The following is a 144,179-nucleotide window of genomic DNA, read 5'->3' as shown; positions in this document are numbered from 1 at the left end:
ATAAAAAGGTAGAGAATATAATAAGAAAAAATTGGCGAATCCTTTTAGATGACCCAATTTTAGGAAAAATGATGCCCCCAAAACCAAATTTTATCTATAGGAGAGCGCCGTCACTAAAAAACCTCTTAGTAAGGAGTGCCTTACCAGAAAAAACTGGAGGTAGTGACAGGAATAAAGGCTTCCACCGTTGTGGATCTTGCCTGATGTGCAAGACCACAAGTAAAAATGGATATGAGAAAAAAACCACTTCATTCGAGATCAATGGTAAAAATCATAAAATCAACCAATTTATAACGTGTCACTCCAGAAATGTAATTTATCTTCTTGAGTGTGAGTGTAAAATGTTGTATATTGGAAAAACCACCAGAAATTTAAAGCTAAGGCTGGCAGAACATGTTTACAATATAAGGAAAGGGTGCATGACGCACCCACTGTCAGTCCATTTCGTCAAACACCACAACAAGTGCAAAGGAGCCATCAGAAGATTCCTGGGTATACAACAAGTTACGACTAGTTGGAAAACCAGGGATCTAGATAGTAGGTTAGCTAAAAGGGAGATGAAATGGATCTTCACCTTAGACACCCTCTGCCCAAATGGTCTTAATGCTGACTTCGAGTTAAAGTGGTTTTTAGAATAATATTTATATCTGTGATTCTCTTTTAAATGTTTTTTTATCTTTAATGCTTTTATAATTGTTCTTATTACTATTCATAAAAATTATACTAATCCTATTTTATATTTTATATTGTATCCCTTAACATGTATCCATGATGACTCTAAAGTAAAGGAATGAAAAAGCTACGAGGGTGGCTCTCCCGGTATATAGGGATGGACAATGCAGGAATGAAGTACTGCAAAGTACGGTATTGAGGAGTAGCCACCTCGGAAGATTCCTATAATATGCCCTTATTATTGCCAACAATAAAAATGGCGGACGGGACATGCAGAGAATAATAAAGCTGAAATCTGCATATAGCCATTATGAATGGAGACTCATCATGAGAACAAGGAAAAGCCTGTGTATAAATGAAATACAAATGAAACTCAAGATCGCTTGAAATATTTGAATGCAGCCCGCCTGAGACACTGCAAACGTGGTGTAACGCAAACAGGAAGTGCCGCGTGGAACGCACGGCACTTCCGGGTTTTGGAACCGGCGGAAGTTCGGTCATAGCATTCTTTACACATCTATGAAGATCACCAGACGAGGTGGAACGCAAACCAGAAGTGCCGTGTGGAACGCACGGCACTTCCGGCCCGCGAAAATCGCAGAGGTTTTCATTGGATAAAGGGGGTACAAATACAGGAAACGAACAGAGTGTGAATATTCCCAGCTTGAAAAAGGAGACCTGTGTGTCTCCAAAACACGTTGCTGACAACCTATATGGACACACTCTGATTTATCTGGACACTTGGACACTTTATTTGGAACGCACTTTGTGGCACCCTTGCACTTTATATTTGGGGACTCATCCAAAATCAAGCCTCCTGCGGTGGTGCCGCAGAAACTTCAGATGAAGTATAGCCCACCGCAGCACAAAATTATGGTGAGATGACTGTTTGTTTTTTCCCAGAATATATGAAAATCAGCGTTTCCATTGGAGGTCCATAGGAATTAATGTCTGTATATATTTCTACATATTTTATACATTTGTGAAAAATTGTGATTTTTTTTTTCTCCCAAATAAACCTTTGTTGATTCAAAAGGTGTACATCTTTTTACATCTGTTTGAAATTGTGGCGCCAAACTACAACTGTCCTGTTGTATTTACAGATATAGTGCCCCCCAGCAGTGACACAGGTATGGTGCCCCCCAGCATTGACACAGGTATGGTGCCCCCCCCCCCACAGCAGTGACTCAGGTATGGTGCCCCCCCCCGACAACAGTGACTCAGGTATGGTGCCCCCCCCACAGCAGTGACTCAGGTATGGTGCCCCCCCCCCCAGCAGTGACACATGTATGGTGCCCCCCCCCAGCAGTGACAAAGGTATGGTGCCCCCCCCCAGCAGTGACACAGGTATGGTGCCCCCCCCCAGCAGTGACACAGGTATGGTGCCCCCCCCCCAGCAGTGACACAGGTATGGTGCCCCCCCCCAGCAGTGACACAGGTATGGTGCCCCCCCCAGCAGTGACACAGGTATGGTGCCCCCCCAGCAGTGACACAGGTATGGTGCCCCCCCCCAGCAGTGACACAGGTATGGTGCCCCCCCCCCCCCCCAGCAGTGACACCGGTATAGTGCCCCCCCAGCAGTGACACAGGTATAGTGCCCCCCCAGCAGTGACACAGGTATAGTGCCCCCCAGCAGTGACACAGGTATGGTGCCCCCCCAGCAGTGACACAGGTATGGTGCCCCCCCAGCAGTGACACAGGTATGGTGCCCCCCCAGCAGTGACACAGGTATGGTGCCCCCCCCAGCAGTGACACAGGTATGGTGCCCCCCCAGCAGTGACACATATGTAAGTATAATTTATATAGTGCACTTTCTCCAACCGGACTCAAGGCGCTTTACAGACATTATAACAATGCACATAATACAGAGGATGTTGGTGGTACAGTAGCAGACATCACATAATACAGAGGATGTTGGTGGTACAGTAGCAGACAATGCACATAATACAGAGGATGTTGGTGGTACAGTAACAGATAATGCACATAATACAGAGGATGTTGTTGGTACAGTAGCAGACAATGCACATAATACAGAGGATGTTGGTGGTACAGTAGCAGACAATGCACATAATACAGAGGATGCTGGTTGTACAGTAGCAGACAGCACATAATACAGAGGATGTTGGTGGTACAGTAGCAGACAGCACATAATACAGAGGATGTTGGTGGTACAGTAACAGACAAGAGAAACCCTTAAGCACACAGTAAGTATAATGCAGGGTTGATGCAGCATTTTGGATAATAACTTCCATGGGTTGTGTACTCCACCCTGACAAGGTACCAGGTGCAGCAGCCATTTTAGGCGCTCTGTGTAGGATTACCCTGGGTGGAATAGATTACCCCTAAAAGAAATCACCCAAAATGGATGATTCAGTGTATACTTAGGTCCATGTATTTTTCATCCCATCCCATGCACCAGATGAGGCAGCCATGGTGGGCGCACTACGAAGGTTACACTGTAGGGGGCGAGCCATACAAGGACCCAATGCATATACTGGAAAGCAAATACTTGTGTAGTAGTATGATAAACCCTGCACAGAAACAGCCACGTGACCCACACCCTGCCCACAGAGATACCATCTGAGGCAACCAGCTGGGTGCACTGCATAGGTCAGTGATGGCAGGGTGTGCAATCTGCGGAGGTACACATTACAGGAATAGCACATGGTGGGGTACAGTGGCGTGAATTCATATGAAGCGCCTGGAGGCAGATTAGATAGTGGTGCCCCCCAACAGCCCCCCCCCCCCCCCAAACCAACCACACACAGCATTTATGGCTATCATATGTGCAATCTAATTTTAAAAAAAAATATTTTTCATTCATGCCAATGGTGGTCACTGGGACAGTGGGGTGTGGGTGGAGCTTCAGCTACAGGCACCAAGTAGAATAGAGTTCTTCAAGTGCAGCCCAGGCTCCTCCTCCTCCACGCCCCTACAGGCTTCAGTTGTTTCTTGGTGCCTCAAGGCACAGGTACCATGGGACAGGGCTCCGTGCCCTGTCTGATATCTTCATTTTTAATTTTTTATTTTTTTCTATTTTTACACGGAGACAGCGTTACGCTGCTCCCCTGTGGCTGGCAGCGGCGCGCTGACTTCCATAGCCAGACCCGCCGCTCTCCTCATGACACGGAGGACGCCGCGCTCCACCACAGGTAAGCGGGCCCTCCATGTGAGGTGACGCGCGCACCTTTTAAGTGCGCACCGCTAGCGGTCGAGTCACCGGGCGGGGTGCAGCCCGGGTGACCCTGGCAGTGGCACCCAGTCCTTTCTGCGCGGCCACTAGACCACCAGGGAGCCGTACTGTGGAGCGCCATTTTTGTTAATGGCGCAGGGCACTGATGGTTTCAGGGGAGGCGGGACCTTGATCCACAGCTCCCCGCCTCCACGCTCAGAGCGGCATAACGCTGGTTTCCCGCCTGAGCTTAGCTTCCCCACGCCCCAGCAGCGTACTGAAGACGCCATTACGCGGGGCTACACGGTGGGAGAAGTGCACCAGAATCCCTGCTCCTCTACACGCTACAGCATGGGTGTCAAACACAAGGCCCGCGGGCCAAATCCGGCCCGCCAGACCTCGTCATGTGGCCCGCGCGAGGAGATAGCACGCAGGGCAGTGTGTCCCAGCTCCTGCCTAGGCCACATCCTCTCACCCACCCCACCGCGGCCGCCTTACCTGTTCCTCCACTGTCGGCGGCCATGTTCCTGTAGGCACATATGTATGCGGCTACAGAAACATGGCCGCCGGCCTCCACGGCTACGTGGAGGAGGGCCCGGCCGCCTGTTCCCTCTGATGCCCGGCAGTGACAGACACTGGGTGGGGATGTCATGACGATGACGCCGCCCGCCCATGCGTCTGTAGAGAAGTAGGAGCAGGCAGGGAAGCTGGACCGGGAGTCGGGGACAGTGTGGCCGCAGCAAGCAGTGAAGAAAAGCTGGAAGCCGCAGCAGCTGCAGGACAGACGGAGAAACAGTAAGTGAGGTTGAGGATCACACTCACAATAAAAAAAAATATATATCTGCTGTTTCCTGAGGTGTCCCCGTGTATAATAATAATAATAATACCATGACACCACAGGCTGCTCCTCCTGTATAATCATTTATGTGTCATGGCATTACTTTTATTATATTATACAGGGGGAGCAGTCTGTGGTGTCATGGCATTATTATTATTATACAGGGGGAGCAGCCTGTGGTGTCATGGCATTCATTTTATATTATACAGGGGGAGCAGCCTATGGTGTCATGGCATTATAATTATACAGGGGGACCTACAGATACAACCGGCCCTTTGATGGTGACCAAACTGCTGATGCGGCCCCCGATGAATCTGAGTTTGACACCCCTGCGCTACAGGAACAGGTTTTTTCAGCAGCCCTCTGTACCTCAGTATTTAGCTGAGAGTCAGAGAGTATAGTGTCTTTTTTTACTGTCATCCATCTGTATACCTTTATAGTTTCAGAGGGTGTTACTGTCCACTGTATTATTGTTACTCAGTGCACACAGGGCCTGTCTGTGTTAACATGTCACAGAAAAACCCCAAAGCAAAGCCAGCTAGGGATTCACCTAAGCTGCATGCTTATACATGCGCTAACTGTAAGGAGAATTATTCCTCCATACAGGAGCAAGCTGGTTTGTGTGAACGCTGTTCTGCACAGGACTCCCTGGGGGGCCCCTCAGTCCCAACACATGGGGAACCCAGTTGGGCTTCCACTCTCTCAGCAGCCATGAAGGAGTTAGCAACTCAGTTAGCTGCAAACAGAGAGTCTGCTGCACAGCCATTGCCAGCTCAGCCTGCTGTTGCTGCATCAGAGCCATCCTGGGTACAGGGTTTATCCTCCTCTGTTCAGGATTTAGTCCAAGTGTCTGCTTCTCTGCAGTCTGCATTGAGGGCTCCACCTAAACGCAAAGCACAGGCCCCTTTAGCTTCTAATCAATCAGATGCTGGGGATGACTTGGACGACCAGGTGGGGGTCGACACAGACGATGATCCTGACATAGATGATGTCGACATAGATGAACCTGACAAGGAGGAAAGGATGACCCAGTCCAGAGTAGACTCCTTAGTCAAGGCTGTTAGGATGTCTCTCAATATTCAGGACACCCAGGCCACAACACCTGACACACTTCTTTTTAAAAAGAAAAAGAAGGAGTTGGCTCTTTTTCCCTCAAATTCAGACTTAAATGAGGTTTTATCTGAAGCGTGGCAACACCCTAACAAAAAGTTTTTAGTGTCCAAACGCCTGATTTCCTTCTTTCCGTTCGCGCCAGCGGACCGTAAGAAATGGGAGGAGCCTCCACAGGTTGATGCTCACGTGGCCCGCCTAGTTAAGGCTACTACCCTTCCCATTCCTACAGTGGCCTCTCTTAAAGATCCTACTGATAGGAAGATTGAGCACTGCCTAAAGTCTGTGTTTTCCAATGCTGGCGTGTCAGCAAGACCGGCTATGGCTTCAGCCTGGGTGGCAAAGGCGATTGCAGCTTGGGCTGACTCCCTACAGGAGCAGATATCCTCAGGTACACGTCGCTCTGAATTGTTATCAACGGTGGACCTCATTAGGGAAGGGGCCACATACCTGGAAGAGGCAGCGATAGATGCAGCGGCCCTCTCCTCAAAAATTTCTGCCTCTTCAATTGCTGCCCGACGTGCACTGTGGCTGCGCACTTGGAACGCAGATTCTGATTCCAAAAAGGCATTAGAGGCCCTTCCATTTTCAGGGGAGGTACTGTTCGGCTCTGAGCTGGACAAGATTGTAGCCACCATTGCAACGTCCAAGACAGCTTTTCTGCCTTCGGCACCAGCTAGGCCTAGATCTCAGTCCTTTCGGACCTTCCGTCCACAGGGGAGACCCAGGGGTCAGCCTTCATCAAGGGCGCAGCCCGCCACAAGGCGTCCATCCGCTCCCAAGACCAAACAGTCCTGGGCGGGTCGCCGTCAGGCCCCAAAACAGGCCGACAAGCCCTCAGCATGAGGATCAGGCGGCCCACCAACCACATCAGGTGGGCGGTCGCCTGTTGTCATTTGCCGGGGTTTGGCAGGCCACTACCACCGACAGGTGGGTAAACACCATAGTGGCCCAGGGTTACTCCCTCTCCTTTCAGGGGCGTCCGCCATCTCGGTTTTTCACAACAAGCATGCCCCGGGAGAAGGACAGAGCGGCTGCTCTGACCAGCTCCATTCACTCCCTGCTGGCAGCAGGGGTCATAGTGCCTGTCCCGCTTTCTCAGCGAGGAGCAGGTTTCTACTCAAGCCTGTTCCTGGTGACAAAGCCGGACGGGTCATTCCGGCCCATCCTCAACTTGAAAGGCCTGAACAAACACCTCTGCATTCCCAAGTTCAGGATGGAGTCCCTCAGGTCTATCCTGCAAGCTCTGGAGCCGGGGGACTTCATGGCATCCCTGGACATCCAGGATGCCTACCTCCATGTGCCAATTCGGACGGACAGCCAGTGCTACCTCAGGTTTGCGGTCAAGAGCAACCACTACCAGTTTGTGGCCCTCCCCTTCGGGCTGTCAACCGCGCCACGAATATTTACAAAGATTATGGCCACCATGGCAGCGGCCCTGAGGGCCCAGGGCGTTCGTCTACTACCATATCTGGACGACCTCTTGATACTAGCTCAATCCGCACAGACACTCCAGGGGCATCTGGAGCTAACGGTTTCCCTCCTGCAGACCCACGGCTGGCTCATAAATTGGAAAAAGTCCTCAACAACCCCATCACAGCGGATGGTGCATCTCGGAGCCGTGATAGACACCAAAACCCTCAGGGTTTACCTACCGGAGGACAAGTGGATACTTCTCAGAGACCTCATCAAGCTCTTCCTGAAGCAGCACAGAGTCTCGGTGCACTTGTGCATGAAAGTCCTAGGCAAGATGGTCTCTTGTTACGACATGGCGGAATTTGCGCAGTTCCATTCCAGACCACTGCAGAGGGAAATGCTGCGTCACTGGAACCGTTCCCAACCAGGCCTAAAGTCACAGACCTTTGTCCTGTCCAGGCAGACACGTCTGTCGCTCACATGGTGGCTCAGTCCTCTAAACCTTCAAAAAGGGCGCCAGTTTATCATTCCTCAGTGGGTGATGTTAACGACGGACGCCAGCCTCCGAGGGTGGGGAGCTGTTCTGGCAGAACACTCCTTCCAAGGCCGTTGGTCAAGGGAGGAGGCGCTGCTCCCAATAAACATACTGGAGCTAAGAGCCATCCTGCTAGCCCTCAAGTCGGCAGGCACTCCAAACCGGTGAAAATACAATCGGACAATGCCACTGCGGTGGCATACGTCAACCACCAGGGGGGGACCAGGAGCCTAGCTGCCATGAGGGAGGTAACATCCATTCTGCAGTGGGCAGAACGTCACCTGTTAGCTTTGTCAGCGGTACACATCCCAGGGGTTCAGAACTGGGAGGTCGACTTTCTGAGCCGCCAGGAGGTACAGTCAGGCGAATGGGGGCTCCACGAGGACGTGTTCCAGGAACTAGTCAACAAATGGGGTCTCCCGCAAATAGACCTAATGGCCTCAAGCGTCAACAAAAAGTTACCCCGCTACGGGGCTCGCTCAAGGGACCCACAGGCATATCTGGTGGACGCCCTGTCGGCTCCATGGCCATTCTCCCTGGTCTACATCTTTCCCCCAGTAGCACTGCTTCCAAGAGTCCTCAGGCGCCTCAAACAAGAAGGGACCACAGCAATCCTTCTAGCCCCAGACTGGCCCCGCAGAGCCTGGTACTCGGACCTTCGGGAGATGTCTCTGCAGCCACCTTGGAGGCTGCCAGCTCGTCCGGACTTGCTAGTGCAAGGACCATGCCTTCATCCGAATCTAGGCAGGCTAGCTTTGACGGCGTGGCTCTTGAAACGGAAGTTTTAAGAGAGAAAGGTTTTTCTTTACCGGTCATAAAAACCATGATAGCAGCAAGGAAACCGGCTTCTTCCCGGATCTACTATAGAATCTGGAAGGCCTTTTTCGCCTGGTGTGCAAAGAAAAACCTTCCGCCTAGGGAGTTTCGTCTTTCCAGGATCCTGGCCTTCTTGCAGGCGGGCCTGGATTTGGGCCTTAGGTTGTCCTCCTTAAAGGTCCAAGTTTCCGCTCTCTCTATTTTGTTTCAGCGGAAATTAGCAAAGAGGATGGCTATACAGACCTTTTTACAAGGCGTCCTTCACATACAACCTCCCTTTGTGCCCCCAATCCAGCCTTGGGACCTCACAGTGGTACTCTCAGCACTGCAAAAACCACCGTTTGAGCCCCTAGAATCTGCAGAGCTCAGGTGGCTAACATGGAAAACGGTGTTCCTACTGGCTATTTCTTTAGCCAGAAGAGTTTCCGACCTGTCAGCATTATCCAGTGCATCTCCGTATCTGGTGTTCCACCCGGACAGGGCAGTCTTAAGAACTAAAAAGGAGTTCCTGCCCAAAGTTATTTCCAGTTTTCACATAAACCAGGATATTGTTGTCCCTGCCTTCTCCCAGTTGGAGGACTCCCCAGAGTTACGCTCTTTAGATGTTACAAGAGCTTTAAAAGTTTACGTTAATAGGACCCAATCCTTACGCAAGACAGAGGCCCTGTTCGTGCTCTATGATGCAAACAAGAGAGGTTGGCCGGCAACGAAGCAGACATTGGCTCGATGGTTGCGGCTAACTATAAAACAGACTTATGTATCTTCTAATAAGCCAGTTCCATCCTCTGTCAGAGCCCACTCCACGCGTTCGGTAGCAGCCTCTTGGGCGGCTCATCAGGGAGCCTCAGCAGAACAGTTGTGTCGCGCGGCCACTTGGTCCTCTCCACACACCTTTTTAAAATTTTACCATTTTGACACGTTCGCCAGGGCAGATTCTGCTTTTGGGCAACGCGTCATCAGTGCAGCTCAGGTGCGTTCCCTCCCGTAAAAGGGACAGCTTTGGGACGTCCCACTGTCCCAGTGACCACCATTGGCATGAATGAAAAAAGGGGATTTTGGTCCTACCTGTAAAATCCTTTTTTCTGAATCCATGGTGGACACTGGGCGCCCGCCCTCGCACACTGATCTACAGTAATGGGGGTCGGCTTACACCTTCCTGAAACTTATTCTTCCTTTGGGTTGCTGGTTTCTTTCCTATTTCTCTTCCTTTTCCTGTACCTTGCGGGTAAGCTGTTGAACAAACTGAAGCCTGTAGGGGCGTGGAGGAGGAGGAGCCTGGGCTGCACTTGAAGAACTCTATTCTACTTGGTGCCTGTAGCTGAAGCTCCACCCACACCCCACTGTCCCAGTGTCCACCATGGATTCAGAAAAAAGGATTTTACAGGTAGGACCAAAATCCCCTTTTTATATATATATATATATATATATATATATATATATATATATATATATATATATATAAAAAATAAAAAATCTTTTTATTAGAAGATAGCATATATATATATATATATATACTGTATATATATATATATATATATATATATATATATAATGCAACTTAAATAAAAGTCAGCCAGTCTTACTGTAAATTGGCAGCTGTGACAGAGGGTGTTAATCATCTATTAGAATGAACTTAGGTCTACAGTCATTAGGTCGACCCCACTAGGTCGACTGGCAGGAAGGTCGACCTGACTTAAGGTTGACATGGCTTAAGGTCGACCTTCCTGCCAGTCGACCTAGTGGGGTCGACCTAATGACTGTAGACCTAAGTGTAGTCTATTAGTTGACCGCTTCCCGTGATGGAGTGGGATCCGTGCTTCAGGGATCCTTCCTGCCTCCCTCCTCCCTCCAGGCAGCCTGTGCACCAGCCAATCAGGGTGCCGCAGGCTGCAGTGTCACATATCATTGGACGGCTGAGCCATCGCTCAGTTGTCCAGAGACTAGCTCTCTCTGCAGCAGACACCTGACGTGAGCTGTCAGTGTGCACTACTGCAATAGGGTAGGGAGGGCAGCCGCACGGATCGGATACATTATAGAGATCCATTCTGTGTTGGTTGGCAGCCGCCAGGGGCGGATCCAGGAGAAAATGACAGGGGGGGCACCATGATAGGGGAGGGGGATTGGAGGGGGGGTGTTAGTGGTGCCAGTGTGCCCGCTCAGAGAGTGGAGTGGAGAAGAGCAGAGAGAGGACGGGAGTGGTATTATAAAAATGGACCCTGGCATTTAAAGTACACAGGCCCCCCTTGGATGCAGTTGTGCATGCGCTCTGGAAAGGGGTGTGTGGTCACTAAAAAGAGGGCGTGTCCTTGAGTGTAGTATACCACACACCATATACCACTTCTACACATTATGCAACAAAATTCACATGCCACACAGATTGAGCCAAAATTGACATAATGACACAAGAAACATCACAAACAGGGACATTGCGCACCTAAGATGCGGGCCAAAAATTTACACCAATATGCCCATTACACATTTAGCCGCACACCATAATGTCCATTACGTATAACATGCCAAACACCGTAATGCCTATTACAAATTATGCTAAGTGCTGCTTACCTACATGCTCATTGCTAGGGGTTCCATGCTCGTTACCAGGTGTACCATGCTCGTTACCATGTGGGATTACATGTTCGTTGCCATGAGGGTTACATGGTCGTTGCCAGGGGTAATGGGTGAGATAGGGGGTGCAGAGTGGAAGGGAAGATACAGGGTGAGAGGGGGGATGCAGGTTGAGGTGTTAATCTTAAAGTCTACCAGACCTTGATGGGCGCGTGGCGGTGCGCCTGGCAGTGCTCCTGCGATGGCAGGGACAAGATCCCAGCCCTAGGACCTGGCTGTGGCAGCATGATCTTGAGATCGGCCTGTGGGCCACAGCTGGATTAAGGCTTTGGTCGAAAATAAAATCATGCTACAAAAATAAAAATAATAAAAAATATATATAAAATGCAGAACATTAACATAAAAAAAAGACTTACTTTTGCTGTTTTAAATAGGAGGAGAGCGATAGCTTCCATGTTTCTCTCTCCTCCTGTTAGCACCTCCACCCAGTTGTTCAGTCTCTCCACACACCAGATTAGCATTAGCCATGCTGGGGCGGGCATCCCACCTCTCTTCCTACCTGTAGCCTGTGCTTCAGCCAATCACGGAGCCGCAGGCTGCAGATGATCATATCACTGGACAGCTGAGCTATCGCTCAGCGCTCAGCTGTCCTTACCAGTATGCACTATGCAGTGCTGGCAGCCTTTATGGCTCTCAGTAAGGAGCGCAGTGCAGCGTCGCGCATCAGTAATAGGGATCTGATCCGCAGCGGGTAGCCCTTACAGAGCGGGGGGGACAGGGTTTACTGAGTGAGCCCCTGGCCCTGCTGCTTCCCCTCACAGCTCCATGCTCACGGACTTCAGGAGGCAAGTGCACAGCTCTCCCCTCTCTCCCCCACCGCTGCCCTCACCTGCCGGCTGTGTCTCTGTGAGGCGCGGGGACGTCCGTCTCCCCTGTCCTATTCCCCTCACACGGCTGACATCTTAGGTGACCCGGGAGCCGGGCGCCAGGACGGGAGCCCGCCGGAGGGGGCCAACTGACTCTGCCTCGGGTTGGGGGCTGTATATAACCCGGGCACTCCCCTGTGCGGAGGCCGGGGCGGCCAGAGACCACCTGCGCTGCCCGCATACCTGGCATAGTCCCATACCTCCCAACTGTCACGATTTTAGAGGGACAGTCCCGATTTTCGGGTCCTGTCCCTCTGTCCCACCCGCGGCAGGCATTGTCCCGCTGCGGGGGGGTGGCAGTTGGGAGACCCCCCAATCCAGTAGAATAGACGCTGTGCGCATGCGCACAGCGTCTATTCTCGTATGAAAATGAGGTTGCGGCTAATTAGCATAAGCCGCGCCCTCATTTGCATACGCCCCGCCCCCTTTTCGGACGCTCCTATTTCCTCGGATCAAAAGTTGGGAGGTATGTAGTCCCCCTATACAGTGCCGGCGGCCATCTTTGTTGGGGCATAAGCTAGTGGAACAGCATAGTTTCCCCACTACATGTGCTAGGGGGCTCCTGGGTAGTGTATAACCCTCCTCTAAAGGGGTAGAAAGGCTGTCTGAAGAGGGGACCTGAAATTAGTGGCTGCTGCCCCAGGTTATAGCTACTACCTGCTGTATTTAAACCCTCTGGGAGGGTATCAGGTTCTACAGGGCAGACTACTGTCATATTGACCTGATACTTGTTTCCCCAACCCCTCCATGTTACTGGAGCGCACAAGTTTTCTGACCTGAGCACACTTTTCTGCCATACAACATACAGAAGCAGTGCCCTGCTCCGCTCAGACTTGAGAATTAAAATCTGTTACTCTGACCAGCTCTGAGGATAACTGAATCTGGAGCACCATCTAGTGGCTCAAATAAATAACTACAACATTTAAATCCATACCCAATGGCAGAAAACATCTAACTACCGCCTAGAAAGTGTTACAGCGACAAGTACGAGGACCAATAGCAGTACGGCTCTGACACACCCGCTACAACATGTGAACCGTCCTCCTCTGAGATGAACCACTAGCCCAGGCACACGTTTTAGGGGAATGTGACTTCCACTTGCTAACTGTCCTTTGGTTCTAATTGAGCAGATGACCTAACTTAGAAATCACGCAGACGTCTAATGGGCTAAAGCAGGAAGAGCACGCAGGGTACAGACTCTCGTTCCAAGTCTACCACTTCACAATCGTCACTTCAACCCTTTCTTTCTGCATCTCAAACTACAGACCGCTCCTCTCCCCCCCCCCCCGATAGAGGATACTGAAACCAACGCACACGAGACACCCCTTTCCCCAACCATGATGGATCTTCAATCTCAAATGACACAACTGAGAAATGAAATCGGAGAAGTCCTCTCACATGTCCGAACACTTCCTTTCAAACAAGATTTGCAGGCACTTGAAATACGCCTCCAGGACTCATTCCAATCCCAAATTGCCACCGTGCAAACTGATATTAATCTCCTGGGGACGAGAGTCGAATCTCTAGAGGAGGAACGCGATTCCGACCACCTCAACTCTATTACGGAGACTCTTTCTCAACAGGCGGCAGACCTGAGGACCCTACAGGAGAGGCTGGAAGATCTGGACAATCGAGGCCGTAGAAATAATGTACGGGTGAGAGGACTACCAGAGTCTGTACAGCCATCAGGTATAATTGATGCCCTCAACAAAATGTTTGGTGAAATCCTAGGTCTCGGCCCCGAGACCTCCATTGAATTTGACCGTGCACACAGAGCCCTTAAACCTAAGGGACAAGCATCTGAACAACCTAGAGATGTGATATGCCGCCTCCACTATTATTCCCAGAAAGAAGAACTTCTACGGAAAGTACGTGACTTAGAGGCCATTGAATTCAATGGGACGCGTGTTCAGATATTTCAAGATCTTTCATGGCGCACACTCCAACAAAGAAGACTGCTAAAGCCACTTACAGATGCCCTCCGCAAATCAAATTACAAGTACAAGTGGGGTTTCCCCTTCTCTCTACAGGTCTCCTCTGCCAGCCGCCAATTCAATCTACGCTCTCCAGCCGACCTCCGGGATTTCTGCTCTAACTTGGGACTAGACGAGATCTCCCTGCCCGACTGCAGGCCTTTCACTTACCAAACGTCCCCACCCCCTCACAACTCCAAAAGAGAGAAGTGGCAACAAGCTAGCACCTCAAAGAGATCCAGAGGAACCCCCTCTCCTCGCTCACAAGATCCTACCTGACAAGACAACGAGTGGTAACATTAACTGCTAAACTGTAACTCTGCTTATTAACACAGCTTTGATGTCTACGTATTATTATATTGCCAAATAATGCCTTTTCCACTGCCTTTTTCTTTAAGTTTTTTATGCCCCTAGCGTTGTACCCTAGGTCTGTTTTTTAATAATTCAGCTAGAGAACCAATATATGTTTTCTCTTCTACAGTTTTATTCTAGAACACCTCAGTTAGTATTGTGGGGGCACGGCCCCCTAGTTCCCCCCACCGCCAGTTGTAATAATTCTTTTGTCTTTTTATTTTTTTCTTCCGTGACATGGCTGCCACTATGGCATTTTCATTGTCCGGATGCGGTTATGTTTTTGATGCACATGTCAGATGTTCATGGTTATGCTACACAATGTTTTGCACACTAATGTATGCTTTACACCCAATTAATGTGACCCTTTACCCCCTCCTATCACCAATTTCCTCAACCACCCTGCCCTTCTCCCCTATCCGATCCGGCCATCTCCCACTCACTTCTCCACTTACAATCTCCAAATGACCTCCTCTCTATGTATTTTATCCATTAATTCTAGGGGTTTAAATGTCCCAGAAAAAAGGACGCAGGCTCTCCATTCCTTCCATAAAGAAAGGGCAGATGTAGAATTAGTCCAGGAAACCCACTTCCGCCAAGCTGACCCAACCCCTCAACTAGGCAATCATTACTTCCCTACCACATATTACTGCAATTATCCACACTCAAAATCCAAAGGGGTGGCCATTTTGTTTGCCCGGCATGTTCCAGTATCCGATGTACACACTCACATATTAGAAGAGGGCCGATGCTTGCTACTAACATGCTCAGTATATAACACAAAACTGACAATAGTCAATATTTACGCGCCCAACCAGGGACAACCGGCCTTCCTTCGAAAGACTCTAGACAAGGTTGATTTACTTAAGCAGGGGATCTTGGTGATAGGAGGCGATTTCAACTGGGCCCCAGACCCCCTCCAAGATGTAACGCCGTCCTCAAGCTCTCCCCCGACCTCCCGAACCAGAGAGGTTAAGCGCCTGCTCCACGCTCACCAATTATCGGATGTTTGGAGGATTAACCATCCTACCGAACGAGACTACACTTACTACTCCACCCCCCATAAATCCTATTCCAGGTTAGATTATTTTCTCCTAATTCATAATTACCTCCATCTGATCCGGGACTCTTCTATAGGCTCCATAACCTGGTCTGACCATGCCCCTATCTGTATGGACATGTCTTTAGATATAACCCCTAGACAACGTTCCTGGCGCTTCAATGAATCTTTACTCTCCGACCCCTACCACAAATCCCAACTAGAAGAAGCCCTAGACACATACGTGGAAAACAATGTCACTCCCGATGTCTCCGATATGATGATCTGGGAGGCACACAAGTGTGTTATGAGGTAGAAGTGTATCCAATTGGGGTCACTCATTAAGAAACAAAAACAACGAAAAATCGATGACCTTCTCCAGAGGATCCACGTATTAGAAACCACACATAAAACGTCCCTCTCCTCCACCACATTTTTAGAACTCACCTCCGCTAGATCAGCTCTTAATACACTACTACTAGACAAAGTGAAACTGGCGTTTAGGAAATGTCGTAATCGGTATTATCGCTGGGGAAACAAACCGGGCAAAATGCTAGCTAGGGCACTTCGAGCCCAACGGTCCAATTCTTTCATCCCCTCCATTAAAAACACTCAAGGCCAAACACTACACGATACTGACTCCATTGCATCTACCTTTTGCTCATATTATTCCTCCCTATACAACTTAAACCCCCCAAAGGCCCCCCATGAACTAGAAGAACAACAATGTCATATCAGATCTTACCTTACAAAAATTGGTTTCCCTACATTAACTACGGAGCTTAAAAATGACCTAGAGAGACCTTTCACAGAGTCGGAGCTGACCGAGGCGATTAAGACGACCCCCTCAGGTAAAAGTCCCGGGCCTGATGGTTTCACCATCTCCTACTACAAAGCCTTTAAAGATAGACTCCTCCCATTATTGATACGGGCCTGTAACACAGTAAGCACCACTCACCCTTTCCCCCCTCAATCCCTGGAAGCCCACATCACGGTTATTCCTAAAGATGGCAAAGATCCCTCCCTCTGCCCTAGCTACCGTTCCATTTCACTCCTTAACATCGACGTGAAACTCTATGCCAAACTACTAGCAAACAGATTAAAACACCTCATGCCAGCCATAATCCACAGCGACCAAGTGGGCTTTGTGCCAGGCCGTGAAGCCAAAGACAATACCTCCAAGATAATCTCCCTGATACACCATCTTACGATCACTAAAATCCCCAGAATCCTTCTGTCAACCGACGCAGAGAAGGCATTCGATAGAATTGATTGGGGTTTCATGAGGGGGGTGCTGGACCGCCTGGGTCCAATATGCCTACAACGAATATTTGCCTTATATACTTCCCCCTCCGCTAGGGTACGGATTAATGGTTCCCTGTCGAGCTCATTCGCTATCGGCAATGGGACGCGACAGGGCTGCCCGTTATCCCCATTAATTTTCATCCTGTGCATTGAAGCTCTGGCCAGAGCGATCAGGGGAAATCAAAACATTAGCAGGATTGCAATAGCTGGGCAGGAATACAAGCTAGCCCTCTTCGCTGATGATCTACTGGCCACAATTACGAATCCCATGATATCCCTCCCCAACTTAATGTCCGAATTTCAATGTTTCAGCACCCTCTCTAATTTCAAAATAAACTTCACCAAGTCGGCGGCTATGAATGTCTCTGCCCCTCCGACCATAGTGACAAATCTTAAAGCCTCATTTCCCTTTATATGGCATGCCTCCCACCTTAAATATCTAGGAGTTACCATATCCAATGATCTTACTAGACTGTTCGACCTCAATTTCACCCCTCTCCTACACAAACTCCGCTTAGACCATCAGTCCTGGAAATCTAGGCCCTTCTCATGGTTCGGCAGAGTAGGGATCCTTAAAATGAACTCACTTCCGAAAATACTGTACCTCCTCCAGACTCTCCCTATCAAAATCCCACCTAGTTGGTTTAGGGAGATTCAATCCCTTTTCCGGGATTTTATATGGGGAAACAAAAGACCCCGAGTGGGGCTTGCTCTGCTACAAAGACAAAAAAACGCTGGGGGTATTAGATTGCCGGACGTTCACGGGTACTACAAAGCTTGCCTCTTGAACAGAATAATAGATTGGTCGAGAATGCACACCAACAAGCAATGGGTTCAAATAGAGAGTCACTCACTTCCCTCCCCCATCAATGTCACACCCTGGCTCTTACACTTACCTAGCTCAACACACCCCACAATAACCCCGACCCTGGCCTGTTAGAAGAATATTCGCAAATCCCCAACCATCTCCTCGCTTACTTCCCCTTACATGTCTTTTCTTTTTGATAAACGATTCCCTCCAGGCTGCGAGGCCAATACCTTTCGCTCATGGTATGACCGGGGTTTGTTCCGAGTGGGCCAGCTGATGCCCGAGAGGTCTATAGCCCCTTTCACAGACCTTCAAGACAAATGGCGCCTACCTGCGAACGAATTTTGGAAATGCCTTCAAACACGCCATTATCTCACATCCCTGAGCCACATCACCCCAAGACCCACCACCCTTACTCCCTTCGAGCAGCTATGTGAGGCGAAGGATCCCCCTCCTCGCCCAGTATCCCAGATTTATAGTCTCATATTGGAGAGTAAGAGCCAAGACCCTCCTCCTTTCGCTACGAGATGGAGCAAAGATCTGAAGGTAAATCTTAAAGAAGCTGATTGGGAAAAAAAATTCAAATTAGCACAAAACTGTTCTCCTAGCACGCTGGTAGTTGAGATGCAATATAAGCTGCTGTCGCGATGGTACAGATGCCCTGACACACTCTCCAAGATGGGATTAGGCTTGCCCAATAAATGTTGGCGGTGCTCCGCGAGTCTGGGAGACCTCCTACACATCTGGTGGAGCTGCCCATCCATACAATCCTACTGGCACAATGTTATTGCCATCTCTGGAAAAATTCTGGGTGAACCAGCTCCATCAGACCCTCTGTTTTGGTTGTTCCATTACTCAACAAGCTCAATCTCGAGATATAAGAAATCTATTCTTTGCCGCCTAAACAATGCGGCAAAGGCAGTTATCCCGGTCCGGTGGCGCACCCCACTTCCCCCAACAGTTTCAGACTGGTTCCGCCGACTAGACTCATATATGGACATGGAAGATATAGTCTACTCCGCTGAAAACGAATACGCGGCCTTTAGAGACACTTGGACAGCATGGATTGATTTCAAGGAATCTCCCTCATACAAAGCAGCATTAATACCCTTCTCGCCACAAGTGCCCTAATGCCATAACATCCATACCCCTCAAACTTCCTAGAGAGGTATTTGCCTATTGCTTATCACTTCCTAATGTTTTCCTTTTGTATTCTGTGTCGGATCTACCCCCCCTCCCCCTCTCGTTATCCATACCCCAAACCTCCCTTACCTCTCAAATATTCTAAACCTTCGTATGTTCTTATATTCATGCAATCCTTATGTGATGTCGGATTATTGTTAAGGAAAATCTATTATACTATATTGATATTATTATGTAATTCCATTGTTAAGAATATACCTGTATACCCCTGTTTATTGTACTACTTTAAAACCCAAATAAACACATTTTGCAAATAAAGATGACCCTTTATAACTAGACCCTTCAGATACTAGACCCCTAACGTCCTAAGGACTGACGTCCCAACCTATACTCAATATATAATATATGTAGTTTCCCCGCAACACTCACTGCCCCGGCTTGGCCTCTTCTGCTGCGGCCTCCTTATTGAGAGGAGAAGCCGAGATCGCTTCCCCCATCACTGCATGACCACCCAGCTGCCATTTGGTGCCATCTCCTGAGCCTGGTAGCCAATCATTGACCCCACCTTCTGGCACCCATGCTCTGATTCGTGGGAGGTGGCGCATTTAAAATGTAGAAAATACCTGCAGTCGGCTGAGCCAGATTAAGCCCTTGGGGTGCCAAACACAGGTGCCCCCCCCCCCCCCATAATACTAATAAAGATTCATTAAAAAAACGTATATTATATCCCCCACAATAACCCACATATTATTTCCTTCAAATGAAAAATAAACTGCAAGGAAACTAAGATGTTACAGACCCATACCTCCCAACTTTTGAAGTTGGGAGGTCGGGACGTTCGCGCGGCAAAGCCGCGCGCGCTCCCGAAAAGGGGGCGCGGCCTCAAGATAAGGGGGCGTGTCCTCATGGGGTGACGCACACTCCGGCCACGCCCCCGTTTTCGCCACAGCGTCTATTCTCGGCAAGCTGGGGGGGCTCCCAACTGTCCCCCCCCACCACGGGACAATGGCGGCCCTGGGCGGGACGCGGGAACGTCCCCGAATATCGGGACGTTCCCGCGGAAAGCGTGACAGTTGGGAGGTATGCAGACCGTCCCCATGTGACACACAGCAGCAGCACAGACCACCATGCAGGAAAGTACAGCTACTTCCTGCATCCAAACAGCTAATGAGGAGTCTGCTTACCGGGACAGTAATAAATCACTGAACGGGACAAGGGAACAGTGAGGGTATACCTGAGGAATGCAGGCTTCCCCTGTCACTGCTACAGTCACAGCTTGGATCACACAGTGCACATCGCACTGATCAATGCTTTCACTTTTGAACTTGCCGCCTCTTGCTCTCCCGAGTCCCGGCTGTTCCGGACCCTCACGCGACCTTTCTGTAGCACTTAGCAGCAGCTGTCCTGGGCAACTTTCTACGTATATGTGCTGCTGCTCTCAGCCTCCCATTGTCTCACTGTGCTGGGAGCCCATCTCTGCTGCTGCATCATAACAGCAGGACAAGGCAAAAGTGAAGGGATTAACTTTAATCCATGTGCAAATAAAGGCGGTGACGTTTCGGGGCTCGGCGGCCTCGTCTTCAGACAAAGAAATATATATATATATATATATATATAAAATGTATGAAATAGGAATACAAATGCGCTCTACACATTCACCAGAATAAATACACAATAGTAAAATCACATTTTGTTTATTCAAATCCTCAATGCATAGGATTTTCTTCCAATCGGCAGTATTGAATAGTTCCAATGTTAAGATCCAATATTTGAATATATTCAGTTCACAGATAAAACCCTACGCGTTTCATCCGCTAGGACTTCCTCGGGTGTGATCTGGATCCAATCGAACAATGCACAGGGATTTGCTCTCCTCATTATTATAGATAGGGTGTGTTGTACAACGACATCATAAATGGAGAATGACAACTTGTCAAATAGGAAAATAATGTTCCTTGGTTGCCAGGTATCAAGTCAGGCTTTAGATACTAATTTAACAGCTCACAGACAGGTGTCTCTTCAGAGTGCCCATACTCAATAGTACATTCAGTTGTTGGGAAGTAATCTGTGTCACCAGTCAGAGAGCTTGACTATCTACCTATCACAGCGCTTGAAGTGGACCGGTATGCAACGGAATAGCACTAGCACTACCGACACTATTTTTGTTTTTTAAATGCTGGACTGGTAAAGAGCTGGGGAGATCCTTCTGTAACTGGGCCGGTGATCTCATTGGTCAGGCTGTGCTCCCCAGGGTACTGTGTGCTGTGTCCCATAGTCACTCTGTTGGTGCTGCACAGCTTGTGTGGGGTACGGGGCTGCTGCTGGAACAATGCTGGGAATGCCAGCACAGGTAGGAAGAGTCTTTAGGACACCTGACTAATACTGCAGGTGAGCGGTAGCCGCATAGCATACAAAGACAGCAGCCGGGAGTGATGTGATGTCACCGGTGCCTGGGAATTCTCCTCCACTACCACCATAACACAGTGCTCACAGTTACTCTACTCTCCTATACCTTTTCCAGCCACATCAGTGGGGCTCTGTCACGCTCCCAACCAATACACCCCCCCCCCCCCCCCCCCCGTTGTTTCCTGCAATGGTATCGTCTTACATGTGCTCGTTATATTATATTATATACTGTATATGCTTCCGTGTTCTCTACATCTGCCCTGTAATTGCTGCTCTCATCCTATGGCATGACCAGTAGCAGGTGGGAGGAATGTGACTAGCTGGGTGACATGGGGGTGCAGTAAGGCTGGGTGCAGGGTGACATGGGGGTGCAGTAAGCCATTGTGCAAGGTGACATGGAGGAGCAGTAAGCCATTGTGCAAGGTGACATGGAGGTGCAGTAAGCCATTGTGCAAGGTGACATGGAGGAGCAGTAAGCCATTGTGCAAGGTGACATGGAGGAGCAGTAAGCCATTGTGCAAGGTGACATGGAGGAGCAGTAAGGCATTGTGCAAGGTGACATGGGGGTGCAGTAAAGCATTGTGTAAGGTGACATGGAGGTGCAGTAAGGCATTGTGCAAGGTGACATGGAGGTGCAGTAAGGCACTGTGTAAGGTGACATGGGGGTGCAGTAAGGCATTGTGCAAGTTGACATGGAGGTGCAGTAAGGCACTGTGCAAGGTGACATGGAGGAGCAGTAAGGCACAGTGTAAGGTGACATGGAGGTGCAGTAATGCATTGTGTAAGGTGACATGGAGGTGCAGTACGGCTGGGTGCAGGGTGACATGGGGGTGCAGTAAGGCTGGGTGCAGGGTGACATGGGGGTCCAGTAAGGCTGGGTGCAAGGTGACATGGGGGTCCAGTAAGGCTGGGTGCAGGGTGACATGGGGGTCCAGTAAGGCTGGGTGCAAGGTGACATGGGGGTCCAGTAAGGCTGGGTGCAGGGTGACATGGGGGTCCAGTAAGGCATTGTGCAAGTTGACATGGAGGTGCAGTACGGCTGGGTGCAGGGTGACATGGGGGCGCAGTAAGGCACTGTGTAAGATGACATGGAGGTGCTGTAAGGCTAGGTGCAGGGTGACGTGGAGGTGCAAGGTGACATGGAGGTGCAGTAAGGCACTGTGTAAGGTGACATGGAGGTGCAGTAAGGCACTGTGCAAGGTGACATGGAGGTGCAGTAAGGCATTGTGCAAGGTGACATGGAGGTGCAAGGTGACATGGGGGTGCAGTAAGGCACTGTGTAAGGTGACATGGAGGTGCAGTAAGGCACTGTGCAAGGTGACATGGAGGTGCAGTAAGGCATTGTGCAAGGTGACATGGAGGTGCAGTAAGGCATTGTGCAAGGTGACATGGAGGTGCAGTAAGCCATTGTGCAAGGTGACATGGAGGAGCAGTAAGGCACTGTGTAAGGTGACATGGAGGAGCAGTAAGGCATTGTGCAAGGTGACATGGAGGAGCAGTAAGCCATTGTGCAAGGTGACATGGAGGTGCAGTAAGGCATTGTGCAAGGTGACATGAAGGAGTAGTAAGCTATTGTGCAAGGTGACATGGGGGAGCAGTAAGCCATTGTGCAAGGTGACATGGAGGTGCAGTAAGGCATTGTGCAAGGTGACATGAAGGTGCAAGGTGACATGAGGGTGCAGTAAGGCATTGTGCAAGGTGACATGGAGGAGCAGTAAGCCATTGTGCAAGGTGACATGGAGGAGCAGTAAGCCATTGTGCAAGGTGACATGGAGGTGCAGTAAGGCATTGTGCAAGGTGACATGGAGGAGCAGTAAGGCATTGTGCAAGGTGACATGGAGGAGCAGTAAGGCATTGTGCAAGGTGACATGGAGGTGCAGTAAGCCATTGTGCAAGGTGACATGGAGGTGCAGTAAGGCATTGTGCAAGGTGACATGGAGGAGCAGTAAGGCATTGTGCAAGGTGACATGGAGGTGTAGTAAGGCATTGTGTAAGGTGACATGGAGGAGCAGTAAGCCATTGTGCAAGGTGACATGGAGGAGCAGTAAGCCATTGTGCAAGGTGACATGGAGGAGCAGTAAGGCATTGTGCAAGGTGACATGGAGGTGCAGTAAGGCATTGTGCAAGGTGACATGGAGGAGCAGTAAGCCATTGTGCAAGGTGACATGGGGGTGCAGTAAGGCACTGTGCAAGGTGACATGGAGGTGCAGTAAGCCATTGTGCAAGGTGACATGGAGGAGCAGTAAGCCATTGTGCAAGGTGACATGGAGGTGCAGTAAGCCATTGTGCAAGGTGACATGGAGGTGCAGTAAGCCATTGTGCAAGGTGACATGGAGGTGCAGTAAGCCATTGTGCAAGGTGACATGGAGGAGCAGTAAGCCATTGTGCAAGGTGACATGGAGGTGCAGTAAGGCATTGTGCAAGGTGACATGGAGGTGCAGTAAGGCATTGTGCAAGGTGACATGGAGGAGCAGTAAGCCATTGTGCAAGGTGACATGGAGGTGCAGTAAGGCACTGTGCAAGGTGACATGGAGGTGCAGTAAGGCATTGTGCAAGGTGACATGGAGGAGCAGTAAGCCATTGTGCAAGGTGACATGGAGGTGCAGTAAGGCACTGTGTAAGGTGACATGGAGGTGCAAGGTGACATGGGGGCGCAGTAAGGCACTGTGTAAGGTGACATGGAGGTGCTGTAAGGCTAGGTGCAGGGTGACGTGGAGGTGCAAGGTGACATGGAGGTGCAGTAAGGCACTGTGTAAGGTGACATGGAGGTGCAAGGTGACATGGGGGTGCAGTAAGGCACTGTGTAAGGTGACATGGAGGTGCTGTAAGGCTGCGTGCAGGGTGAAGTGGAGGTGCAGTAAGCCTGGGTGCAGGGTGATGTGGAGGTGCAAGGTGACATGGGGGTACAGTAAGGCATTGTGCAGGGTGACATGGGGGTGCAGTAAGGCATTGTATAAGGTGTAAAGTCTCCCGCTGGACCGCTAGCCAATAGGTGCTTGCGGTCCAGCAACCAATCAGAAGCAGAATTAGCTGCTGGACTGCGAGTGCCTCCAGGTCCGATAGGATCCCACTACTTGCCAATCCTCACACTCACACTCTCTCTCCTTTTCTTATTTTAGCCTTTATTTCCAAACAAATTTGGGTACTTGTGTAATATCTGGGCGCTCGATTTTTTCATTGTATCGCATCACATCGCATGCCACTACTTAAGGCATGCAATGCAATTTTTCATTGTAAAGACCCAATTTTTAATTGTATAGTCACCCATGGGTGATTTCATACCCCCAGTATCCAACTACGCATGGAGTTGATTTTATGTAGTGTGGCGAGCGCAGCGAGCCACCGAACCCGAAGCGTGGCGAGCACAGCGAGCCCCACGAGGGGACGCAGAATGCATGTAAAGTAATCCGCGTCCCCTCGCTGCGCTTGCCACACTATATAAAATCAAATCCATGCGTAGTTGGATAGTGGGGGTATGAAATCACCCATGGTTGACTATACAATTAAAAATCAGGTATTTACAATGAAAAATTGCATTGCATTGCATGCCTTAAGTAGTGGCATGCAATGAAAAAATCGGGAGCCCAGATAATACTCAAGTACCCAAATTTGTTTGGAAAATGGGCAAAACCATGTGCACTGCAGGTCGGGTAGATGTAACATGCGCAGAGAGAGTTAGATGTGGATGAGTTATTTTGTTTCTGTGCAGGGTAAATACTGGCTGCATTAGTTTTACACTGCAATGTAGATTTCAGTTTCAACATACCCCACCCAAATTTAACTCTCTCTGCACATGTTACATCTGCCCCATGTAGAGTGCACATGGTTTTGCCCATTTTCCAAACAAGTTTGTACTGCAATCAGATCTGAAAAAAGGCCTTTATTTCTACTGTTTTGGAGTCCTCGACAAATTCGCACAGTGGTGATCAAATCTGAATTAGGCCCAGAATTAGTACCTCAGTTATTATCATTTAACTATCTATGCTGAAGCCTGGAACAAAGTCATATATAGGACTTGTTGGTCTTTAAATACTGGCGGCAGCATAGGCCTTTTGTTTATGTCCTGAAATGTTGCTATTTTATATTGTAATGATGTTGACTCTGTGACGGGGTTGGCCCCTATCAAAGGTATTCAACATGTGACCCGCCAGCTTTTGTCGAACCACACAACCCAGCATGTCCCGCAAGAGTTTCACATGCCTTAATAGCAAAACTATGACAGAATATGCTGGGATGTGTAGATCTCCAGCAGCTGGAGGACATGCATTGGGGAAAAGCAGCCAGAGTGAGGCTGATGATGTCACAGACAGCCTTTGTGATGTCACAGCAGGTGTGAAAGAAAAGGCCCTGCTTGGGGACAGGACAATCACTCATTGGATGAGAGTGAGCGGTGTTGCTAGCTATAACCCTTTGTAGCTGTTTACACGTGTTTTCTCATTGCTTTATATTCAAATTTATTCTTGAACATTTACAGAAAATGTGGCGTAGCTGTATAAACGCCATTTATTGTTTCTTGACATCGAAGTACATTCCTGAACATTCACAGAACATGTGGCCCGATCATATTGAGCTGACACAGGAAGACAAAAGTGACATTCTGCAGGGCGACGGTCTGTCCTTAGGCATTATTGAAGCTGCTCAGCAAATATTGCGCAAGCAATTTGATGTACAAGGATTGCAATCGTTAGAAAAAGGTGCAAATGGCTCCTTTGATGCCGTCTCTGGGCTTGCAGTACAGCTACACCCAGATATGGATGAGAGGCACTGCTTCGTGTCTTGTTTTCGCAATGGACAGATAGAAGTTGCAGACAGTTCTGAATGGCGGCTTACCCGTTCTGGAAGCAGACAACTGAAAGATCTCTATGGGGCTGTCGTTCCAAAGGACACCCTGAAGAACATCAAACTCCTGGATGTGGAGAAACAGGACCCAGACTCAGACGACTGTGGTGTATTTTCTATAGCGAATGCTGTGGAACTTCTCTTCACCGGGGACGTACCCATCTGCAGATACAACTATCCATTAATGAGGCCACATCTCTTACAGTGCCTGGAGGATGGAGAGTTCACACCTTTTCCAAAAATTGGGAAAAGAAGACGCCAAGAAGAGTATGGAAGTAATAAGCGATTTAGACTCAATCCGGCTTTTACTAACAGCATCGAAGAAACTGAAAAAGTGAGACCACCTCCAAAAACCTGCAGAAGAAGATGCGTCGTTCAGTAAGGTCATAATATAAGGGGTAACCTGATGCGGCAGTTATTCGCTGCAGCTCCACCTCAAATCCCACGTGGCGTCCTATTATAGAACTGAGCAGAAGGAAAAACTGGGGATTAGGGCTACTGGCGACACCCCAAAAACAAAAACGACACATGGCAGCCACCTCATGGGTGTGTTGGAAGAGCTGTAAATAGTGATTCATACAAAGCGCTCACCTTTAATGTGCAGCAAATATCTAGAAAATAGTATGGTGTGAATACTTATTGATGTTAGTTGTAAGATGTCAGTCAACAGACTATGTAAGAGAGATGTCAGTCAACAGACTATGTAAGAGAGATGTCAGTCAACAGACTATGTAAGAGAGATGTCAGTCAACAGACTATGTAAGAGAGATGTCAGTCAACAGACTATGTAAGAGAGATGTCAGTCAACAGACTATGTAAGAGAGATGTCAGTCAACAGACTATGTAAGAGAGATGTCAGTCAACAGACTATGTAAGAGAGATGTCAGTCAACAGACTATGTAAGAGAGATGTCAGTCAACAGACTATGTAAGAGTGTCTCTTAGGGACCTCTATATTGCATAGGTCCCTAACCTGGGACCTATGTTTCCTGTAGGTGACCGCAGCGGTATTATTTGGGCAGGAGGGGGTAGATGTGGTGCAAAATGGGGGGGTAACATTTAAATAGAATATTGGTCCCAAATGGGTGGGGGTGATGGACTGGATGTTAAGTCCAAAAGTGAAAGTTGTGATAAAGGTGTCTGCCGTCAGCATTGGAAGAACTGCTAAACTAATAGTGGTTTAAAAAATGATGACAGTTACATGTAACTCATTGATAACTTACCATGAAGGTAACAGTAGGAACTTCAGCTAGTAGACAAATAACATAGATATATGTTTTATAACACATCTTGTGAACATTTGTATTACTGCTGAGGCATTTTGTGTGTGTGTATATATATATATTTGTGTGTATATACTTGCCAGCAGCACTGGAGGAGCATATTAGCTTGACCCTTATTTCTGATTGCTTTTTGGTAACTGAATTGGGCCATCTAATGATCCGCACTCTGGTCTATGCGATCTTTCGCCAATCTAAACCACAGTGTTCGATACCAGTAAAATTCTCTCCAGGCTATAAAGAGTCCGTGAGAACCGACATTCTTCGGATCCAATAAAACGTTGTATAAATTACCATCCACAATGTCGATATTGTATATACCCCTGATGAAGTCTAACAGATTAAACGCGTTGGGTTTCTGATGAACGTTATATAGAAATTTGCGTTTCAATTGAACTGTATATGGAAAACTGACCGATAAATTGCCGGATTACACGCTGCTGTAAAGAACTTTATGTGAACATATTTTAAGGATTTTTTTTAATTAAAAACAGTTTAAAAACCATTGTAATCACTGCCTATTAAGTCACCCATAAAGGATTTTTGGGTTGGTGGTGGCGTTTATTTGGGCGCACTCTATATACTCTTTCTTGTATTCTGTCCTTTTCCTCCACTAACAGGGGGGACTTATAGAGGTGCAGCCATTTGTTTCTTAGCGCAGTGAAAGGGTTATCTTGTCTATATATATATATATATATATATATATACTAGGTGATTCATCGCGCCCTACGGGCGCTCTTCACACCGTCGTAAGGGGCTGCGCCCCCTTAATTTGTGAACATTTGTATATGAGAAAGATGGTTAGAATTGTCAGGGCAGCCGAGAGGAATGCCGGGCCCCGGTAAAATTTGGGGGGCGTGGCCTAAGTGTGTGTGTTGTGGGATCCTCCCACACTCAGGCCACGCCCCCAAAATGTTTAGAGGAGGGTGAAAGAAAACTCTAAAAACTGTAATCTCAGAAGTAGCACACATCTACAGCATGTGCTGTGCTGACTGCAGGCTCAGCATGACCTCTCATGCTGTCAATGAGACACTCATGCTGAGCCTGCTGTCAGCACAGCACATGCTGTAGAAGTGTGTGCTACTGTTGCTACCCGGGAGGGATGGAGGGGGAAGGGAGGGGTCAGACCAGGGCCCCTGCGGGGCCCCTTCAGCAAGCGTGGGCCCGGGTAATTAGTACCCGCTCCCCCCCTCTCTCGGCTCCCCTGAGAATTGTATGAAAGATGCCTGTATTGCAACTTGAGTTATAGGTGAAATGTGTTAAATAGAGAACATATGATGTGGAAGGGGGTGTGTATTGTTTTGTTTAATTAAAAAGCGGTTACAGAGTAAGATGTACATTGATAGTGTGGATGGTACAGTGACATTTGTGGATGTGGGGGGCGGCTGTGTGTGCATGTTGTTTAGGTGTGTGTGTGCAATAGTATAGTAGGGTGTTTCTGAGTCAGCGGCTCCCCACTGGTGGAGGTCGCGACACAGGAAAACAGGAGGCTGGGTAGTGATAGGGGTGTGTGGGCATAAGGGGGACTAAAGAGGAGGGTGGGAGATACTGTGCAGCTTCTGCCAGTGGGTGAGGGTCCAGCGTGGCAGTACAGGAGTACATGGAAAGCCTGATTTTGGCCCTCTACCCTTTACTCTGTCGAACACCTCACAGTCATACTGCTCCTTCTCAATCCAAACCCACCCATGACTAAGCTCTGAGAAGCATGTCACGCGCTGCACCAATCACAATTCGGCAAACAAAGTTCAGTGTCTGTTATATGATGGAGCCTGGCAGGGGAGTTACACAACTCTCAGGAATGCTCAGTACATTTGTGCAATCAAGCATGGCTTGCCTGCTGATGGTCTGCTCCAGAAATCATTGTCAGAATGCCAGTTAGGGGAAGCTGCAGCACTAACCCACTCCCATGCTCAAAAGCATTACTAAGACCAAATCAACACACAATTATGGTGCAAAACATACATGCAGACCGCAGGGGGTGGTTAGCTAGAGGAGGGCCCAGGGGCACTGACCACTTGTTAGTCCAGTCTAAGCCACGCCTGTCCATACTCCATTTATGCCATACTGAATCTAGTTTACAAAGATCATTCACCAGTAAACTCTACTCACCTATATGAGGCTACAGATTGTATGCTTGCAGCAGGGACATGAAACACTTACATTAGCAATTCATCCCTTTCTTCCAGGATACAGATTAACTACACAGGTTCAGTGGCACTTAAAATCGATATGAAAGACATCCTCACAACCTGTGTCATTAATATGTGTCCTGGATGAAAGGGATGGTTTGGCCACCCTATCTAACCCCAAAGTGTGTCTGTTGCTATCCCGTTTGTTTGGTCACTTTATAGTATTGTAAAAATCAATTGAATCACCAGTGCTACATAGCAAATAGTAAATGCCAAACGGATAAATTAATCCTTATGTATACATACCAATTCCGGCCGCCTGGACGACCTCACAGGCCTCCACCTCCTCCTCAGGGGCCTCCAATGGTGCCACCTCGTCCTCGCCTTGGATGACCTCCTCCTCGGGTGGCAGCGCCTCCACAGCCCACCCCTCCTCATCCTCCACTTCTTGGGCCCCCTCCTCCGGCCTCCCTTCCTGAGGAAGCTCCTCCAGGGCCACCTCTGCCTCCTCCACTTCCTGGGCCCCCTCCTCCGGGCTCCCTTCCTACGGAAGCTCCTCCTGGGCCACCTCTGCCTCCTCCCGGGCCTGTCTTGCTCGATCACGTGCTGTGTATGGGAAAAATCAAAAAAGTGGCAATTAGTGGTAATTACTATTAAGCCTTATCAAGCTATAAATGCAAAGGTTATAAGTACAGATAATTGTACAGGCAAACAACTCCTTAGTGGCCTTTACAAAACACAGCCTGTAACATGGCAGGTATGCTGTGACATTTGGCCCATTGTAAGCATCACAAGCATTAATCCTTCCCAATAACATATTTTATGACCATTACAGGGTGTCAAACAGGAAGTAGCACTCATATATTGTATGCCATGTTTAACTCATGATCAGGCTGGTGACCTTAGTGGATTAAATAATGTCAGGTAAGCAATCATGTCCAAATCCCAATTTACTGTCGAAATACTCACATCTAGCAATGCTTGCCCTTATTTGTTGAAGCTTGTCTGGCTCCCTGCGCCTCAGGTCGGACCACCGCCGCTCCAGCTGAGCGATGGTCCGCCGCACCTGGGTGCGTGTGCGAATATACGGCGGCGGGCCACCGCATAGGCATTGCGCTTTTGCCTATTCGTGATAAATGGGCCCGCCCGCCCCAGCCTGGTCTCCATAACGGAGACCAGTGTTCTCAGCTCCGCTGATGAGAATGGGGCTGCTCTCCCATAGGCCGCCATCTTAGCAATGGCACAAATCAAACAATCATGTGCTGTCATTGGTTGATCAGAGTGATATTTGGTATTAACTTTATTCATTTTTACACTAACAGCGTCTATGCGCCCGAACACACGGCTAACCCATTGCATCGCACACCCATCCTAAACAGACAGTGTAAAATAAGATGGAAACACATTATATAGAATCTATAACATTCACCAAACATGGGTATAAGCAACAGGTGAAATAGTCTGCATCACTAGACACTTACACCTAACTCCACAAGGTACTAAACAGCTATTTTATAATGAAAGGTATGCAGCAGAAACATAGCAAATAGTGGCAGACCTTTTCCCAAAATTAGGCCATGCTGCTATGTGTACACTTACCTTGGGATGCGGTCATTTGGTCGAATGCATTATGGTCGAATGTCATTACATCGAATCCATTAGGTCGAATTGCTAAAAGGTCGACATGATTCTAGGTCGACATGGGAAAAGGTCGAAATGATTCTAGGTCGAAAGGTCATTAGTTCGACAGGTCATTAGGTCGACAAGGTCATTAGTTCGACATTGTCTAGGTCGACATTCACAAAGTCGACATGGGGTTTTTCACTGTTTTTTGAGCCGACATGTGCTGACAGGCGGTATTTCATGCCCTACCATCCACTAGGGCGTGGTGGGAGAATAAAATAGTGTGCCGAGCGTAGCGAGGCACCGTGCCCGACGCATAGCGAGCGCAGCGAGCGATGCGAGGGGATGCAGTGCACTTTAAACTGTGTCCATGTCGACTGTGTTGACATTCAGGTAAAAAAACAGTGAAAAACCCCATGTCGACTTTGTGAATGTCGACCTAGACAATGTCGAACTAATGACCTTGTCGACCTAATGACCTGTCGAACTAATGACCTTTCGACCTAGAATCATTTCGACCTTTTCCCATGTCGACCTAGAATCATGTCGACCTTTTAGCAATTCGACCTAATGGATTCGATGTAATGACATTCGACCATAATGCATTCGACCAAACGATCCCAACCCCTTACCTTCTACTGGCCCATACTACAGAGGTGGAATGAAAAGTAGCTAGCATCCAGCCTGAATTTGGAGTGCTTTCACATGTGATTTGGATGCTAGCACTGATTACTTGTGGCTAAGTGGTGGACTGGATTGACATATGGAATGGGTAGTGTCAGTTGTACTACATACCAAACAAGTGCACAGTACAGATGTACATTCAAATATACATTTCATGTGTGACCTCAGTTTTATTTGGTCATTGGTGTTGGAATCTGCATTTAGATACTAAATCAGACTTACTCAGTTTGCCAGGTTTTTGAGAAATATTTTTCCACACCAAGGGGCGTCCCGTATGCGCCGCACGGTTGACGCTGGCGTACGGAACGCGGCCGTACGGAACGCAGGTTGCAGCTGATTAACGCCAATTACAGAAATAGTATTTAAAGTGGTCCTAGAAAGGCAAACAGTTGTTGCAAACATGGCTGGCTCAGAGTCAGAGGAAGAACAGGTGGTGCAGAATCTCTTGTCCCACATGGAGGCCAACACCACCTATGTCCCCCTCAACCCAGAGCAGCCAGATGGGCCATCAACATCAGGCCAATCAGCAGCTGGCCCATCCTCAGCATCAGCAGAATCATTGGGAACACAGCAGGTGGCTTCCCAACAGAGTAGCCAGCCCAGCACTTCAAGTACAGCAACCGGTGGCCGTGGCAGTGGCCGTGCCCGCAGTCGGGCAACAGAGGAACCAACCACAAGAAACATGGCATATGAACCGCAGGAGCTTGACATCCTGGTGACCCGGGCACGTGATTTGATAGAGTGCCCAGCGGTAAAGTTGACACACACAAGGACATGGAAGATCTGGAAGGAGATAACGGCGGAGATTAATGCAGTGGCTCCACAAGTTCGTGAGGCGGAGCACGTTAAGAAGAGGCAAGTACATGTGTGTTACATTTGAGCAGTACAAGTCCAGTAATGTTTACATTCAATATTAGATGGAGTTGGTCAATGGGTGGTCACGTTGCTTGGAGGCGCAGACATGTTTGCCATGACATTGAATTGATAGTTATTGGAGGGTGACTGTTGTTGTATCATCTAAGGGTTGTTTTTAAAAATGAATATAATGTAAGTTTGGTGTCAGTAGGCACATGTTGTATTATGTTTCAGATTGCAATGGGTGCTACAGCAAACATGAGGAGTTACATGTATTAATATGTACACTTTGATTGCAGGTGGCACGACTTCAAAGGAAACCTCAAGAAGAAATTGACCCAGCGGTGGGAACACAGCCACACCTCTGGGGCTGGCCCCATGCCATCAAAGCTGCAGCTCACCCCCCTGGAAGAGATGGCACAGTGCTGCATTGCAGTGGAGGAGGTCCGGGGGGTGAGCACCATAGACAGCGAGTCCCCAGCGGAAGTGATGGCTTCTACGCTTGAAGGTAATTATTTGCCAGGCCATAAGTAGATGTTTTGAATTTGGCATGGAATGTGTGGTAATTGGTATTTTCTCGTTCAACAGCATCCCCACCGCTTGGTCAAGATTCTCTTGAGGAGGTTGTGGAGTCTGTGCCACCTGGCCCCAGTAGCAGGCCCGTGCAGCAGCCGGAAATGTCCGCGGCTGAATTGTCCACGTGGGGCCGTGTGCTAGAAAGTATTGTGCAGCAGGGAGACTCGGCATCAGAGCGGGTGCATAGGGCCGAGGAGGTGCTGCAGGGTTTGACCACCAGCCACCAGAGTATTGCTGCGAGCCTGCAGGCTATGAGTGCCAGCCAGCAAGCTATGAGTGCCAGCCAGCAAGCTATTGCTGCTAGCCTGCAGGTGCTGGCTGATCAAGCCCTGCGGCAAAATGAACTCCTCCTCCGCCATAATGAACTTATGGTGGAGCTAGTTACCACCAATAGGGTCCTAATGTCACCCGCTTCTGGTGCATTACCACCATCATCACTCCCTGCTGCCAGAGGGGGAAGAACATCCACCCCCTCCCCAGCATGTGCTCCACGTGACCCACCATCTGACTGTGGCCGTGGGCGAGGCCGAAGAGCTGCTGCACGTGGCAAGGAGCCTGCCAGGGGCAAACGTGGCCGCAAATGAACTTGTGTCCCCATTAATCTCCACCGTTATGTCTTCCCAAATCTTCCATTGAGCTGTGTGTGTCAGCATCCTGTGTCAAAATCCGTGCCGAGGGTCACCACATTTGCCCGCAGTTCAAATGTCATGTTTGGTTCCCCTGTTGCCCTGTTACGGCTAGCATTACTGTGTGCTGTACTTGAAGTGATGGTGCTGTACTTTTGTTGTGAAGCCACCTGATGTGTTCCTAATGATTCTGCTGTGGCTATTTATTATATCTTATTTACTTTTAGTCCTGTTATGGTACCATTTGTTTTGTGATGTTTTTGACATTTTTGGCAAAGTTGCTTTAATAAATGTTATTTGGGCCCCACAAATGTCTGTATTAATTGATACATGCAGAAGTGACATGTGTATTAGTATTATTAATATTAAGTTGTGTGGATTATTTGCTGTGTAAAAGTGTGTGACAAGTGCAGCATGTAATGTTCCCTTTAAGCTGCAATGCTTCCAATTGTAGCAGTGAGAAGCGTGTAATTAACAAGTAATGAGTAAAGTAGGTGATTGTATTGTGTTCAGCTGACATTGGTTGAGGTGCGTCCGTCCTGATTAGGCGTTCCGATTGCCTAGCGCATGACCGAGTGGTGTCCGCAAAGCAATACTAGCCTTTTGAACACCGCACATTTCTACCCTTTTTGTTCGCGTGCATTCGGCGTGCTGTCCGAATGCACGCCTACCAAAATATGTGTACTCCCCCGTGTCCGCCCATGTTTCCGCCCAGTTTAGCCCACTTTGAAACTACGCCCCTGTGTCATTCCGCATGACGCCCATAACACACCCATATTGGCCGAATGATTGCGGTGCGGTATTAGTGAGAACAAGTACGGAGACCATGCGTGGCACATGCGCATAGCGTTCCCCACGCATGAGCAGACGGCTAAAAAACGCGATCCGAAAGAATTCGGGAAAGTACGCACCGATCAGAATAAGGGCCTATATGCTGCAGCCATTGGTCTGGGCTGCCTTTAAAAGAGGCATTGGCCCTGAGCTCAGGGCCTTTGATAGTTCTCTGTTTGTTAGCTTCCTGTTAGTTTGCTGAGAGCTTTCTTATGCCATGTCCTGTATCCTGAGTTCTGTATCCTGAGTCCTGTAATCATGTTTTTGTCCTGTATCCTGAGTCCTGTATCCTGAGTCCTGTAATCGTGTTTTTGCATCTGTTCCTGTAATTGTATCCTGTACCGTGTACCTGTTCCTGATCTACGATAAAGCAGTGAGTTCCATCCATCCTGCCTCTGTCTGTCTGTGCCTCCAGCAATTATACCTGTCGTGCTGTCCAAAGGGACTCCTAACACTTACAGGATTTTATAATTGAATCAATATGTTTTATTTTACACAATAATTACTTTTATTTCAATGGCAGCTATTGGCCGTTATTCAGATCTGATCGCAGTACAAATTTGTTCTCAAAATGGGCAAAACCATGTGCTCTGCAGGTGGGGCAAATGTAACATGTGCAGAGAGAGTTAAATTTGGGTGAGGTGTGTTAAAACTTAAATCTAAATTGCAGTGTAAAAGTAATGCAGATAGTATTTACCCTGCACAGAAACAAAATAACTTACACAATCTAACTCTCTCTATACATGTTACATCTGCCCCACCTGCTGTGCACATGGTTTTGCCCATTTTGAGAACAAATTTGTGCTGCGATCAGATCTGAATAAGGGCCATTATCTGCAAATAAAAGGGACAGCCATGGGCACCAGGTTTGCTCCCAGTTACGCCAACCTGTTCATGGCCTTTTGGGAAACAGGAATAGTGGATGACAGGTTGGCGGAGGGGGCAAGCCTGGTAGCCTGGTGGCGTTTTATTGATGACATTTTATTCATATGGAGGGGGTAAGAAAGTCTTTTAAATGATTTTTGTAAAATTTTAAATCAAAATGATTTTAATATAAACCTCACTTTTAATATCAGTAAATCGGAATTGGTGTTTTTAGACCTAAAAATTTATATTGATCTTGGAATGATCCACACCAAGACATACAGGAAGGATATAGATTCCAACTCATATATTGAAACCAACAGTGAGTCATCATCAAAGATGGCTCAACAGTATTCCTGTTGGACAATATATGAGATTGAAAAGAAACTGTACCAAACCTGAGGTGCTGGACCAGCAAATAAATTAAATAGACCGCAGATTCCTACAGAAAGGATATAAATATGAAAATCTCCAAGTATCAAAAGAAAAAGTCGAGAAAATGGAACGAAAAGATTTACTGAAAGCAAAACAAAAAGAGGATCCAAAAATTACAAAAAAGGATTCTAAATACACGGAATGGGCCTTTTTCTCCCAATATGGAGCACATCATAAAAAGGTAGAGAATATAATAAGAAAAAATTATCGAATCCTTTTAGATGACCCAATTTTAGGAAAAATGAGGCCCCCAAAACCAAATTTTATCTATAGGAGAGCCCCGTCGCTAAAAAACCTCTTAGTAAGGAGTGCCTTACCAGAAAAAACTGGAGGTAGTGACAGGAATAAAGGCTTCCATCGTTGTGGATCTTGCCTGATGTGCAAGACCACAAGTAAAAATGGATATGAGAAAAAAAACACTTCATTCGAGATCAATGGTAAAAATCATAAAATAACCAATTTATAACGTGTCACTCCAGAAATGTAATTTATCTTCTTGAGTCTGAGTGTAAAATGTTGTATATTGGAAAAACCACCAGAAATTTAAAGCTAAGGCTGGCAGAACATGTTTACAATATAAGGAAAGGGTGCATGACGCACCCCCTGTCAGACCATTTCGTCAAACACCACAACAAGTGCAAAGGAGCCATCAGAAGATTCCTGGGTATACAACAAGTTACGACTAGTTGGAAAACCAGGGATCTAGATAGTAGGTTAGCTAAAAGGGAGATGAAATGGATCTTCACCTTAGACACCCTCTGCCCAAATGGTCTTAATGCTGACTTCGAGTTAAAGTGGTTTTTAGAATAATATTTATATCTGTGATTCTCTTTTAAATGTTTTTTATCTTTAATGCTTTTATAATTGTTCTTATTACTATTCATAAAAATTATACTAATCCTATTTTATATTTTATATTGTATCCCTTAACATGTATCCATGATGACTCTAAAGTAAAGGAATGAAAAAGCTACGAGGGTGGCTCTCCCGGTATATAGGGATGGACAAAAGGCCTTTATTTCTACTGTTTTGGAGTCCTCGACAAATTCGCACAGTGGTGATCAAATCTGAATTAGGCCCAGAATTAGTACCTCAGTTATTATCATTTAACTATCTATGCTGAAGCCTGGAACAAAGTCATATATAGGACTTGTTGGTCTTTAAATACTGGCGGCAGCATAGGCCTTTTGTTTATGTCCTGAAATGTTGCTATTTTATATTGTAATGATGTTGACTCTGTGACGGGGTTGGCCCCTATCAAAGGTATTCAACATGTGACCCGCCAGCTTTTGTCGAACCACACAACCCAGCATGTCCTGCAAGAGTTTCACATGCCTTAATAGCAAAACTATGTCAGAATATGCTGGGATGTGTAGATCTCCAGCAGCTGGAGGACATGCATTGGGGAAAAGCAGCCAGAGTGAGGCTGATGATGTCACAGACAGCCTTTGTGATGTCACAGCAGGTGTGAAAGAAAAGGCCCTGCTTGGGGACAGGACAATCACTCATTGGATGAGAGTGAGCGGTGTTGCTAGCTATAACCCTTTGTAGCTGTTTACACGTGTTTTCTCATTGCTTTATATTCAAGTTTATTCTTGAACATTTACAGAAAATGTGGCGTAGCTGTATAAACGCCATTTATTGTTTCTTGACATCGAAGTACATTCCTGAACATTCACAGAACATGTGGCCCGATCATATTGAGCTGACACAGGAAGACAAAAGTGACATTCTGCAGGGCGACGGTCTGTCCTTAGGCATTATTGAAGCTGCTCAGCAAATATTGCGCAAGCAATTTGATGTACAAGGATTGCAATCGTTAGAAAAAGGTGCAAATGGCTCCTTTGATGCCGTCTCTGGGCTTGCACTACAGCTACACCCAGATATGGATGAGAGGCACTGCTTCGTGTCTTGTTTTCGCAATGGACAGATAGAAGTTGCAGACAGTTCTGAATGGCGGCTTACCCGTTCTGGAAGCAGACAACTGAAAGATCTCTATGGGGCTGTCGTTCCAAAGGACACCCTGAAGAACATCAAACTCCTGGATGTGGAGAAACAGGACCCAGACTCAGACGACTGTGGTGTATTTTCTATAGCGAATGCTGTGGAACTTCTCTTCACCGGGGACGTACCCATCTGCAGATACAACTATCCATTAATGAGGCCACATCTCTTACAGTGCCTGGAGGATGGAGAGTTCACACCTTTTCCAAAAATTGGGAAAAGAAGACGCCAAGAAGAGTATGGAAGTAATAAGCGATTCAGACTCAATCCGGCTTTTACTAACAGCATCGAAGAAACTGAAAAAGTGAGACCACCTCCAAAAACCTGCAGAAGAAGATGCGTCGTTCAGTAAGGTCATAATAAAAGGGGTAACCTGATGCGGCAGTTATTAGCTGCAGCTCCACCTCAAATCCCACGTGGCGTCCTATTATAGAACTGAGCAGAAGGAAAAACTGGGGATTAGGGCTACTGGCGACACCCCAAAAACAAAAACGACACATGGCAGCCACCTCATGGGTGTGTTGGAAGAGCTGTAAATAGTGATTCATACAAAGCGCTCACCTTTAATGTGCAGCAAATATCTAGAAAATAGTATGATGTGAATACTTATTGATGTTAGTTGTAAGATGTCAGTCAACAGACTATGTAAGAGAGATGTCAGTCAACAGACTATGTAAGAGAGATGTCAGTCAACAGACTATGTAAGAGAGATGTCACTCAACAGACTATGTTTGTCTCTTAGGGACCTCTATATTGCATAGGTCCCTAACTTGGGACCTATGTTTCCTGTAGGTGACCGCAGCTGTATTATTTGGGCAGGAGGGGGGAGATGTGGTGCAAAATGGGGGGGTAACATTTAAATAGAATATTGGTCCCAAATGGGTGGGGGTGATGGACTGGATGTTAAGTCCAAAAGTGAAAGTTGTGATAAAGGTGTCTGCCGTCAGCATTGGAAGAACTGCTAAGCTAATAGTGGTTTAAAAAATGATGACAGTTACATGTAACTCATTGATAACTTACCATGAAGGTAACAGTAGGAACTTCAGCTAGTAGACAAATAACATAGATATATGTTTTATAACACATCTTGTGAACATTTGTATTACTGCTGAGGCGTTGTGTGTGTGTGTGTGTGTGTGTGTGTGTGTGTGTGTGTGTATATATATATATATATATTTGTGTGTATATACTTGCCAGCAGCACTGGAGGAGCATATTAGCTTGACCCTTATTTCTGATTGCTTTTTGGTAACTGAATTGGGCCATCTAATAATCCGCACTCTGGTCTATGCGATCTTTCGCCAATCTAAACCACAGTGTTCGATACCAGTAAAATTCTCTCCAGGCTATAAAGAGTCCATGAGAACCGACATTCTTCGGATCCAATAAAACGCTGTATAAATTACCATCCACAATGTCGATATTGTATATACCCCTGATGAAGTCTAACAGATGAAACGCGTTGGGTTTCTGATGAACGTTATATAGAAACTTGCGTTTCAATTGAACTGTATATGGAAAACTGACCGATAAATTGCCGGATTACACGCTGCTGTAAAGAACTTTATGTGAACATATTTTAAGGATTTTTTAAAATTAAAAACAGTTTAAAAACCATTGTAATCACTGCCTATTAAGTCACCCATAAACGATTTTTGGGTTGGTGGCGGCGTTTATTTGGGCGCACTCTATATACTCTTTCTTGTATTCTGTCCTTTTCCTCCACTAACAGGGGGGACTTATAGAGGTGGTGCAGCCATTTGTTTCTTAGCGCAGTAAAAAGGGTTATCTTGTACATATATATATATATATATATATATACTAGGTGATTCATCGCGCCCTACGGGCGCTCTTCACACCGTCGTAAGGGGCTGCGCCCCCTTAATTTGTGAACATTTGTATATGAGAAAGATGGTTAGAATTGTATGAAAGATGCCTGTATTGCAACTTGAGTTATAGGTGAAATGTGTTAAATAGAGAGCATATGATGTGGAAGGGGGTGTGTATTGTTTTGTTTAATTAAAAAGCGGTTACAGAGTAAGATGTACATTGATAGTGTGGATGGTACAGTGACATTTGTGGATGTGGGGGGAGGGCTGTGTGTGCATGTTGTTTAGGTGTGTGTGTGCAATAGTATAGTAGGGTGTTTCTGAGTCAGCGGCTCCCCACTGGTGGAGGTCACGACACAGGAAAACAGGAGGCTGGGTAGTGATAGGGGTGTGTGGGCATAAGGGGGACTAAAGAGGAGGGTGGGAGATACTGTGCAGCTTCTGCCAGTGGGTGAGGGTCCAGTGTGGCAGTACTGGAGTACAGGATGGTGGCCCTTAGTCAGTGTCTCCTCCTATTGGGTGGGAGTTCGGGTGCATGAGAGCAGGAGGCTGGGCTATGAGGCATGATAGGGGCATGTGGGCAAAACAGCGTCAGCGACTCCCCAGTGGTGGAAGTTACGGTTCAGGAGAGCAGGAAGCTGGGTAGTGATAGGGGTGTGTGAGTATGCGGGGGACTAAAGAGGGGCTTAGGGGTGCCGTGAATTGCGGGAGGGGCGCGGGGGTGCCGTGAATCAAGGGAGGGGGGGCGCAGGTGTCGGCGAATCGCGGGAGAGGGCGGGGGTCCGCAAAGCGTGGGAGGGGGCGTGAATTGCGCTAGGGGGGGTTGCAAATCGCGGGAGGGGGGTGCGCGGGGGGTCAGTGAATTGCGGGAGGGGGGGGGCACGGGGCGCGATGAATCACCTAGTTGGTTATATATTCTTGTAGAAGGATGGTAGAATGTTGCTGTCATTCAGAATGCATTTACATAAACAGTAATAGTAGCAGTAAAAGGTCTGACTTAAAACACCTACAGTAAAACAGAACAGGTGTTATATATTATACAAAGAATTGGTTGATGATGTGTAGGTTGACGTGCACATAGTTCATAGTTGTGTCTGGAAAAAAATTGCTACAAGAAAAAATCAACACAGAAAGTTCAACACATGGAAATGTTGACATAAGTGTGGCACTTCATCGGTGTCCATGTCGACACATAAGAATTAATATGAAAACATTCAAAAAAAGAAAAATAAATCTTCAAAAACTCATGTCAACCTTTTTCATTGTCGACCATAGCCTCATAGAGGTGAGGGGTGTCCGCGAATCACGGGAGGAGGGGTCGTGGGTGGAAGCCGTGAATTGCAGGAGGGGGATGTGTGGGTGCCGCGATTCGTGGGAGGGGGGGGTCGCGGGGGGTTGCAGTGAATCGCGGGAGGGTGGGTCGCGGGGGGTTGGCGCGAATCGTGGGAGGGGGGGTCAGGGGTGGGGAATCGCGGTAGGGGGGGTCGTGGGGGGCACCGTGAACCGCAGGAGGGGGGTCTGGGGGGTTGGCGCGAATCGTGGGAGGGGGGGTCGCGGGGTGCCGCGTATCGCAGGAGGGGGGGTGTCACAGGGTGGGGCCGCGAATCGCGAGAGTCACCGGGGGTGCCGCGAATTGCGGGGGGTGTGCTGCAAATCGCGGGAGGGGGGTCGCGGGGGGTGCCGCGAATCGCCACAAGAAAAAATCAACACAGAAAGGTCAACACATGTAAATGTTGACATAAGTGTGGCACTTCATTGGTGTCCATGTCGACACATGAGAATGAATATGAAAACATTGAAAAAGTGAAAAATAAATCTTGTCAACCTTTTTCATTGTCGACCATAGCCATGTCAGTGTTTTGCATGTTCCATTTAATCGTGGGATGCCGTGAATGGGGGGGGGGAGGGAGGGAGGTGCATACCTCCCAACATGACCCTCTCCAGGAGGGACACATTGCTCTGTTTCTGGACTTTCTTCTTAATTTATGGATTACCATCACCTGTGCCTAAACACACCTTTCTTATCAATTACCCTGTTTAAAACAGGTGATGACAATCATAAATTAAGATGGAAGTCCACAAACAGAGCATTCTGTCCCTCCTGGAGAGGGTCATGTTGGGAGGTATGGAGGTGTGGGGCGCTCACCTGGTGAGTAGCTGTGTCTTTGCTGTGTAACATGGAGAGGCAGAGGGTGTCTGGCACTGTCTGTGGGCTCACTGGGCTGGTTCTCTGTCATGTGAGTCAGTCATGTGAGTCAGAGGCTCCACCCAGCGTTACATCTCCAGACACACTTTGAGTGACAGATGTAGCCAAATATATAAGAGATATATATATATTTTTTATTTATGATATAAAATCCCGGCGGTCGGAATCCCAGCGTTCAAAAACCGACGCCGGAATCCCAATCGCGGAAATCCCAACAAGGGGGGACGTGGATCACGCACGCAGAAGGCCCGGCGCCAAGCGTTATTCTCCCTCTATGGGTGTCGTGGACACCCACCCACGGAGGGACAAAGTGTCGGGATTTGCACTCGGAGGCTTGTTGAAGGTGAAACAAGTGGGGATCTCGCCTCTACCCGAGTGAGACAGCAGACACGCTCAGTAGTGGTGAGTGACGCGACAGGGGGGAGAAGGGATGCTCCCTGGAACAGCTACAGCCGCTCACATAAGAGGAGGCGAGCAGCCTGTCAGCACGGCTATGGACTCTGGAGACTGCAGGGCTGAGGGGAGTATCCACACGCTGACGCGCTCAGCAGTGTACACTCAGCGGGCGGGTACTAGTAGCGCGGCAACGGCCGGGGAGGTACCGTTATTTCTCAGCGCCTATTAACTGTACAGGGCGCAGGGCGGGCATAAACGGGCAGGGCGAATTCGGCAGCTTTTACAGGGGCAGGGTGCAGCGCCCTGCAAAATAAGCCTAGCGGGAACACTGGTGGATATTGCTGGGGCAGGACATACCTTGGTAGGTATTTCCTGCCCCAGCAAAACCCACCACTCAAGGGGTTAAAACCAGCACCAGGCCCAAGGGCTGGTCCTGGTTCCCAAAATATGGGGGACAAAATGAGCAGGGGTCCCCCGTATTTTAATAACCAGCACCAGGCCCAGCAGGGTAATGCCACAGGGGATACGGTCATTGGGTCACCACCAAGTAGGTCGACACCACTAGGTCGACATGAGTTTAGGTCGACAAGACTTTAGGTCAGGCATGTCCAAACTACGCAGAGAGAGATAGAGAGAGGGACCGCAGAGAGAGATAGAGAGAGGGACCGCAGAGAGAGATAGAGAGAGGGACTGCAGAGAGAGATAGAGAGGGACCGCAGAGAGAGATAGAGAGGGACCGCAGAGAGAGATAGAGAGAGGGACCGCAGAGAGAGAGAGAGGGACCGCAGAGAGAGATAGAGAGGGACCGCAGAGAGAGATAGAGAGAGGGACTGCAGAGAGAGATAGAGAGAGGGACCGCAGAGAGAGATAGAGAGAGGGACCGCAGAGAGAGATAGAGAGAGAGAGGGATCGCAGAGATAGATAGAGTGGGACCGCAGAGAGAGATAGATAGAGAGGGACCGCAGAGAGAGATAGAGAGGGACCGCAGAGAGAGATAGAGAGAGGGACCGAAGAGAGAGAGAGAGAGAGGGACCGCAGAGAGAGAGAGAGGGACCGCAGAGAGAGAGAGAGAGAGGGACCGCAGAGAGAGATAGAGAGGGACCGCAGAGAGAGATAGAGAGAGGGACCGCAGAGAGAGATAGAGAGGGGGATCGCAGTGATAGATAGAGAGAGGGACCGCAGAGAGAGATAGAGAGAGGGACCGCAGAGAGAGATAGAGAGAGGGACCGCAGAGAGAGATAGAGAGAGGGACCGCAGAGAGAGATAGAGAGAGGGACCGCAGAGAGAGATAGAGAGAGGGACCGCAGAGAGAGATAGAGAGAGGGACCGCAGAGATAGATAGAGAGAGGGACCGCAGAGAGAGATAGAGAGGGACCGCAGAGAGAGAGAGAGAGAGGGGGACCGCAAAGAGAGATAGAGAGAGGGACCGCAGAGAGAGAGAGAGAGAGAGAGAGAGAGAGAGAGAGAGAGAGAGAGAGAGAGAGGGGGACCGCAAAGAGAGATAGAGAGAGGGACCGCAGAGAGAGATAGAGAGAGGGACCGCAGAGAGAGATAGAGGGATCGCAGAGAGAGAGAGATTGCAGAGAGATAGAGGGACCGCAGAGAGAGATAGAGAGAGGGATCGCAGAGAGAGATAGAGAGAGGGACCGCAGAGAGAGATAGAGAGAGGGACCGCAGAGAGAGGGATCACAGAGAGAGAAGAGAGAGGGACCGCAGAGAGAGAGAGGAGAGATAGAGGGACCGCAGTGAGAGAGATAGAGAGAGGGACCGCAGTGAGAGAGATAGAGAGAGGGTTTGCAGAGAGAGAGGGATCGCAGAGAGAGATAGAGAGAGGGACCGCAGTGAGAGAGATAGAGAGAGGGTTTGCAGAGAGAGAGGGATCGCAGAGAGAGAAGAGAGAGAGATTGCAGAGAGAGTGAGAGGGATCGCAGAGACAGAGGGATTGCAGAGAGAGATAGAGGGATCGCAGAGAGAGAGAAGGAAAAAGAAGCCATTTGCAGGTGCACCCCCCTCCGAAATTTGCGGGTACCCCTCCCTCACCCATGACTACCCCCCCCCCCCCCCCCGAAATTTGCGGGCACCCCTCCCCCACCCGCGATCCCCCCCCCCTAGAAATTTGCGGGTAACGTGACACTTTTAGCAGGGGCTGTACGCTGAGTACAGAAGTACTCACTGTTCATGTTCGGTCTGGCAGCCACTGTACAGGACAAATGATCCACTGCAGGGTTCCTGTTGTCCTCCTGCCGCTGCCACAGGCCTGCTGCTGCTGGGTAACGGGTGTCAGTCAGTGTGCTCGGGCGGAGGGGGCGTGGCCACTGCTCTTCAGGCCTGTAGGCAGGATTCCGTCCGGAAAGCATTGAAAACGGCCGGACAGAGGAGGGTTTGGACCGGCCCACCGGGAAATGGCCCGGTGTCCCGATGGGCCAATCCGCCCCTGGTTGACATAAGGGGGAAAAAAAATTAATAAAAAAAAAGTCAACTTTTTCACTGTCGACCTTACCCATGTCGACAATAATCCTGTTGACCTTCCTGCATGTCAACCTTCCTGCATGTCGACCTATGGACTGTCTAACAACTTGCTGGTGACCAATTGATCTACTCCCTGCCACAGCAAGGGGGAGACTTTTTCTACAAGTCACCCCGGCCAAAGCATTAACCCCCTGACTGGTCAGCCTGGGCAGGGGTCCTGGTGGAGTGGGGATCCCCAAATGAAGGGGTCCCCCCTCCAGAATTTACCTACCCAGGCTGAAGCCTGGGGCTGTCCCCGATTCCCCAGGGCTGTGGGTACCGGGCTGATAAATGTGTAATATTAGAATAAAACCATTGGGTTCTGCTGTGGAACTATGAGTCCCAGCAGAACCAACAGTTAAATAAAAGCACACACACACACACACACCTGAAAAATAAAACTGTATTACACACGGAGCCCACACATACAGATACTTACCTATCTTGACCCCGTAGGTAGGTCTGCGTCCATCCGTCCACTGGTCCTGAAGAAATCCAGGGGGTACCTGTGGAAGAAATGATACTTACAAGGCTCCTCCGGCGTTGATCCAAGATTCCTTCCAAGTAGCATCCAGGTAAGAAGAAAAAATAACAAACCAAAACCCGAGCCAGTGCGGACTGTCAGGGGAAGCCGCATGTTGCGTTTGTTTACATCGTGCGGCTCCTCCTCCTGAATACCGCTATTGGTCGACTAGCGACTCTTGATTGGCCGATAGGCAGCCAATAGCGGTATTGGTGAGGGAGGGGGAGGGCAGGTGGCATTAGTCTTGCTTTGGGTGCCAAAAAACCTTATATCGGCTCTGACACCTGGTATTATACTGCAGCCTGTGTGAGTAGAACAGCAGCTCCCCTGTAAGTGCCCTTATGGCTCACACCCAGCAATCACTACTATGCTGTTACTAGCAGTAGAATACCTGGGGTCACCTGGTGCCAGCTGCAGCACTCTCCCTCCTGCCTGCCATGCACACCAGGAAGGGACGTTTCCCTGGTAACACAGCTCCTCCCACTCTGCCCCACACAGGAAATACACTTTGGCTACAGCCGCGGGGGAGTCTGGGAGCTGGGTACAAACCACAACAAAATGGCTGTCGCTGTATGAGGACACACTATGAGACATCGCTGCCGGACTGGTAGAAGCAGTAATTGCATTGAGGGAATGTATAGAGAGAGTTCTGTGAGGTGCGGTCACCGGTAGAGGATAGATTCCGTGCTGTAAATACGACGCCTAGTAAGGCACCATAAAGAATGTCCCCTGTGTGAGGGAGCGGCGGCCATTTTACCGAAGACCAATCCCCGCGTTCAGTGTAGCAGCATCTCGGCTTTTTGCTGGGGCGGCGCTGCTGATCTTACCGGAGGCCTCTCACTTCCAGCAGCGACGGTGATTAAGTTACGGGGGACCGAGAGAAGACATTGCTGTATCTGGCAGCAGGTGATGGTATTGTGTTGCCCTGGTGTTATTATACAGGGGGAGCAGCCTGTGGTGTCCTGTTATACAGGGGAAGCAGCCTGTGGTGTCCCATACCTCCCAACATGACCCATGCCAGGAGGGACAAATGACTCTGCTTCTGGACTTTTTCTCAATGAATGATTGCCATCACCTGTGTTGAAAAGGTTTTCTAATAAGAAAGGTGTTTCTCCACTGGTGATGGCAATCATTAATTAAGAGGAAAGTGCAGGAGCAGAGCATTGTGTCCCTCCTGGAGAGGGTCATGTTGGGAGGTATGGTGTCCTGTTATACAGGGGGGAGCAGCATGTGGTGTCCTGTTATACAGGTGGAGCGGCCTGTGGTGTCCTGTTATACAGGTGGAGCGGCCTGTGGTGTCCTGTTATACAGGTGGAGCGGCCTGTAGTGTCCTGTTATAAAGGGGGAGCAACCAATGGTGTCCTGTAATACAGGGGGAGCAGCCTGTGGTGTCCTGTAATACAGGGGCATCAGCCTGTGGTATTCTGTAATACAGGGGCAACAGCCCATGGTGTCATGTTATACAGGGGGGAGCAGCATGTGGTGTCCTGTTATACAGGTGGAGCGGCCTGTGGTGTCCTGTTATACAGGTGGAGCGGCCTGTGGTGTCCTGTTATACAGGTGGAGCGGCCTGTAGTGTCCTGTTATACAGGGGGAGCAACCAATGGTGTCCTGTAATACAGGGGGAGCAGCCTGTGGTGTCCTGTAATACAGGGGCAACAGCCTGTGGTGTCCTGTAATACAGGGGCATCAGCCTGTGGTATTCTGTAATACAGGGGCAACAGCCCATGGTGTCATGTTATACAGGGGGAGAAGCCTATGGTGTCCTGTAATACAGGGGGAGCGGCCTATGGTGTTCTGTTATAAAGGGGGGGGGGCGGTCTGTGGCATCCTGATAAACAGGGGGGAGCGGCCTGTGGTGTCCTTTTTATACAGGGGGGAGCGGCTTGTGGTGTCCTGTTACAAATGTTATACAGGGGGAGCAGCCTGCTGTGTAATGTTACAAATAGTATACAGAGGGAGCAGCCTCTGGTGTGGTGGTATTATTTTATAGTTGAGCAGCCTCTGTTTATTTGTTATTATTATCAGGGAGCAGCTTTTGTTGTCCTGTTACAGAACTTTATTTAGATATAAATTTTTTCAGGGTTTTTAGTCTCTGATATCTTCGTCGTAGTAGTATGATGATTATACAGGGCGAGCAGCCTTTGGTGCCCCATTACCATTATTTTTAGATAACCATGTACTACAATGGACATTGTGGTATTCTATAGTTCTTATACTGTACATGTGCCCATTGTTCTCTGTATGATGTGTGTGTGTGTGTGTGTGTGTGTGTGTGTGTGTATATATGTGTATATATATATGTGTATATATATATATATATATATATATATATATATATATATATATATATATATATATATATATATATATAGTATGTGCGGAAACATTAGAGGCAGCTGCTGTGCCTCTGTGTGGATATGGTGGCCATACACTACTGGGATGTATCGCAGCAGTGTATGGCCATGCGACCCCCTCCGAACCCCCTGGGACCTGCATGCGATGCATCACATACTGTCCTTTCACATACGATGTATCCCATGTGACCCCATTCCCTGCCACCAGGAGGGGGGCAAAGTCGGCAGGTGGGCAACAGGTCCGACCTTCTGCTCAGGTCCGAGGTGAATCCAACCCAAGGCGGACGTCAAACACATTTGATTTCTCGGCCCGTTCCATAGGGATCGGGTGAAATTGTCCCAAATCGGACTAGTGTATGGGCACCTTTACCTAATATGTTCCATGTGTACTGTGTGGTGTTTATTGTAATTATATTTACACCTAGACAACCGAGCGGTGAGGAAACGGAGTGTTTACTAGACATCACGTGAGGATGAGACCCGTCACTGATTCCCCGAGGATGGACAAGGACCAGAGTCACATGACTGAGAGGATTCTAAATATCACCCTGGAGATCATCTACCTGCTTACTGGGGAGGTGAGGGGATCTGGGAGTGTCACTGTGACATCACCTATATCTATAGTAATAATAAAGGGACATGACTGGGTAGGTGAGGGGATCTGGGAGTGTCACTGTGACATCACTTATATCTATAGTAATAATACAGGGACGTGACTGGGGGAGGTGAGGGGATCTGGGAGTGTCACTGTGACATCACTTATATCTATATTAATAATACAGGGACGTGACTGGGGAGGTGAGGGGATCTGGGAGCGTCACTGTAACATCACTTGTATCTATAGTAATAATACAGGGACGTGACTGGGGAGGTGAGGGGATCTGGGAGTGTCACTGTAACGTCACTTATATCTATAGTAATAATACAGGGACGTGACTGGGGAGGTGAGGGGATCTGGGAGTGTCACTGTGACATCACTTATATCTATAGTAATAATACAGGGATGTGACTGGGGAGGTGAGGGGTTCTGGGAGCGTCACTGTGACATCACTTATATCTATAGTAATAATACAGGGACGTAACTGGGGAGGTGAGGGGATCTGGGAGTGTCACTGTGACATCACTTATATCTATAGTAATAATACAGGGACGTGACTGGGGAGGTGAGGGGATCTGGGAGTGTCACTGTGACATCACTTATATCTATAGTAATAATACAGGGAGGTGAGGGGATCTGGGAGTGTCACTGTGACATCACTTATATCTATAGTAATAATACAGGGACGTGACTGGGGAGGTGAGGGGATCTGGGAGGCGTCACTGTGATATCACTTATATCTATAGTAATAATACAAGGACGTGACTGGGGAGGTGAGGGGATCTGGGTGCATCACTGTGACCTCATATATATCTATAGTAATAATACAGGGACGTGACTGGGGAGGTGAGGGGATCTGGGAGTGTCACGGTGACATCACATATATCTATAGTAATAATACGGGGACGTGACTGGGGAGGTGAGGGGATCTGGGAGGCGTCACTGTGATATCACTTATATCTACAGTAATAATACAGGGACATGACTGGGGAGGTGAGGGGATCTAGGAGCGTCACTGTGACATTACTTATATCTGTAGTAATAATACAGAGACGTGACTGGGGAGGTGAGGGGATCTGGGAGCGTCACTGTGACATCACTTATATGTATAGTAATAATACAGGGACGTGATTGGGGAGGTGAGGGGATCTGGGAGCGTGACTGTGACGTCACTTATATCTATAGTAATAATACAGGGACATGACTGGGGAGATGAGAGGATCCGGGAGCGTCACTTATAGCTATAGTAATTATACAAGGACGTGACTGGGGAGGTGAGGGGATCTGGGAGTGTCACTGTGACATCACTTATATCTATAGTAATAATACAGGGACATAACTGGGGAGGTGAGGGGATCACTGTGATATCACTTATATCTATAGTAATAATACAGAGACATGACTGGGGAGGTGAGGGGATCTGGGAGCGTCACTGTGACATCACTTATATCTATAGTAATAATACAGGGACGTGACTGGGGAGGTGAGGGGATCTGGGAGTGTCACTGTGACATCACTTACAGTATATCTATAGTAATAATACAGGGACATGACTGGGGAAGTGAGGGGATCTGGGAGTGTCACTGTGACATCACATATATCTATAGTAATAATACAGGGACGTGACTGGGGAGGTGAGGGGATCTGGGAGCGTCACTGTGACATCACTTATATCGATAGTAATAATACAGGGACATGACTGGGGAAGTGAGGGGATCTGGGAGTGTCACTGTGACATCACTTATATCTATAGTAAAAATACAGGGACGTGACTGGGGAGGTGAGGGGATCTGGGAGCGTCACTGTGACATCACTTATATCTATAGTAATAATACAGGGACGTGACTGGGGAGGTGAGGGGATCTGGGAGCGTCACTGTGACATCACATATATCTATAGTAATAATACAGGGACGTGACTCGGGAGGTGAGGGGATCTGGGAGCGTCACTGTGACATCACCTATATCTATAGTAATAATACAGGGACGTGACTGGGGAGGTGAGGGGATCTGGGAGCGTCACTGTGACATCACTTATATCTATAGTAATAATACAGGGACGTGACTGGGGAGGTGAGGGGATCTGGGAGCGTCACTGTGACATCACTTATATCTATAGTAATAATACAGGGACGTGACTGGGGAGGTGAGGGGATCTGGGAGTCACTGTGACATCACTTATATCTATAGGAATAATACAGGGACGTGACTGGGGAGGTGAGGGGATCTGGGAGCGTCACCGTGACATCACTTATATCTATAACTAGGTGATTCATCGCGCCCTACGGGCGCTCTTCACACCATCGTAAGGGGCTGCGCCCCCTTAATTTGTGAACGTTTGTATATGAGAAATATGGTTAGAATTGTATGAAAGATGCCCTATATTGCAACTTAGGTGTCCGCGAATCGCGGTAGGGGGGGTCGCGGAGGGTGCCGCGAATTGCAGGAGGGGGGGTCGCCGCGAATTGCAGGAGGGGGGGTTGTGGGGGGGTGGATGCTGCGAATCGCGGGAGGGGAGGGATTGCAGAGAATCGCGGGAGGGGGGTCGCGGGGTGGGTTGCCGCAAATCGCGGGAGGGGGGTTACGGGGGCGGGGGTTGCGGCGAATCATGGTAGGGGGGGTCGCGGGGGGTGTGCCGTGAATCACGGGAGGAGGGGGCCACGGGGTGGGGTGCCGAGAATCGCGGGGGGGTGTGTGTGTGCCGTGAATCGCGGGAGTGGGGGTTGCGGGGGGGGTGGGGGGGGTGTGACGTGAATCACCACAAGAAAAAATCAACACAGAAAGGTCAACACATGTAAATGTTGACATAAGTGTGGCACTTCATTGGTGTCCATGTCGACACATGAGAATGAATATGAAAACATTCAAAAAATGAAAAAAAAACCCTTCAAAAACTCATGTCAACCTTTTTCATTGTCGACCATAGCCATGTCAGTGTTTTTCATGTGCAATTTAATTCTGGAGCTGCCGCGAATCGCGGGGGGGTGCCGCGAATTGCGGGAGGGGGGGTCGCGGGGGTGGGTGCCGCGAATCGCGGGAGGGGGGGTCGCGGGGCGGGGGTTGCGGCGAATCATGGGAGGGGGGGGTCGCGGGGGTGTGCCGTGAATCACGGGAGGGGGGGTCACGGGGTGGGGTGCCGAGAATCGCGGGGGAGGTGTGTGTGTGTGTGTGTGTGCCGTGAATCGCGGGAGTGGGGGTTGTGGGGGGGGTGTGACGCAAATCGCCACAAGAAAAAATCAACACAGAAAGGTCAACACATGTAAATGTTGACATAAGTGTGGCACTTCATTGGTGTCCATGTCGACACATGAGAATGAATATGAAAACATTCAAAAAATGAAAAAAAAACCCTTCAAAAACTCATGTCAACCTTTTTCATTGTCGACCATAGCCATGTCAGTGTTTTCCATGTGCAATTTAATTCTGGAGCTGCCGCGAATCACGGGGGGTGCCGCGAATTGCGGGAGGGGGGGGTCGCGGGGTTGGGTGCCGCTAATCGCGGGAGGGCGGGGTTCACAGGGGTTCCGGTGGGGGGTTGCCGCGAATTGCGGGAGGTGGGGGGTCACGGGGGGTGCCGCGAATCGCGGGAGGGGGGGTTGCGGGGGGGTGTGACGCGAATCGCCACAAGAAAAAATCAACACAGAAACGTCAACACATGTAAATGTTGACATAAGTGTGCCACTTCATTGGGGTCCATGTCGACACATGACAATGAATATGAAAAAATTTAAAAAATTAAAAAGAAATCTTCAAAAACTCATGTCAACCTTTTTCATTGTCGACCATAGCCATGTCAGTGTTTTGCATGTGCCATTTAATCCTGGGGCTGCTGCGAATTGCGGGGGGGGGGGGGGGGGGTGCCGCGAATCGCGAGAGGGGGGTCGCAGGGGGGGTGCCGCGAATCGTGCAAGGGGGGGTCGCGGGGGGGTTCTTTTTGCCGCGAATCGCGGGAGGGAGGTCGCGGGGGGGGGGTGTTTTTTCCGCGAATCGGGGGGGGGGTGTGTCACGGGGGAGGGTTTGCCGCGATTCGCGGGAGGGGGGGGTCGCGAGGTGGTGGTTATGCCGCGAATTGCAGGAGGGGTCGTGGGGGGGGTTCTTTTTGCAGCGAATCGCGGTAGGGGGGGGTCGCGGGAGTTTTTGCCGCGAATCGCGGGAGGGGGGGGGGCGCGCGGGGGGGGGGGGGGTTTGCCGCAAATCGCGGGAGGGGGGCGCTCACCTGGTGGCTGTGGAGTAGCAGTGCTGGGCAACATGGGAAGTCAGTGGGTGTCTGGCACTGTCTGTGGGCTCACTGGGCTGGTTCTCGGTCACATACCTCCCAACATGACCCTCTCCAGGAGGGACACAATGCTCTGTTTCTAGACTTCCCCTTAATGTATGATTGCCATCACCTGTTTTAAACAGGTTAATTTCTCAGAAAGGTGTTCAGCACAGATGAAGGCAATCACACATTAAGAGGAAAGTCCAGGAACAGAGCGTTATAGACACAGACACCCACTTTGAGTGACAGATGTAGCCAAATATATAGGAGATAATAATACAGGGACATCACTATGGAGGTGAGGGGATCTGAGATTGTCACTGATATCACTGATATGTTAATACTACAGTGACCTGACTAGTGGATCTTAGAGGTGACATCACATAGCAATAAGAGAGGGTACTGGGAGTGTATGCAGTGATAGTGTATTTTCCAATACACAGGGTTACATAGTAGTGAAGAAGACATCCAGTGACCATGAGACACCAATTTGCCATCCCTGTGTGTCAGGAGAACTGAGCAGGACCCAGATCCCTATAACGGTGCCTCCACCTCACTCACTGACACATGGGAGAGACAAGGAGCAGAAGATCCTGGAACTCACCGACAAGATCATCCAGCTGCTGACCGGAGAGGTGACTGCTGGGAATGGGGCATTATACAGTAACACCGGGGGAGGTGACTGGAGAGGTGACTGCTAGGAATGGGACATTATACAGTAACACCGGGGGATGTGACCGGAGAGTTGACTGCTGGGAATGGGGCATTATACAGTAACATGGGGGGATGTTACTGCTGGGAATGGGGCATTATACAGTAACACTGGGGGATGTGACCGTAGAGGTGACTGCTGGGAATGGGACATTATACAGTAACACCGGGGGATGTGACCGGAGAGGTGACTGCTGGGAATGGGACATTATACAGTAACACCGGGGGATGTGACCGGAGAGGTGACTGCTGGGAATGAGGCATTATACAGTAACACCGGGGGATGTGACCGGAGAGGTGACTGCTGGGAATGAGGCATTATACAGTAACACCGGGGGATGTGACCGGAGAGGTGACTGCTAGGAATGGGACATTATACAGTAACACCGGGGGATGTGACCAGAGAGGTGACTGCTGGGAATGAGGCATTATACAGTAACACCGGGGGATGTGTCTGGGTGATGACTGTATCACTGTGTGTTTCGGTTTCCTAGAAGGTGTCAGGATGTCACTGTCTATCTCTCTATGCAGGAGGAGGAGTATACAGAGGAACACAAGGGTCTGTGCAGGAATGTTATGATGGAGAATCTCCGGCCCCTCACATCACTGGGTAAGAGGAGACTTAATGTTATTGTACAGGGGAGAGCAGGTATGGGGCCCCCCTATATACACATATCTGCTAATCCACATGTACAATAAATTCAGTCACTGTGTGTCTCCTATAGATGGGCCCAGTAACAGAGCTACCCCAGAGAGATGTCCCCGTCCTCTGTATTCCCAGGGTAATCACATATATACCATGTCCTCAGTCACTGCTTGTCTCCTACAGATGGGCCCAGTAACAGAGATACCCCAGAGAGATGTCCCCGTCCTCTGTATTCCCAGGGTAATCACATATATACCATGTGCTCAGTCACTGTGTGTCTCCTATAGATGGGCCCAGTAACAGAGATACCCCAGAGAGATGTCCCCGTCCTCTGTATTCCCAGGATAATCACATATATACCATGTCCTCAGTCACTGCGTGTCTCCTACAGATGGGCCCAGTAACAGAGATACCCCAGAGAGATGTCCCCGTCCTCTGTATTCCCAGGATAATCACATATATACCATGTCCTCAGTCACTGTGTGTCTCCTACAGATGGGCCCAGTAACAGAGATACCCCAGAGAGATGTCCCCGTCCTCTGTATTCCCAGGATAATCATATATATACCATGTCCTCAGTCACTGTGTGTCTCCTACAGATGGTCCCAGTAACAGAGATATCCCAGAGAGATGTCCCCGTCCTCTGTATTCCCAGCACTGTACAGAGGAGATGCACAGGACCCCACAGGAGGATCAGGTAGGTGGGAATAAGGGTCTCCCCAATATACCAGTCTGTCACTATATGAATTGCAACAGGTGTGTGTGTGTGTGTGTGTCTTATACATCAATAATCTACTGTGTAAGCTCAATACTGTCAGACATTATTTATGTGATTTCCTTGTCAGGGTCCATGGGTCCCACAGGGGACATCGGGTTGTAGTCGGATCCAGGGGGTCCGAGGCACCAATCAGCGAAGCTCTTTTAAGATTTTCCCAGCATGCCCGGGCCCTCTCCCCTACAACCCCGCCTCCAGGCTACTGCCGCCAGTTTTTTTGTTGGTGCCTGCAGGAAGCAGACGCACCTTTACTTCAGCAGGGATCACCTCCTTGAGGTGATCCCATATGAAGCTCAACTTTGTTTTTTTATTAATAATTTTTAAATCTGCCGCTCCTGCGGCAGAAGACGCTTCGCGGCAGAAGACGCTCCCCGCTGTCAGTGATGACGGCGGAGTAAGCGTCTGCATCACTCCTCCCGGCACCGACCTCCTCAGAACCTCTTGAGGCAGACGGCGGGGGTGACGTCAGCGTCTAGCACCGCCGGACGTCTCTCCCCTGACAGCGTGGCCGGACCAGGAGCAGGTAAGGCTTCCTAAGGAAGCACTAATCGCTGTCTTGCCGCGGCGCGCTGGGAGACGCCCGCGGTAGCTGGCGTGGGCACTCGCTTCGGCTAGGGACCCCACTAGACCACCGGGGACAGAGCGGCAGGCTGGGCCTGGGGGGACCCATTTTCTATTGGCTCTTATGCCCCGGTGGGGGAAGTCCAGCAAGGGGAGGTGGCACTTGGCCTGCAGTCCCTCCCCCAGCTTTGGCGCCAATCTCCGCGAGATCTGCCGTGCATTAGCTGAACCCGTTTGTGCCCGCCCCCCCTCTCTTGGACCAGCGCCATTACAGCAGCACGCAGGTCTCCAGAGGTCGGGCACTTCTTCTCCCCTGTGAAACCGGCTACAGGCTAAGTAGTACTTTTCACAGCCACCCTCACTCCCCCTTTGCTCCATAGAGTACTGTGGTTGATATAGGGTGTGTTAGCTTTATCCATATTGGCTAATAGTGTGTATGTGACTTTGTGCTAGCACTTTATTTCTCTGTCAGTTTTTTTCTGAAACTATCCACTTTATTTCTAATAGAGGTTTTACCTCAGAGGTCACATACTGTCAGTGAATCACTCTAGGTCCTCTTGTACTGAGTTACCTACTGTTCACTGTACCCCCCTATTGTTGGGAGTGTTCACACAATGTCCAAACGGGGGCGCAACCAGACAGAATCTCCCTTGCTCTTGTCTTGCAAGAGCTGCGCTGCAGGTCTGTCTGACATGGATGTCATCCAGGATGGGCTATGTGTCAATTGCTTTACCCTCCTGCTCAACCCCAGCCCTTGGGGGCCCCTCAACCACCATGGGCAGCCTTTCAACAGCTGTTGGGCACCCTGGTGGACTGTTTCCCTAATGCTGTAGCACCCCCTGTAGTACAGCCCCCTCCACCATGGGTGAATGCTCTGTCGACCACGGTGCAGACCTTGCAGCAGACTACAGCAGCTATGCAAAAGCTACTGCCACATGCTGCACAACCCAGTAGATCCTTGATAAATCCGTTGCTACCGGTAACCAGGGATGGCTCTGATGACACAGACGATGGCGGGGATGACCCCGATAATGCAGATGATGGCGACATCATGCCAGATGACGATCAGGATGACCCTATGCATACTGATCCTCCCGCCTCTCAGGCTGAGGCCCCTGATATAGCAGGCCTTATTTATGCTATCCGTGAGGTTCTTCTGTCAGATGCAGATGAACCTGAACCCACTGCTAAGACCAGGGACGTCTTTAAGAAGCAGAAGGTAATTAAGGCCCAGTTCCCACATTCTGATCATTTATCAGAAATTAGGAGAGATCAATGGGAGGCTTTGGGGAAAAGAGCCAATATACCTAAAAAGATGTTGGCTAGATACCCTCTCCCGCCTGAAGATTGCACCCCATGGGAAATTCCTCCCACGGTGGACGCGCACGTGTCTAGGCTGGTTAAACCTTCAGTGCTCCCTGTATCCTCAGGGTCAGCTCTGAAGGACCAGACAGACAGACGACTGGAAAATGCTCTCAAGGCAGCATTTTCTTACACAGGGGCAGTTCAGAGGCCTACAATTGCCGCTACTTGGGCGGCAAAGGCCATTTCACCTTGGTTACAAGTAATAGAGGATGAACTGGCCCCAGTCGCATCCGAGGATGCAAGGTTGTGTATGCAACACATCAAACAGGCAGCATCATACATTATGGATGCTATGTCGGACGCCGGCACCCTAGCTGCCAGAGCCTCCGCCAGTTCAGTTTTGGCACGCCGGATTATCTGGCTTCGGTCATGGAAGGCGGACCTGGAGTCAAAAAGGACTCTGGAACTCTTGCCCTTTAAAGGGGAAAACTTATTCTGGGAGGAGTTAAATAAAATTATGGCTTCTTTGGCTTCAGCTAAGACAGCCTGCCTCCCTACGGCTCTACCTCAAAGGCCTAGGACTCAGTCCTTTCGGCCCTTTCGCCCCCAAGGCAAGGCCAGAGGTCAGTCCTACACTAGACCCTCGCCTTCTCATAAGACGGGCAAGCCCAAACCCAAGCAGCCTTGCGCCGCCAGACAGGCCCCTCCCAAGGCCGACAAGCCTTCCGCATGACTGGGCCAGCCTCCCACAGGCAGACCCCCAAGTGGGAGGCAGACTCCTGTACTTCGCTCACCAGTGGCTATCCACTACAAAGGATGCCTGGGTGAGGGAAGTAGTATCGCAGGGGTACGCCATATCATTCTCAAAGCCCCCCCCCCAAGAAAGTTCTTCTGCACAGGTCTCCCTCATGACCCGTACAAAGCAGAACAATTGCGGATTATCCTACAGACCTTACTTCGGTCTCGGGTCATTGTTCCCGTGCCTCGGCACCAGAGAGGCCTCGGCTTCTACTCAACCTTGTTTCTGGTGCCAAAACCAAATGGTACGTTCCGTCCCATTCTAAACCTCAAGGCACTGAAAAAGGTGGTAAAAGTCACAAAATTCAGGATGGAGACCTTGAGGACTATCATCCTGGCTTTGGAGGAGGGGGATTACATGGTCTCATTAGATATCAGAGACGCATACCTCCACATCCCCATTCTACCTGCCCACCAGAAGTATCTGCGTTTTGCGATTCTCAAGAGTCACTACCAGTTTCAGGCCCTCCCATTCGGCCTAGCAACGGCGCCAAGGATTTAAAAAAAAATCATGGCAATAATGGCAGAGCTTCTACACAGGCAGGGAATCAGGGTCTTCCCCTACCTGGACGACCTGTTGATTGTAGCCAAGTCACCAGAGGTCTTAACATCTCATCTGCAGACAACGATCTCCACTTTACAGAGTCACGGGTGGCTCCTCAACTGGGAAAAATCTTCCATGGTCCCCTCCCAGAGAATGTTGCATCTGGGAGCTCTACTGGACACCAGAACCTTGCGGCTGTTTCTTCCAAACGACAAGGCCAGGGATTTAATACAGCGAATCCAGACATTTGCTCAGAGTCCAAGAGTCTCGGTTCACTGGGCCATGAAAATATTGGGCCGGATGGTGTCCACATTCGACATGGTCGAGTGGGCCCAGTTCCATTCCCGTCCGCTCCAGGGTCTCGTCCTGGCGAAATGGGATGGTTTACCACAACACGTCAAGTCGTCGTTCCTCTCCCTAACACAGGAGGTCAAGGATTCCCTCCAGTGGTGGGAACAGATGGACCATCTGAACCAGGGGAGACTATTCTGGTTCAAGGAATGGATAGTTCTAACCTCAGACGCCAGCCTAAGAGGCTGGGGGGCAGTAGTAGGATCCCGGTCCTTGCAAGGCGTGTGGACCGCACCAGAATCTCGCTTGTCCATCAATGTTCTAGAGATTCGAGCAGCCTACAATGCCCTACTCCAGTCTCAGGATCTGTTACAGGGAAAACCTGTTCAGATCAGGTCAGACAACGCCACGGCGGTGGCATACATAAACCGCCAGGGAGGAACCCGAAGTGTCGCCGCTCTCCGGGAAGTCTCCAAGATTCTTGTCTGGGCAGAGGAACATCTTCTAGCCCTGTCGGCAGTCTTCATCCCAGGAGTCCTGAACTGGGAGGCGGACTTCCTAAGCCGACAGGATATCCACCCGGGGGAGTGGTCTCTACACCCGGAAGTGTTTGTCAGTTTGACGCAAATCTGGGGCACGCCAGACGTGGACCTCATGGCGTCCAGACACAACTACAAAGTCCCATGCTTCGGGGCAAGGACCAGGGACCCTCAGGCCTGCTTCACGGACGCCCTGTCCATACCGTGGAAGTTTCACCTCCCATACGTGTTTCCTCCAATAAACATGATCTCCAGGGTGATCAGAAAGTTCAAGCAAGAAGGAGGAACTCTCCTTCTCATTGCTCCAGACTGGCCACGCAGACACTGGTACGTGGACCTGCAACAACTGGCACACCAGCCCCCCTGGCCATTGCCTCTTCGTCAAGATCTGTTGAGTCAGGGGCCATGTCTTCATCCAGACCCTCAGCGCCTGTCTTTGACGGCGTGGCTCTTGAAATTGCCTTACTAAAGAGCAAAGGTTTTTCTGATAAGGTGGCTAAGACGATGATCCAGGCTCGCAAGCCAGCATCTTCCAAAATATACTATCGGACATGGCATTCCTTTTTCACTTGGTGCACTTCTAAGAAATATGACCCCAAGATTTTCAAAATAGCCAAAATATTGGCCTTCCTTCAGAAAGGATTGGACTTGGGACTGAGACTGGCTTCTCTGAAAGTCCATATCTCAGCCCTCTCAGTATGGTTTCAGAGAAAGATTGCGTTTTTACCAGACATACGCACATTTTTACAGGGAGTGGTACGCATACAGCCTCCCTTTGTCCCTCCCACTACTCCATGGGACCTATCTTTAGTGCTACAAGCACTAACCAAACCACCTTTTGAACCACTACCATCAGTGGAGCTTAAATGGCTGACAGCCAAGACTGTCTTCCTTCTGGCTATTGCCTCCGCACGCAGGGTGTCGGACTTGTCTGCACTATCGTGTAAATCACCCTTCCTGGTGTTCCACAGTGATAGGGCAGTGTTGCGGACTAGGTCTTCCTACCTACCCAAGGTTGTGTCAAAATTCCATGTGAACCAGGAAATCGTGGTACCTGTATTCACATTAGATGATCTCTCACCAGATGAAAAATTGCTGGATGTGGTCAGAGCTCTGACCATCTATATCGACCGTACTAAGTCGGTCAGGAAATCAGATTCCCTTTTTGTCTTCTACGGTTTTCACAAAAAGGGTTGGCCAGCGGGTAAACAAACCATTGCCCGCTGGATCCGCATGGCTATACAACAGGCATATCTTCAGTCTAACAGGCCCATTCCGGTTGCTGTCAAAGCTACTCTACTAGAGCGGTTGGTCCTTCATGGGCAGCAAGCAGGGGTGCTTCTGCCGAACAGCTGTGCAAGGCTGCAACGTGGTCATCCGTCCAGACTTTCATTAAGTTCTATGCCTTTGACACGTTCGCCTCCCAGGATGCCTCCTTCGGTCATCGGGTTCTGCTGACACCTCAGGCAAATTCCCTCCCTTAAAATACGGCTTGTGACATCCCCGATGTCCCCTGTGGGACCCATGGACCCTGACAAGGAAAAGGAGAGTTATGGTAGACCTACCTTTTGTTAACTCCCTTTCCTTGAAGTCCATGGGAACCACAGGGCGCCCCCCCTTTATTAATTTGCTACTGAGGTTCACCTTTATGTGATGTTCTGATACTGTGACCCATTCTGACCATTCCATGTTCATGCTATGTATGTATGAGTCTCTGGGCATATGTGTTCTCTGTCCTCTTCTCTTCTCCGCTTCCTGCTCTAGGCTTGTTACCAAAAACTGGCGGCAGTAGCCTGGAGGCGGGGTTGTAGGGGAGAGGGCCCGGGCATGCTGGGTAAAACCTTTAAGAGCTTCGCTGATTGGTGCCTCGGACCCCCTGGATCCGCCTACAACCCGATGTCCCCTGTGGTTCCCATGGACTTCAAGGAAAGGGAGTTAACAAAGGTAGGTCTACCATAACCTTTCCTTATTTATTTGTAGGTTAAATGTGATGATATGTCTGATATTAAGGTTGAAGAAATAAAGGGAGAAGAAGAGACGTATGTGACTGACATTAAGGCAGAAGACACAGAGGAAGAAGAGACGTATGTGACGGATATGAAGATAAGAGAAGAGTTTTATGTGTCTGATAAGAAAGAATATACAGAGACAGAAGACACATATATTAGTGGTGATCAGCAGTGTAAGAAGGAAATCCCTACAGATCCCAGCACAGGTGAGGGATAGTCACTTATTGCATACAGTATTTTCCTTGTTCTGTTAATACAGCTATCTCATACATCAGGAGCCATCAGCCCCCATTATATTCCTGCTCTCCCTGTCACATCATGTCACTGTGTGTTACCAGCCCAGAGATCTGACCAGTCTCCTCCCCACACTCTCTGGTGTATCTCATACATCAGGAGCCATCAGCCCCTATTATACTCCTGCTCTCCCCTCACATCATGTCACTGTGTGTTACCAGCCCAGAGATCTGACCAGTCTCCTCCCCACACTCTCTGGTGTATCTCATACATCAGGAGCCATCTGCTCGCTCCTATTGTACTCCTGCTCTCCCCTCACATCATGTCACTGTGTGTTACAGCCCAGAGATCTGACCAGTCTCCACCCCACACTCTCTGGTGTATCTCATACATCAGGAGCCATCAGCCCCTATTATACTCCTGCTCTCCCCCTCACATCATGTCACTGTGTGTTACCAGCCCAGAGATCTGACCAGTCTCCTCCCCACACTCTCTGGTGTATCTCATACATCAGGAGCCATCAGCCCCTATTATACTCCTGCTCTCCCCTCACATCATATCACTGTGTGTTACCAGCCCAGAGATCTGACCAGTCTCCTCCCCACACTCTCTGGTGTATCTCATACATCAGGAGCCATCAGCCCCTATTATACTCCTGCTCTCCCCCTCACATCATGTCACTGTGTGTTACCAGCCCAGAGATCTGACCAGTCTCCTCCCCACACTCTCTGGTGTATCTCATACATCAGGAGCCATCTGCTCGCTCCTATTGTACTCCTGCTCTCCCCTCACATCATGTCACTGTGTGTTACCAGCCCAGAGATCTGACCAGTCTCCTCCCCACACTCTCTGGTGTATCTCATACATCAGGAGCCATCAGCCCCTATTATACTCCTGCTCTCCCCTCACATCATGTCACTGTGTGTTACCAGCCCAGAGATCTGACCAGTCTCCTCCCCACACTCTCTGGTGTATCTCATACATCAGGAGCCATCAGCCCCTATTATACTCCTGCTCTCCCCCTCACATCATGTCACTGTGTGTTACCAGCCCAGAGATCTGACCAGTCTCCTCCCCACACTCTCTGGTGTATCTCATACATCAGGAGCCATCAGCCCCTATTATACTCCTGCTCTCCCCTCACATCATGTCACTGTGTGTTACCAGCCCAGAGATCTGACCAGTCTCCTCCCCACACTCTCTGGTGTATCTCATACATCAGGATCCATCAGCCCCTATTATACTCCTGCTCTCCCCTCACATCATGTCACTGTGTGTTACCAGCCCAGAGATCTGACCAGTCTCCTCCCCACACTCTCTGGTGTATCTCATACATCAGGAGCCATCAGCCCCTATTATACTCCTGCTTTCCCCCCTCACATCATGTCACTGTGTGTTACCAGCCCAGAGATCTGACCAGTCTCCTCCCCACACTCTCTGGTGTATCTCATACATCAGGATCCATCAGCCCCTATTATACTCCTGCTCTCCCCTCACATCATGTCACTGTGTGTTACCAGCCCAGAGATCTGACCAGTCTCCTCCCCACACTCTCTGGTGTATCTCATACATCAGGAGCCATCAGCCCTATTATACTCCTGCTCTCCCTCTCACATCATGTCACTGTGTGTTACCAGCCCAGAGATCTGACCAGTCTCCTCCCCACACTCTCTGGTGTATCTCATACATCAGGAGCCATCTGCTCGCTCCTATTGTACTCCTGCTCTCCCCTCACATCATGTCACTGTGTGTTACAGCCCAGAGATCTGACCAGTCTCCACCCCACACTCTCTGGTGTATCTCATACATCAGGAGCCATCAGCCCCTATTATACTCCTGCTCTCCCCCTCACATCATGTCACTGTGTGTTACCAGCCCAGAGATCTGACCAGTCTCCTCCCCACACTCTCTGGTGTATCTCATACATCAGGAGCCATCAGCCCCTATTATACTCCTGATCTCCCCTCACATCATATCACTGTGTGTTACCAGCCCAGAGATCTGACCAGTCTCCTCCCCACACTCTCTGGTGTATCTCATCCACAGGAGCCATCAGCCCCTATTATACTCCTGCTCTCCCCCTCACATCATGTCACTGTGTGTTACCAGCCCAGAGATCTGACCAGTCTCCTCCCCACACTCTCCGGTGTATCTCATACATCAGGAGCCATCAGCCCCTATTATACTCCTGCTCTCCCCCTCACATCATGTCACTGTGTGTTACCAGCCCAGAGATCTGACCAGTCTCCTCCCCGCACTCTCTGGTGTATCTCATACATCAGCAGCCATCAGCCCCTATTATACTCCTGCTCTCCCTGTCACATCATGTCACTGTGTGTTACCAGCCCAGAGATCTGACCAGTCTCCTCCCCACACTCTCTGGTGTATCTCATACATCAGGAGCCATCAGCCCCTATTATACTCCTGCTCTCCCCCTCACATCATGTCACTGTGTGTTACCAGCCCAGAGATCTGACCAGTCTCCTCCCCACACTCTCTGGTGTATCTCATACATCAGGAGCCATCAGCCCCTATTATACTCCTGCTCTCCCCTCACATCATATCACTGTGTGTTACCAGCCCAGAGATCTGACCAGTCTCCTCCCCACACTCTCTGGTGTATCTCATACATCAGGAGCCATCAGCCCCTATTATACTCCTGCTCTCCCCCTCACATCATGTCACTGTGTGTTACCAGCCCAGAGATCTGACCAGTCTCCTCCCCACACTCTCCGGTGTATCTCATACATCAGGAGCCATCAGCCCCTATTATACTCCTGCTCTCCCCCTCACATCATGTCACTGTGTGTTACCAGCCCAGAGATCTGACCAGTCTCCTCCCCGCACTCTCTGGTGTATCTCATACATCAGCAGCCATCAGCCCCTATTATACTCCTGCTCTCCCTGTCACATCATGTCACTGTGTGTTACCAGCCCAGAGATCTGACCAGTCTCCTCCCCACACTCTCTGGAGGAGAAGGATAATCATAACAATCAAGTGCTAATACTCTACATTAAAAATATATTAATCAATCAAAATGAATGCTGTCTAACAAGATCATTACAAGACCACTTAAGTCTATTGCAGCTCCCAATAGGTATTCTGTATAACTTAATTAGACACAAATAAAATAACAAGTAAGAGAGCGCTATAACAGAAGTATAGATCACTTTATTAGTATTAAAAAGTAAATTATAAAAACATATTATGTGTACATATTTCCCACTATAATAATAATTGCCACAGATATTCTGCAGGTGGTTACTGTAATTGCATTTTTTCCTCGGGTTCCATGGTTCACGCAGGGTGACATCGGGTTGTAGGCGGATCCAGAGGACCGTGGCACCAATCAGCGAAGCTTTGAAAGTTTCCCAGGATGCCTGGTCCCTCTCCCCTATAACCCCGCCCCCGTCCTCAGTTGTTTTTTTTGGTGCCAGCAGGAAGCTGGAGCACCGTCACATTCAGCTGGGATTACCTCATATAAGTAATCCCAAAGACGCTTTTATCTTCATTTTTTATTCTTATTTTCACACTAAGCCACATTGATGCGGCTGGGCTGCCTCTGCCGTCACTCCTGTCGGCGACTGAACTCCCCCACGACCACGGTCAAGAGGGGTACTCGGTGGGGGAGAGATCTAGAGCCTAGCACCGCCGGACACTTCTCGTCCTAGACGGTGTGGCCGGAGCGCAGGAGCAGGTAAGGCTCTCTCTGAGAGACCTTCCTAGAGCGCAGGTACAGTCTCCCCTGTGAAACCGTCCACACGCTGTAGCGCTTTCACAGACACATAGGGTACAGTGGATGATTGGGGTGCAGCAGCAGAACTTTGCTTTAGCCAGCTACTTTGGTAGTGATTGTGTCTGTGACTTAGTGCCAGTCTATTCTTTCCTATCTGTCAGTAACTAGTTGCTGTCCCTGTGTTCTCTTATATCTTCTGAGGAAGATTCAGAGGTTTTATCCTCTCTGGTCACATACGTTTGTGTATCACTCTAGGTTCCCCCTCAGGGCTATACCTATTGTATACTCCTCCCACTATTTGGGTTATCTCACTATGTCCAAACGGGGGCGCACTCAGACAGTCTCCCAAGCTCCTGTCATGCAGGGCTTGTTCTGCAGGCCTGTCTGAGCAGGACGTCATTCAGGAGGGGCTGTGTGTCAATTGCTATATCCCCCTGGCCAGTCTTCTGTCATGGTGGCTACTACGGAGCCTCCCAGGGCAGTACAACAGTTGTTGGGCACCCTAGTGGATCGCCGTCCTCCTCCCATAGTTACACCACCTGTGGTACAACCCGCTCCTCCATGGGTTCATACCTTATCGACCACGGTTCAGCCCTTAGCACAGACCACAGTAGCCAAGCAAAAACTGCCTAATACAACACAGCCAGCTAGGCCCTGTCTGCGCCTTTACTCCCAGTAGTTCAGGATGATACAACATAGACATGTTTTAAACTTTATTCTTCTTTTCTATACCTACTACTTTATTTTATACTTCTCCACGCTGATCCTTGATACAAGGACAATAACCACAAGGTTACATATAATTTTAATAAAAAATTTCTAACAAATCAATATTGAGTGATGACGTCTATTCATAAAATTTTAAAATAAACTAATAAAGGATTTTACTGAATATATTGTAGTCCGAAGTCCTGTCTATATCGGCATGGCGCTTGGGGCTGCCTTACTAAAACACAAAGGTTTTTCTGCCAAGGTTATCGAGACTGTGATTCAGGCGCGTAAACCAGCATCCGCTAGGATTTATTACCGGGTCTGGCACACTTATTTTTCCTGGTGTGTATCCCGCAAGTATGACCCTAAAGTTTTTTAAGATTGTTAGAATTCGGACTTCCGCTTCCGGCTTCAGGCAGGACGGCCGCGTGAGGGGAGAGCTCCGTGGACGGCGAGGAGGGCGGCACCCCTAACTCGCCGGATCGCGTTCCCCAGCAGCTCAGACCAGCGGCAACGTCCACCGGGAGATAGCGTGAAGTGCATGGAGGGGTCTTTACCTCCCATGCCTAAACGACAGACCCGCCGCACCTCAGCAAAGCCGCAGACGCAGGCTTCCAAAATGGCGGCCGCACCTTCATCCCTAGCTGGCAAAATCCCGGCGGAGAAGCAGTCAGAGCAGGGACAGGCAGCCCAGCAGCAGCACCAGAATAACGAAGCCCTAGCAGAGGGGAAGCGGGCACCTGTGCAGCTGCAACAATTTCAATACCAGCCACAGCAGAAACAGGTACCAGGCACCCCACACTCCCCTATCACTGACTACCAAAGCACCCCTGAATGCCTAGTGCAGGACACAGGCAGTGGGGAAGAGGAAGACACAGATGCTGGGGCATATAAGGGGATGATGAAGGCTATCAAGGCAACGATAGCACCTATGTTTAAGGAGCAAGTAGAGGCATTTAATTTAAGCTTTGCTGACCTGAAAGGACACATGTCACAGCTTACACAGAGAGTATCACAGAATGAGGTGCAGATTGGGGCAACATTTCATGATGTACAAGAGTTAAAAACCCACAATGCTGAACTGCAAAAATCTGTATATGCTTTAACCAATAAGGTCGATGACCTTGAAAATAGATCAAGGAGATCGAACCTCAGATTAGTGGGACTTCCAGAGACGGTCAGAGGCCCTGCACTGCATCATTTTGTTCGCAACACCCTGCCATCCCTGCTGGGAGTAGAACAGGACTGCACGGATATGGTGATAGAAAGAGCCCATAGGCTGGGGCCTGAAAAGGAGGGAGTAAACGTGAGACCAAGAGTCATAATATTTAAATGCCTCAATTATTTACACAAGGAGACTTTATGGACAGCCTCGCGAAAGCTAAAATCATTGCAGTGGGAAGGTCACAAGCTGCATTTATTTCAAGACTATTCGGCGGAAGTGACCAGGGCGCGGAAAGAATTTACCAGCATTTGTTCAAAGCTCATTGCAGATAAAAAGAAGTTCGCCCTGTTATATCCCGCCCGTCTTAGGGTGTTTGAAGGGGACTCATTCAAGGATTTTTCTACAGCAGCAGATGCCAGGGCATATCTCCGGATGGAGAATGCAGAATCTGCCCAGCCGTAAGAAATATAAGTGGAACAGCTGACTAATGTATCAGTCACAAGGCTTTGGGGGTTGATATTTAATAGTAATTTGCATGTGGTTAATTCTAATAGAACCTTCATAGCTCGAGGCCTTTATATGCACTTAAGTACTTTAAGATGTAAAAGCTAATAAGTGTGATTTATATATGGTTTACATGGGATACTAAGGGGAACGTGAATTACATGTTATAAATTCTGTTTCAACATTAGGGGTGCCGACCCGACTACGCAACCGGGGAGATTGGTTGGATCTGGTCAACCCGGGTGCGTAGCGATAGACGGAGGTAAGGCAATAGCCGTTAGAAGGTTGTTGGGGAGGGAGGAGCCACAATATTTAGGCTCACCCCTCACTGCTAGAGGTGTGAAAGTTAAACCGCACAGTATGAGAGCGATTTTATTCGCAGGGGAAAATTTTTGGGGTCAGGGGGGTGGGGGGTGGAGGGATGGGAAAGTTGCGGGTATGTTTTTCTGTTTTTCTGTGGTTTGTGCAGGGGGGGGGATGGGGGGGGTGGGACTCAGGGCCGAGTGCATTTTTAGTAGGGAATATTCTTACAATAAGTTAGATGTCTAATGTGAAATTGTGTTCTTGGAATGTGGGAGGGATCAATTCCCCGATAAAGAGAAAGAAGCTACTGTTATACCTTAAAAAGCAAAAAGCAGACATCGTCCTGCTACAGGAAACACATCTCACTGATAGTGAGCATGAAAAACTGGGAGCAATGGGATTCAAGGTGGAAGCTTATGCTTCCTTTAATTCAAAGGCAAGGGGGGTGGCGATATTGTCAAGGAGGGTATTGGGGGCGGAGGTTACCAAAATAATTAAAGACCCGGAGGGGCGCTATATTCTTGCAGAAATGACAATTCAGGGGGAAAAGTATGTAATATGTAATATATATGCACCTAATGCTTACTCAAAAAAATTCTTTACTACTTTATTGACAAAATTGTACCCGTATGCAGATTCACGATTAATTCTAGGGGGGGATTTTAATATAGTTGCCAAACCATCAATAGATAAATCCTCTAAACCCAAACGAAAACCCACTAATCCAGCATTAGGCATTGGGGATATTTCATCACAACTACAGGTAGTGGATAGTTGGAGACTACTACATCCAACTGATAGAGAATACTCCTGTGTTTCCGCAGCTCATGGGTCACTGTCACGAATTGACTACATGCTCGTGTCTGCTGGCCTCTGTGGGCGTCTCCTAGAAGCTGGAATGGAACCGATAGCTTTGTCGGACCATTCCATGATATGGATAATGCTGGAAACGGAGCTGGACGTCGGGAAACACCGCCAATGGCGGTTTCCCTCGTACCTAGCATCGTCAAAAACGTTCAGGGACGCCCTGGAGGCCAAGTGGATGGAGTACCAACATAATAATGGGGGGCACAACTCAGATCCACTGTTGAAATGGCAAGCGGCAAAGGCAGTTCTCAGAGGAGAAATCATTTCATACGTAAATAAATATCGCAAGGACAGGACGGTGGATTTGGTTAGGGCTCAAGAGCTATTGACCTCTGCTTATGCTAATTATAGTGCATCCCCTACCATGACACACAAAAATGACTACATGCAGGCAAAAACTCAGTTTGATGCGTTGCTGGAATCCCAAACTCTGTCAAGTATAGATAATACTAATTTTCAATTCTACCGGCACGGCAACAAAAATGGACGTTTGCTGTCCAATTTAATAAGAGGCACAAGAACATCTGCACACATTAAAACCCTACATACATCTGGGGGTAATAGGGTACACAAAGGGCCGGATATACTTGAAGTATTAAGGGGATTCTACTCTAAACTTTACTCCCAGGGAGAATTAAATCAGGAGGAAAAGAATAAATTTTGGAACTCGGTTTCCATGCCACAGATTTCTACAGCTGCGGCGGAACAAATCATGGCTCCCATAACAGTAGAAGAAGTGACACAGGCAATAACCAAATTAAAACCCCTTAAAGCCCCTGGGCCTGATGGTTATTCAGGGGAATTTTATAAGATTCTAAAACCTAGGATAAGTGAAAATTTGACAGCAGTCTTTAATGCTATACTTGCGGGACAGCAACTACCGCTGTATTTCAATTCGGCAGTAATTAAGGTGCTCCCGAAGCCGGGAAGGGACCTAGAGGAACCGGGGTCTTATAGGCCCATATCGTTATTAAACACTGACTATAAGTTGTTAACCAAAATTATTTCTGAAAGGATTAAGTACATTTTGCCTACAGTTATCTCCGAGGATCAGACCGGGTTTATACACGGCCGCCATTCGGTGGTAAATGTACGCAAGTTACTGTCGGTGGTCCAGAGGCTAGGGGAAGAGGGGGGCTCGGGTGACCGGGTCATAATATCTATGGACGCCGAAAAGGCATTTGATCTGGTCACCTGGGACCATCTGTACGAAACGTTGGCTAGATTTGGATTCCCTCAGACCTTTATTCAACTGATAAATTCCCTATACACCTTACCCTACACACAAGTTGCATGTAATGGATATATCTCACTCCCTTTCCTTATTCAAAAGGGGACGAGGCAGGGGTGCCCGCTGTCCCCACTCCTATTCGCAATGGCTCTGGAGCCACTTGCAGTGGCACTGAGGGCCAATCAGGGTTTCAGGGGAATCATGGTAGGAAACACAGAATTAAAAGTCAGTCTCTTCGCAGATGATATGCTGCTGTTCGTATCCCGGTTATCGGAATCCCTACCGGCCATTAAGACATGTATTAATGGATTTGGATCTTTTGCGGGTTATAAGATAAATTACCACAAATCAGAAATATTGCAGGTATTAGGACCTCAGGTAGCAGAAATACCGAGACAAGTCATAGCCCCCTTCAAGTTAAATTCCAAAGCCATTAAATACTTAGGCATAAATGTCCCAGGCAATATTGGTGATTTATACAAACTAAATTATTCACCTATTATTGGAGAGTTGGAGAGAATGCTGGGGATTTGGAAATCATTACCGATATCAATGCTGGGAAGGGCGGTAGTCATACAGGTTATTGCATTTCCAAAGCTCTCATATAGTATCCAGATGCTTCCAATTAGGTTATCCAGAACTGATATACAGAAAATTAACAAAATATTTTTCTCCTTTTTATGGCAGGGGAAAAAACCACGTATCTCCAGACATAAAACATATCTTAAAAAAGCTGATGGGGGGTTAGGAATACCAAATGTTCTGGCCTTCAGCCAGGCAGTCCACATGAGGTATATATTAGACTGGCTTCAGGGGTCTGATGCATACACACACAGGACACTAGAGGGAGACATAGTCTCACCATATTCACTAGCAGGCCTGCTTCATGTCCCTAGAACTAAAATCCCACAGCAAATATTAGCAAATATATTGTTTAAAGACACATACTCCGCATGGCTATTCATTAACAAAAAATTGGGCCGCAGCCACCAGAATACAAAATATGATACATTATGGGGAAACCCAGGATTTACTCCGGGAATGTCAGAATTAGGATATGATAGATGGAAAAAGCAAGGGATACTGGCGGTCAAAGACGTATTTGACCCTGGAGGAAAGCTATCATTTCAAGACATAGCAACTAAATATTCACTGCCCAACAGAGATTTCTTCATGTTTCTGCAGGTCAGGCACTTTATTCAATCTAAAAAGGGTCCTATGCTGGAGGCTGGTACTCCAGATGTGATCCAACAAGTGTTCGCTTTGAGCTCCACGGGTCCTTATAGGATAAAATATGTATATGGGGAAATACTGCCGACTTCACCTGAAAAGGTTTGGAACGCCATGGTACCGAAGTGGCGGACAGACATTCCAGGGGTTACTTCAAGTGAAATACTCCATGAACATATGGGAAAAACACTTAAAGTTTTACATTCCACTATGTTGCAGGAAGTCCACATAAAAACTTTGCATAGAGCGTACATTTCACAAGCCCAGAGAAAATACTTTATACCTGGGGAACTAGGAATGTGTCTTAAATGCAAGGGCTCTAATGCTACATTCTTCCATCATATGTGGGACTGCGGGAAAATTAGGAAATTTTGGGACAAAGTAATGATGTATATTAATACCACATGTGGAATAAAACTTACAAAAGACCCTCTGGCAATGCTTTGCGCGAACTTCTCCAACTGGAGTATACCTGGCCGAAAAACTGAACTGTTCCCTCTTTTGACCATAATTGTGACTGTTGCGAAGAAAGTAATTCTGCGCAGCTGGACTAGCTCATCTCCATTTCTGCAGGAAGTGAAAGTAGCACTAACACAATTGCTATACTTTGATAGGAGAGCTACATTGCCGATGGTGGAGGAAGGCGTTAAGAAATTTTATGCAAAATGGGGAACATTTATAAGATCACTGGGTGAGGACACACAGAAACATGTCATGAAAATATTTGAGGGCACATCTTGGTACTTACTCAGATCACTGTCAAATAACTGAGATGCACGGAGTCCTAGAGGGGGGAGGGACTGGGAGGGAGGTTGGGAGTTTAGGGGGTTAAGGTTAATTAGGATAGAGGTAAGACATTTGTTTTGTTCAAATACTTATAGCTATTGTATAAGGAAAAGGTATATTTAGGGCGGCAATTGAAAGAGTTGGGGTCAATATAGAGACCCAGGTGATCTAAAATATTATGTTCTGCACAGTTTTGAATAGGGGATAGAAAATCCAGTTAATATGCTATGGTAAGCAAAATAATTGTGACTCAAGATCCCTTTTTATATACAATTGTTATGCTTTATTTTGTAATTTTTTGAATTGTTTTGCGAAACAAATATTACAATGTACAGAAAATGTTTTACTATTGAAATGTTTTACATTGAAAAATTTAATAAAAACGTTTAAAAAAAAAAAAAAAAGATTGTTAGAATTCTATCCTTTCTTCAAAGGGGATTAGATATCGGTTTACGGCTTAAGGTCCACATCTCGGCATTGTCATTTTGGTTCCAGAGAAAAATAGCATCTCTTCCAGATATACGTACATTCATTCAAGGAGTTCTACGTATCCAACCACGTTCCTCCTACAACACCATGGGACCTGTCTCTGGTGTTGCAGGCTCTGGCTAATTATCCTTTTGAACCAATGCAATCAGTGGAATATAAATGGCTCACAGCTAAAACAGTATTTCTATTGGCTATGGCATCAGCCAGACGGGTGTCGGATTTGTGAGCTCTCTCCTGCAAACCCCTGTTTCTCATTTACCATTGGGATAGGGCGGTGTTACAGACCAGACCTTCTCACCTCCCTAAAGTAATCTCCAAATTCCACATCAATCAGGAAATAGTAGTTCCAGCGTTCAATTCTGAGGATCTTTCTTCAGATGAACGTCTGTTAGATGTGGTCAGGGCTCTGACCATTTATCGGGACCGTACCGCGGCCATCAGAAAATCAGATTCTCTCTTTGTGCTGTATGGATTCCACAAGAAGGGCTGGCCCGCGCACAAACAAACACTTGCCCGCTGGATTCGAATGGCAATTCAACAGGCCTGTCAACTGGCTAATCTTCCCATACCTTTGTCAATCAAAGCTCATTCCACCAGGGCGGTAGGTCCATCATGGGCAGCACGCCGTGGAGCATCTGCTGAACAACTATGCAAGGCTGCAACGTGGTCGTCTGTCCATACGCTTGTTAAGTTCTATGCATTTGACCCGTTCACCTCCCAGGATGCTTCCTTTGGTCGTCGGGTTCTTCTGACACCTCCGGCAAATTCTCTCCCTTAAATACGGCTTTGAGACATCCCCCGATGTCACCCTGTGGTTACCATGGACCTCGAAAAAAAGAGTTAACCTAAGGTAGGTCTACTGTAACTCTCGTTTTTGCATTCATATCCCACCGTGTGTATGCTGACAGAACAGACCCGTACCACCATCACTAGTGCTGATCCTGTGAGGTGCATATACGCAGCTCAGTAGCCAGAAGCCAATTATTTATTATTGATAGAATAGATGAATGATACTTTCAATCCAAAGTGGCAATAGTATATTATAGAGGGGGGTGGGGGGCAGATGGGGTGGAGGAGAGAGAGAGAGAAGGGGACTGGGAGAGAGCAAAAAGTAGGAAAGGGTGGGAGTGGAAAGGGGATGTGACTGGGGGCAAGGTGATGTGGGAAGATGAGGTGCTGGGGGGGGGGTGAGAGGGGTGGGGGATAAGGTCTCTTTCTTCTTTACCAGTATCGGCGGCCTCCCCTACAAGTTCCCCTCTCCTCCTGCCTGATCCCTTGTGATCGACGTCACAACTGGGTGGGCACGCTTACATACTCCCGCCCATTTCAGCTGCCAATCACCGCCGGTTCCTGCAGTGGGTTATAAGGGCGGATAGCAGATTGACAGATCGCCTGTACACATAGGGCCCAATTTGTACTCCATTCGGTTGGGGGCATTGGCGGTGATGGGCCATGGGAACGCCCAGCATTTTATGGGCATTCCCATGTAAATTCCAGCGTGACGCTCAGTGCTGGGGGTGGGTGGCTGATGTCATATGAGATCAGCCACCCTGAGCCCTGGAGATATCTTTTTAATGATCTCTCCAGCATTGGGCACATGCGAGGGGATCGGGGGTGGGGGGACTATTCGTCAGGGCGGGCACTCTGGGCCAGTGTGTGCGCAGCATTAGACATGTTCATGGAAGTTTTATCACTTAAACTGAACATTTCCTTCTCAATGTAACCAATTCTGTCTGTTGTCATTCATCTGTTTCCTGTAGATGGGCGCACAAGCAGGAATACCTCGGAGGGAGATCTCATTGTGTCTCCAGGTTATATACTAGAAGATAAGAACATCAGACAAGATTCTCCAGAGGAAAACCCCATTATCCCCAATACACACCCAACATTTCACAGTGCAGATATTTCATCTGGTCCCTCTAGTCATGAGGAACCTTCTCCTGATCATTCAGACCTTACTACACACAGTACAGATCATAAAGATGATACAATATCATCCAGTTCTGAGTTTTGTAAGAGTTTTAAAAGTCAGTCAGATTTCGTTTTACATCAGAGACCTCACACAGGTGAGAAACCATTTCCATGTTCTGAATGTGGGAAATGTTTTACAAAAAAATCTAATCTTGTTAAACATGAGAGGGTACATACAGGTGAGAAACCATTTTCATGTTCTGAGTGTGGGAAATGTTATAGCGATAAATACAGTCTTGTTCTACATGAGCGCGTACATACAGGTGAGAAACCATTTTCATGTTCTGAATGTGGGAAATGTTTTACAAAAAAATCTAATCTTGTTACACATGAGAGGGTACATACAGGTGAGAAACCATTTTCATGTTCTGAATGTGGGAAATCGTTTACTCATAAATCACATCTTGTTAGACATGAAAGACTACATACAGGTGATAAACCATTTTCATGCTCTGAATGTGGGAAATGTTATAGGGATAAATACAGTCTTGTTATACATGAGAGGATACATACAGGTGAGAAACCATTTTCATGTTCTGAATGTGGGAAATGTTGTAGCAATAATTCCAGTCTTGTTATACATGAGAGGTTACATACAGGTGAGAAACCATTTTCATGTTTTGAGTGTGGGAAATGTTTTACAACAAAATCTAATCTTGTTACACATGAGAGGGTACATACAGGTGAGAAACCATTTTCTTGTTCTGAATGTGGGAAATTGTTTACTCATAAATCACATCATGCTAGACATGAGAGACTACATACAGGTGAGAAACCATTTTCATGTTTTGAGTGTGGGAAATGTTTTACAACAAAATCTAATCTTGTTACACATAAGAGGGTACATACAGGTGAGAAAACATTTTCATGCTGAATGTGGGAAATGTTTTAGCAATAAATCACATCTTGTTAGACATCAGAGACACCTTTTCCATGCTTACAGTGTGGGAAATGTTTTATGAATAAATGTATACTTTGTAAATACCAGAAAAATATTATTTTGATGAGCAGATCTACATTAAACGTGAGCATTGATGTGAGGATACCCTTGTTGCCTGCACAGGGATTATCTGAGAGTAGTCTCCCCTAAACCTTGCAGGCTTGATTTCCTCCCCCCCCCCCCAGAAATTGTGGGAGCTACCTGAGGGTTGTTAAATGTAAGCCCAGCAGAAACTGTCCTGGCTGATGTTCTTCCTCATCCAGCACCCCCTCCTCTAGAGCTGCTGACTAAAGGTCCATACACACTGGGAGATTATGGACAGCGGTGATCGCTATCATTGCAGGGGGGGGGAACGCCGCTCGGTACATACACATTGAGCGGCTTTCCCCCTGCCCGGCACCGTCAGAGGGGGGAGAACGGCTTTGCATAACGCAGCGAAGCTCAGGAGCAGAAGCTGTGAGACCAATCCCAGCGTTAAGCTTTTAACATTTGGACACTCAATTCTACCTTCAGTGTGGGCAATCCAAGAATACGGACAATACAATCATTCATCTCCATACAAAAACAACTCATCCGGAGGACAATCTTAGGCAGCGCCAGACTTGCAATAGTCATCCAGGTTTACCATTCACCCCATCAGAGGATCCTATGGACTCTGTTCTTTGGGACAAATTGGCCACCTGGTGCTTCACCTGCTGTTAAACTGGAGACCATTGACCTTTTGATGTCAGCTTGGTAATATGCCCCATACAACTGATGAATTTCAGTGATGATGATTATTGTAAGTCCATAAATTTCTTAAACTTTTTATATATGGAATTCCATAATTTAAACTACAGCTAATGAATTAAAATTTAAATTGTAAAAGATACTGTTCTAGTAGTATTCATTTTTTCTCAAGCCTGCACTAGTACACCATTCTGTTTTCACAAGATCTGAAGGTAGAATGGGAGAAAACATTACTACAATGTTCACAAGATTTAATAAAAATTCTGGTAAAACATGACGAAATCATTCTAAATCAACTTAACAAGAAATTTATTGTTTTGGGGGAAAAACTCAAACTATGAAACACTAGATCAATTTTCAAAACCAATATGACAAATACAAGAACGAGATTGAAACCTATGAGACAGAAATAATCGAATGTAAAAAGAGGAAATTCGGGGGCGTGGCTTGGCTGCCGGGGGAGACGGACGTGCTCTGGAGAGGCTCCCGCACGGCATCCAGCAAAAGCACTCTCCGAGCACCACTACCGCTCGCCAGGCCACCCGCAGACTGACCGGCCACCGCCACTAGCAGCCGGGACCCGGAGGTGACATCCCGCGGAGCCGGGGGACGCTTCGCGCGTCCTTGCAGGTTGCGGCCTGTGCCTCCCCACACAGCCGGGGACTCGGGTACGTCAGAGGCCCGCCGCGGCTCTCCAGAGCGACGAGGAGAGTACCACGCTTCGTCCGTGCCGGCCGCGAAAGCGCTGACCCGACTCACCCTTCCTGAGGACACAGGCTTGCAGCCCCGTTCTCCTAACCACGGAGTACCGCACCGGCTGCCGGATCTACAGGGGGCTCCCTGCACAGACCAACGCTGGGCGGCCATCTTACTGCAGGCAGGGCTTGAGGGAGCCTGGTCACTGGCTGGACCGTGCCTGGCTGACACTCGCCCTGCATACACCTGGGAACCACAACTCCAGGAATCTTGAGGTGGTGAGTGGAGGGGGGGGAAGACCCCTTTATATTGCAATATAATTCAACTCCAAATTAAACTGGTGCCTAACACTTCAGTCCACACTAAACTAGTAAGGTACTTCTGGAGTGAGTCTGTCTGCCTTGGAGCGCCATCTACTGGATAGAGAGGGGAAGGAAATCCTACAACTGAAAAGTGAAAGAAAAAAAAAGAAAAATAAATAAATAAAGTCACACTTTTATCTCTTATAAACCACCTTCAATAATGGAAAAATTTGTTGCCAAGCCGCCACGAATCCCTCGTGGCTCGCAGACTAGCAGGGGCAAAGGTCGGGATATAATAACAGTCGAAAATCCTCAATCACCGGCCAGCAACTATAATTCTAGATCACCCAGCCAGGCATCACCCACAATTACAACAGAGCCCACCAGAGCCTTACCAACACATGAAATTACCGAAATTCTATCCTCTCTATTGGACCAAAAGTTTGCCCCTTTAAAGGACTCATTAGATTCCGCTCTCACCCAATTAAATCAACATACACAGCGCCTATCTGAAGCAGAACAAAGAATTTAAGACCTAGAAGACGACCTAACAGTAGCCAAAAATGTCATCTCTTTTTTTTATATAACGTTTTTATTTCACATTTTCAACTATACAAAACATTACACCAATAACATACACGTCACATATATAAAGATAGGAGGACAAACCAAAAAAAAAAAAAAAATGGAAAACACATATAGTCATAGCAACAGATCAATATATATGCTTATATTTTCAATCCTCACTCTTATTTATTTTATCCTCGACTTTTAGACCTGAACTAGATTACATTTGCTACATTTCGCTATTCCCTGACCTACCTCTAACACCCGATCTCTCACCCTTTCTCCGACTCTGTTACACTTCTTTCCTCCTGATCCCATCTCATACTTTTCCACCTGTTTCCTTCGCCTCCCTTTCCCTCTTTTCATGCCACTGTGGGTTGCCTCATCGAGCTTGTACATGCATTTACAGCCTTAGCCCCCCCCTTTTAGGTGATCCCTCCTCCCCGGGGGTATGCTCCACCACTATATGACATATGACACTATATGCACGAATGGAGCAAAGGGGAGAGGGAGAGAGAGAGAGAAAGAGAGGAAAATAAAAAAAAAAAAAAAGGGAGTTACCCTTTGAAGCCATGTGCATTCTATATAAAAGGCGTCTTGTGTATCCCCATTACTAATACCTCACCATCAAGTATGGGGAATTGTGTCCATTTCCCATATAGTTTAATTTAAGTGCCGCCCTCCCCCTTACTATATGAAACCCCCCCCCCCCCCCCCCCCCCGCTATCTTCCAAAAATGTCATCTCAGAACAAGAAAAGATGATGACGTCCATACAGGACAAATTGGAAGATTTAGAGAACAGGAACAGGAGAAGTAATGTCCGTCTTATAGGACTACCGGAGTCGGTTAAACATCATGACCTCATGAACCTGGTATCCCAGTGGCTACCGAGAGAATTGGGCTGTGTTGCTGCTTCCGGTTCGTTGATAGTTGAGCGTGTCCACCGCATCGGTCCAGACAAACAAACCACCACCAACAGACCCAGACCGGTCATCATGAAGCTTCTGAATTATGCAGACAAAGTACGGCTAATGGAGGCATATAGAAAACACAATACACTGGAGTACCAGGGTGCCAAGATATTGCTTTTTCAGGACTTCTCATACATGGTTGCCGCAAGGAGAAGAGAATTCTCCACACTTTGCAAGCGTCTGTTTGAAATGGAGGTTAAATTTGCACTAATCTACCCAGCGAAATTGAGAGTACTACATTCCGGAAAAACATACTACTTTGAATCCCCACAGACAGCAAAGAACTTTGTGGACTCTATGACCCCCGTGCACCCATCCGGAATGGATGATGCGGACTGATTTCCATAAGGATACTGGTAATATTGCCTTTACTTAGAATAACATTCAAGTTGTGGACATTGGTTTATGGGTTAGGTTTATATTATGTTCTAAGTTTTTCTGAACATTTAAATGGTGCAGTTGTATATTCTAGATGGTTACCCACTTCAATAGCTGTTATAGGTCTAGAGGGACAAATAGATAGAGGTTACCAAATGCCTTGCTATATAGAGGCGTGGGGTGTCCTACACCTCCTTTACACCCTACTCCATGCCCCCCCCTCCCATTTCCTTTTACCCAATCGAATTGTGTTCGATTTCTTTATTAGATTGGCTCCTGCGGTGTCTCCTTGGGCAACGTGCTGGAACATATTTATTTGGACCGTCCTTGCGGGGCGATACCCCAGGAGTCGACCTTCTTGGGTTCAAAAAATGATAAAAAGTTTATGAAATGTTATTATATATTTAATTGTCAACGACACACAAGGTTTATCACTGCCATGAAATACCCGATGTCCTACATACTTCTTCAGTGAGCACACATTTCCCAACTGTCCGCTTGCTGGGACGGACAAGGGAAGGCCCCAGGTTAAACACATCTTGTTAAGCTGGCCTAGGCTAGGTATTGGATAAATGTCCATAGCTACAACCAACCCTACCCAGGCACAAACAATGATCAAGTTAGTGACCTGGAACGTAGAAGGTTTGAACACACCAATCAAAAGAAAAAAAATATTGACCCGTTTTAAGAGATTAAAACCAGACATAACACTACTTCAGGAGACTCATTGGAGGGCCTCCGATCCTAACACACTAAGGGACTCCTGGATTGGAGACTATCATGCAGCATCTAGTGCAACCAAACAAAAGGGAGTATTAACAATATTTAGCAAATTTTTATCCTACACTATAATTGACCCTATGAAGGACCCAGAGGGCAGATATCTCTTTGTAAAACTAACTATACAAGATGCCGTTTACACCATAGCTAACATATATGCCCCAAATGGTCATAACGCACCTTTCTTTTCCAGTATATACTCTAAATTACAAGACTGGGCGGAAGGTGAGATTATATTGGGAGGAGACTTTAACTGTGTCCAACTGACAGAGCTGGACAGAGACACTAATGCGAACACCCAGGGAATACCTACCCCTCCATCCCTATCGCTCTTAAAGGACACGCTGAAGCTCTCAGATCCCTGGAGGTGCCAACATCCTGACTTTCGCGAGTTCACGTTTTATTCACATCCCCACAGTTCCTCATCCAGACTAGACTTCTGGCTGATCACAGACACGCTTATTCAGAAAGTAGAGAGGACCCGGATAGAACCCATACAGCTCTCTGATCACGCCCCAGTTTGGTTTACATTAAGATTAAATACACCTATCCCAAAATCGTATAACTGGAGATTTCCAGCTTATCTAGAAAATTCCTCAGATTTCCGAACGCATCTGGAACACTCGTTCCGTACTTATGCGAAAGACAACAGCGAACATGCTGACGACATCAACCTATTCTGGTCGGCTGCAAAGCCGGTAATACGTGGCCAAATCCTGAAATATGTCTCAAGGAAACGTAAAAACGTAAACACTCAACTAAAAGATTTAAGCCAACGACTGACCACCACATATAACACACTTCTTTCAAACAACTCACCAGAAAACCGACAATCTTATCTTGCCGCTAAACACCAATATGACCGATTACCCAAAAAAGCTAAATACTCTTACGACATACAAAGAAACAAATTCTTTAGACACAACAATAAGTCTGGTAGATTGTTAGCAAACTTAATTAGGTCTTACTCCTCCCCCTCCCAAGTCACCCAACTGTGCTGCGGCCCTAATACGGATGCCACTGATACCCAAACCATTTCACAAGAATTTCTAAAATATTATCAGGCATTATATGAGGCGCCTACTGATCATCCACTGGAGGGTCAGCGGTTCTTGGAATCTGTTAACTTACCTACCATAACGGAAGAAGAAAGGGAATTACTGTTAAAGCCAACTGATGAATTAGAACTCCTGACTTTAATTAAATCTTTAAACAAAGGGAAGTCCCCTGGCCCTGACGGGTTCGGAGCAGAGTTCTATCGTATTATAGCACCTATATTGGCCCCACATCTAGTGAAACTTTTTAACTCGATGCTCCAAGGAAACCCTGCCCCCACCAAATTTAATGAGGCTAGGATAGTCGTCTTCCCAAAGCCGGGAAAAGACCCTAAACATGTACAGTCATACCGACCGATTTTATTTTATTAAACCAGGACTTAAAACTGTTTACGAAGTTATTGGCTAGTAGATTGCAACCCATACTACAACGCATACTTCATCCAGCTCAAAACTGGTTTGTTAGAAATAGGACCTCGGTCCATAACATTCGCACTCTAATGGCAGCAATATACAGCTCAAAACAAGCAAAAGAGCATAAAACACTAATAGTCAGTTGTGATGCCGATAAGGCGTTTGATCGGGTTTCATGGAAACACATACAAAGAGTTCTTCAGACACAACAGTTTGGCACAAACTTTATTAAGATTTTTAATATTTTATATTTTATATGATAATCCGGAAGCCTTTCTAACAATTAACGGACTAAACACAAAAACGTTTAAATTATATAGAGGAACACGCCAAGGCTGCCCACTATCCCCCCTACTCTTTAACTTAGCCCTTGACCCGCTGATTTGCGCTTTCATTCAGGACACAACTTGGCAGGGCGTCAAGATAGGTCCCCATGATATTAAGGTTTCCGCCTTTGCGGATGACTTATTGCTATACTTTCATGAGCCGGCAGTGGCTTTCCCATCCATGTTGACAATACTAAAAAATTTTAACTTAATATCAGGATTTTTAATCAACTTTGATAAAACGGAGGCCTTGGCGGTGGGAACGGCCGCGAGGGACGGATGGAGAAACACGTTCCCATTCAAGTGGGCAAACAGATATATAAAATATTTAGGCATACGAATCTCAGCCGACACAACGGAATGGTACACGTTAAACTTTTCCCACCATATAGCCAAGATGTTAGAGGGCTTTTCGAAATGGCAACACCTTCCCATATCCTTTTTAGGCAGATGTCATCTATACAAGATGGTAGCATTCCCCCGCATACTATACCCAATACAGATGCTCCCATTTTTATTATCAAAAAAAGATATACATACCATAAATAAAGCCCTTTCAAAGTTCATATGGGCGAATAAACGCCCACGCATAGCAATGTTCAAACTTAAACAATCACCCTCACTTGGTGGTATAAACCTGCCCTGCCCTGAAGATTATTCTCTAGCAGCTAATTATAGATATGCCATAGATTGGATAGGAAATAGAGACAATTATGTAAATAAGAACCTTGAACAAGCCTTACTACCCCATCATGATCTATTAAAGATATTGCACTTTCCAAACCCAACCATGCTAAGAGAACTACGACTCAACCCACTCATACGGGCACCACTCAAAGCATGGACCCAAATATGTAGACACAATGGCCTTAAACCAGATAATTCCCTATTCCAACCATTGATAGAAAATCCAGCTTTCCAGAATGGAGAAGCTAATGAAGTCATTTATAGTTGGCACCACCAGGGTCTGCGTTCTATATTTCAATTTCTGAATGAGGAGGGCACGACTGCACTAACTCTGTCACAACTAAAAAGTAAACACCCTACTATAAATTTCCCTTTTTTCCCCTACTTCCAAATGCGCAGTTTTGTTACACGTATACTAACCCGTCTCCAACCTATTGAGAAAGGCTTCGCCCTAACTCATCTTATTCTACAGCCTTGATATATTCTTATATAAAACGAGAGATAGACTATACCAAATGTGGGACGGGGTTAGCAAGGTGGAAGGATTCATTCCCAAACATGACCCTAAAAAAGATTATTCAAATGACCAACTCACTTAATAAACATCTAGTTTCTTCCTCATATGCTGAAATGAATATGAAAATACGTCACAGGGCATACTACACTCCCCGACTACGGTTTCTCACTGGGACCTCAGAGGACTCTCTATGTTTTAAATGTGGATGCCCAGATGCAGACATAATACATTGTTTATGGTCTTGCTCGGTGGTGCAAGCACTCTGGAAACTAGTTCAAGATTATATTAATAAGAGCTTAAATATACCTTTTGTGACCACTATAGAGTGGGCTTTTTGGAATCAAATAGAACCCCAAACCCCACCCATGAGCAAAGAAACAAAACTATTACTGGCCCGCGTAGCATCTGCTACGAAGAAAACAATACTATCCCAGTGGATACAGAAGGAAAACATACCTATCTCCCTAATGATGCCCCGATTTACGTTTTTGTATCAAATGGACTGGACAGAATGTTCATTAGACGCAGAGTCGCGCTCAACAAAATTTTTTGCTAAATGGCTCCCATATATACTAACACTACCTTCTCCCACCAAAGAAAACATCCGCAAAGTAGTGAGATTAACAACCTGGTATAATACAGAAACACTTGCTAAAGGCACGCCACCTTTTTAGACATATAGAGACTATATATGGACGAAAGCTTCTGTACTATACATTATATGTTAATTTTGTATTTTATGTACTATGATATTGCTATTACTTGCTAAACTGTATGAATACAATAACAGACAAAATGGACTCGGAATGTTACACACTGTTATATCTTTATTGCAAACAATGTGTGTCAGTGATATATTTTTCATCTCTATTCCAATAAACACAAGTTTCAAAAAAAAAAAAAAAAAAAGAGGAAATTCCAACGAGATAAAATGGACTTCCAGAATAACAAAATCTTTAAATGGAACATCAGAGCAGGAAGATCCCAACAAAACAAAAGTGGAAACATATCCAATTATACAACCTCAGAACCTGATTCTTCAGACAATGGAACAATTGATAGCAGATTCTCCCGGTTAAATTTTTTAGGGACAGGCCGAAAACCAGGCAGAGAACCTGGAGAAAGATCAGGAGGGGCCAGAAGGGGAAGTAGAAGAAAACAGGAATAACTGGATTGGAGAGAGGAACCCAGAGAGAGGAGACGTTTCAAGGAATGATACATCCAAACTCCCCAAAAACAACCGCAATCTCCACCCTCTTGAAGATTATCAATTTAACCAGTACAAACCAAGAATCCATCATAAAACGAGGTTTATCCTTCTCGCCATCCTCACAAGTAGACAGATTTGACATAGAAAAAGACCTCAATCTTTTCACAAGGAAAATCCTCCTAAAAAAATTCTCTCCGCAAAAAACACAAAATAGAGATGACACCACTAGATCATCTGGTATTTCGAGTCATATGAACAACCCTCCCGACTCCTATAATCAGGAGGTGTTAGAAGAGGATGACCAGCCAATACTAGAAATACTACAGGATCTAGCATCCGGAAATGAGACCTATCCTCCGTCATCAATAGAACATGACGCATGTCTCCCAACACCTGAACCATTTGACAGATCAAAAATAAAGAAAAATTTCTACCAGACGCAAAAATCTGTCCACAGATCCAGGTCTATCACACTCTGGTCTCACAAGATCTAGACAAATTTTTAGCCAAACAACAACGGAAATCAAGTAACATCAATGATGGAGAAAAAAGAGCACTTAAAGAAATCTCAACGATCCAAGGGGCTTAAAAGTGTTTGGCGTGAGGCACATCCAACTTGGAATCAGAGGAGACTTGGATGCCGAACTCCTAAAAAATGAAACCAAGATGATCCTCCTGATGGATTGCCTACAACCCCGAGGCTTAAATGAATACAACAGTTATTTACCTTTCTTATGATGTTCATAAAAGAATCACTGCATTCAACCATTTTGCGTCAAGAACCCCCAACATGTACAGTTCAGTTACCAAGGAATAAACTCATCATAGGAAATGTATTTCACCTATGAATACAATAACTACTTAATTAAGTGTAACATACTTACCAGAAACCCCCTTTTACCAATTTACTTACCAGACCAAATCAGCAGCGCAGTAGAATCCAGCAGGGGATACGATCCCCTAAAATCATGACTATACCTTGAGATGGGCTAATATAATACATCCACAGAGGATATTCAATAACACAATATCTCATCACAAAAGCACACACACACCCACAGTAATTGGTACTGCAAACATATCTTCCACCAAAGAATAAAATCCTGTCTAATACTGCACATTTATTACTTAATTTCACCCAATACTCAGACACACATTTTTTGCAAGATCACTTCCATCACAAGGGCACATATTAAGCAATTCACACCCCCTGTCACCAGTTACTCCTAGTATACTCACCACAATTTCATAACCCTATATTGTAGGGACACACTAATTTAATTTATTATATCCTCTCACGTTTATTTGATTGTTTTTTACACATTTTTTAATTAAATTACATTAAACCCTTCCCGGGCTTAATAGTCGGTGGAAATTGCCTGGGCGATGGAGCGACAGGCGGCCGGCCGGGGCTACCCCTTCCCCGGGCTTAACGTCCGGGTCTTGGGGGTGGTGGAGAGGCGGTTTTTTTTTTTCCTCTCTTTTTTTTCTTCTCTTTTTTTTTTTTTTTTTAACTCTTCTGCAGTGGAAGGATCTTTTTTTTTTTCTTTTTCTTTTTTTTTAAACATGGTTTTATATCTTTGGTGGCTGAAAGTGATTGTATTTTCTGCGTGTGTGTGTGTGTTATTTTTGGGGTGAGGGTTTGTGTTTTTTTTTTTGTGAAATTTTTGCAGCAGGGGGGAGTTTTTGTATTTTCTGACTGAGCGTGTGTGTGTGTCATTTTTTTGGGTGAGGATTTGTGCTTTTTTGTGAAATTTTTGTGGCGGGGGTGTTTTTGTATTTTCTGTGCGTGTGTGATATTTTTGGGGTGAGGGTTTCTGCTTTTTTTGTGATTTTTTTTTGCGGGGCTGGAGGGGGGAGTTTTTGTATGTTCTGTGTGTGTGTGTCATTTTTGGGGTGAGGGTTTGTTTTTGGTTTTTTTTGTGAAATTTTTGCGGGGCTGGAGGGGGGGGGGAGTTTTTGTGTATTCTGGCTGTGTGTGTGTGCGTGTGTTATTTTTGGGGTGAGGGTTTGTGTTTTGTTTTGTGACATTTTTGCAGCCGGGGGGAGTTTTTGTATTTCCTGGCTGCGTGTGTGTGTGTGTGAGGATTTGTGTTTTTTTTTGTGAAATTGTTGTTGCGGGGGTGTTTTTGTATTTTCTGTGTGTGCGTGTGTGTGATATTTTTGGGGTGAGGGTTTCTGCTTTTTTTTTGTGAATTTTTTGCGGTGCTGGAGGGGGGAGTTTTTGTATTTTCTGTGTGTGTGTCATTTTTGGGGTGAGGGTTTTTTTTTATTTTGTGAAATTTTTGCAGGGCTGGAGGGGGGGAGTTTTTGTGTGTTCTGGCTGTGTGTGCGTGTGTGTTATTTTTGGGGTGAGGGTTTTGTTTTGTGCCATTTTTGCAGCAGGGGGAGTTTTTGCATTTTCTGTGTGTGTGTGTGTGTGCGTGTGTTATTTTTGGGGTGCTTTTTTGTGATTTTTTTGCAGCAGGAGGGAGTTTTTGTATTTTCTTCCTGTGTGTGTGTGTGTGTGTGTGTGTGTGTCGCGTGTGCTATTTTTGGGGTGAGGGTTTGTGCTTTTTTGTGAGATTTGGGGGGGGGGGTTTGAATTTTCTGGCTGTGTGTATGTGTTTGTGTTATTTTTGGGGTGAGTGTTTGTGGGGTTAAAGTGGGGGTTATTTTTTCAGCTGGGGGAGGTGGTTCAGCCTGCCCGGGGACACTTCCAGAGCCCCGGGCATGAATCTCGGGGTCAAGTGGGTGAGCTGTTTCAAAGTATTTTCAAAGTTCTTTTTTCACCCTTTCTGTGCAATTCTCAGGTCGGCCAGCGGGGGGCGCATGTCCCCGGACCCCGGGATGACGTCCCCCTGGCCCGGGCTACCTTCCGCAGGTAGAGCGGGGTGGTTTTCTGGAAGTTTATTTTTTCAGGGGGGAAGACGCTTCTTCATGCCCGGGGACACTTCCAGAGCCCCGGGCATGAATCCCGGGCTCGAGTCGGTGAGTTGCTTCAAGGTATGGCCAGCGGGGGAAAGGCGCATGTCCCCAGACCCCGGGATGACATGCCCCGGGCCCGGGCTTGCTTCCCCAGGTAGAGCGGGGTGGTTTTCTGGAAGTTTATTTTCAAGGGGGGAAGGCGCTTCAGCTTGCCCATGGACACTTCCACAGCCCTGGGCATGAATTCCGGGGAAGAGTGGGCGAGCCATTTCAAAGTATTTTCAGAGTGCTTTTTTCACCCATTGGACGCAATTCCCCGGGCGACTAGCGGGGGGCGCATGTCCCCGGACCCCGGGATGGCGTCCCCCTGGCCCGGGCTACCTTCCCCGGGCAGCACGGGGTGGTTTTGTGGAAGTTTATTTTTGTCAGGGGGAAGACGCTTTGTCATGCCCAGGGACACTTCCATAGGCCCGGGCATGAATCCCGGGGTCGAGTGGGTGAGCTGCTTCAAAGTATTTTCAAAGTATTTTTTCACCCTTTCTGTGCAATTCTCAGGTTGGCCAGCAGGGGGCACATGTCCAGGGACGACCTTCCCCGGGCCCGGGCTACCTTCCCCGGGCAGCGTGGGGTGGAAATATGAAAGTTTTTTTTTTCAGGGGGAAGACGCTCGAACGTGCCCAGGGACACTTCCACAGCCCTGGGCATAAATCCCGGGGAAGAGTGGGTGAACAATTTCAAACTGTTTTTAGTGTTTTTTCGCCGTTTGGATGCGGTCCCGGCCCCCGCAGGGCGCATTTCCTCCGCGGCGGTGCGCCACGACTGGCTTCGGGCCGGCTGGGAAGGCCCAGGGGGAAAAGGTGGCCGGGAGGCCGCGGGCGGGGGTTCTCCTCCGCGCCGCCCAGCGTTACAGCCCCCTCCCGGCAAGAGCAGTCGCCGTCGAACCGTCCCGGTTTAATACATCCAGGTATAGTGCCCCCCCAGCAGTGACACAGGTATAGTGCCCCCCCCCCCAGCAGTGACACAGGTATAGTGCCCCCCCCCAGCAGTGACACAGGTATAGTGCCCCCCCCCAGCAGTGACACAGGTATAGTGCCCCCCCCAGCAGTGACACAGGTATAGTGCCCCCCCCAGCAGTGACACAGGTATAGTGCCCCCCCCCGCAGCAGTGACACAGGTATAGTGCCCCCCCCCCGCAGCAGTGACACAGGTATAGTGCCCCCCCCAGCAGTGACACAGGTATAGTTGCCCCCCCCCCCAGCAGTGACACAGGTATAGTGCCCCCCCCCCAGCAGTGACACAGGTATAGTGCCCCCCCCCCAGCAGTGACACAGGTATAGTGCCCCCCCCAGCAGTGACACAGGTATAGTTGCCCCCCCCAGCAGTGACACAGGTATAGTGCCCCCCCCCCCAGCAGTGACACAGGTATAGTGCCTCCCCCCCAGCAGTGACACAGGTATGGTGCCCCCCCCCCCAGCAGTGACACAGGTATGGTGCCCCCCCCCCCAGCAGTGACACAGGTATGGTGCCCCCCCCAGCAGTGACACAGGTATGGTGCCCCCCCAGCAGTGACACAGGTATGGTGCCCCCCCAGCAGTGACACAGGTATGGTGCCCCCCCAGCAGTGACACAGGTATAATGCCAGCAGTGACACAGGTATGGTGCGCCCCCAGCAGTGACACAGGTATGGTGCCCCCCCCCAGCAGTGACACAGGTATGGTGCCCCCCCCAGCAGTGACACAGGTATGGTGCCCCCCCAGCAGTGACACAGGTATGGTGCCCCCCCAGCAGTGACACAGGTATGGTGCCCCCCCAGCAGTGACACAGGTATGGTGCCCCCCAGCAGTGACACAGGTATAATGCCAGCAGTGACACAGGTATGGTGCCCCCCCAGCAGTGACACAGGTATAGTGCCCCCCAGCAGTGACACAGGTATGATGCCCCCCAGCAGTGACACAGGTATGGTGCCCCCCCAGCAGTGACAGGTATAATCCCCCCCCCAGCAGTGACACAGGTATGGTGCCCCCCCAGCAGTGACACAGGTATGGTGCCCCCCCAGCAGTGACACAGGTATGGTGCCCCCCAGCAGTGACACAGGTATAATGCCAGCAGTGACACAGGTATGGTGCCCCCCCAGCAGTGACACAGGTATAGTGCCCCCCAGCAGTGACACAGGTATGATGCCCCCCAGCAGTGACACATGTATGGTGCCCCCCCAGCAGTGACAGGTATAATCCCCCCCCAGCAGTGACACAGGTATGGTGCCCCCCCAGCAGTGACACAGGTATGGTGCCCCCCCAGCAGTGACACAGGTATAGTGCCCCCAACAGTGACACAGGTATAGTGCCCCCCAGCAGTGACACAGGTATAGTGCCCCCCAGCAGTGACACATATGTAAGTAAGTATAATTTATATAGTGCACTTTCTCCAACAGGACTCGGCGCTTTACAGACATTATAACAATGCACATAATACAGAGGATGTTGGTGGTACAGTAGCAGACAATGCACATAATACAGAGGATGCTGGTTGTACAGTAGCAGACAGCACATAATACAGAGGATGTTGATGGTACAGTAGCAGACAAGAGAAACCCTTGAGCACACAGTAAGTATAATGCAGGGTTGGTGCAGCATTTTGGATAATAACTTCCATGGGTTGTGTACTCCACCCTGACAAGGTACCAGGTGCGGCAGCCATTTTAGGCGCTCTGCGTAGGATTACCCTGGGTGGAATAGATTACCCCTATAAGAAATCACCCAAAATGGATGATTTCAATGTATACTCAGGTCCATGTATTTTTCATCCCATCCACAAGTGCACCAGATGAGGCAGCCATGGTGGGCGCACTACGGAGGTTACACTGTAGGGGGCGAGCCATACAAGGACCCAATGCATATACTGGACAGCAAATACTTGTGTAGTAGTATGATAAACCCTGCACAGAAACATCCACGTGACCCACATCCTGCCCACAGAGATACCATCTGAGGCAACCAGCTGGGTGCACTGCATAGGTCAGCGCTGGCAGGGTGTGCAGTCTGCGGAGGTACACATTACAGGAATAGAACATGGTGGGGTAGATGTGTGCTGCAGGTGGGGGGGGGGGAGAGAAAAGACAAGAGCACACATTTGCAGGGGACGGACACCTTTACAAGGGATTGATGGGTGAAGTGTTGGTACATAGGCTGGCCCTGCTGCTTCCCTTCACAGCTCCATGCTCACGGTGTGGGGTAGTCCAGGTGTTTTCAGCCGTAGGGGTGGTGGGCCTGGTCCACTCATGGCAAAGGTGAGTTGAGGCCACATGATGTTCCTGAGTGTTTTGGTTATAATGCCGTCCTTCAGCGGTAATGATGGTTTGTTCTTTGCCTTCTGGCTTCCTTCGGGTTAACGCGGGTATAACGCTGCCATTAATTTAAAGATGACCCTTTATAACTAGACCCTTCAGATACTAGACCCCTAACGTCCTAAGGACTGACGTCCCAACCTATACTCAATATATAATATATGTAGTTTCCCCGCAACACTCACCGCCCCGGCTTGGCCTCTTCTGCTGCGGCCTCCTTATTGAGAGGAGAAGCCGAGATCGCTTCCCCCATCACTGCATGACCACCCAGCTGCCATTTGGGGCCATCTCCTGAGCCTGGTAGCCAATCATTGACCCCACCTTCTGGCACCCATGCTCTGATTCGTGGGAGGTGGCGCATTTAAAATGTAGAAAATACCTGCAGTCGGCTGAGCCAGATTAAGCCCTTGGGGTGCCCAACACAGGTGCACCCCCCCCATAATAATAATGGTACTTGTGGAGTATCACGGCTCCCACGACCTGCATCGTATGCTAAAAATCGCATCGCATATGGCATACGATGCGATGCGATGTTTTACTGATTTTTTGCTCAAAAATCGTATGCCATCGCATAACATCGTATGCCATATGTAGTGGCATACGATGCGATACAATGTTTTACCGATTTTTGAGCAAAAATGGTCAAAAATCGGTAAAACATCGAATGGCATCGAATGCCATATGTAGTGGCATGCGATACGATGTTTTACCGATTTTTGAGCATTTTAGCACAAAAATCGTATGCGATCGCATCGGATGCCATACGATGGCATGCGATGGCACCCGATTTTGGACTGAAATGCATCAGAATGCATTGAAATGTGTATTAAAGTAGTGAAATGCCCCCAAATGCCATTTTTCATAGTGCACCACCCCCACTATCAACGTCAACCCGAAGCGTGGCGAGCCCAGCGAGCCCGCGAGGGGCGGCGGTACGCGTCCTACGACCTTTTCATACCCCCACTATCCACGTCGGCGTGGAGTTGAGAATAGAATAGTGTGGCGAGCGCAGAGAGCCACCGAGCCCGAAGCGTGGCGAGCGGACGCGGATACCTTCACAGCTATACGCGTCTCCTCGCGGGCTTTACAGGTATCCGCGTCCCCTCGCTGCGCTCGCCACGCTTCGGGTTCGGTGGCTCGCTGCGCTCGCCACACTATTCTATTCTCAACTCCACGCCGACGTGGATAGTGGGGGTATGAAAAGGTCGTAGGACGCGTACCGCCGCCCCTCGCAGGCTCGCTGCGCTCGCCACGCTTCGGGTTGACGTTGATAGTGGGGGTGGTGCACTATGAAAAATGGCATTTGGGGGCATTTCACTACTTTAATACACATTTCAATGCATTCTGATGCATTTCAGTGCAAAATCGGGTGCCATCGCATGCCATCGTATGGCATCCGATGCGATCGCATACGATTTTTGAGCTAAAATGCTCAAAAATCGGTAAAACATCGTATCGCATCGATGGCATACGATGCCATGCGATGTTTTACCGATTTGTCACCATTTTTGCTCAAAAATCGGTAAAACATCGTATCGCATCGTATGACATCGTATGCCACTACATATGGCATACGATGTTATGCGATGTTTTACCGATTTTTGACCATTTTTTGCTCAAAAATCGGTAAAACATCGTATCGCATCGTATGACATCGTATGCCACTACATATAGCATACGTTGCCATGCGATGGCATACGATTTTTGGCAAAAATGCTCAAAAATCGGTAAAACATCGCATCGCATCGTATGCCACTACATATGGCATACGATGCCATATGATGGGAGCCGTGATACTCCACAAGTACCATAATAATAATAATAATAATAAAGATTCATTAAAAAAACGTATATTATACCCCCACAATAACCCACATATTATTTCCTTCAAATGAAAAATAAACTGCAAGGAAACTAAGATGTTACAGACCGTCCCCATGTCACACACAGCAGCACAGACCACCATGCAGGAAAGTACAGCCACTTCCTGCATCCAAACAGTTAATGAGAAGTCTGCTTGCTGGGACAGTAATAAATCACTGAACGGGACAAGGGAACAGTGAGGGTATACCTGAGGAATGCAGGCTTCCCCTGTCACTGCTACACTCACAGCTTGGATCACACAGTGCACATCGCACTGATCAATGCTTTCACTTTTGAACTTGCCGCCTCTTGCTCTCCCGAGTCCCGGCTGTTCCGGTCCCTCACGCGACCTTTCTGTAGCACTTAGCAGCAGCTGTCCTGGGCAACTTTCTACGTATATGTGCTGCTGCTCTCAGCCTCCCATTGTCTCACTGTGCTGGGAGACATTCTCTGCTGCTGCATCATAACAGCAGGGCAAGGCAAAAGTGAAGGGATTAACTTTAATCCATGTGCAAATAAAGGCGGTGACGTTTCGGAGCTCGGCGGCCCCGTCTTCAGACAAAGAAATATATATATATATATAAAATGTATGAAATAGGAATACAAATGCGCTCTACACATTCACCAGAATAAATACACAATAGTAAAATCACATTTTGTTTATTCAAATCCTCAATGCATAGGATTTTCTTCCAATCGGCAGTATTGAATAGTTCCAATGTTAAGATCCAATATCTGAATATATTCAGTTCACAGATAAAACCCTACGCGTTTCATCCGCTAGGACTTCCTCAGGTGTGATCTGGATCCAATCGAACAATGCACAGGGATTTGCTCTCCTCATTATTATAGATAGGGTGTGTTGTACAACGACATCATAAATGGAGAATGACAACTTGTCAAATAGGAAAATAATGTTCCTTGGTTGCCAGGTATCAAGTCAGGCTTTAGATACTAATTTAACAGCTCACAGACAGGTGTCTCTTCAGAGTGCCCATACTCAATAGTACATTCAGTTGTTGGGAAGTAATCTGTGTCACCAGTCAGAGAGCTTGACTATCTACCTATCACAGCGCTTGAAGTGGACCGGTATGCAACGGAATAGCACTAGCACTACCAACACTATTTTTGTTTGTTTTTTAAATGCTGGACTGGTAAAGAGCTGGGGAGATCCTTCTGTAACTGGGCCGGTGATCTCATTGGTCAGGCTGTGCTCCCCAGGGTACTGTGTGCTGTGTCCCATAGTCACTCTGTTGGTGCTGCACAGCTTGTGTGGGGTACGGGGCTGCTGCTGGAACAATGCTGGGAATGCCAGCACAGGTAGGAAGAGTCTTTAGGACACCTGACTAATACTGCAGGTGAGCGGTAGCCGCATAGCATACAAAGACAGCAGCCGGGAGTGATGTGATGTCACCGGTGCCTGGGAATTCTCCTCTACTACCACCATAACACAGTGCTCACAGTTACTCTACTCTCCTATACCTTTTCCAGCCACATCAGTGGGGCTCTGTCACGCTCCCAACCAATACACCCCCCCCCCCCCCAGTTGTTTCCTGCAATGGTATCGTCTTACATGTGCTCGTTATATTATATTATATACTGTATATGCTTCCGTGTTCTCTACATCTGCCCTGTAAATGCTGCTCTCATCCTATGGCATGACCAGTAGCAGGTGGGAGGAATGTGACTAGCTGGGTGACATGGGGGTGCAGTAAGGCTGGGTGCAGGGTGACATGGGGGTGCAGTAAAGCATTGTGTAAGGTGACATGGAGGTGCAGTAAGGCATTGTGTAAGGTGACATGGGGGTGCAGTAAGGCACTGTGTAAGGTGACATGGAGGTGCAAGGTGACATGGGGGTGCAGTAAGGCACTGTGCAAGGTGACACGGGGGTGCAGTAAGGCACTGTGCAAGGTGACACGGGGGTGCAGTAAGGCATTGTGCAAGGTGACATGGAGTTGCAGTAAGGCACTGTGTAAGGTGACACGGGGGTGCAGTAAGGCACTGTGTAAGGTGACATGGAGGTGCAGTAAGGCACAGTGTAAGGTGACATGGAGGTGCAAGGTGACATGGGGGTGCAGTAAGGCACTGTGCAAGGTGACACGGGGGTGCAGTAAGGCACTGTGTAAGGTGACATGGGGGTGCAGTAAGGCACTGTGTAAGGTGACATGGAGGTGCAGTAAGGCACTGTGTAAGGTGACATGAAGGTGCAAGGTGACATGAGGGTGCAGTAAGGCACTGTGTAAGGTGACATGGAGGTGCAGGGTGACATGAAGGTGCAAGGTGACATGAGGGTGCAGTAAGGCATTGTGCAAGGTGACATGAAGGAGCAGTAAGCCATTGTGTAAGGTGACATGGAGGTGCAGGGTGAGAGAGATGCAGGGTGACATGGAGGTGCAAGGTGACATGGGGGTGCAGTTAGGCATTGTGCAAGGTGACATGGAGGAGCAGTAAGCCATTGTGCAAGGTGACATGGAGGAGCAGTAAGCCATTGTGCAAGGTGACATGGAGGTGCAGTAAGGCATTGTGCAAGGTGACATGGGGGTGCAGTAAGGCATTGTGCAAGGTGACATGGGGGTGCAGTAAGGCATTGTGCAAGGTGACATGGAGGAGCAGTAAGGCATTGTGCAAGGTGACATGGAGGAGCAGTAAGCCATTGTGCAAGGTGACATGGAGGTGCAGTAAGCCATTGTGCAAGGTGACATGGAGGTGCAGTAAGGCACTGTGTAAGGTGACATGGAGGTGCAAGGTGACATGGGGGCGCAGTAAGGCACTGTGTAAGGTGACATGGAGGTGCTGTAAGGCTAGGTGCAGGGTGACGTGGAGGTGCAGTAAGGCTGCGTGCAGGGTGAAGTGGAGGTGCAAGGTGACATGGAGGTGCAGTAAGCCTGGGTGCAGGGTGATGTGGAGGTGCAAGGTGACATGGGGGTACAGTAAGGCATTGTGCAGGGTGACATGCGGGTGCAGTAAGGCATTGTATAAGGTGTAAAGTCTCCCGCTGGACCGCTAGCCAATAGGTGCTTGCGGTCCAGCAACCAATCAGTAGCAGAATTCGCTGCTGGACTGCGAGTGCCTCCAGGTCAGGATCCCACTACTTGCCAATCCTCACACTCACACTCTCTCTCCTTTTCTTATTTTGGCCTTTATTTCCAAACAAATTTGGGTACTTGTGTAATATCTGGGCGCTCGATTTTTTCATTGTATCGCATCGCATCGCATGCCACTACTTAAGGCATGCAATGCAATACAATGCGATTTTTCATTGTAAAGACCCAATTTTTAATTGTATAGTCACCCATGGGTGATTTCATACCCCCACTATCCAACTATGCATGGAGTTGATTTTATATAGTGTGGCGAGCCCGAAGCGTGGCGAGCACAGCGAGCCCCGCGAGGGGACGCAGAATGCATGTAAAGTAATCCGCGTCCCCTCGCTGCGCTCGCCACACTATATAAAATCAAATCCATGCGTAGTTGGATAGTGGGGGTATGAAATCACCCATGGTTGACTATACAATTAAAAATCAGGTTTTTACAATGAAAAATTGCATTGCATTGCATGCCTTAAGTAGTGGCATGCAATGAAAAAATCGGGAGCCCAGATAATACTCAAGTATCCAAATTTGTTTGGAAAATGGGCAAAACCATGTGCACTGCAGGTCGGGTAGATGTAACATGCGCAGAGAGAGTTAGATGTGGATGAGTTATTTTGTTTCTGTGCAGGGTAAATACTGGCTGCATTAGTTTTACACTGTAATGTAGATTTCAGTTTCAACACACCCCACCCAAATTTAACTCTCTCTGCACATGTTACATCTGCCCCATGTAGAGTGCACATGGTTTTACCCATTTTCCAAACAAGTTTGTACTGCAATCAGATCTGAAAAAGGGCCTTTATTTCTACTGTTTTGGAGTCCTCGACAAATTCGCACAGTGGTGATCAAATCTGAATTAGGCCCAGAATTAGTACCTCAGTTATTATCATTTAACTATCTATGCTGAAGCCTGGAACAAAGTCATATATAGGACTTGTTGGTCTTTAAATACTGGCGGCAGCATAGGCCTTTTGTTTATGTCCTGAAATGTTGCTATTTTATATTGTAATGATGTTGACTCTGTGACGGGGTTGGCCCCTATCAAAGGTATTCAACATGTGACCCGCCAGCTTTTGTCGAACCACACAACCCAGCATGTCCCGCAAGAGTTTCACATGCCTTAATAGCAAAACTATGTCAGAATATGCTGGGATGTGTAGTTCTCCAGCAGCTGGAGGACATGCATTGGGGGAAAGCAGCCAGAGTGAGGCTGATGATGTCACAGACAGCCTTTGTGATGTCACAGCAGGTGTGAAAGAAAAGGCCCTGCTTGGGGACAGTACAATCACTCATTGGATGAGAGTGAGCGGTGTTGCTAGCTATAACCCTTTGTAGCTGTTTACACGTGTTTTCTCATTGCTTTATATTCAAGTTTATTCTTGAACGTTTACAGAAAATGTGGCGTAGCTGTATAAACGCCATTTATTGTTTCTTGACATCGAAGTACATTCCTGAACATTCACAGAACATGTGGCCCGATCATATTGAGCTGACACAGGAAGACAAAAGTGACATTCTGCAGGGCGACGGTCTGTCCTTAGGCATTATTGAAGCTGCTCAGCAAATATTGCGCAAGCAATTTGATGTACAAGGATTGCAATCGTTAGAAAAAGGTGCAAATGGCTCCTTTGATGCCGTCTCTGGGCTTGCAGTACAGCTACACCCAGATATGGATGAGAGGCACTGCTTCGTGTCTTGTTTTCGCAATGGACAGATAGAAGTTGCAGACAGTTCTGAATGGCGGCTTACCAGTTCTGGAAGCAGACAACTGAAAGATCTCTATGGGGCTGTCGTTCCAAAGGACACCCTGAAGAACATCAAACTCCTGGATGTGGAGAAACAGGACCCAGACTCAGACGACTGTGGTGTATTTTCTATAGCGAATGCTGTGGAACTTCTCTTCACCGGGGACGTACCCATCTGCAGATACAACTATCCATTAATGAGGCCACATCTCTTACAGTGCCTGGAGGATGGAGAGTTCACACCTTTTCCAAAAATTGGGAAAAGAAGACGCCAAGAAGAGTATGGAAGTAATAAGCGATTTAGACTCAATCCGGCTTTTACTAACAGCATCGAAGAAACTGAAAAAGTGAGACCACCTCCAAAAACCTGCAGAAGAAGATGCGTCGTTCAGTAAGGTCATAATATAAGGGGTAACCTGATGCGGCAGTTATTAGCTGCAGCTCCACCTCAAATCCCACGTGGCGTCCTATTATAGAACTGAGCAGAAGGAAAAACTGGGGATTAGGGCTACTGGCGACACCCCAAAAACAAAAACGACACATGGCAGCCACCTCATGGGTGTGTTGGAAGAGCTGTAAATAGTGATTCATACAAAGCGCTCACCTTTAATGTGCAGCAAATATCTAGAAAATAGTATGATGTGAATACTTATTGATGTTAGTTGTAAGATGTCAGTCAACAGACTATGTAAGAGAGATGTCAGTCAACAGACTATGTAAGAGAGATGTCAGTCAACAGACTATGTAAGAGAGATGTCAGTCAACAGACTATGTAAGAGAGATGTCAGTCAACAGACTATGTAAGAGAGATGTCAGTCAACAGACTATGTAAGAGTGTCTCTTAGGGACCTCTATATTGCATAGGTCCCTAACCTGGGACCTATGTTTCCTGTAGGTGACCGCAGTAGTATTATTTGGGCAGGAGGGGGTAGATGTGGTGCAAAATGGGGGGGTAACATTTAAATAGAATACTGGTCCCAAATGGGTGGGGGTGATGGACTGGATGTTAAGTCCAAAAGTGAAAGTTGTGATAAAGGTGTCTGCCGTCAGCACTGGAAGAACTGCTAAGCTAATAGTGGTTTAAAAAATGATGACAGTTACATGTAACTCATTGATAACTTACCATGAAGGTAACAGTAGGAACTTCAGCTAGTAGACAAATAACATAGATATATGTTTTATAACATCTTGTGAACATTTGTATTACTGCTGAGGCGTTTTGTGTGTGTGTGTATATATATATATATTTGTGTGTATATACTTGCCAGCAGCACTGGAGGAGCATATTAGCTTGACCCTTATTTCTGATTGCTTTTTGGTAACTGAATTGGGCCATCTAATAATCCGCACTCTGGTCTATGCGATCTTTCGCCAATCTAAACCACAGTGTTCGATACCAGTAAAATTCTCTCCAGGCTATAAAGAGTCCGTGAGAACCGACATTCTTCAGATCCAATAAAACGCTGGGTACTTGTTTCCTAGCACGGCCACAATCGTAAGTAATCGTGTCCCTTAATTAAGGGACACGATTACCCCGATGGACCCGATTTCTTTTGAAATCAGGTCCATTTTGCCGGCTAGGAAACAAAAATCGGGGGCATCGCGTCGGTCGGGACCATTAACATTGGTCCAGACGCGACCGACGCGATGCCCCCGATATTTGCATTGACTTCAATGTTAAAAAATTTTTTAACATTGAAATCTTGTCGGGAACGGTAAAATATCGGGTGCATCGCGTCGGTCGGGACCATTAACATTGGTCCCGACGCGATGCGACGCGATGCACCCGATTTTTACATAGGATTCAATGTTAAAAAAAATTTTAACATTGAAATGGTGTAAAAATGTAAAAAAATGTGAAATGGGTCAATATGACCCATTTCACATTATAAATGTCCCCGTCGTCGCCCCACGATAGACGTCAACCCGAAGCGTGGCGAGCGCAGCGAGCCCGCGAGGGGCGGCGGTACGCGTCCTCCGACCTTTTCATGCCCTACTATCCACTAGGGCGTGGAGTGAGAATAGAATAGTGTGGCGAGCGCAGCGAGCCACCGAGCCCGAAGCGTGGCGAGCCCCGCGAGGGGACGCGGATACCTTCACAGGTAAACGCGTCCCTTCGCGGGCTTCACAGGTGTCCGTGGCGACGCGGACACCTGTGAAGCCCGCGAAGGGACGCGATTACCTGTGAAGGTATCCGCGTCCCCTCGCTGCGCTCGCCACACTATTCTATTCTCACTCCACGCCCTAGTGGATAGTAGGGCATGAAAAGGTCGGAGGACGCGTACCGCCGCCCCTCGCGGGCTCGCTGCGCTCGCCACGCTTCGGGTTGCCGTCTATCGTGGGGCGCTGTGTACGCGCTTCAATTTGGGGGGGTTTGGAATTTTTTTCATTCAATCCAATGTAAAATTGGGTCCCAGGGACCCAATTTACATTGGATTCAATGAAAAAAATCGGGTCAAAAATCGGTCGGTCGCGTCGATCGCATCGCATGCGACCAAATCGCATGCGATGCGATCGACCCGATTTTTTTCAGCACGACCACCCCGATCTTAATCGGTGTGGCCGTGCTAGGAAACAAGTACCAAACGCTGTATAAATAACCATCCACAATGTCGATATTGTATATACCCCTGATGAAGTCTAACAGATGAAACGCGTTGGGTTTCTGATGAACGTTATATAGAAATTTGTGTTTCAATTGAACTGTATATGGAAAACTGACCGATAAATTGCCGGATTACACGCTGCTGTAAAGAACTTTATCTGAACATATTTTAATGATTTTTTTAAATTAAAAACAGTTTTAAAACCATTGTAATCACTGCCTATTAAGTCACCCATAAAGGATTTTTGGGTTGGTGGCGGCGGCGTTTATTTGGGCGCACTCTATATACTCTTTCTTGTATTCTGTCCTTTTCCTCCACTAACAGGGGGAACTTATAGAGGTGGTGCAGCCATTTGTTTCTTAGCGCAGTGAAAGGGTTATCTTGTCTATATATATAAATCCCGACTGCGGAAATCCCGACAAGGGGGGACGTGGATCACCCCCCCTTGCCGGCTTGCTGTGCTCGCCACGCAGAAGGCCCGGTGCCAAGCGTTATTATCCCTCTATGGGTGTCATGGACACCCACGGAGGGAGAAAGTGTCGGGATTTCGGTGTCAGGATTTTGAATGCCGGGAATCCAACCGCCAGGATATGAACTGCATCATATATATATATATATATATATATATATATATAACAATAGGAAAGAAGCGGCACTCGGAGGCTTGTTGAAGGTGAAACAAGTGGGGATCTCGCCTCTACCCGAGTGAGAAAGCAGACACGCTCAGTAGTGGTGAGCGATCCAACAGGGGGGAGGAGGGATGCTCCATGGAACAGCTGACAGCCGCTCACATAAGAGGAGGTGAGCAGCCTGTCAGCACGGCTATGGACTCTGGAGACTGCAGGGCTGAGGGGAGTATCCACACGCTGACGCGCTCAGCATTGTACACTCAGCTGGCGGGTACTAGAAGCGCGGCAACGGCCGGGGAGGTACCGTAACTTCTCAGCGCCTATTAACTGTACAGGGCGCAGGGCGGGCAAAAACGTGCCGGGTGCAGCTTTCAAAGGGGCAGGGTGCAGCGCCCTGCAAAATAAGCCTAGCGGGAACACTGGTGGATTTTGCTGGGGCAGGACATACCTTGGTAGGTTTGTCCTGCCCCAGCAAAACCCACCACTCAAGGGGTTAAAACCAGCACCAGGCCCAAGGGCTGGTCCTGGTTCCCAAAATATGGGGGACAAAATGAGCAGGGGTCCCCGGTATTTTAACAACCAGCACCAGGCCCAGCAGGGTAATGCCACAGGGGATACATTGGATCACCACCAAGTAGGTCGAAACCACTAGGTCGACAAGACTTTAGGTCGGGCATGTCCAAACTACGCAGAGAGAGATAGAGAGAGGGACCGCAAGAGAGAGATAGAGAGGGACCGCAGAGAGAGATAGAGAGAGGGACCGCAGAGAGAGATAGAGAGAGGGACAGCAGAGAGAGAGATAGAGATAGAGAGAGGGACCGCAGAGAGAGATAGAGAGAGGGACCGCAGAGAGAGATAGAGAGTGGGACCGCAGAGAGAGATAGAGAGAGGGACCGCAGAGAGAGATAGAGAGAGGGACCGCAGAGAGAGATAGAGAGAGGGACCGCAGAGAGAGATAGAGAGGGACCGCAGAGAGAGATAGAGGGACCGCAGAGAGAGAGGGACCGCAGAGAGAGATAGAGAGAGGGATCGCAGAGATAGATAGAGGGACCGCAGAGATAGATAGAGGGACCGCAGAGATAGATAGAGGGACCGCAGAGAGAGATAGAGAGGGACCGCAGAGAGAGAGATAGAGAGAGGGACCGCAGAGAGAGAGATAGAGAGAGGGACCGCAAAGAGAGAGATAGAGAGAGGGACCGCAGAGAGAGAGATAGAGAGGGACCGCAGAGAGAGAGAGATTGCAGAGAGAGAGAGGGATCGCAGAGAGAGAGGGACCACGGAGAGAGATAGAGAGGGACCGCAGAGAGAGATAGAGAGGGACCGCAGAGAGAGATAGAGAGAGGGACCGCAGAGAGAGGGACCGCAGAGAGAGATAGAGAGAGGGACCGCAGAGAGAGAGAGATAGAGAGAGGGACCGCAGAGAGAGAGAGATAGAGAGAGGGACCGCAGAGAGAGATAGAGAGAGGGACCGCAGAGAGAGATAGAGAGGGACCGCAGAGAGAGATAGAGAGGGACCGCAGAGAGAGAGAGAGAGAGAGGGACCGCAGAGAGAGGGACCGCAGAGAGAGATAGAGAGAGGGACCGCAGAGAGAGAGATAGAGAGAGGGACCGCAGAGAGAGAGATAGAGAGAGGGACCGCAGAGAGAGAGATAGAGAGAGGGACCGCAGAGAGAGAGATAGAGAGAGGGACCGCAGAGAGAGAGATAGAGAGAGGGATCGCAGAGAGAGAGATAGAGAGAGGGACCGCAGAGAGAGAGATAGAGAGAGGGACCGCAGAGAGAGAGATAGAGAGAGGGACCGCAGAGAGAGAGATAGAGAGAGTGACCGCAGAGAGAGAGATAGAGAGAGGGACCGCAGAGAGAGAGATAGAGAGAGGGACCGCAGAGAGATAGAGAGGGACCGCAGAGAGAGAGATAGAGAGGGACCGCAGAGAGAGAGAGATAGAGAGAGGGACCGCAGAGAGAGATATAGAGAGGGACCACAGAGAGAGATAGAGAGAAGGATCGAAGAGAGAGGGACCGCGGAGAGACATAGAGAGGGACCGCAGAGAGAGAGGGATCGCAGAGAGAGATTGCAGAGAGAGATGGATTGCAGAGAGAGAGGGATCGCAGAGAGAGAGAGAGAGATTGCAGAGAGAGTGAGAGAGAGATTGCAGAGAGAGAGTGAGAGAGAGACCGCAGAGAGAGAGGGATTGCAGAGAGAGATAGAGGGATCGCAGAGAGAGAGAAGGAAAAAGAAGCCATTTGCTGGTGCACCCCCCTCCGAAATTTGCGGGTACCCCTCCCTCACCCATGACTACCCCCCCCCCCCCCCCCGAAATTTGCGGGCACCCCTCCCCCACCCGCGATCCCCCCCCCCTAGAAATTTGCGGGTAACGTGACACTTTCAGCAGGGGCTGTACGCTGAGTACAGAAGTACTCACTGTTCATGTTCGGTCTGGCAGCCACTGTACAGGACAAATGATCCACTGCAGGGTTCCTGTTGTCCTCCTGTCTCTGCCACAGGCCTGCTGCTGCTGGGTAACGGGTGTCAGTCAGTGTGCTCGGGCGGAGGGGGCGTGGCCACTGCTCTTCAGGCCCGTAGGCAGGATTCCGTCCGGAAAGCATTGAAAACGGACGGACAGAGGAGGGTTTGAAATGGCCTGGTGTCCCGATGGCCCACTCCGCCCCTGGTTGACATAAGGGGAAAAAAATGTAATAAAAAAAAAAGTCAACTTTTTCACTGTCGACCTTACCCATGTCGACAATAATCCTGTCGACCTTCCTGCATGTCAACCTTCCTGCATGTCGACCTATGGACTGTCTAACAACTTGCTGGTGACCAATTGATCTACTCCCTGCCACAGCAGGGGGGAGACTTTTTCTACAAGTCACCCCGGCCAAAGCATTAACCCCCTGACTGGTCAGCCTGGGCAGGGGTCCTGGTGGAGTGGGGGTCCCCCCCTCCAGAATTTACCTACCCAGGCTGAAGCCTGGGGCTGTCCCCGATTCCCCAGGGCTGTGGGTACCGGGCTGATAAATGTGTAATATTAGAATAAAACCATTGGGTTCTTCTGTGGAACTATGAGTCCCAGCAGAACCAACAGTTAAAAAAAAGCACACACACACACACACACACACACACACCTGAAAAATAAAACAGTATTACACACGGAGCCCACACATACAGATACTTACCTATCTTGACCCCGTAGGTAGGTCTGCGTCCATCCGTCCGTTGGTCCTGAAGAAATCCAGGGGGTACCTGTGGAAGGATATTATACTTACAAGGCTCCTCCTGCGTAGATCCAACATTCCTTCCAAGTAGCATCCAGGTAAGAAGAAAAAATAACAAACCAAAACCCGAGCCAGTGCGGACTGTCAGGAGAAGCCACATGTTGCGTTGGTTTACATTGTGCGGCTCCTCCTCCTGAATACCGCTATTGGTCGACTAGCGACTCTTGATTGGCCGATAGGCAGCCAATAGCGGTATTGGTGAGGGAGGGGGAGGGCAGGTGGCATTAGTTTTGCTTTGGGTGCCAAGAAACCTTATATCGGCTCTGACCCCTGGTATTATACTGCAGCCTGTGTGAGTAGAACAGCAGCTCCCCTGTAAGTGCCCTTATGGCTCACACCCAGCAATCACTACTATGCTGTTACTAGCAGTATAATACCTGGGGTCACCTGGTGCCAGCTGCAGCACTCTCCCTCCTGCCTGCCATGCACACCAGGAAGGGACGTTTCCCTGGTAACACAGCTCCTCCCACTCTGCCCCACACAGGAAATACACTTTGGCTACAGCCGCGGGGGAGTCTGGGAGCTGAGTACAAACCACAACAAAATGGCTGCCGCTGTATGAGGACACACAATGAGAGATCGCTGCCGGACTGGTAGAAGCAGTAATTGCATTGAGGGAATGTATAGAGAGAGTTCTGTGAGGTGCGGTCACCGGTAGAGGATAGATTCCGTGCTGTAAATACGACGCCTAGTAAGGCACCATAAAGAATGTCCCCTGTGTGAGGGAGCGGCGGCCATTTTACCGAAGACCAATCCCCGCGTTCAGTCAGTGTAGCAGCATCTCGGCTTTTTGCTGGGGCAGCGCTGCTGATCCTACCTGAGGCCTCTCACTTCCAGCAGCCACGGTGATTAAGTTACGGGGGACCGAGAGAAGACATTGCTGTATCTGGCAGCAGGTGATGGTATTGTGCTGCCCTGGTGTTATTATACAGGGGGAGCAGCCTGTGGTGTCCTGTTATACAGGGGGGAGCAGCATGTGGTGTCCTGTTATACAGGTGGAGCGGCCTGTAGTGTCCTGTTATAGAGGGGGAGCAACCAATGGTGTCCTGTAATACAGGGGCAACAGCCTGTGGTGTCCTGTAATACAGGGGAGCAGCCTGTGGTGTCCTGTAATACAGGGGGAGCAGCCTGTGGTGTCCTGTAATACAGGGGGAGCAGCCTGTGCTGTCCTGTAATACAGGGGCAACAGCCTGTGGTGTCCTGTAATACAGGGGCAACAGATTGTGGTATCCTGTAATACAGGGGCAACAGCCTATGGTGTCCTGTTGTTATACAGGGGGAGCAGCCTATGGTGTCTTGTAATACAGGGGGAGCGGCCTATGGTGTTCTTTAAAGGGGGTTGCGGTCTGTGGCGTCCTGGTATACAGGGGGGAGCGGCCTGCGGCATCCTGGTATACAGGGGGGAGCGGCCTGTGGTGTCCTTTTTATACAGATGGGAGCGGCCTGTGGTGTCCTGTTACAAATGTTATACAGGGGGAGCAGCCTGTTGTGTAATCTTACAAATAGTATACAGAGGGAGCAGCCTCTGGTGTGGTGGTATTATTTTATAGTTGAGCAGCCTCTGTTTTGTATTTTATTGTTATTATTATTATCATCAGGGAGCAGCTTTTGTTGTCCTGTTACAGAACTTTAATTAGATATAAATTTTTTCAGGGTTTTTAGTCTCTGATATCTTCTTAGTAGTAGTATGATGATTGTACAGGGCGAGCAGCCTTTGGTGCCCCATTACCATTATTTTGAGATAACCATGTACTACAATGGACATTGTGGTATTCTATAGTTCTTATACTGTACATGTGCCCATTGTTCTCTGTATATTTATATGTGCGGAAACATTAGAGGCAGCTGCTGTTGTGCCTCTGTGTGGATTTCTCTTATGGTGGCCATACACTACTGGGATGTATCGCAGCAGTGTATGGCCATGCGACCCCCTCCGAGCCACCTGGGACCTGCATGCTATGCATCACATGCAGTCCTTTCACATGCGATGTATCCCATGTGACCCCATTCCCCGCCACTGGGATGAGGGCTGAGTCGGCGGGTGGGCAACAGGTCCGACCTTCTGCTCAGGTCCGATGTGAATCCAACCCAAGGCGGACGTCAAACACATCCGATTTCTCAGCCCGTTCCATTGGGATCGGGTGAAATTGGCCCAAATCGGACCGGTGTATGGGCACCTTTACCTAATATGTTACATGTGTACTGTGTGGTGTTTATTGTAATTATATTTACACCTAGACAACGGAGTGGTGAGGACACGGAGTGTTTACTAGACATCACGTGAGGATGAGACCCGTCACTGATTCCCTGAGGATGGGAAAGGACCAGAGTCACATGACTGAGAGGATTCTAAATATCACCCTGGAGATCATCTACCTGCTGACTGGGGAGGTGAGGGGATCTGGGAGTGTCACTGTGACATCACTTCTATCTATAGTAATAATACAGGGACATGACTGGGGAGGTAAGGGGATCTGGGAGTGTCACGGTGACATCACATATATCTATAGTAATAATACAGGGACGTGACTGGGGAGGTGAGGGGATCTGTGAGTGTCACTGTGACATCACTTATATCTATAGTAATAATACAGGGACGTGACTGGGGAGGTGAGGGGATCTGGGAGCGTCACTGTGACATCACATATATCTATAGTAATAATACAGGGACATGACTGGGGAGGTGAGGGGATCTGGGAGTGTCACGGTGACATCACATATATCTATAGTAATACTACAGGGACGTGACTGGGGAGGTGAGGGGATCTGGGAGTGTCACTGTGACATCACTTATATCTATAGTAATAATACAGGGACGTGACTGGGGAGGTGAGGGGATCTGGCAGTGTCACTGTGACATCACCTATATCTATAGTAATACTACAGGGACGTGACTGGGGAGGTGAGGGGATCTGGGAGCGTCACGGTGACATCACATATATCTATAGTAATACTACAGGGACGTGACTGGGGAGGTGAGGGGATCTGGGAGTGTCACTGTGATATCACTTATATCTATAGTAATAATACAGGGACGTGACTGGGGATGTGAGGGGATCTGGGAGCGTCACTGTGACATCACTTATATCTATAGTAATAATACAGGGACGTGACTGGGGAGATGAGAGGATCCGGGAGCGTCAATGTGACGTCACTTATATCTATAGTAATAATACAAGGACCTGACTGGGGAGGTGAGGGGATCTGGGAGTGTCGCTGTGACGTCACTTATATCTATAGTAATAATACAGGGACGTAACTGGGGAGGTGAGGGGATCTGGGAGTGTCACTGTGACATCACTTACAGTATATCTATAGTAATAATACAGGGACATGAGTGAGGGGATCTAGGAGTGTCACCGTGACATCACTTATATCTATAGTAATAATACAGGCACGTGACTGGGGAGGTGGGGGGATCTGGGAGTGTCACTGTGACATCACATATATCTATAGTAATAATACAGGGACGTGACTGGGGAGGTGAGGATATCTGAGAGTGTCACTGATATCACTGATCTATTAATACTACAGTGACCTGACTAGTGGATCTTGGAGGTGACATCACATAGCAATAAGAGAGGGTACTGGGAGTGTATGCAGTGATAGTGTATTTTCCAATACACAGGGTTACATAGTAGTGAAGAAGACATCCATTGACCATGAGACACCGAGTTGTCATCCCTGTGTGTCAGGAGAACTGAGCAGGACCCAGAGTTCCATCACAGTGCCTCCACCTCACTCACTGACACATGGGAGAGACAAGGAGCAGAAGATCCTGGAACTCACCGACAAGATCATCCAGCTGCTGACTGGAGAGGTGACTGCTGGGAATGGGGCATTATACAGTAACACTGGGGGATGTGACCGGAGAGGTGACTGCTGGGAATGGGGCATTATACAGTAACACCGGGGGATGTGACCGGAGAGGTGACTGCTGGGAATGGGGCATTATACAGTAACACCGGGGGAGGTGACCGGAGAGGTGACTTCTGGGAATGGGGCATTATACAGGAACACCGGGGGATGTGACCGGAGAGGTGACTGCTGGTAATGGGACATTATACAGTAACACCGGGGGATGTGACCGGAGTAACACCGGGGGATGTGACCGGAGAAGTGACTGCTGGGAATGGGACATTATACAGTAACACCGGGGGATGTGACCGGAGAGGTGACTGCTGGGAATGGGACATTATACAGTAACACCGGGGGATGTGACCGGAGAGGTGACTGCTAGGAATGGGACATTATACAGTAACACCGGGGGATGTGACCGGAGAGTTGACTGCTGGGAATGGGGCATTATACATTAACATGGGGGGATGTGACTGCTGGGAATGGGGCATTATACAGTAACACAGAGGGAGGAGACTGCAGAGGTGACTGCTGGGAATGGGACATTATACAGTAACACCGGGGGATGTGACCGGAGAGGTGACTGATAGGAATGGGACATTATACAGTAACACCGGGGAATGTGACCGGAGAGGTGACTGCTGGGAATGGGACATTATACAGTAACACCGGGGGATGTGTCTGGGTGATGACTGTATCACTGTGTGTGTCGGTTTCCTAGAAGGTGTCAGGATGTCACTGTCTATCTCTCTATGCAGGAGGAGGAGTATACAGAGGAACACAAGGGTCTGTGCAGGAATGTTATGATGGAGAATCACCGGCCCCTCACATCACTGGGTAAGAGGACACTTTGTTATTGTACAGGGGAGAGCAGGAATGGGGGCCCCTATATACACATATCTGCTAATCCACATGTACAATAAATTCAGTCACTGTGTGTCTCCTACAGATGGGCCCAGTAACAGAGATACCCCAGAGAGATGTCCCCATCCTCTGTATTCCCAGGATAATCACATATATACCATGTCCTCAGTCACTGTGTGTCTCCTCCAGATGGGCCCAGTAACAGAGATACCCCAGAGAGATGTCCCCGTCCTCTGTATTCCCAGGATAATCACATATATACAATGTCCTCAGTCACTGTGTGTCTCCTACAGATTGGCTAGTAACAGAGATACCCCAGAGAGATGTCCCCGTCCTCTGTATTCCCAGGATAATCACATATATACCATGTCCTCAGTCACTGTGTGTCTCCTCCAGATGGGCCCAGTAACAGAGATACCCCAGAGAGATGTCCCCGTCCTCTGTATTCCCAGGATAATCACATATATACCGTGTCCTCAGTCACTGTGTGTCTCCTACAGATGGATCCAGTAACAGAGATACCCCAGACAGATATCCCCGTCCTCTGTATTCCCAGCAATGTACAGAGGAGACTCACAGGACCTCACATGAGGATCAGGTAGGTGGGAATAAGGGTCTCCCCAATATACCAAAGTCTGTCACTATATGAATTGCAACAGGTGTGTGTGTGTGTGTGTGTGTGTGTGTGTGTGTGTGTATTATACATCAATAATCTACTATGTAAGCTCAATACTGTCAGACATTATTTATGTGATATTTATTTGTAGGTTCAATGTGATGATATGTCTGATATTAAGGTTGAAGAAATAAAGGGAGAAGAAGAGACATATGTGACTGACATTAAGGCAGAAGACACAGAGGAAGAAGAGACGTATGTGACGGATATGAAGATAAGCGAAGAGTTTTATGTGTCTGATAAGAAAGAAGATCTAGAGACAGAAGAAACACATATGAGGGGTGATCAGCAGTGTAAGGAGGAGGAAATCCCTACAGATATCAGCACAGGTGAGGAATAATCACTTATTGCATACAGTATTTTCCTTGTTCTGTTAATACAGCTATCTCAGAAATCAGGAGCCATCAGCCCCTATTATACTCCTGCTCTCCCCCTCACATCATGTCACTGTGTGTTACCAGCCCAGAGATCTGACCAGTCTCCTCCCCACACTCTCTGGTGTATCTCATACATCAGGAGCCATCAGCCCCTATTATACTCCTGCTCTCCCCTCACATCATGTCTCTGTGTGTTACCAGCCCAGAGATCTGACCAGTCTCCTCCCCACACTCTCTGGTGTATCTTATACATCAGGAGCCATCAGCCCCTATTATACTCCTGCTCTCCCCCTCACATCATGTCACTGTGTGTTACCAGCCCAGAGATCTGACCAGTCTCCTCCCCACACTCTCTGGTGTATCTCATACATCAGGAACCATCAGCCCCTATTATACTCCTGCTCTCCCCCTCACATCATGTCACTGTGTGTTACCAGCCCAGAGATCTGACCAGTCTCCTCCCCACACTCTCTGGCGTATCTCATACATCAGGAACCATCAGCCCCTATTATACTCCTGCTCTCCCCTCACATCATGTCACTGTGTGTTACCAGCCCAGAGATCTGACCAGTCTCCTCCCCACACTCTCTGGTGTATCTCATACATCAGGAACCATCAGCCCCTATTATACTCCTGCTCTCCCCTCACATCATGTCACTGTGTGTTACCAGCCCAGAGATCTGACCAGTCTCCTCCCCACACTCTCTGGTATATCTCATACATCAGGAACCATCAGCCGCTATTATACTCCTGCTCTCCCCCGCACATCATGTCACTGTGTGTTACCAGCCCAGAGATCTGACCAGTCTCCTCCCCACACTCTGGTGTATCTCATACATCAGGAGCCATCAGCCCCTATTATACTCCTGCTCTCCCCTCACATCATGTCACTGTGTGTTACCAGCCCAGAGATCTGACCAGTCTCCTCCCCACACTCTCTGGCGTATCTCATACATCAGGAACCATCAGCCCCTATTATACTCCTGCTCTCCCCTCACATCATGTCACTGTGTGTTACCAGCCCAGAGATCTGACCAGTCTCCTCCCCACACTCTCTGGTGTATCTCATACATCAGGAACCATCAGTCCCTATTATACTCCTGCTCTCCCCTCACATCATGTCACTGTGTGTTACCAGCCCAGAGATCTGACCAGTCTCCTTCCCACACTCTCTGGTGTATCTCATACATCAGGAGCCATCAGCCCCTATTATACTCCTGCTCTCCCCTCACATCATGTCACTGTGTGTTACCAGCCCAGAGATCTGACCAGTCTCCTCCCCACACTCTCTGGTGTATCTCATACATCAGGAACCATCAGCCGCTATTATACTCCTGCTCTCCCCCGCACATCATGTCACTGTGTGTTACCAGCCCAGAGATCTGACCAGTCTCCTCCCCACACTCTGGTGTATCTCATACATCAGGAGCCATCAGCCCCTATTATACTCCTGCTCTCCCCTCACATCATGTCACTGTGTGTTACCAGCCCAGAGATCTGACCAGTCTCCTCCCCACACTCTCTGGTGTATCTCATACATCAGGAACCATCAGCCGCTATTATACTCCTGCTCTCCCCCGCACATCATGTCACTGTGTGTTACCAGCCCAGAGATCTGACCTGTCTCCTCCCCACACTCTGGTGTATCTCAGAAATCAGGAGCCATCAGCCCCTATTATACTCCTGCTCTCCCCTCACATCATGTCACTGTGTGTTACCAGCCCAGAGATCTGATCAGTCTCCTCCCCACACTCTCTGGTGTATCTCATACATCAGGAACCATCAGCCGCTATTATACTCCTGCTCTCCCCCGCACATCATGTCACTGTGTGTTACCAGCCCAGAGATCTGACCAGTCTCCTCCCCACACTCTGGTGTATCTCATACATCAGGAGCCATCAGCCCCTATTATACTCCTGCTCTCCCCTCACATCATGTCACTGTGTGTTACCAGCCCAGAGATCTGACCAGTCTCCTCCCCACACTCTCTGGTGTATCTCATACATCAGGAACCATCAGCCCCTATTATACTCCTGCTCTCCCCTCACATCATGTCACTGTGTGTTACCAGCCCAGAGATCTGACCAGTCTCCTCCCCACACTCTCTGGTGTATCTCATACATCAGGAACCATCAGCCCCTATTATACTCCTGCTCTCCCCCTCACATCATGTCACTGTGTGTTACCAGCCCAGAGATCTGACCAGTCTCCTCCCCACACTCTCTGGCGTATCTCATACATCAGGAGACATCAGCTACCATTATACTCCTGCTCTCCCCCTCACATCACGTCACTGTGTGTTACCAGCCCAGAGATCTGACCAGTCTCCTCCCCACACTCTCTGGCGTATCTCATACATCAGGAGACATCAGCTACCATTATACTCCTGCTCTCCCCCTCACATCATGTCACTGTGTGTTACCAGCCCAGAGATCTGACCAGTCTCCTCCCCACACTCTCTGGTGTATCTCATACATCAGGAACCATCAGCCCTTATTATACTCCTGCTCTCCCCTCACATCATGTCACTGTGTGTTACCAGCCCAGAGATCTGACCTTTCTCCTCCCCACACTCTCTGGTGGAAATGGATAATCATGATAATCAGGTGCTAATACTTTACATTAAAAATATATTAATTAATCAAAATGAATGCTGTCTAACAAGATCATTACAAGACTACTTAAGTCTATTGCAGCTCCCAAAAGGTATTCTGTATAACTTTATTAGACACAAATAAAATAACAAGTAAGAGAGCCCTATAACAGAAGTATAGATCACTTTATTAGTATTAAAAAGTAAATTATAAAAACATATTATGTGTACATATTTGCCACTATAATAATAATTGCCACAGATATAATCTTCTGCAGGTGGTTACTGTTATTGCACAGGGTGACATCGGGTTGTAGGCGGATCCAGAGGACCGTGGCACCAATCAGCGAAGCTTTGAAAGTTTCCCAGGATGCCTGCTCCCTCTTCCCTATAACCCCGCCTCCATCCTCAGTTGTTTTTTTTGGTGCCAGCAGGAAGCTGGAGCACTGTTACATTCAGCAGGGATTACCTCATATAAGTTATCCCAAAGAAGCTTTTATCTTCATTTTTTATTCTTATTTTCACACTAAGCCACATTGATGCGACTGGGCTGCCTCTGCCGTCACTCCTGTCGGCGCCTGAACTCCCCCACGGCCACGGTCAAGAGGGGTACTCGGTGGGGGAGAGATCCAGAGCCTAGCACCGCCGGACACTTCTCATCCTAGACGGTGTGGCCGGAGCGCAGGAGCAGGTAAGGCTCTCTCTGAGAGACCTTCCTAGAGCGCGGGTACAGTCTCCCCTGTGAAACCATCCACACACTGTAGCGCTTTCACAGACACCCTCATCCCCACTTACCCCATAGGGTACAGTGGATGATTGGGGTGCAGCAGCAGAACTTTGCTTTAGCCAGCTACTTTGGTAGTGATTGTGTCTGTGACTTAGTGCCAGTCTATTCTTTCCTATCTGTCAGTAACTTGTTGCTGTCCCTGTGTTCTCTTATATCTTCTGAGGGAGATTCAGAGGTTTTATCCTCTGGTCACATATGTTTGTGTATCACTCTAGGTTCCCCCTCAGGGCTATACCTATTGTATACTCCCCCCACTATTTGGGTTATCTCACTATGTCCAAACGGGGGCGCACTCAGACAGTCTCCCAAGCTCCTGTCATGCAGGGCTTGTTCTGCAGGCCTGTCTGAGCAGGACAACATTCAGGAGGGGCTGTGTGTCAATTGCTATATCCCCCCTGGCCAGTCTTCTGTCATGGTGGCTACTCAGGAGCCTCCCTGGGCAGTACAACAATTGTTGGGCACCCTAGTGGATCGCGTCCTCCTCCCATAGTTACACCACCTGTGGTACAACCCGCTCCTCCATGGGCTGATACCTTATCGACCACGGTTCAGCCTTTAGCACAGACCACAGTAGCCAAGCAAAAACTGTCTAATACAACGCAGCCAGCTAGGGCCCTGTCTGCGCCTTTACTCCCAGTAGTTCAGGATGATACAACATAGACATGTTTTAAACTTTATTCTTCTTTTCTATACCTACTACTTTATTTTATACTTCTCCACGCTGATCCTTGATACAAGGACAATAACCACAAGGTTACATATAATTTAATAACAATTTTCGAACAAATCAATATTGAGTGACGACCGTCTATTCATAAAATTTTAAAATAAACTAATAAAGGATTTTACTGAATATATTGTAGTCCGAAGTCCTGTCTTTAACGGCATGGCGCTTGGGGCTGCCTCACTAAAACACAAAGGTTTTTCTGCCAAGGTTATCGAGACTGTGATTCAGGCGCGTAAACCAGCATCCGCTAGGATTTATTACCGGGTCTGGCACACTTATTTTTCCTGGTGTGTATCCCGCAAGTATGACCCTAAAGTTTTAAGATTGTTAGAATTCTATCCTTTCTTCAAAGGGGATTAGATATCGGTTTACGGCTAGCCTCTCTTATAGTCCACATCTCGGCATCGTCAGTTTGGTTCCAGAGAAAAATAGCATCTCTTCCATATATACATACATTCATTCAAGGAGTTCTACGTATCCAACCACGTTCCTCCTACAACACCATGGGACCTGTCTCTGGTGTTGCAGGCTCTGGCTAATTATCCTTTTGAACCAATGCAATCAGTGGAATATAAATGGCTCACAGCTAAAACAGTATTTCTATTGGCTATGGCATCAGCCAGACGGGTGTCGGATTTGTGAGCTCTCTCCTGCAAACCCCCGTTTCTTATTTTCCATTTGGATAGGGCGGTGTTACAGACCAGACCTTCTCACCTCCCTAAAGTAATCTCCAAATTCCACATCAATCAGGAAATAGTAGTTCCAGCGTTCAATTCTGAGGATCTTTCCTCAGATGAACGTCTGTTAGATGTGGTCAGGGCTCTGACCATTTATCGGGACCGTACCGCGGCCACCAGAAAATCTGATTCTCTCTTTGTGCTGTATGGATTCCACAAGAAGGGCTGGCCCGTGCACAAACAAACACTTGCCCGCTGGATTCGAATGGCAATTCAACAGGCTTACCAACTGGCTAATCTTCCCATACCTTTGTCAATCAAAGCTCATTCCACCAGGGCGGTAGGTCCATCATGGGCAGCACGCCGCGTAGCATCTGCTGAACAACTATGCAAGGCTGTAACGTGGTCGTCTGACCATATGCTTGTTAGTTCCATGCATTTGACACGTTCACCTCCCAGGATGCTTCCTTTGGTCGTCGGGTTCTTCTGACACCTCCGGCAAATTCTCTCCCTTAAATACGGCTTTGAGACATCCCCAATGTCACCCTGTGGTTACCATGGACCTCGAAGAAAAAGAGTTAACCTAAGTTAACCATAACTCTCGTTTTTGCATTCATATCCCACCGTGTGTATGCTGACAGAACTGACCCGTACCACCATCAGTAGTGCTGATCCTGTAAGGTGCATATACGCGGCTCAGTAGCCAGAAGCCAATTATTTATTATTGATAGAATAGATGAATGATACTTTCAGTCCAAAGTGGCAATAGTATATTATAGAGGGGGGTGGGGGGCAGATGGGGTGGAGAAGAGAGAGAAGGGGACTGGGAGAGAGCAAAAAGTAGGAAAGGGTGGGAGTGGAAAGGGGATGTGACTGGGGGCAAGGTGATGTGGGAAGATGAGGTGCTGGGGGGGGGGGTGAAAGGGGATGGGGGGGTAAGGTCTCTTTCTTCTTTACCAGTATCGGCGGCCTCCCCTACAAGTTCCCCTCTCCTCCTGCCTGATCCCTTGTGATCGACGTCACAACTGGGTGGGCACGCTTACATACTCCCGCCCATTTCAGCTGCCAATCACCGCCAGTTCCTGCAGTGGGTTATAAGGGCGGATGGCAGATTGTAAGGGCGGATGGCAGATTGACAGATCGCCTGTACACATAGGGCCCAATTTGTACTCCATTCGGTTGGGGGCATTGGCGGTGATGGGCCATGGGAACACCCAGCATTTTGTGGGCATTCCCATGTAAATTCCAGCGTGACGCTCGGTGCTGGGGGCGGGTGGCTGACGTCATATTATGAGATCAGCCACCCTGAGCCCTGGAGATATCTTTTCAATGATCTCTCCAGCATTGGGCACATGCGAGGGGATCGGGGGTGGGGGGGGGTTGGGGGACTATTCGTCAGAGCAGTCACTCTGGGCCAGTGTGTGCGCAGCATTAGACATGTTCATGGAAGTTTTATCACTTAAACTGAACATTTCCTTCTCAATGTAACCAATTCTGTCTGTTGTCATTCATCTGTTTCCTGTAGATGGTCGCACAAGCAGGAATACCTCGGAGGGAGATCTCATTGTGTCTCCAGGTTATATACTAGAAGATAAGAACATCAGACAAGAGTCTCCAGAGGAAAACCCCATTATCCCCAATACACACCCAACATTTCCCAGTGCAGATATTTCATCTGGTCCCTCTAGTCATGAGGAACCTTCTCCTGATCATTCAGACCTTACTACACACAGTACAGACCATAAAGATGATACAATATCATCCAGTTCTGAGTTTGGTAAGAGTTTTAAAAGTCAGTCAGATTTCGTTTTACATCAGAGACCTCACACAGGTGAGAAACCATTTTCATGTTCTGAATGTGGGAAATGTTTTACAAAAAAATCTAATCTTGTTACACATGAGAGGGTACATACAGGTGAGAAACCATTTTCATGTTCTGAATGTGGGAAATCATTTACTCATAAATCACATCATGTTAGACATGAAAGACTACATACAGGTGATAAATCATTTTCATGTTCTGAGTGTGGGAAATGTTGTAGCGATAAATCCAGTCTTGTTATACATAAGAGGGTACATACAGGTGAGAAACCATTTTCATGTTCTGAATGTGGAAATGTTTTACAAATAAATATAATCTTGTTACACATGAGAGGGTACATACAGGTGAGAAACCATTTTCATGCTCTGAATGTGGGAAATGTTGTAGCAATAATTCCAGTCTTGTTATACATGAGAGGTTACATACAGGTGAGAAACCATTTTCATGTTCTGAATGTGGGAAATGTTTTACAACAAAATCTAGTTACACATGAGAGGGTACATACAGGTGAGAAACCATTTTCATGCTCTGAATGTGGGAAATGTTATAGCGATAAATCCAATCTTGTTACACATGAGAGGGTACATACAGGTGAGAAATCATTTTCATGTTCTGAATGTGGGAAATGTTTTACAAAGAAATATAATCTTGTTAAACATGAGAGGGTACATAAGGTGAGAAACCATTTCCATGCTCTGAATGTGAGAAATGTTTTACAAAGAAATATAATCTTGTTAAAACATGAGAGGGAACATATAGGTGAGAAACCATTTTCATGTTCCGAATGTGGGAAATGTTATAGCAATAAATCCAATCTTGTTCTACATGAGAGGGTACATACAGGTGAGAAAACATTTCCATGCTGAATGTGGGAAATGTTTTTAGCAATAAATGCCATCTTGTTAGACATCAGAGACACCTTTCCATGCTTGCAGTGTGGGAAATGTTTTATAAATAAATGTATACTTTGTAAATACCAGAAAAAATAACATTTTGATGAGCAGATCTACATTAAACATGAGCATTGATGTGAGGATCCCAGTGTTGCCTGCACAGGGATTATCTGAGAGTAGTCTCCCCTAAACCTTGCAGCTTGATTTCCCCCCCCCCCCCCCCCCCCCCCCAGAAATTGTGGGAGCTACCTGAGGGTTGTTAAATGTAAGCCCAGCAGAAACTGTCCTGGCTGATGTTCCTCCTCATCCAGCCCCCCCCCCCCCCTCTCTAGAGCTGCTGACTAAAGGTCCATACACACTGGGAGATTATGGACAGCGATGATCGCTATCATTGCAGGGGGAAAAGCTGCTCAGTGCATACAACGTGAGTGGCTTTCCCCCTGCCCGGCACCGCTAGAGGGGAGAATGGCTTTGCATAACGCAGCAAAGCTCAGGAGCAGAAGCAGGGAAACGCGATAAGCTTTTAACATTTGGACCACTCAATTCTACCTTCAGTGTGGGCGATCCAAGAATACGGACATTCATCTTCATACAAAATCAACTAATCCGGAGGAGAATCTTATTCAGCGCCAGACTTGCAATAGTCATCCATGTTACCCATTCACCCCATCAGAGGATCCTATGGACTCTGTTCTTTGGGACAAATTGCCCACCTGGTGCTTCACCTGCTAAACTTGAAACCATTGACCTTTTGATGTCAGCTTGGTAATATGCCCCATACAACTGATGAATTATACAGTGATGATTATTGTATGTCCATAAATTTCTTAAACTTTTTATATATGGAATTCCATAATTTAAACTACAGCTAATGAATTTAAATTGTAAAAGATACTGTTCTAGTAGTATTAATTTTTTCTCAAGCCTGCACTGGTACACCATTCTGTTTTCACACACATCTGAAGGTAGAATGGGAGAAAACATTACTACAATGTTCACAAGATTTTTTTTTTTTTTAATTCAGTAATTTTTATTGAAAGTTTTGGCAATACCACTAAACATAAACAAAGCAGCTGGACGCACTGGTTATAACAGTGTGCATATGTGAGAACAATACATCATACATTAAAGTTACGCATATGAAAGCAGATACAGATCAAAAAGTGTGCATGTTAGCAGGATTATCAGTTTACCATGGTGTATTGCAATACATAAGTAAGGTCAATACCCGAAGGCGCCATTCGGGCAGACAATTACAAGGAGGGTATATAGCGACAAAGTCCCACGTATCACAGTTGGCACATATGACCGATTTGCAGCCAATATAATTGTAAAGAGATTCTCATAGCACAACAAGTACGCAATACAAAAGAGTATTAGACATCAGCCACTATAACCTACCCTCAACTAAACAAAACAAAAAACCCAAAACAACCCACCCAGTAAACCCCCCACCCTGTACTACCCACCCCCAACTTAGGTGTACTTTATTCCCTGTAACTGTACCCCACTAATCCTACACTAACAATAACCACTGAGGAGAGAAAGTTAGTGGCCCTTAGCTGGCGAAAGCAGCTACTATAGCCCAAAAAACCTAACTTATCCCTCCCCACCCTAGACCCCCACCTATCAACTATCCCACCCATACTATCCCCCCAAAATAAAGGATATTGAAAGGAGAACTACCAGGGGCATAAAGAACAGAATATATTTTACTGCGTGAAGTAGCAGAAATGGGATAAATAACTGGATGTAATAGGACGGTGTGAAAAGTGAAAAATCAAACATAAATGATCCAGAACTGGGATAAGCGACTCTCCTGCCTAAGTCAGCTGTGCACACCCTATTGTTATATAGTCACAAGTATGTAAAATAGAAAGCAGCAGAATGTATTGTAGCATACATATAAAATCAAATAAAATCATAACAGGATATGGTTATGTAAAACATCATAAAGTAATGTATAGTGAGCACAATTAGAAGGAGTCACCTCCTTAGGTAAATGGAGTATTACATCAATCTGGCCATCTGCTAGCATTTTGGTATGGGATAAATATAGTGCCAGTTCCATCCCCATAGAGACCAGAATGTATATCGGAGCGTTCAGCGTATTTGGATATTAAGGATACCAGATTAGTCAACTTAAACAGAGGTAGTATTATTGGAAGCAACGCGGAAATCTCATGGTTTTCACAAGTGAAGCGACAGTAGATCAGCAATCCTGGTGAAGTCTTGTAAAAAAGCGGATTCCCATCGTATACAGAACGCAGGGTCATTGCAGGTAGAAAGGTGATCGCACCTCCATCATTTGATGCCCCAATGGTACTTTCAATAGGAGTGATCTGGAGGTACATCCCAATAACAGGGGCTTGAGCCATAACAGGGGGTAAAGGGGACATCTCCTCCTGGGCAACACTGATCCATGTATGTTCCATTAGTGCCAGTTGCAGGATTTTTAGATGTAGTCTCCACCTCCCCAAATGCGGCAATTAGCCTCTGCGTAGAGGCAGTAATGGCCTTAAGTATTTGATGCAAGGAACAAAGCATCATTGATGTAAACAGTCAGAAAATATTACTGATATAAAGCAAAGGCAGAAGAGTGTGGCTAGCACACCACCCGCCGCCAAAACATCAAAGTGTAAATAGTAGAAGTGGGAATAATGCTAGATTCACACAGGTCAAAAATGGCCACAGCCTCCACCTTAAAGCAATTCTAACGACTGGACCTTGCTTATTCCTGGGTAGCACAAGATGCCAGGCACAGTGGGATGTCAGCAGGAGCGAAGCGGTTGACCAGTAGAGTATACAGCAGTCTGGCAGGAGATATAAGGAGAGTGACTCTCTGGAGCGTATCTTCTGTGAGCTGCCGCAGCAGCAAGATGGCGCCGGCGCGCGGCCTCCGTCCGGGAGCCACAGCAGCAGCAGAGCTGAAAACACAGCAGCGGGCGTCCGTACCCCGGATCCCAAGTGCCAGGAGTGTTCCAGGGGTTTCCCCTACCTCCGCAGTTGGCCAGGTAAACGCAAAAGTTTTACAGGGATGGGCAGCAGGATATCTGTAGCTGGGAGCTGCAGGAGAAGTCGTCCGCTCACCCGGCCGTCCAAGCCACCCAATGTTCACAAGATTTAATAAAAATTCTGGTAAACAATGACTAAATCATTCTAAATCAACTTTTACAAGAAATTATTGTTTTGGGGGGAAAAACTCAAACTATGAAACACTAGATCAATTTTCAAAACCAATATGACAAATACAAGAACGAGATTGAAACCTACGAGACAGAAATGATCGAATGTAAAAAGAGGAAATTCCCAACGAGATAAAATGGACTTCCAGAATCACAAAATCTTTAAATGGAACATCAGAGCAGGAAGATCCCAACAAAACACAAACCGAAGTGGAAACACCTCTAATTATACAACCTCAAACCTGATTCTTCAGACAATGAAACAATTGATAACAGATTCTCCCGGTTACATTTTTTGAGACAGGCCGCAAACCAGGCAGAGAACCTGGAGAAAGATCAGGGGGGGAAGAAAGAAGAAAACGGGAATAACTGGATTGGAGAGAGGAACCCAGAGAGAGGAGACGTTTCAAGGAATGATACATCCAAACTCCCCAAAAACAACCGCAATCTCCACCCTCTTGAAGATTATCAATTTAACCAGTAGAGAACTCCCCACAAACCAAGAATCCATCATAAAACGAGGTTTATCCTTCTCGCCATCCTCACAAGTAGACAGATTTGACCTAGAAAAAGACCTCAATCTTTTCACAAGAAAAATTCTCCTAAAAAAATTCTCTCCTCAAAAAACACAAAATAGAGATGACACCACTAGATCATCTGGTATTTCGAGTCATATGAACAACCCCTCCGACTCCTATAATCAGGAGGTGTTAGAAGAGGATGACCAGCCAATACTAGAAATACTACAGGATCTAGCATCCGGAAATGAGACATATCCTCCGTCATCAATAGAACATGACACAAGTCTCCCAACACCTGAACCATTTGACAGATCAAAAATAAAGAAAAATTTCTACCAGACGCAAAAATCTGTCCACAGATCCAGGTCTATCACACTCTGGTCTCACAAGATCTAGACAAATTATAAGCCAAACAACAACGGAAATCAAGTAACATCAATGATGGAGAAAAAAGAGCACTTAAAGAAATCTCAACGATCCAAGGGGCTTAAAAGTGTTTGGCATGAGGCACATCCAACTTGGAATCAGAGGAGACTTGGATGCCGAACTCCTGAAAAATGAAACCAAGATGATCCTCCTGATGGATTGCCTACAACCCCGAGGCTTAAATGAATACAACAGTTATTTACCTTTCTTATGATGTTCATAAAAGAATCACTACATTCAACCATTTTGCGTCAAGAACCCCCAACATGTACAGTTCCGTTATCAAGGAATAAATTCATCATAGGAAATGTATTTCACCTATGAATACAATAACTACTTAATTAAGTGTAACATACTTACCAGAAACCCCCTTTTACCAATTTACTTACCAGACCAAATCAGCAGCGCAGTAGAATCCAGCAGGGGATACGACCCCCTAAAATCATAACTATACCTTGAGATGGGCTAAAATAATACATCCACAGAGGATATTCAATAACACAATATCTCATCACAAAAGCACACACACCCCCACAGTAATTGGTACTGCAAACATATCTTCCACCAAAGAATAAAATTCTGTCTAATATTGCACAATTATTACTTAATTTCACCCAATAATCAGACACACATTTTTTGCTACAATTTTTCTTTTATTTAAGATCACTTCCATCACAAGGGCACATATTAAGCAATTCACACCCCCTGTCACCAGTTACTCCTAGTATACTCACCACAATTTCATAACCCTATATTGTAGGGACACACTAATTTAATTTATTATATCCTCTCACGTTTATTTGATTATTTTTCACACATTTTTGTATTAAATTACATTAAACCCTTCCCGGGCTTAATAGTCGGTGGAAATTGCCTGGGCGGATGGAGCGACAGGGCGGCCCGGCCGGGGCTACCCCTTCCCCGGGCTTAACGTCTGGGTCTTGGGGGTGGTGGAGAGGCGTTTTTTTTTTTTTAAACTCTTCTGCAGTGGAAGGATCTTTTTTTTTTTTTTTTTAAACATGGTTTTATATCTTTGGTGGCTGAAAGTGATTGTATTTTCTGCGTGTGTGTGTGTGTGTGTGTGTGTGTGTGGTGTGTGTGTGTGTGTTATTTTTGGGGTGAGGGTTTGTGTTTTGTTTTTTTTTGTGAAATTTTTGCAGCAGGGGGGAGTTTTTGTATTTTCTGACTGAGCGTGTGTGTGTCATTTTTTTGGGTGAGGATTTGTGCTTTTTTGTGAAATTTTTGTGGTGGGGGTTGTTTTTGTATTTTCTGTGTGTGTGTGTGTGTGTGCGTGTGTGATATTTTTGGGGTGAGGGTTTCTGCTTTTTTTGTGAATTTTTTTGCGGGGCTGGAGGGGGTGAGTTTTTGTATTTTCTGTGTGTGTGTGTGTGTGTCATTTTTGGGGTGAGGGTTTGTTTTTGTTTTTTTTGTGAAATTTTTGCGGGGCTGGAGGGGGGGGGGGGAGTTTTTGTGTATTCTGGCTGTGTGTGTGTGTGTGCGTGTGTTATTTTTGGGGTGAGGGTTTGTGTTTTGTTTTGTGACATTTTTGCAGCCGGGGATTTTTGTATTTCCTGGCTGCGTGTGTGTGTGAGGATTTTGTGTTTTTTTGTGAAATTGTTGTTGCGGGGGTGTTTTTGTATTTTCTGTGTGTGTGTCATTTTTGGGGTGAGGTGTTTTTTTTATTTTGTGAAATTTTTGCAGGGCTGGGAGGGGGGAGTTTTTGTGTGTTCTGGCTGTGTGTGCGTGTGTGTTATTTTTGGGGTGAGGGTTTTGTTTTGTGCCATTTTTGTAGCAGGGGGAGTTTTTGCATTTTCTGTGTATGTGTGTGTGTTATTTTTGGGGTGAGGGTTTGTGCTTTTTTGTGATTTTTTTAACTCTTCTGCAGTGGAAGGATCTTTTCTTTTTTTTTTTTTTAAACATGGTTTTATATCTTTGGTGGCTGAAAGTGATTGTATTTTCTGCGTGTGTGTGTGTGTGTGTGTTATTTTTGGGGTGAGGGTTTGTGTTTTTTTTTTTGTGAAATTTTTGCAGCAGGGGGGAGTTTTTGTATTTTCTGACTGCGCGTGTGTGTGTCATTTTTTTGGGTGAGGATTTGTGCTTTTTTGTGAAATTTTTGTGGCGGGGGTGTTTTTGTATTTTCTGTGTGCGTGTGTGATATTTTTGGGGTGAGGGTTTCTGCTTTTTTTGTGAATTTTTTTGCGGGGCTGGAGGGGGGAGTTTTTGTATTTTCTGTGTGTGTGTGTGTGTCATTTTTGGGGTGAGGGTTTGTTTTTGTTTTTTTGTGAAATTTTTGCGGGGCTGGAGGGGGGGGAGTTTTTGTGTATTCTGGCTGTGTGTGTGTGTGCGTGTGCGTGTGTTATTTTTGGGGTGAGGGTTTGTGTTTTGTTTTGTGACATTTTTGCAGCCGGGGGGAGTTTTTGTATTTCCTGGCTGCGTGTGTGTGTGTGTGTGAGGATTTGTGTTTTTTTTGTGAAATTGTTGTTGCGGGGGTGTTTTTGTATTTTCTGTGTGTGTGTGTGTGTGTGTGTGTGTGTCATTTTTGGGGTGAGGGTTTTTTTATTTTGTGAAATTTTGCAGGGCTGGAGGGGGGGAGTTTTTGTGTGTTCTGGCTGTGTGTGCGTGTGTTATTTTTGGGGTGAGGGTTTTGTTTTGTGCCATTTTTGCAGCAGGGGGAGTTTTTGCATTTTCTGTGTATGTGTGTGTGTGTGTGTGTGTGTGTGTGTGTGTGTGTTATTTTTGGGGTGAGGGTTTGTGCTTTTTTGTGATTTTTTTTGCAGCAGGAGGGAGTTTTTGTATTTTCTTCCCGTGTGTGTGTGTGCTATTTTTGGGGTGAGGGTTTGTGCTTTTTTGTGAGATTTGGGGGGGGGGGGGGTTGAATTTTCTGGCTGTGTGTATGTGTTTGTGTTATTTTTGGGGTGAGTGTTTGTGGGGTTAAAGTGGGGGTTATTTTTTCAGCTGGGGGAGGTGGTTCAGCCTGCCCGGGGACACTTCCAGAGCCCCGGGCATGAATCTCGGGGTCGAGTGGGTGAGCTGTTTCAAAGTATTTTCAAAGTGCTTTTTTCACCCTTTCTGTGCAATTCTCAGGTCGGCCAGCGGGGGGCGCATGTCCCCGGACCCCGGGATGACGTCCCCCTGGCCCGGGCTACCTTCCGCAGGTAGAGCGGGGTGGTTTTCTGGAAGTTTATTTTTTCAGGGGGGAAGACGCTTCTTCATGCCCGGGGACACTTCCAGAGCCCCGGGCATGAATCCCGGGCTCGAGTCGGTGAGTTGCTTCAAGGTATGGCCAGCGGGGGAAAGGCGCATGTCCCCAGATCCCGGGATGACATGCTCCGGTCCCGGGCTTGCTTCCCCAGGTAGAGCGGGGTGGTTTTCTGGAAGTTTATTTTCAAGGGGGGAAGGCGCTTCAGCTTGCCCATGGACACTTCCACAGCCCTGGGCATGAATTCTGGGGAAGAGTGGGCGAGCCATTTCAAAGTATTTTCAGAGTGCTTTTTTCACCCATTGGACGCAATTCCCCGGGCGACTAGCGGGGGGCGCATGTCCCCGGAGCCCGGGATGGCGTCCCCCTGGCCCGGGCTACCTTCCCCGGGCAGCACGGGGTGGTTTTGTGGAAGGTTATTTTTGTCAGGGGGGAAGACGCTTTGTCATGCCCAGGGACACTTCCATAGGCCCGGGCATGAATCCCGGGGTTGAGTGGGTGAGCTGCTTCAAAGTATTTTCAAAGTATTTTTTCACCCTTTCTGTGCAATTCTCAGGTTGGCCAGCGGGGGGCACATGTCCCCGGTCCCCGGGACGACGTCCCCCTGGCCCGGGCTACCTTCCCCAGGTAGAGCGGGGTGGTTTTCTGGAAGTTTATTTTTTCAGGGGGGAAGACGCTTCTTCATGCCCGGGGACACTTCCAGAGGCCCGGGCATGAATCCCGGGCTCGAGTCGGTGAGCTGTTTCAAGGGATTTTCAAAGTATTTTTTCACCCTTTCTGTGCAATTCTCAGGTTGGCCAGCAGGGGGCACATGTCCAGGGACGACCTCCCCCGAGCCCGGGCAGCGTGGGGTGGAAATATGGAAGTTTTTTTTTTCAGGGGGAAGACGCTCGAACGTGCCCAGGGACACTTCCACAGCCCTGGGCATGAATCCCGGGGAAGAGTGGGTGAACAATTTCAAACTGTTTTCAGTGTTTTTTCGCCGTTTGGATGCGGTCCCGGCCCCCGCAGGGCGCATTTCCTCCGCGGCGGTGCGCCGCGACTGGCTTCGGGCCGGCTGGGAAGGCCCAGGGGGGGAAGGTGGCCGGGAGGCCGCGGGCGGGGGTTCTCCTCCGCGCCGCCCAGCGTTACAGCCCCCTCCCGTCAAGAGTAGTCGCCGTCGAACCGTCCCGGTTTAATACATCCAGGTATAGTGCTCCCCCCAGCAGTGACACAGGTATAGTGCTCCCCCCAGCAGTGACACAGGTATAGTGCCCCCCCCAGCAGTGACACAGGTATAGTGCCCCCCCCCCCCAGCAGTGACACAGGTATAGTGCCCCCCCCCAGCAGTGACACGGGTATAGTCCCCCCCCCCAGCAGTGACACGGGTATAGTGCCCCCCCCCAGCAGTGACACAGGTATAGTCGCCCCCCCCCCAGCAGTGACACAGGTATAGTGCCCCCCCCTCCCCCAGCAGTGACACAGGTATAGTGCCCCCCCCCCTCCCCCAGCAGTGACACAAGTATGGTGCTCCCCCAGCAGTGACACAGGTATGGTGCCCCCCCCAGCAGTGACACAGGTATGGTGCCCCCCCCAGCAGTGACCCAGGTATGGTGCCCCCCCAGCAGTGACACAGGTATGGTGTCCCCCCAGCAGTGACACAGGTATGGTGCCCCCCCAGCAGTGACACAGGTATGGTGCCCCCCCAGCAGTGACACAGATAAGGTGCCCCCCCAGCAGTGACACAGGTATAGTGCCCCCCAGCAGTGACACATATGTAAGTAAGTATAATTTATATAGCGCACTTTCTCCAACAGGGCTCTGCGCTTTACAGACATTATAACAATGCACATAATACAGAGGATGTTGGTGGTACAGTAGCAGACAATGCACATAATACAGAGGATGCTGGTTGTACAGTAGCAGACAGCACATAATACAGAGGATGTTGGTGGTACAGTAGCAGACAATGCACATAATACAGAGGATGTTGGTGATACAGTAGCAGACAAGAGAAACACTTGAGCACACAGTAAGTATAATGCAGGGTTGGTGCAGCATTTTGGATAATAACTTCCATGGGTTGTGTACTCCACCCTGACAAGGTACCAGGTGCGGCAGCCATTTTAGGCGCTCTGCGTAGGATTACCCAGGGTGGAATAGATTACCCCTATAAGAAATCACCCAAAATGGATGATTTCAATGTATACTTAGGTCCATGTATTTTTCATCCCATCCACAAGTGCACCAGATGAGGCAGCCATGGTGGGCGCACTACGAAGGTTACACTGTAGGGGGCGAGCCATACAAGGACCCAATGCATATACTGGAAAGCAAATACTTGTGTAGTAGTATGATAAACCCTGCACAGAAACATCCACGTGACCCACATCCTGCCCACAGAGATACCATCTGAGGCAACCAGCTGGGTGCACTGCATAGGTCAGCGCTGGCAGGGTGTGCAGTCTGCGGAGGTACACAATACAGGAATAGCACATGGTGGGGTAGATGTGTGCTGCAGGAGAGGGGGGGGAGGGATAAACACATTTGCAGGGGACTGACACCTTTACAAGGGATTGATGGGTGAAGTGTTGCTACATAGGCTGGCCCTGCTGCTTCCCCTCACAGCTCCATGCTCACGGTGAGGGGTTGTCCAGGTGATTTCAGCCGTAGGGGTGGTGGGCCTGGTCCACTCATGGCAAAGGTGAGTTGAGGCCACGTGATGTTCCTGAGTGTTTTGGATATAATGGCGTCCTTCAGCGGTAATGATGGTTTGTTCTTTGCCTTCTGGTTTCCTTCGGGTTACCGCGGGTATAACGCTGCTATTAAATTAAAGATGACCCGTTATAACTAGACCCTTCAGATACTAGACCCCTAATGTCCTAAAGGACTGACGTCCCAACCTATACTCAATATATAATATATGTAGTTTCCCCGCAACACTCACCACCCCGGCTTGGCCTCTTCTGCTGCGGCCTCCTTACTGAGAGGAGAAGCCGAGATCACTTCCCCCATCACTGCATGACCACCCAGCTGCCATTTGGTGCCATCTCCCGAGCCTGGTAGCCAATCATTGACCCCACCTTCTGGCACCCATGCTCTGATTCGTGGGAGGTGGCGCATTTAAAATGTAGAAAATACCTGCAGTCGGCTGAGCCAGATTAAGCCCTTGGGGTGCCCAAGACAGGTGCCCCCCCCCCCCCCCCCAGCACTGCCCCACACTCCCTAACAGTACCGGCAACAAGCAGCATGGGCCGGTCTCACGCACAGTAGTCTGTAATTGCTTATTGCCCAGGGAGAGGGGCACATGGCCTGAGGCTGACAAAGAAGGAATTATTGCCATCACATTACATTAGTGGTCTCCAGGACGAGCGACTATCGGAGACCCCCTGCTCAGCCAACAGTGCAAATAAATAAAGCTTTATTAACTGGAGCTGGACGCAAATGGAACATCAAGGAAAAAGTGAAGGGATTAACTTTAATCCATGTGCAAATAAAGGCGGTGACGTTTCGGGGCTCGGCGGCCCCGTCTTCAGACAAAGAAATATATATATATATATATATATATATATATATATAAAATGTATGAAATAGGAATACAAATGCGCTCTACACATTCACCAGAATAAATACACAATAGTAAAATCACATTTTGTTTATTCAAATCCTCAATGCATAGGATTTTCTTCCAATCAGCAGTATTGAATAGTTCCAATGTTAAGATCCAATATCTGAATATATTCAGTTCACAGATAAAACCCTACGCGTTTCATCCGCTAGGACTTCCTCAGGTGTGATCTGGATCCAATCGAACAATGCACAGGGATTTGCTCTCCTCATTATTATAGATAGGGTGTGTTGTACAACGACATCATAAATGGAGAATGACAACTTGTCAAATAGGAAAATAATGTTCCTTGGTTGCCAGGTATCAAGTCAGGCTTTAGATACCAATTTAACAGCTCACAGACAGGTGTCTCTTCAGAGTGCCCATACTCAATAGTACATTCAGTTGTTGGGAAGTAATCTGTGTCACCAGTCAGAGAGCTTGACTATCTACCTATCACAGCGCTTGAAGTGGACCGGTATGCAACGGAATAGCACTAGCACTACCAACACTATTTTTGTTTGTTTTTTAAATGCTGGACTGCTAAAGAGCTGGGGAGATCCTTCTGTAACTGGGCCGGTGATCTCATTGGTCAGGCTGTGCTCCCCAGGGTACTGTGTGCTGTGTCCCATAGTCACTCTGTTGGTGCTGCACAGCTTGTGTGGGGTACGGGGCTGCTGCTGGAACAATGCTGGGAATGCCAGCACAGGTAGGAAGAGTCTTTAGGACACCTGACTAATACTGCAGGTGAGCGGTAGCCGCATAGCATACAAAGACAGCAGCCGGGAGTGATGTCATGTCACCGGTGCCTGGGAATTCTCCTCTACTACCACCATAACACAGTGCTCACAGTTACTCTACTCTCCTATACCTTTTCCAGCCACATCAGTGGGGCTCTGTCAGGCTCCCAACCAATACACCCCCCCCCCCAGTTGTTTCCTGCAATGGTATCGTCTTACATGTGCTCGTTATATTATATTATATACTGTATATGCTTCCGTGTTCTCTGCATCTGCCCTGTAATTGCTGCTCTCATCCTATGGCATGACCAGTAGCAGGTGGGAGGAATGTGACTAGCTGGGTGACATGTGGGTGCAGTAAGGCTGGGTGCAGGGTGACATGGGGGTGCAGTAAAGCATTGTGTAAGGTGACATGGAGGTGCAGTAAGGCATTGTGCAAGGTGACATGGAGGTGCAGTAAGGCACTGTGTAAGGTGACATGGAGGTGCAGTAAGGCACTGTGTAAGGTGACATGGAGGTGCAAGGTGACATGGGGGTGCAGTAAGGCACTGTGCAAGGTGACATGGGGGTGCAGTAAGGCACTGTGTAAGGTGACATGGAGGTGCAGGGTGACATGAAGGTGCAAGGTGACATGAGGGTGCAGTAAGGCACTGTGTAAGGTGACATGGAGGTGCAGGGTGACATGAAGGTGCAAGGTGACATGAGGGTGCAGTAAGGCATTGTGCAAGGTGACATGGAGGAGCAGTAAGCCATTGTGTAAGGTGACATGGAGGTGCAGGGTGAGAGAGATGCAGGGTGACATGGAGGTGCAAGGTGACATGGGGGTGCAGTAAGGCATTGTGCAAGGTGACATGGAGGAGCAGTAAGCCATTGTGCAAGGTGACATGGAGGAGCAGTAAGCCATTGTGTAAGGTGACATGGAGGTGCAGGGTGAGAGAGATGCAGGGTGACATGGAGGTGCAAGGTGACATGGGGGTGCAGTAAGGCATTGTGCAAGGTGACATGGAGGAGCAGTAAGCCATTGTGCAAGGTGACATGGAGGTGCAGTAAGGCATTGTGCAAGGTGACATGGAGGAGCAGTAAGCCATTGTGCAAGGTGACATGGGGGTGCAGTAAGGCATTGTGCAAGGTGACATGGAGGAGCAGTAAGCCATTGTGCAAGGTGACATGGAGGAGCAGTAAGCCATTGTGCAAGGTGACATGGAGGTGCAGTAGGGCATTGTGCAAGGTGACATGGAGGAGCAGTACGCCATTGTGCAAGGTGACATGGAGGTGCAGTAAGGCATTGTGCAAGGTGACATGGAGGAGCAGTAAGCCATTGTGCAAGGTGACATGGAGGTGCAGTAAGGCACTGTGTAAGGTGACATGGAGGTGCAAGGTGACATGGGGGCACAGTAAGGCACTGTGTAAGGTGACATGGAGGTGCTGTAAGGCTAGGTGCAGGGTGACGTGGAGGTGCAGTAAGGCTGCGTGCAGGGTGAAGTGGAGGTGCAAGGTGACATGGAGGTGCAGTAAGCCTGGGTGCAGGGTGATGTGGAGGTGCAAGGTGACATGGGGGTACAGTAAGGCATTGTGCAGGGTGACATGGGGGTGCAGTAAGGCATTGTATAAGGTGTAAAGTCTCCCGCTGGACCGCTAGCCAATAGGTGCTTGCGGTCCAGCAACCAATCAGAAGCAGAATTAGCTGCTGGACTGCGAGCGCCTCCAAGTCCGATAGGATCCCACTACTTGCCAATCCTCACACTCACACTCTCTCTCCTTTTCTTATTTTGGCCTTTATTTCCAAACAAATTTGGGTACTTGTGTAATATCTGGGCGCCCGATTTTTTCATTGTATCGCATCGCATGCCACTACTTAAGGCATGCAATGCACTACAATGCGATTTTTCATTGTAAAGACCCAATTTTTTGAATTGTATAGTCACCCATGGGTGATTTCATACCCCCACTATCCAACTACGCATGGAGTTGATTTTATATAGTGTGGCGAGCGCAGCGAGCCACCAAGCCCGAAGCGTGGCACGCACAGCGAGCCCCGCGAGGGGACGCAGAATGCATGTAAAGTAATCCGCGTCCCCTCGCTGCGCTCGCCACACTATATAAAATCAAATCCATGCGTAGTTGGATAGTGGGGGTATGAAATCACCCATGGGTGACTATACAATTAAAAATCAGGTCTTTACAATGAAAAATCGCATCACATTGCATGCCTTAAGTAGTGGCATGCAATGAAAAAATCGGGAGCCCAGATAATACATAAGTACCCAAATTTGTTTGGAAAATGGGCAAAACCATGTGCACTGCAGGTCGGGTAGATGTAACATGCGCAGAGAGAGTTAGATGTGGATGAGTTATTTTGTTTCTGTGCAGGGTAAATACTGGTTGCATTAGTTTTACACTGCAATGTAGATTTCAGTTTCAACACACCCCACCCAAATTTAACTCTCTCTGCACGTTACATCTGCCCCATGTAGAGTGCACATGGTTTTGCCCATTTTCCAAACAAGTTTGTACTGCAATCAGATCTGAAAAAGGGCCTTTATTTCTACTGTTTTGGAGTCCTCGACAAATTCGCACAGTGGTGATCAAATCTGAATTAGGCCCACAATTAGTACCTCAGTTATTATCATTTAACTATCTATGCTGAAGCCTGGAACAAAGTCATATATAGGACTTGTTGGTCTTTCAATACTGGCGGCAGCATAGGCCTTTTGTTTATGTCCTGAAATGTTGCTATTTTATATTGTAATGATGTTGACTCTGTGACGGGGTTGGCCCCTATCAAAGGTATTCAACATGTGACCCGCCAGCTTTTGTCGAACCACACAACCCAGCATGTCCCGCAAGAGTTTCACATGCCTTAATAGCAAAACTATGTCAGAATATGCTGGGATGTGTAGTTCTCCAGCAGCTGGAGGACATGCATTGGGGAAAAGCAGCCAGAGTGAGGCTGATGATGTCACAGACAGCCTTTGTGATGTCACAGCAGGTGTGAAAGAAAAGGCCCTGCTTGGGGACAGGACAATCACTCATTGGATGAGAGTGAGCGGTGTTGCTAGCTATAACCCTTTGTAGCTGTTTACACGTGTTTTCTCATTGCTTTATATTCAAGTTTATTCTTGAACATTTACAGAAAATGTGGCGTAGCTGTATAAACGCCATTTATTGTTTCTTGACATCGAAGTACATTCCTGAACATTCACAGAACATGTGGCCCGATCATATTGAGCTGACACAGGAAGACAAAAGTGACATTCTGCAGGGCGACGGTCTGTCCTTAGGCATTGTTGAAGCTGCTCAGCAAATATTGCGCAAGCAATTTGATGTACAAGGATTGCAATCGATAGAAAAAGGTGCAAATGGCTCCTTTGATGCCGTCTCTGGGCTTGCACTACAGCTACACCCAGATATGGATGAGAGGCACTGCTTCGTGTCTTGTTTTCGCAATGGACAGATAGAAGTTGCAGACAGTTCTGAATGGCGGCTTACCCGTTCTGGAAGCAGACAACTGAAAGATCTCTATGGGGCTGTCGTTCCAAAGGACACCCTGAAGAACATCAAACTCCTGGATGTGGAGAAACAGGCCCCAGACTCAGACGACTGTGGTGTATTTTCTATAGCGAATGCTGTGGAACTTCTCTTCACCGGGGACGTACCCATCTGCAGATACAACTATCCATTAATGAGGCCACATCTCTTACAGTGCCTGGAGGATGGAGAGTTCACACCTTTTCCAAAAATTGGGAAAAGAAGACGCCAAGAAGAGTATGGAAGTAATAAGCGATTTAGACTCAATCCGGCTTTTACTAACAGCATCGAAGAAACTGAAAAAGTGAGACCACCTCCAAAAACCTGTAGAAGAAGATGCGTCGTTCAGTAAGGTCATAATATGAGGGGTAACCTGATGCGGCAGTTATTAGCTGCAGCTCCACCTCAAATCCCACGTGGCGTCCTATTATAGAACTGAGCAGAAGGAAAAACTGGGGATTAGGGCTACTGGCGACACCCCAAAAACAAAAACGACACATGGCAGCCACCTCATGGGTGTGTTGGAAGAGCTGTAAATAGTGATTAATACAAAGCGCTCACCTTTAATGTGCAGCAAATATCTAGAAAATAGTATGGTGTGAATACTTATTGATGTTAGTTGTAAGATGTCAGTCAACAGACTATGTAAGAGAGATGTCAGTCAACAGACTATGTAAGAGAGATGTCAGTCAACAGACTATGTAAGAGAGATGTCAGTCAACAGACTATGTAAGAGAGATGTCAGTCAACAGACTATGTAAGAGAGATGTCAGTCAACAGACTATGTAAGAGAGATGTCACTCAACAGACTATGTAAGAGAGATGTCAGTCAACAGACTATGTAAGAATGTCTCTTAGGGACCTCTATATTGCATAGGTCCCTAACCTGGGACATATGTTTCCTGTAGGTTACCGCAGCGGTCTTATTTGGGCAGGAGGGGGTAGATGTGGTGCAAAATGGTGGGGTAACATTTAAATAGAATATTGGTCCCAAATGGGTGGGGGTGATGGACTGGATGTTAAGTCCAAAAGTGAAAGTTGTGATAAAGGTGTCTGCCGTCAGCATTGGAAGAACTGCTAAGCTAATAGTGGTTTAAAAAATGTTGACAGTTACATGTAACTCATTGATAACTTACCATGAAGGTAACAGTAGGAACTTCAGCTAGTAGACAAATAACATAGATATATGTTTTATAACACATCTTGTGAACATTTGTATTACTGCTGAGGCGTTTTGTGTGTGTGTGTGTGTGTGTGTGTGTGTATGTGTGTGTGTGTATATATATATATATATTTGTGTGTATATACTTGCCAGCAGCACTGGAGGAGCATATTAGCTTGACCCTTATTTCTGATTGCTTTTTGGTAACTGAATTGGGCCATCTAATGATCCGCACTCTGGTCTATGCGATCTTTCGCCAATCTAAACCACAGTGTTCGATACCAGTAAAATTCTCTCCAGGCTATAAAGAGTCCATGAGAACCGACATTCTTCAGATCCAATAAAACGCTGTATAAATCACCATCCACAATGTCGATATTGTATATACCCCTGATGAAGTCTAACAGATGAAACGCGTTGGGTTTCTGATGAACGTTATATAGAAATTTGTGTTTCAATTGAACTGTGTATGGAAAACTGACCGATAAATTGCCGGATTACACGCTGCTGTAAAGAACTTTATCTGAACATATTTTAATGATTTTTTTAAATTAAAAACAGTTTTAAAACCATTGTAATCACTGCCTATTAAGTCACCCATAAAGGATTTTTGGGTTGGTGGCGGCGGCGTTTATTTGGGCGCACTCTATATACTCTTTCTTGTATTCTGTCCTTTTCCTCCACTAACAGGGGGGACTTATAGAGGTGCAGCCATTTGTTTCTTAGCGCAGTGAAAGGGTTATCTTGTCTATATATATATATATATATATATATATATATATATATATATATATTTATTTATTTTATTAACAGTTTCTTATATAGCGCACACAGATTCCGCAGCGCTTTACAGAGCATCGTTATAATCAAAAACACATAACAAATTACATTACAAGACAGTTTAGGACAAGTACATGGTTAATATGGATAGTTGCATCAGGGGACAGGACACTGAAGCAATCATCAGGGTGGCAGTGGTTTATAAAGGGATTTTTGTAAGAACTTACCGTTCGAATCCCTTTCTCTGATATGGTCCTGGTGACACAGCTCAACACTGGGATGTAGGAGGGTCCGAAGGAGCCAGGCACCTATCCTAAAGTTTTAGAGGGTAGGCTCCTCCCCTACTGCATCCCTGGACTCTTCAGTTCAATCTTTCAAAGCCACTGGAATACATTAACTCAGTACAAACGCCTGCACATATTATATGCACATTTTATAACAGAAACTGTTAACTTTTAACCATTTTAACATGAACATCATGAAACTTCTGGCATACTTACTGAGCGTAAGGGAGGGATCGCTGTGTCACCAGGACCATATCAGAGAAAGGGATTCGAACGGTAAGTTCTTACAAAAATCCCTTTTTCTCTTTCAATGGTCCTGGTGACACAGCTCAACACTGGGACGTTCCAGAGCCGGTCCTTTGGGAGGGTACGCTCAGGTCTGCAGCTCTCAGCACTGCTCGCCCGAATGATGCGTCCTCCGACGCGAACTCATGGAATCTATAGAATTTGGCAAATGTGTGAACAGATGACCAAGTGGCAGCTCTGCAAACCTGCTCAGCTGTGGCCCCATGTCGAACCGCCCAAGAGGTGGCAACTGACCTGGTGGTATGCGCATTTATTTTGGCCGGTAGTAGTAGTAGTAGTAGTACGTTTATTTATAAGGCGCCGCAAAGTGTCCGCAGCGCCGTACATAGCAAACAAAAAAACAAATTACAAGGTAACGTACAGGGTGTGTTGAAAGATACAGTATAAATAGGGGTATAGCTGGTCGAACTAAAATCAGCATCAGTTCAGAAGTAGGTGTCAAAATTGTCAAGGAGACTGAAGATGAAGTAGAGGAAGGGAAGAACAGGACAGGTGAGGTAATGAGGTAGGGTGAGTACGTGAGGAAGGAGGGCCCTGCTCATAAGAGTTAACATACTAAAAATAGGTGGGTGGACGAACGAAATACAATAGGATAAGTAGGAACGGAGGGGAACGGAGGCAGGATAGGAGGATCAAAAGAGGTTAGGAGGAGGGATAGGCTAGTCGAAAAAAGTGGGTTTTGAGGGAGCGCTTGAAGGAGGTAAGGGAATCAGATAGCCTGATGGGTGGCGGGAGGTTGTTCCAGTGCAGGGGGGCAGCGCGAGAGAAATCTTGGACACGGGAGTGGGAGGAGGTAATTAGGTGAGAGGTCAGTCGGCGGTCAGCGATGGAGCGAAGAGGACGGGAGGGAGTGTGGATAGAGATCAGTGAAGAGAGGTAGGGAGCTGTGGAGGAGGAGAGAGCCTTGTAGGTGGTGGTGAGGAGTTTAAAGTACCGGTACCGGTCTACCCACTTTGGTGTATGCAAAGGCTATCACAGACCGCAACCACCTAGCAATAGTCTGCTTAGATGCAGGCCAACCAATTTTGTGTACATCATACAATACCAACAATGTGTCAGTCTTCCTGACACTCTTCACTCTGTCCACATATATGCGTAACGCACGCACAACATCCAAAGTTCTCAATTTGTCCCTTTTCTTAGAACCCTCTGGGGGTTGAAACACAGGTAGAACTATCTCCTGATTTAAATGGAAGGTAGATACCACCTTCGGTAAAAACTGAGGCACTGTTCTTAAAACAGCCCTGTCATCATGAAAAATTAAGAAGGGAGATTTACATGACAAGGCTCCCAACTCTGAAACTCTTTTAGCAGATACTATTGCTAACAAAAACACTAGCTTCCACGTGAGAAACTTAAAGTCAGCCGACCTTAAAGGTTCAAATGGTGCCTTTTGAAGGCATTCCAAAACCAGTGATAGATCCCAAGGTGCTACTGGTTGCTTGTATGGAGGTTTCAACCTGGATACTCCTTGTAAAAAGGTTTAAATTTCCGGCAAAATGGCTATCTTTTTCTGGAAATAGATGGACAAGGCCAAAATCTGCACCTTCAGTGACTGAAGGCTTAGACCCGATGAAAAACCATCTTGTAAGAATTCCATCATTCTTGATAGCTTAAAATGAGATGTATGAGCCTTTCTTCTCTCACACCATCGAATGTAAGTCTTCCAGACTCTATAATAATTTGCCGAAGATACAGCTTTTCTGGCTTTTATCATCGTCTGTACTACTGCCTCAGAAAACCCTTTCCTTTTCAAAATGGTGGTTTCAATAGCCAGGCCGTCAAAATCAATCGATCTGAATCCAGGTGATTGAATGGGCCTTGTCTTAGAAGGTCTGGTCTCAGAGGTAGACGCCATGAGTCCACAGACAACCTCTGAAGCCTCGAGTACCAGGACCTCCTTGGCCAATCTGGGGCCACTAAGATCACTGGAACCTTCTGCCCCTGTATTTTCTTTAGAAGTCTCGGTAACATTGGTACTGGTGGGAATGCATAAAGGAGATCTCCCTGCCAGTGAATAGTCATGGCATCCACTGCCTCCGCTAGTGGATCCCTTGTTCTGGCATAGAACCTGGGCACTTGACGGTTGACCCTGGATGCCATCAGGTCCACATCCGGAGTTCCCCACATCGAAGTGATCTGGTGAAACACCTGAGGGTGTAAGCTCCATTCCCCTTCCTTGAGCTCCTCCCTGCTCAGGAAGTCGGCTTCTATATTCTCTATTCCTGGAATGAATATAGCCGATACAGCTGGAACATTCTGTTCCGCCCATAGGAAGATTCTGGACACCTCCCACATGGCCAATTTGCTGCGTGTACCTCCCTTTTGATTCAGATACGCCACAGCTGTGGCATTGTCGGTCTGAATCCTCAAAGGGAGGTTCTGTAACCTGTCTCCCGCCAAGGAAATCACTTTCCAGACAGCTCTCAGCTCCAAGATGTTGATTGGTAACGCTGATTCCTCTGCCGTCCACAGGCCCTGAAGCCTGAGATCCAGGACTACTGCCCCCCAGCCCCTGAGACTGGCGTCGGTAGTTACTACCAACCAGTCCCAGGTCTGTAATGACCGACCCCACTGAAGGGAATCTACTTCTGTCCACCATTTCAAGGATTCCCGAGTGTCCGAAGACAGCACTATCATCTCGGATTTCATGGTCAAAGTGTTTCCTGACCAGGCTGACAAAATGTTCCATTGGAACCTCCGAGAGTGGAACCTGGCAAATTGAAGCGTCTCGAATGACGCCACCATTTTCCCCAGGAGCTTGAGGCACCTCCATACTGAAATGCTCTGAGCCCTGAGAATCTCCTGGACTAGGGTGACCAGATCCCTGGCCTTTACCTCCGGGAGGAATACCCGATGAAGATGGGTGTCCAGTATGACTCCCAAGAATTGGAGCCTTTGTGACGGTACCAACTGAGATTTTTGCAAATTTAAAATCCAGCCGTGAGCCTGCAAAAAACTGATGGCCTCTGCCAAGTGACTCTGCAGCATGGCTGCTGACTCTGCTTTGAACAGGAGATCGTCCAAATAGGGTATTACTGTGATTCCCCTGAGCCTTAGCACCGCCGCCATCACTGACATTATCTTTGTGAATACCCTTGGCGCGGTTGCTAGCCCAAAGGGTAACGCCCGGAATTGTAAATGCAGGTCTCCTATGGCAAACCTCAACAAGGTCTGATGCTCCGGGTGTATAGGGACGTGCAAATATGCGTCCTGGACATCCATGGACGCCAAAAATTCTCCCTGGTCCAGACTCAGGAGTACTGACCGTAGGGACTCCATTTTGAAATGGTCTACCCATAAATGAACATTTAGAGACTTCAAATTTAGTATTGGTCTGAAAGACCCGTCTGGTTTGGGCACCAGGAACAGCGTGGAGTAAAAGCCTTTCTTCCACTCTGCCCTGGGGACTGGTGTAACCACCCCTTTTTCCAAAAGGGAGTGAGCTGCTCTCACAAGAGCTGTACGAAGCCGTGCCTCCTTTGGTAAGGATGTGGGAATGAACCTCTTCGGAGGCGGCCCTCTGAAAGGGATTTTGTAACCCTGTGTTATAATATCTAACACCCAGGCATCCTGGCCTAGAGAAGCCCAAGCGTCCCTGAAGAGTGTGAGACGCCCCCCCACTTTTGTCACTGTCGGGCGAAGCCCCTAACAGTCATGCAGAGGGTTTATCCTCTCCTTTTGTGGCAGGCTTCTTGTGAAAAGAGCCAAATTTTGACTTTTGTGTCTTGCCTCTAGAGGACTGAAACCTTCCCCTGAAAGACTGTCCTCGAAAGGACGCACCACCTCTAGGGGAGGGCCGAAAGGACGGCTTAAAAGCAGAAAATCTGGACGTCTGCTTTGCTGAGGAGGCCGGCAGGAATGTACTTTTGCCGCCCGTGGCCTGTTTTATAATCTCCTCTAATTCGGTACCAAAGAGTACCTTTCCTTTGAAGGCTAATGTTTCCAGAGCCTTCTTGGACTCATTGTCTGCTTCCCAGGCTTTAAGCCAAAGCACTCTCCTGGCATTAATGGAGACTGTGGACACTCTGGTTGCCATTTTAATAGCTTCCTCCTCTGCTTCCACTGCATATTCTGCAGCTGCCTTAATCTTTTCTGCAAGCAGTAACGCACCAGGGTCAGCCTGCAGCATGGTGCATAATTCACCAGCCCACTCTATCATGGCCTTAGAGACCCAGGCTGAAGCAATAAGGGGCCGTAAGGTAAACCCCACCCCTTCAAAGATAGCCTTGAGGTTTCCCTCCAGCTTTTTATCCACAGAATCTTTAAAAGCTGCACCGCCTTGTACTGGTAATACAGTAGCCTTGGACAACCGTGCCACTGAAGCGTCCACCACTGGGACCTTTTCCCAGAGCTCCACATGAGACTCTGGCATGGGGTACAGATTAAGGAATCGCTTAGGCATCTGAAGCCTCTTATCAGGAGTTTTCCAAGCCCCTTCTAACAATTCCTGTAACCCCTCATCTGAAGGAAAAGTAACAGCCTCCTTCCGCTGTCGCTTAAAAACACCTTTAACAGGAGTCTTATCCTCCACAGACAGCTTTAAAGCCTGCTTCACAGCTACAATGAGATCCTCTATACCAGCAGCAGAGTTCTCTTCCACATCATCACCCTGATCCCAGGGGATGTCAGTATACTCTCCTTCCTCCTCATCTACCACAGTAGTCAAAGCATAAGACCTTCTAGGGGTCCCTGCGACATCATCCATTTTGTCCAGCATTTCACTGAACCTGTTGATCCCTTTAGCAGTATCCTGCATCACCTGAATCAGCGCAGGATCTGCCTGGGTAAGAGGCAAGGAGCCAGACGACTGCTGAGATGATGGCATAGGTCTCTGTGATTCTACCAGACCATCACTCTGCCTGTCCAAAAGCTGCACCAAAGCGTTAACTGACCTGCCTAGGGCCCTGGCCCACGCAGGTTCCATCTGCTCTGCCCTATGGGGTTCACTGCCCATGGGTCTCACATCAGCGCAAGTAATACATAAGCCCCCCTTGGCCATCTGCTCAGGGACAAACTTTTGTGTGCAAACATTGCACGCGCTCAGTGCACTAAGGGCTCCCTCCCCCAAAACCACAGCCTGATGCTCAGACATGATGCAAGTGATAAATGTATATCTATCAGTATACACAGTGCAAACAATGTACAAGCGTTTATACAGAGGCAATGCACCCAGTCACTTATCTGTCTGTTGGTTTCAACTGCGGGGAAGCGATGCCCAGGAAATCCAAGTCACTCTGCCAGGATCAGTAAGCCAGCTCAGCTCCGCTGCAAGCGTTCTGAAAGGCGCCAAAGTCAGAGTGAAGGAAGAGACCACAGGTCCCTGCTGCTGCGGGGTCCGTGACCTTTTGGCGCCAACCACCCCCAGCCAGCCGCTCCTCAGGTAGGATTTCCTAGTTCCAGTGTCTCCCCCTCAATGGGGATCACTTGGAACATGCCTGTCACAACGCTGCTGTCCTCTCATCTAGGAGCTCAGCGTGTAAGCTCCGCATAAAATGGCCGCCGCCATCACGGAGCGCCTGTCCCCCATGATCCCCACCTAAATGTGGAGCCGGTTTCAGGGTACTCCGGAGCCCAGGCAGCCTTTTAGAAAAGGCTATAAGCGCTGCACAGGGAGACCAGACAGTGTCTCCCCTGTGCACAGTGAGCTGACAGGACGCGCTTCTGTCAGCTCCTGCTGCGCTAGCAGTGTGAGGATTCACTATGAGAATCCTCACACTGTGCCTACCTAGCTAGGGTAAAAGTTAATAAAACAATAAAAATCCCCTAACTACTCTAATTCTTCGGCTGCTCCTGCAGCCCTTTAGAATAGCACCCACTCCAGTGGGCACCTAACACGAACTGAAGAGTCCAGGGATGCAGTAGGGGAGGAGCCTACCCTCTAAAACTTTAGGATAGGTGCCTGGCTCCTTCGGACCCTCCTACATCCCAGTGTTGAGCTGTGTCACCAGGACCATTGAAAGAGAAATATTCTAAGAAAGGCACATGAGGAGAGAGGGCCCTGCTCGTGAGAGCGTACATTCTAAAAGGGGAGGGTTAGACAGACAGGGGTGACACAGAAGGGGAAGAAGTGGGCATAAACAGTAGGTTAGGATGAGAGATGGTCAGGTTTTATGCAGGAGGGTGGGAAGATGACAGTTATATCTCTAACCTCATCTCCATTCATACACCCTCCCGCCCTCTACGGTCAGCTGACGACTGTCGTCTCTCCTCCACCCTGATCACTGCTTCCCATGCTAGAGTACAGGACTTTGCCCGTGCTGCACCCCTTCAGTGGAACGCACTCCCTCGCTCCATTAGACTCTCCCCGACCTTGCAAAGCTTCAAACGGGCACTGAAAACTCACCTATTCATCAAAGCGTACCCTTCCACTGCATAAACCAGCTGGTTCTCCGACCCCTTGCCTGTTTCCTGTTTACATCCTGCTATCTAACCACCACCCCCTCGCTTGCACCTCTTGTAATCTGTCTGTCTCCCCTTCCTACTAGATTGTAAGCTCCTCCGAGTAGGGCCCTCTTCCCTCCTGTTGTCAAAGCCCTCTTCTCTTCACATTTCATTCACAGCTCTCCTATACTCAAACACTCAGTGACCATCTTCATCTGCATACTCCTCTCCATCATTGGCCTCAAGCCTCTAGTTGTATGTTGATTGAGTCCTCACTACTTATATCCAAGCTGTAATGTGTATTGATCTGTGGCGCTCTTTATTTGTACTGTATTTTTGTTATTTATTCAATGTTATGCCAAGTTTTATTTCCCTGTATTGTTCCTTTGTACGGCGCTGCGAAACACTTGTGGCGCCTTATAAATAAAATTATAATAATAATTATAATAATAGCTTAGTCTTTGATATTTTAAGTCTAAAGAAGCGCTGGGTCATCCAAGAGTAGACAGCAGAGAGACAGTTGGAGATATGAGTGAGGATAGAGGGAGAGAGATCAGGAGAGGAGAGGTAGATTTCAGTGTTATCAGCATAGATGTGATAGCGGAAGTCGAGTGAGCACATAAGCTCACCCAGAGAGGATATATAGAGAAAGAGGACACCTACTATCAATGGAAGAGCAGGAGAGGTGAGGTCATTAGAGGTACAGCTGGTCATTTTCAAAACTGACAGTGCAAGTACAACCTTTAACAGTGATAGTAAAAGTTGTTTGCAGATGTAAAATGCTGATGTTATGGTTGAATTGCCAGATTAAGTAGCCAGGAGTAGTATGTTGTGTGAATGAAACACTCAAAGCAGACTTTGGTTTTCTCCGTTGTTGTTTTGTCCTTCAGTTACACTTCGGTTTAACGCTGGTATAACGCTGTAGTTATGAATCAGTTTTCCCACTTTAATAACGGCCCACTTCAATCTAGGCCCACAGATAAAATCTGCCCACAGCCTATCCGGCCACAGCCGTATGCAATGACTACTTAAATACTCTAACAATGCATATATATATATGATATAAAATCCCGGCGGTCAGAATCCCGGTGTGAGATACCGCACTCAATATACTCCTGGTTCAACTCGGCGGTGCTACCACTTTTAGAGGCAATTAAGTCCCAAATATAACAGTTTTGTAGAAGCAGGCACTCACCATAGGCAATTTTTCAGGGTTGAAGCACAAAAACTTTTATTCAGTCATAGCTTGATATATGATATAAAATCACGGCGGTCAGAATCCCGGCGTTCAAAAACCCAACGCCGGAATCCCGACTGCGGAAATCCCGACAAGGGGGGACGTGGATCACCCCCCCTTGCCGGCTTGCTGTGCTCGCCACGCAGAAGGCCCGGTGCCAAGCGTTATTATCCCTCTATGGGTGTCATGGACACCCACGGAGGGAGAAAGTGTCGGGATTTCGGTGTCAGGATTTTGAATGCCGGGAATCCAACCGCCAGGATATGAACTGCATCATATATATATATATATATATATATATAACAATAGGAAAGAAGCGGCACTCGGAGGCTTGTTGAAGGTGAAACAAGTGGGGATCTCGCCTCTACCCGAGTGAGAAAGCAGACACGCTCAGTAGTGGTGAGCGATGCAACAGGGGGGAGGAGGGATGCTCCCTGGAACAGCTGACAGCCGCTCACATAAGAGGAGGTGAGCAGCCTGTCAGCACGGCTATGGACTCTGGAGACTGCAGGGCTGAGGGGAGTATCCACACGCTGACGCGCTCAGCATTGTACACTCAGCTGGCGGGTACTAGAAGCGCGGCAACGGCCGGGGAGGTACCGTAACTTCTCAGCGCCTATTAACTGTACAGGGCGCAGGGCGGGCAAAAACGTGCCGGGTGCAGCTTTCAAAGGGGCAGGGTGCAGCGCCCTGCAAAATAAGCCTAGCGGGAACACTGGTGGATTTTGCTGGGGCAGGACATACCTTGGTAGGTTTGTCCTGCCCCAGCAAAACCCACCACTCAAGGGGTTAAAACCAGCACCAGGCCCAAGGGCTGGTCCTGGTTCCCAAAATATGGGGGACAAAATGAGCAGGGGTCCCCGGTATTTTAACAACCAGAGAGAGAGATAGAGAGGGACCGCAGAGAGAGAGATAGAGAGAGGGACCGCAGAGAGAGATATAGAGAGGGACCGCAGAGAGAGATAGAGAGAAGGATCGCAGAGAGAGAGGGATTGCAGAGAGATAGAGGGACCGCAGAGAGAGATAGAGAGAGGGATCGAAGAGAGAGAGACCGCGGAGAGACATAGGGCCTTATTTTGGTTCATTCTTTCTGACAAAATCCTTCTTAGATGGGCAAAACCATGTGCACTGCAGGTGGGGCAGATGTAACATGTGCAGAGAGAATTAGATTTGGGTGGGGTTTTACTTCAAAGTGAGATCTATATTGCAGTGTAAAAATAAAGCAGTCAGTATTTACCCTGCACAGAAACAAAATTACTCACCCAAATCTAATTCTCTCTGCACATGTTACATCTGCCCCCCCTGCAGTGCACATGGTTTTGTCCATCTAAGAAGGATTTTGTCAGAAAGAATGAACCAAAATAAGACCCATAGAGAGGGACCGCAGAGAGAGAGGGATCGCAGAGAGAGATGGATTGCAGAGAGAGAGGGATCGCAGAGAGAGAGAGAGAGATTGCAGAGAGAGAGTGAGAGAGAGATTGCAGAGAGAGAGTGAGAGAGAGACCGCAGAGAGAGAGGGATTGCAGAGAGAGATAGAGGGATCGCAGAGAGAGAGAAGGAAAAAGAAGCCATTTGCTGGTGCACCCCCCTCCGAAATTTGCGGGTACCCCTCCCTCACCCATGACTACCCCCCCCCCCCCCCCCCCCCGAAATTTGCGGGCACCCCTCCCCCACCCGCGATCCCCCCCCCCTAGAAATTTGCGGGTAACGTGACACTTTCAGCAGGGGCTGTACGCTGAGTACAGAAGTACTCACTGTTCATGTTCGGTCTGGCAGCCACTGTACAGGACAAATGATCCACTGCAGGGTTCCTGTTGTCCTCCTGTCTTCCTGCCGCTGCCACAGGCCTGCTGCTGCTGGGTAACGGGTGTCAGTCAGTGTGCTCGGGCGGAGGGGGCGTGGCCACTGCTCTTCAGGCCCGTAGGCAGGATTCTGTCCGGAAAGCATTGAAAACGGCCGGACAGAGGAGGGTTTGAAATGGCCCGGTGTCCCGATGGCCCACTCCGCCCCTGGTTGACATAAGGGGAAAAAAATTTAATAAAAAAAAAAGTCAACTTTTTCACTGTCGACCTTACCCATGTCGACAATAATCCTGTCGACCTTCCTGCATGTCAACCTTCCTGCATGTCGACCTATGGACTGTCTAACAACTTGCTGGTGACCAATTGATCTACTCCCTGCCACAGCAGGGGGGAGACTTTTTCTACAAGTCACCCCGGCCAAAGCATTAACCCCCTGACTGGTCAGCCTGGGCAGGGGTCCTGGTGGAGTGGGGGTCCCCCCCCTCCAGAATTTACCTACCCAGGCTGAAGCCTGGGGCTGTCCCCGATTCCCCAGGGCTGTGGGTACCGGGCTGATAAATGTGTAATATTAGAATAAAACCATTGGGTTCTTCGGTGGAACTATGAGTCCCAGCAGAACCAACAGTTAAAAAAAAGGACACACACACACACACACACCTGAAAAATAAAACAGTATTACACACGGAGCCCACACATACAGATACTTACCTATCTTGACCCCGTAGGTAGGTCTGCGTCCATCCGTCCGTTGGTCCTGAAGAAATCCAGGGGGTACCTGTGGAAGGATATTATACTTACAAGGCTCCTCCTGCGTAGATCCAACATTCCTTCC

The 144,179-nt window shown here is 48.0% G+C and overlaps 2 protein-coding genes and 1 long non-coding RNA gene across 4 annotated transcripts; 2 read left to right on the top strand and 1 right to left on the bottom strand.

The window, feature by feature from the left end:
- Window positions 1–25,542: 25,542 nt before the first annotated feature.
- On the bottom strand, window positions 25,543–30,060 carry LOC146010239 (uncharacterized). Its single transcript, XR_014444755.1, has 2 exons — window positions 29,629–30,060; window positions 25,543–26,268 (listed from the first exon to the last, which is right to left on the bottom strand). It is a non-coding gene; the product is annotated as an uncharacterized LOC146010239 (long non-coding RNA).
- Window positions 30,061–45,825: 15,765 nt separating this feature from the next.
- On the top strand, window positions 45,826–116,400 carry LOC146010226 (uncharacterized). Its single transcript, XM_083151262.1, is given in 10 exon segments — window positions 45,826–46,187; window positions 48,064–48,216; window positions 52,937–53,128; window positions 53,736–53,814; window positions 54,450–54,547; window positions 60,644–60,878; window positions 73,690–74,751; window positions 115,324–115,437; window positions 115,605–115,791; window positions 115,793–116,400. Coding segments are annotated over 9 exon segments (2,460 nt in total). The 5' UTR covers window positions 45,826–46,187; window positions 48,064–48,111; the 3' UTR covers window positions 116,181–116,400.
- LOC146010204 (uncharacterized) lies at window positions 103,464–115,151 on the top strand. 2 transcript variants are annotated; one of them, XM_083151221.1, is made up of 8 exons: window positions 103,464–103,778; window positions 105,172–105,324; window positions 106,562–106,753; window positions 107,550–107,628; window positions 108,156–108,253; window positions 108,423–108,660; window positions 111,833–111,992; window positions 115,018–115,151. In XM_083151221.1, the coding sequence occupies exons 2-7, from the start codon at window positions 105,220–105,222 to the stop codon at window positions 111,964–111,966; spliced, it is 846 nt and encodes a 281-aa protein (XP_083007347.1). In that variant the 5' UTR covers window positions 103,464–103,778; window positions 105,172–105,219; the 3' UTR covers window positions 111,967–111,992; window positions 115,018–115,151. The 2 variants fall into 2 exon arrangements, with proteins under 2 accessions (XP_083007347.1, XP_083007349.1); XM_083151223.1 differs by lacking the exons at window positions 111,833–111,992; window positions 115,018–115,151 and adding an exon at window positions 111,580–111,789.
- Window positions 116,401–144,179: the final 27,779 nt, after the last annotated feature.

The sequence above is a fragment of the Crinia signifera genome, chromosome 6 (assembly GCF_055691185.1).
Source record: "Crinia signifera chromosome 6, ASM5569118v1, whole genome shotgun sequence".
Classification (NCBI taxonomy): domain Eukaryota; kingdom Metazoa; phylum Chordata; class Amphibia; order Anura; family Myobatrachidae; genus Crinia; species Crinia signifera.
The sequence above is the reverse complement of the archived record's forward strand: the minus strand, read 5'-3'. Positions and strand labels throughout refer to the sequence as shown.

Excerpts from the sequence above, each read along its gene's own strand:
- LOC146010204 (XM_083151221.1), top strand. The coding sequence starts at position 105,220 with ATGAGACCCGTCACTGATTCCCTGAGGATGGGAAAGGACCAGAGTCAC. Across the intron at positions 105,325-106,561 it reads TCTACCTGCTGACTGGGGAG|GGTTACATAGTAGTGAAGAA; the intron begins GTGAGGGGATCT and ends TCCAATACACAG. Across the intron at positions 108,254-108,422 it reads GGACCTCACATGAGGATCAG|GTTCAATGTGATGATATGTC; the intron begins GTAGGTGGGAAT and ends ATTTATTTGTAG.